The 130,330-nt window shown below is 35.2% G+C and overlaps 1 protein-coding gene across 2 annotated transcripts; it reads left to right on the forward strand.

Annotated features, from left to right (window-relative positions):
- Window positions 1-32,397: 32,397 nt before the first annotated feature.
- LEMD3 (LEM domain containing 3) lies at window positions 32,398-106,965 on the forward strand. Of its 2 annotated transcripts, XM_081310307.1 has the most exons (14): window positions 32,398-34,252; window positions 71,327-71,364; window positions 77,778-77,835; window positions 81,942-82,010; window positions 86,870-86,937; window positions 99,210-99,289; window positions 99,379-99,524; window positions 100,323-100,424; window positions 100,526-100,628; window positions 101,571-101,749; window positions 103,965-104,046; window positions 105,549-105,654; window positions 105,747-105,825; window positions 106,033-106,965. In XM_081310307.1, exons 1-14 carry the CDS (start codon window positions 32,743-32,745, stop codon window positions 106,194-106,196), a joined length of 2,784 nt encoding a protein of 927 aa, XP_081166433.1. In that variant the 5' UTR covers window positions 32,398-32,742; the 3' UTR covers window positions 106,197-106,965. The 2 variants fall into 2 exon arrangements, with proteins under 2 accessions (XP_081166433.1, XP_081166434.1); XM_081310308.1 differs by lacking the exon at window positions 77,778-77,835 and having other exon boundaries at window positions 32,400-34,252; window positions 81,944-82,010.
- The last annotated feature ends 23,365 nt before the right edge of the window (window positions 106,966-130,330 follow it).

Raw genomic sequence — 130,330 nt, forward strand, 5'->3', positions numbered from 1 at the left:
CAACTGGCCTATATGTCTGTGTTTAATGTCAGGACCACACTGTTTTGCTGACTGTGGCTTTATAGTGAGTTTTGAAATTGGGAAGTGTGAATGCTGTGCTTAGTTCTCCTTTTTCACTATTGTTTAGGCTATTCTTGGTCCCTTGCATTTTTAAAAGAACGTCAAGATTGGCTTAATGGGCTTTTTTGTTTTGGGGGGATTTTTTTTTTGTAATAAAAGTTACTGAGATTTTGACAGGGACTATGTTGAGTCTGTAGACCAGTTTTATGGATCTTTGTAACTTTAGTTTAAATTTCCTCTTTAAGAGTTATTAAAATTCTTAATTTTTTTTACAATGTGATTATAGAATATGAATTTGTGAATGTTGTTGTTTTAATTTTGTTGAAATCATCTTTGTTCTCTGATCCAAAATCCATTTATTTGATAATGTTCCAGAGACATTTGAAAACAATACTCATCTACAATTATGTATGTGTCTGTGTATATATTTGTTCACACTTTAAAATCATGTCATGTCATACTCTGAGACAGGAGAATTACGAGTTCAAAGCTAGCAACTGTGAGGCACTAAGCAACTCAGTGAGACCCTGTCTCTAAATAAAATACAAAATAGGGCTGGGATGTGACTCAGTGGTCGAGTGCCCCTAAGTTCAATCCCCAGTACTAAATAAATACATAAATCATATCATTTAAATCCTTGTATTTTTGTTTATTTGATATGGAAGTTTATATAAGGGTTTGTTTATATTTCACTATGCATATGGATTTGCAAGCATCAATGTATTGCTAACAGTTTAAAATATGTATTTTAGAGTTGTGTTTTTAGATTATAAACATACGTAACTGTTATATCTATATTATTACTTATTTTTTTCATTCCACTTTTTCTTTCCAGGAATTAAAAGATATACCATATCCCTTCAAAAATTTTTAATACACACTGAATTTCTATTTTAATGATTAATAGGTTGGAGCAACTCAGTTTTCTCTGAAGAAGATGTTAACATGTGGATACGTTGGTTAGCTTACTCCTTTCTGCCTGTAGACACCGCAGAGAAAGCATCTTCCTGCTGCTGTCATGTCTAAATCAGAGTCCCCTAAAGAGCCAGAACAACTGCGGAAGCTATTTATCAGAGAGTTGAGCTTTGAAACAACTGATGAGAGTCTGAGAAGCCATTTTGAGCATGGGGAACACTCATGGACTGTGTGGTAATGAGAGACCCAAACACCAAGTGCTCCAGGGGCTTTGGGTGTGTCACTTATGCCACTGTGGAGGAAGTGGGTGCAGCCATGAGTGCAAGACCACACAAGGTGGATGGAAGAGTTCTCTTTTAAGAGAAGACTCTCAAAGACCAGGGGCCCACTTAACTGTGAAAAAGATCTTTGTTGGTTGCTAGGAGCCACAAGCAAATATACGATGTATGGCACCTTTGGTTGTAAAGTGACGCCAGCTAGCCACTGAGATGATTATGTTAAGATTTACATTCATATGGAAATTGGACTCACGCTGTTCACCTTGGCCTGCTACCGGACTCATGTTACGGACTCATGTTACCAGACTCTTGGAGAGTTCCCATTGGTTGGGGAAGGATAGTAGGAGAAAATTCCGGGGGAGGTCCCGGGGACCCCGGTTCCGGGAGACGCGCGGTTCAGGTGGACGCCCGCGTGGGAGGACCGGGTTTGGCTTGCCGGCGGCGGTTTTTTCGAAATAAAGTTTTGTTCCTGCTTGAGTGGCTCGTGATTCTGTGCCCAGCCAAGACTGCGGCAGTTGGTGGCATTAAAGAAGACACCAAAAAACATCACCTGACTCTTTGGATAAGATTGTCATTCAGAAATACTGTACTGTGAATGGCCATAACTGTGAAGTGAGGAATATTGGGAAAACATATAACGGCAGCAGCACCCCAGAGAAAAACCCCAACATGGCGCCTAACGACCCTCTTTCTCCTCTTTTTTTCTTTCACTGGCGCGAAATGTTCCCGCCGGTGCCAATGTTCAAATCCTGCGGGTGGGAAACCTTAGCCCCAATAAGAATTAACTTCTTGGGCTCCAGAACTGACATGGAAGAGCTTGCCAATAAACGGGCAACCTGTTATCTACCTCAGCCCTGTTACCTCTCCTTAGATCTATATAAACACACAGCCTTTGGTAATAAAGTGGAACTCACAGATTTCTGCCTTATTTTTGGATCCCTCTCCCTTCTATTATCTTTGCAGATGAATCACCCTCAAACATAATGCAAATCATACATTCGATATATCCTATCTAATAGGCTACTTACTAGATAGACTTGAACACAAGTCTCAACTCCTCAGCCTGCTACCCCAGGCTTTCTAATCTATATCACCAACTCTATCCCCTTTATGGACACTATAATTAATTAAATAGGCATACTGATTCCTTCCTGAAAGCCCCACTTTCCGAATTCTTTGCTTTGATCTTTGATATTTCTCGGAGCAGAAATCTTTCTTCAACCATCTCTTCCTATCAAAATCTTACCTATCCTTCCAGGACCTCCTTAAAAATCACCCTTGTCATAAAACTTTCATTCACATACCACATGTGACTAGTACCTTTAAGTCACTATAACATTTTGTATGTCTCTTACAGTGATGAAAAAAAAATTTTAATTTATATTTTCAAGATTTATATCTTAATCTTTTACCAGACTGTAAAAAAGTTTTTGTCCTACTCTTCATTTAATTAGTAGGTTTTTATTAGTAGAGCATATTTCACAAAGTTGGCACTCAATAAATATTTGTAGAATTTAACAAAGACTGTATACTTTAAGACAAAGAACAATTATTCTTTTATCAAGACATGATGTTGGAAAAACTGATATCTCCATGCATAAGAATCAAATTAGACCCTTATCTCATATCACACACAGAAATCTACTTAAGGAGGATTTAAAACTTAACCATAAGCCTGAGGATATAGCTCAGTGGTAAAGTGCTTGCTTGGTATGCATGGGCCCCTGCGTTCAAATCCCAGCTCTATACAAAGAAAACAAAAGAATCAACCAAAAAAACTTAACCATAAAACCTGACATCATATTACCAGAAAAAAAAATAGGAAAAAATCTTCTTGCTATTGGTCTGGCTGATTATTTTTTTATATGACCCCCCCAAAGCACAGGCAACAAAAGCAAAATTAGACAATGGGATTACATCCAGCCAAAAAGCTTCTGCATAGCAAAAGAGACAATCAACAGAACACAAAAGATAACCTGTGAAATGGAAGAAAATATTTTATAGTCATACATCTGTTAAGGAGCTAATATATAAGGAAACCAAACAACTCAATGGCCCCAAACCAAATAACCCAATTAATAAATGGACAAATGACTTGTATAGGTATCTTTTACAAGAAGACTCCAAATAGCTCACAAATATATGAAAAGGTGCTTAACATCACTAATCATTAAGGAAATGCAAGTCAAAACCACACTGAGATATCATCTCATACCTGTTAGAATGGCTATTTTAAAAACTACAAAAAGCTAACAGTGTATCTGAGGATGTAGAGACATGGGAATCCTATATATTCTGGGAATGTAAAATGGTGTAATTACTATGGAAAACACAATATGAAAGTTCCCAGAAAAATTAAAAATGGAACCACTGTATGATCCAATAATTCTATTTCTGGGCATATATCCCAAAGGAAATGAAATTAGTGATACAAAGAGATATCTGCACTCCCATATTTGTGGCAGTATTATTCACAATAGCCATAATATGAAAATAATCTAAATACCCATTGAAGAATGAATGGGTAAAGAAAATGTGGTGTATATATTCAAAGGGATATTATTCAGCCTTAAAGAAGACATCAATCCTGGCATTTTAGACATCATAGGTGAACCTATAGGACATTATGGTAAGTGAAATAAAACAGACATAGAAAGATAAATAATGCATCATCTCATTCATATATGTAATTTAAATACGTCAGACTCATGGAAACAGCAAACAGAATGATGCTAATCAGGGGTTGTGGATAGGGGAAAAGGGGAGATGTTGGTCAAAGGGCACAAAGTTTCAGTTATGCAAAACGAATAAGTTCTGGAGATCTAACATAGAACAATGCAATCACAGTTAACAATACTACATTGTGTAATTGGAATTTGCTAAGGGAGTAGACTTCAAGTGTTTTTGTCCCATATTAAAAAAAAAGATAAAAGATAATTGTGAGATGATGGATATGTTGATTTATTTTATGCTAGTGATCATTTCATGATGTGTATATGTCAAAATATCAAGTTGTACATCTTGAATATATACAATTTTTACTTGTCAATGATAGCTCAAGAAAGCTGAAAAAAGATGATTCTGAAAACATAACTAAGGTTTCTGAAACAGACTATGTAAAGGAAAGAATTGCTTAAGTATAAAAAGCCTATTTTTTTTTTTTTATACGTGAACCTTTGCTTGGAGAATGGACTAGTTAAATTTGTCTCTGAATAAACAAGAGAAGGCATAGACCTTTTTATAAATTTAAGCACAGGCCAATTTTTTTGGTGACAGAACTGAAGTCAACATGTGCTTTGAAGGAAACCAGACCACAAAAGCAGCTGTGGCATATGAATACAAGTCTTTCTGAATATTTGATGAAGTGCCAGAAGTTGCCCATTGCGTACAGTTACATAGAAGTACTTGACTCTCTGTGTTGCCTTTGTTAATACAAAGATAATAATAGTTTTCAAGCACTATACTGTACAGTTTGAGTACAGGGAAAAAAAAAGAAAAGAATGGACTATACGTCTAGAAATGCAAATTGCAAGCCCAATCTTGAAGTACTTTGAATACTGCTATTGGAATTTTATTTAACAAACAGTCTGTTGAAATTTTCACTGTTATTTCTTGTTTTTGATCTTGTATAAACACCAACATAGAAATGAACTTCAAGGAAATTAAGCTAGCAGTGGAGAGAAGAGTGGATTAAAAAGAGAGCCCAGCGGTAAGGACCTAGCTGAACTACTTATAACAGAGTAGGAAGAGGTCATAAGGATTGAAGTGGTGGCTGCAGCTTACAGGAGGGAACTGATGCAGAACTGTCACAAAGAACAACTGTGGACCCATTCGTGCTTATGACGACTGCGTAGAGGAGGAACCAATAGCTCATAAAGTTTTGATGCAGGGAGAGGAGAGAGGAGAGAAAGAGAGGGAGAGAGGGAAAGTGAGCAGGGGTGGGGGTGGGGGAAACTCTAAACTGGAAAGGTCATTTCTATTAAAAAAAAAAAGTTTATCTTCTTACCTCTCATTGTTTCTGCTCATCCTTATGCATCAGTTTCTCCACTTTTTTTTTGTCTCTTTAAAAGTTAGTCCTTAAGACAATTCACTAATATCTTGGCAATAAAAGTCAATTAGATACCTCTTTGGTATAGAAAATAGGAAAACATTTTTAAATGATTTATCATCATGGTTTTATTGGTGTGGAGTAAAAGTTGATATGGTTATATACTCCTGTAAAGGTATAAATTGGGAATTAGTTTCATGATCAGAAGCATAGGTTTGCCAATGTCTTGGCTGGGCACAAGATCACGAGCCACCACACACCTTGTAGATTCAAACAGCAATTCTTTATTCCTGAACTCACACCAGCCTCCACACACGTTCTGGGGCAATCCCAGTTCTCCTCCGCCCAATTCACCTACTCCACGAGGCTTTTTTCCAATATCCCATTTGAATCTCACGAGAACTCAACGGGAACAAGCAGTAGGAACACCCTAATCCCGGCAGCAATAATCTTCAACCTCCAACTTCCCTAAAACCCCTATTGTCTTAAACCGGGAACGCCCTAAACCCAAGGACCGGGATACTTCCTCAAACCTGATCAGCTCTAAACCCGGATCCGCCTTGGTCCTTGAGCAAGGTCACCTTACATGCAATGTCAACAGCGAAATCCATTTAACATGGGTTACGATAGCAAAGAAATTTTGATGCATCATTCCTACTTGGCAATGGCCCTCAGCATAGGTTGAGGGTTTTTTTTTTTTACAGTTTAAATAACTTTTATCAGGATATAAACTACAAAAAATAGAGTCATAGTGTGTTATTAGGTGAATTTTGATAAATCTTCATATGTACCCCAGGTTCCCACTATCCTAATCAAGGTAAAGAAAATTTTCATCACCTCAAAAACATATGCCTTTTTCTATCACTCACTTTTTGTACCCAGCACCCCAACCTAGGCAAACATAATTCTTCCTCCTGGGGGCTGGGGATGTGGCTCAAGCGGTAGCGCGCTCGTCTGGCATGCGTGCGGCCCGGGTTCGATCCTCAGCACCATATACCAACAAAGATGTTGTGTCTGCCGATAACTAAAAAATAAATATTAAAAAATTCTCTCTCTCTCTCTCTCTCTCTCTCTCTCTCTCTCTCTTAAAAAAAAAAGAAATGCTTTCAGTTTTAAAAAAAAAATTCTTCCTCCTGTATCTATGGATTATTTTTTTCTGTTTACATTTTCATATGGTATATATTTATTTGTGTCTAGTTTCTTTAACTTAAAAAATGCTTTAGAAATATATCCATATTGGTGTGCAACAGTAGGTCAAGCCTTATTATTACTGAGTAGTTCAAATATAGTTTCAATTTTAGTAGCTGCACTAAAATCTATTTATTTATTAACCTGTTTGCAGACTCTGTTTCCAGTTTTTTCTTATTATGTATAAAGTTATTGCTAATATCATGGTTAAATCTTTGTGTGAATATGTATAGCATTTCTCTTGGGCAAATAGTCAGGAGCAGAATTGCCAGGTTATATGGTAACTGTATGTTTAACTTTATAAGAAACTTCAAAAATTGTATCCAAAGTAGATACAGCATTTTACAGTCCCACCAACAATATATGAGATTATTGATGGTTCCAAATCTTTGATACAGTCATTTAAAAAAATTTAGCCATTTCAGCAAGTGTGTGGTATATTTCACTATTTTAAGTTGCATTATTCTTATAACTACTAATGTTGAGCATACTTTTTTGGCTTATTGACAATTTGCATGTCATTTTTTGAGGTTCAAATATTTTGTTTATTTTTAAATTAAATAGTTTGCCCTCTTACTAGCAAATTATAAGAATTTGAGATACTGGTTCTTTATCAGATATAGTTATTCCCAGTCTGTGGTTTCCCTTTTCATCTTATGAAAGGTAGAGTAGAAATTTTTAGTTTTAACGACATCCAATTTCTCATTTTTTTTTTTTTTTTTGACCAGAGCTTTAGGACTCCAACTTTAAGAAAATACAAGCCTCAGCTTTCGTTTGCAACCTGTCTGTTACACCCTTTGGATGCTGTAAAATTGTGGAATTGGGCTAGAGTCCAGGCAAATCTTATAAAAGTTCAAGAATGTGACAGCTACTTTTATTTATATTAACTGCTATCCTTTAAATGGTATCTGCCCTGTAATAAACAGATTGCTAAATTCTTTACATATAATATTTTATTTAAAATCCTTACAAAAAGCCTTGCTAAAGAGAAAACTTAGGGCTGGGGATGTGGCTCAAGCGGTAGAGCGCTTGTCTGGCATGCGTGCGGCCCGGGTTCGATCCTCAGCACCACATACAAACACCGATGTTGTGTCCGCCAATAACTAAAAAATAAATATTAAAGAAAATTCTCTCTCTCCCTCTATCACTCTCTCTAAAAAAAAAAAAAGAGAAAACTTAGAGTAATAAAGTAAAAAACGCATCTATACATTATCAATGGCAAAGCTGGAGTCTACTGGACTCCAAATCCCATTGAATGTTAAGATATGCAGTGTTCTAAGAAATTTTTGTATATCTGAAAGTGACAAAGATATTTTCTTCTAGCAGCATTATTTTGTATTTGTTTTTAGGTCTGCTATCCATTTGATGCATATTTTTGTGTATGGTGTGAAAAAGATTTGACGTTCATCCCCACCCTGATCATAGGTTCCTACATGATTTGTCAAAAAGGATTATCTCTCCTCATTGAATTACTTTGACTCTTCTCTAGAAAATCAATCTTCCTTCTCTTCCTCATCTCTTTTTCCTTCTCACCCACCTCCTCATCCTCCTCCCAGTTCCTCTTCCTCTTCTTCTCATTTTTTGTTGTACTGGGGATCAATTCCAAAGCCACATGTATGCTAAGCAAGTACCCTATCACTGAGATACATCCCAGACCTTTTTATTTATTAATTTACTTTACTTTATTTTATTTGAGACTGGTCTCACTAAGTTTGACCCTAAACTGTGATCCTCCTGTCTAAGCTTCCTGAGTAGCTGAAATTACAGGCATTGCAACCACACCTAGCTACTCTACAGAATCAATTTAACACACATTTGTGCTCAATCACTAGTCTGCTCCATTTACCTTTATTTCTCTGTTAATACATCAATACCAGACTATATTGATTCTTTTAACTGTATACTGTGTCTTTAATTCAGGTAGTGTAATCCATCCAGCTTTATGGGGTTTTTTCCAACATGATTTTGACTACTCTAAATTATTTGAATTTTCATATAAATTTAGAATCAGATTATAAATACTCATTTTAGAAAACCTGCTGAGATTTTGATTGGGCTTTCATGGAATTTAAAGATCAATTGGGGAAGGATGGATAGTAATATAAGTCTTCCAATTTGTGAGCATGATAAAACTCTTTTTTTTTAAAGAGAGCGCGCACGCGAGAGAGAGAGAGAGAGAGAGAGAGAGAATTTTTAATATTTATTTTTTAGTTTTCGGCGGACACAACATCTTTGTACGTGGTGCTGAGGATCGAACCCGGGCCGCACGCAAGCCAGGCGAGCGTGCTACTGCTTGAGCCACATCCCCAGCCCATGATAAAACTCTTTGTTAAAAAAATTATTTATTCTAATTGTTGTACATAATAGCAGAATGCATTTCAACTCAAAGTGCACACATAGAGTGCAATTTTTCATGTCTCTGGTTGTATACAAAGTAGAGTCACACCATTGGTGTCTTCATACATATACTTGGGGTAATGATGATGATAAAACTCTTGATATAATCAGGTCTTCTTTCAATTCTCTCAGCAATGTTTAATACTTTTCAATGTTCAGGTCTTATATCTATTTTATGAAATCTATCCTTGAGCATTTCATGTTTTCTAACTGCTATTATAAAGGGAATTTTTTTTTAAAGAGAGAGTGAGAGAGGAGAGAGAGTGAGAGAGAGAGAGAATTTTTAATATTTATTTTTTAGTTCTCGGCGGACACAACATCTTTGTTTGTATGTGGTGCTGAGGATGGAACCCGGGCCGCACGCATGCCAGGTGAGGGCGCTACCGCTTGAGCCACATCCCCAGCCCCCCAATAAAGGGCATTTTTAAAAATTTAAATTCCAATTGAAATTTAATTTCTAGTTGTTCATTACTTGTATGGGGAAAAGCAATTTTTTTTAATTTTAATATTTATTTTTTAGTTCTCGGCGGACACAACATCTTTGTTGGTATGTGGTGCTGAGGATCGAACCCGGGCCGCACGCATGCCAGGCAAGCACGCTACCGCTTGAGCCACATCCCCAGCCCCAGAAAAGCAATTTTTTTATATTGATCTTATATCATGGTTTACTTAATATTTTCAATAGTTTCTTTTCCTTTGTAGGTTCTTGATGATTTGCCACATACAAAATCATGTTATTTCATCCTCTTTGCCCTATATGCTTTCTGTTCATTTTTCTTAATAAATATAACACTTAACTTCTATTTCTACTTGTTTCCAGTGTAACTTTTTGTACTAAAGTAGATGGAAAACTAAATACCAAATTTCCTACACTTCTTTGCCACCAGGGTTCTACACTTGATTGGATTCCATCAATTAGTTGCACCTATACATATTTTGGAAAGTGGTGCTAAACCAAAGGTCCTCTTATGTGCTCCTTTTGGTTGTTTACTGATGCCAAACACAGTCACAGAGGAGTGTGGGGTGGGGTGGGGGATGGGGTTCTTCAGTATCTGGTCTCCAGTTTAATGGCTGCCAAGACACAGTTGCAATGGCAGTAGCAGCTTCCATTTTGGCTAGAATGATGGCAGCTTTAGCATTTCCTTTGTTTTGTTTGTAACATAGTTCTAGTGGAAGATTCCTGATTGCCTATCTTCCTGATTATGGTGGAGGAGGCAACTCCCTTGGAGAAAAGCTTCATGAAGTTCTGGGAGTCATTCTTGGATCTCAACTTAGAACCGAATTTTCTCACCCTTCTCGTGACTTCGGAATGACCCCAAAATCTCTGTAATAAGTCTATTTAAAATAGTTCAGATATTTCTGTTCAAATACTTTACACAACTTCTCTTTCCGGCATTGAACCCTAAGTACCCTAAGTAGCCAATAATCAGAAAGATTTAGGCACAAGATATTGTGTTCTTTGGGGAGACAGGTGTGCCAGTGTGCTATAACAAGTAAATAAGTCATTGTCCTAGTGATCACTACACCATAAAACCAATTTTAGAGCAGGGTTGTTTGCAACATAGCCGGTGTTGAGGTGGAAACCTCTCTTCTGGGACTCTTAGGGTAATTTACAGTTTAAAATAATTATTTGGGGGCTGGGAATGTGGCTCAAGCGGTAGCGCGCTCGCCTGGCATGAGTGCGGCCCGGGTTCGATCCTCAGCACCACACACAAAGATGTTGTGTCCGCCGAGAACTAAAAAATAAATATTAAAAAAATTCTCTCTGTCTCTCACTCTCACTCTTAAAAATAAAATAAAATAAAATAATTATTTGAAGACAAATACCAGGTAAAGCTGCTGTTCAGTATTTCACCAACCTGGCTATTCCATCTCTCTAATCAACAGAAAACATTTTTTTTTAATGTTGAATACCAATCATCTCTCTGAGGGCAAACACCTGCTCTCTTGCTACTTATCTCTGTTTCAAAGTATCTCTGTTATCTGTCATCTATTCCCACTCAAAAAAATACCCCAACTTCAGCTGGTCACAGTGGTGCATGCCAGTAATCCAAGGGACTTGGGAGGCTAAGGCAGGAAGATTGTAAGTTCAAGCCAGTCTCAGCAAATTAGCAAGGCCCTAAGCAACTTAGTTAGCCCTATCTCAAAATAAAATATGGCTGGGGATGTGGCCCAGTGAGTTCAACCCCTGGTACAATACATACATATACATACATATACATACATACATACACCAAAACCAGTTTCCTGTTAGGAGATGACATCTCTTCCATCATGTATTGTTTTTAAAGGAGAAGATCTATGAATCTGTGTGGGGGCCTCCCACTAGGAAGCAAGGGGCAAAATCTTTCCTTTCCATGCCCTCATAAAACCAGGTGCCTGGTTTAGTTTGGACAATTGTCCACTTTTTTGAGATTTTTAGTCTTGAGAAAACATGACTTGAATGAAAGAGATAGTTGGAGGTTATTCAGCATAGAGGCCATTGCAAAGTGCACATTCTAGTCAGAAGACAGTGGCTGTGCTACCTCAGTACTGTTTATTTCAGAACCTAGTTTGCCAATCTCAATTTTGAGTACCCCAAATAGCCTTCCAAGGGTGTAATGAGCTTAGAGTTTGTTACTCTGGCTTGGAATTCAAATCTCTAGTAAAAAATCCTGTATTCAAATGGGTTGAGTAGATGCTTTTCCTGAAGGGTCTAGTCTCTGCTCATCTTTTTTTTTTCTTTTTATTTATTTTTTTTGGTTGTTCACAACATTACAAAGCTCTTGACATATCATATTTCACACATTAGATTCAAGTGGGTTATGAACTCCCAATTTTTACCCCAAATGCAGATTGCAGAATCACGTCGGTTACACATCCACAATTTTACATAATGCCCTATTAGTAACTGTTGTATTCTGATACCTTTCCTATCCTCTACTATCCCCCCTCCCCTTCCCTCACATATTCTCTCTCTACCCCCTCTACTGTAATTCATTTCTCTCCTTGTTTATTTTCCCATTCCCCTCACAACCTCTTATATGTAATTTTGTATAGCAATGAGGGTCTCCCTTCATTTCCATGCAATTTCCCTTTTCTCTCCCTTTCCCTCCCATCTCCTGTCTCTGTTTAATGTTAATCTTTTCTTCCTGCTCTTCCTCCCTGCTCTGTTCATAGTTGCTCTCATAATATCAATCTGCTCATCTTATTGGTTGTAATGGACAGAACTCACTAGCTGACCCAGAAAATGAGAGTTCCATTGAAAGAACACAAAGAAGCCTGAAGACACTAAGGACAGGGATTGGAGCTGAATCTGAGGAAATCAAACCTGGAAAATGGGAAGTTGGGCAGTAAGCTTATTCTTTTGATGCTGAGGGCCATTACCAAGTAGGAATGACGCATCGAAATTTCCTTGCCAGCGTACCCCATGTTAATTTCGCTGTTGACCTTGCATGTGTGTTTGAGAAAGGTGACCCTGCTCAACGACCAGGGTGGATCCAGGATTAGGGTGTGTCCTGCAGTTTGAGGAAGTATCCTGCTCCTTGGGTTAAGGGCATTCCCAGTTTAAGACCTTGGATTTTAGGGAAGTTCGATGTTGAGGATTATTGCTGCTGGAATTAGGGCGTTCCTCCTGCCTGAGCTCCCGTTGAGTTCTCCTGAGATTCAGAGAGATTTTGGGAAGAAAGCCTCGTGGAGTAGGTGAATTGGGTGGCAGCAGAACTGGGATTGCCCCAGAACGTGTGTGGAGGCCGGTGTGAGTTCGGGAATAAAGAATTGCTGTTTGAATCTACAAAGCTGTGTGGTGGCTCGTGATTCTGTGCCCAGCCAAGACTGCGGCATTTGGTGGCCCGTACGCGGAGCGTCTGAAACTTGGAGGTAAGTGAAATTGCTCGCCCCTGAGGGAAGGCGAGAGAATGGGTGACCATTTCAAAAAGCAATGTGTTCTTGTTTTGATTTATTTCGTTTTTGTTTCAAGCTGCCTGTCCCTAGAAATATCTCAGGCAAACTGGGAAAAATGGATGGCTCAAGGTTTGAAGTTTGTCAGCCCAGAGAAAGAGAAAATTGATACAGCGAATTTTTATTCAGTTTTTGTTTCATTCAGTTGCGGTTTTGTTTTGTGTTATCTTATTGGGTTGCGTTATTTTTATAGAAGATTAGAAATTAGTAAAAAAGAAACCGAAAAGGTGTTAAGCAAAGTGTTAGAGATTCAGACCATGGAGAAAGACATTTTAGATCAAGCAAAAGAGAAGGTCTCTCGAGCTAGTCAGACAGAGGAAGAAAATTTAAAGGAAAAGGGGTTATTAGGAAAAAGGCCACAACAAGAGGCTGTTATTAACTCTGTTTTATTACCAGAGGGCGTAATTCAACCAACAGCCCCACCAATGGAAACAGCTGAGTGGCCCTCAAACCCCATAGTTGATAAGTGGGATCCTGAGACAGGACCTCAAAGATTAGCATGCCCTGTACTTGAACAGGTAGGAAGGCAGCGAATTCACCGTGCTTTAGATTTTAAAACAGTGAAGCAGTTAAAGGAGGCTGTAACAACCTACGGTCCCCAAGCTCCCTTCACAGTAAGCATGGTCGAATCCATTACTAGCTTGGACATGACGCCAGGAGATTGGGCTAGCATGTGTAAATCTGTGCTAAATGGAGGACAATATTTGTTATGGAAAGTTGCCAATGAGGAATTTTGCACGGAGACAGCTAGGCGAAATGCAGCAGCTGGTTACCCTCAAAGAAATCTAGATATGCTTTTAGGAAAAGGACCTTATGCGGGTCAACGGCAACAAATTGAATATGATCCTGCTATATATGCACAAATTGCTGCAGACGCAGTTAGGGCATGGAAGACTTTACAAGGACATGGAGATTCACAAGGTCAGCTATCTAAGGTAATACAAAGACCTAATGAACCTTATGCTGACTTTGTAGATAGGCTTATTCAAACAGCCACCAAAATTTTTGGGGATACAGATCAAGCAATGCCTTTAATAAAACGACTTGCTTATGACCAAGCGAATCGTTGCTGCAGAGAGGTTATTAGACCATGGAGACATGAAGACTTAAATACATATATTAAACTATGTAGAGATATTAATGAACAAGGGCAAGTCTTGGCAGCTGCAGTACAACAGGCTTTAGATGCCAGGCCAGAAACATGCTATAATTGCGAACAAACAGGACATTTTAAAAGGAGTTGCCCTATAAGAGGAGGTTTTAACAAAACTAGAAATCAAAGGAATAGAATACCGGGTATTTGCCCACGATGCCGTAGAGGGAGACATTGGGCTAATGAATGCCTTTCTCAAACCACCATAGAAGGTACTCCATTATCAAAAAACGGACAAGGATCAGGTATTTACCCACGATATCGTGGAGAAAGGCATCAGGCTTCATTGCCAAAAAACAGAGTGAGGGGCCCAATGCTCCGGGGCCCAAAACCACAAATATACGGGGCAGTGGAGGAACCCAGCAACACCATCAGGGTGGTGCCCAGGACACATTGTCCGTTAAATCCCTCATCAGACAAACCCGAGGGAGCGCAGGGTTGGACATCTGCGCCTCTGCCAGAGCAGTATTAACTCCAGAGATGGGAGTTCAAATCATTCCTACAGGAGTAAAAGGACCTCTTCCCCAAGGAACAGTAGGCTTATTATTGGGACGTAGTTCATCTACATTAAAAGGACTTATGATAAGTCCTGGGGTAATTGATCCCGATTATGTAGGTGAAATAAAAATTATAGCTAGTTCTCCAGGAGGTATATCAGTAATTTCACCTGGAGATAGAATAGCACAGTTGTTAATAATACCCAGCCTACATAATAAGTTCTCTAGTCATAATGTAGAAAGAGGTTCTAAGGGATTAGGCTCCACAGGTGTAGATTGGGCTATGTTGTCTTTAAATTTAGATTCTCGCCCGATGCTAAAACTAAATATTCAAGGTCACGAGTTTAATGGGCTACTGGACACAGGTGCTGACCTTAGCATCATATCTCGTCGAGAATGGCCAAAACATTGGCCATTACAACAAGCCACTCAAACGCTTCGAGGCCTAGGAGTGGCGACTAATCCCCATAGAAGTTCTATGGTATTAGATTGGAAGGATCCTGAAGGATGTGAAGGAACTATACAGCCATATGTTTTGGATCACCTTCCTATTAATCTATGGGGACGAGATGTCCTGGATCAACTAGGTTTGATGTTAACAAATAACATCAATTCTAATGCGCCCACTACTAGGGCTAGACAAGGTGTTAAGAAAGAAAAAAGACTAGGAAAACAAGAACAAGGTTTAGCAGCACCAATTCAATTAGATCAAGGAACAGACAGACATGGGTCGGATTTTCAGAAAGGGCCACTGAGACAATCAAAATTACTTGGAAATCAGAAAGACCAGTGTGGGTTCCTCAGTGGCCCTTGACTAAAGAAAAGATACAAGTAGCCCATGATCTGGTCAAACAACAATTAGCGGAAGGACATTTACAACCTTCCGTATCTCCCCATAATACTCCCATTTTTGTCATCAAAAAGAAATCGGGTAAATGGAGATTATTGCAAGATTTAAGAGCCATTAATAATGAGATGGTTATTATGGGACCTGCTCAATCAGGGATTCCTCAATTGTCTGCTTTACCAAAAACGTGGCATGTTTTATCTATAGATATTAAAGATTGTTTTTTTTCGATTCCAATTCATCCCGAGGATAGTCCACGTTTTGCATTTACTATCCCTGCATTAAATCATGAAGGTCCTGATGAGAGATATGAGTGGAAAGTACTCCCTCAAGGAATGGCTAACAGTTCAACTATGTGTCAAATCTATGTAAATAAAGCAATCCAGCCACTTAGAAATCAAAATCCTGAACTAAAAATATTTCACTATATGGATGATGTATTATTAGCACATAAAGATAAAAACATATTGCTGGAATGTTATGCCACACTTATGAACTTATTAAAAAATTATAATCTAGAGATAGGAATAGATAAAGTACAATTAAATTTTCCAATTAATTATTTAGGAGTTCTATTATCCTCAACCATGGTCCGTCCGCCGAAAATTCAAATACGAGTAGATCAACTCAAATCACTCAACGATTTTCAAAAGTTATTGGGAGACATAAATTGGATAAGGCCTTATCTAGGCATACCAACAGGAGAGTTGGGACCTTTATTTGATATTCTAAAGAGTCCATCAGATCCAAATTCACCCCGAATGTTACCTCCTAAAGCTAGAAAGGCATTAAAAATTATTGAAACATATATGGAAAATATGCATCTAGATAGAATTGATATAAGTTTGCCTTTATTATTTATTGTACTACCAACAAAAAATATTCCTACAGGAGTATTTTGGCAAGAAGGTCCATTATTGTGGATACATTTATCTTATTCTCCTAACACTATTCTTACTAGGTATCCTGAGGCTGTAGGACAATTAATACTCAAAGGAATAAGAGCAGCAAAGGGAGTGTTTGGAATTTCTCCCAATAAAATTATTACTCCATATACTATGGATCAAATTGATGAGTTAGCTAATGAGTTAAATACTTGGGCAATAATCATGTGTAAATCTAATGTTTCATTTGATAATCATTTGCCATCAAATCCTTTGTTGTCTTTTTGGTCTAAGCATCCTGTAGTTTTTCCTAAAATGACAAGGAAAACACCTATCATGAATGCTCCAAATATATTCACTGATGGGTCTAATAATGGTACAGCAGCCGTAGTTACCCCTGATCAAACTTTTACATTTTTAGTACCCAAACAATCAGCTCAAAAGGTAGAGCTTAATGCAGTTTTACAAGCTTTTGTGATGTTCAAAGATTCTGTATTTAATTTATTTTCTGATAGTCAATATATAGTTAATGCTATTCATTCCCTTGAAGATGCTGGTAGGATTTCCCCTTCCTCTACTGTTTTTTCTTTGTTTTCCACTATACAAAGTCTAATATGGGACAGAAAAGATCCATTCTTTATAGGAAATATTAGGGCACATACAGGATTGCCTGGAGCCCTTAGTTTGGGCAATGATTTAGCAGATAAAACTACACATGACGTACATATTTTCTCTACATTAGAAGAAGCTACAAATTTTCATAAAAGGTTTCATGTTAATGCTAATACTTTACAAAAGCGTTTTAAAATAACTAAGGAACAAGCCAGGCATATAATAAAACAATGTCAAAATTGTGTGACCTTTTTACCACAAGTTAATCTTGGAGTCAATCCTAGAGGACTGATACCTAACCATATTTGGCAGATGGACGTCACACACTTGCCAGAATTTGGAAAATTAAAATATTTACATGTTACAGTTGATACTTCTTCTGGATTTTTGATGGGCTCCCTTCATGCCGGAGAAAAAACTAAAGATGTTATAGCTCATTGCTTACAAAATTTTGCCACTGTGGGTGTTCCTAAACAGTTAAAAACTGATCACGGTCCTGGTTATACTTCTGCCTCTTTTAAACAATTTTGCTCATCATTTGGTATTACTCATATAACAGGAATCCCATACAATCCACAGGGACAAGGCATAGTTGAAAGAGCTCATCAAACTATTAAAACATACCTATTAAAGCAAAAAGAGGGAATTGGTAAGGGGTATATATCCCCCAAAGATAAACTTAAAATAACCCTTTTTACTCTAAACTTTTTAAATTTGGATTCATCAGGACTTAGTGCTGCGGAAAGACATATGTACCTGAAAAATGTACATAAGCCTAAGGTACTTTGGAAAGATATTCTAACAGGACAATGGAAAGGTCCCGACCCAGTTATTGTCTGGAATCGGGGTTCCGTTTGTGTTTTTCCACAGGGAGAACAGCAGCCGATTTGGATTCCAGAGAGATTAACTAAAGCAATTTCTACAGAAAAAGAAGATGATTTGATTCAAATCCATAACAGCTGATATCCAGAGCTCCAGCTTGGCTATTCTTACATCTGCGACAGTGATTAACCACGGTGCTTTTTTCAATATCTATTTTATTATTGCATTTTTCCCACATTGTAAAGTTCTATTTTATTTTTTGAGCTCATACAAACCTAGGTTAATGTTTTTCTGATCAGTTTTATTTTTTGACTGTGTTTTATTTTTTGACTGGAGTTCTTAAACATTGCAATGGAGATTTCACCTAGGTATAGCTACAAGGCCTTTATTTACTATTGTCTTATGTGTTGTATGTTGTGTGCACATTTCTGTTTTGTGTTGTATGTCTGTATGTGTGTATGTCCATATTTCATTTATGAGGAGCGCTCATGAAAAAATGGATCCAAATTTTTTTTTATTCACGAGATTTAAATGGCTTAATTTAAATTAGGTAAACAGCTGTTAATGATTGTTTTTAAAGGTGGTTAACAGATCTGTTTGCTTACTAATTTAAATTAGGTAAACAGCTGTTAAGGATTGTTTTTTTTAAGGAGGTTAACAGATCTGTTTGTTTACTTTCACCTTTCCTTTTCATTATATTTAATAATTCTGTTCAGGATAATGTCTCTTTAGCATCATTGCCAGAATTTCCATCTCCATCCCAGTGCCGGTGAAGACTAAGATAAAACCAAACTACAGCTTCTATGATAGCCATCACAGTAAACTGTATAAACTGATGCATCAATGAATATAACTCAACAAGTAATGCTCAATCAAGGACTCGATTTACTTTGGGAGGAAATGGACATATTGATAGACTCCTCCGATTTGAACTGCCTGCAGAACTTGCCTGGACTATATATCAGTTGTATGCATTGTGAAATATCGTCTGGTGCAGCGAATTGTGGTACTGCTGGCATATCTTTGCTGATGGTGTCACCAGTGATGCAATTTCCTTGCCAGCGCACCCCATGTTAATTGTGGTAATGCTGGCATATCTTTGCTGATGGTGTCACCAGTAACGCAATTTTTCCAAAGGAGCCGTCAATTGGCTTGGTGTCGTGGCATTTCTGTATCTTCCTCCCTTCTACTAGTGATGGTCTAAATTTGGGGGCCAACAGAGGTGAGGCAAAGAACCTCACCCCCCCACTGGCACCAAGGCTAAATTTGGGGGCCAACAGAGGTGAGGCAAGAACCTCACCCCCCCACTGGTGCATAGGCCTATCCACAAGCATGGCTAAATGCTGGACCGGTAGTCAGTGCCGGGTTGATCTGATTGCAGTGGATTCAACCTAAGACAGGAGGCTGACGCCTAAAGGTCAGTTTTCCCATGACGGGTAAGAACCATATGTTGAATTGGACAACCTACCAGGCACGGTCCTTAAGCCACATTGCTTGTTGTTTAATTAATCAGAAGGGGGAGTTGCTGAGGGCCATTACCAAGTAGAAATGATGCATCGAAATTTCCTTGCCAGCGTACCCCATGTTAATTTCGCTGTTGACCTTGCATGTGTGTTTGAGAAAGGTGACCCTGCTCAACGACCAGGGTGGATCCAGGATTAGGGTGTGTCCTGCAGTTTGAGGAAGTATCCTGCTCCTTGGGTTAAGGGCGTTCCCAGTTTAAGACCTTGGATTTTAGGGAAGTTCGATGTTGAGGATTATTGCTGCTGGAATTAGGGCGTTCCTCCTGCCTGAGCTCCCGTTGAGTTCTCGTGAGATTCAGAGAGCACTTTGGGAAGAAAGCCTCGTGGAGGAGGTGAATTGGGTGGCAGCAGAACTGGGATTGCCCCAGAACGTGTGTGGAGGCCGGTGTGAGTTCGGGAATAAAGATTTGCTGTTTGAATCTACAAAGCTGTGTGGTGGCTCGTGATTCTGTGCCCAGCCAAGACTGCGGCATTTTGACTTCTCAGAGGTCCTGTGTTCTCCTTCACATTCGTCTCTCTTGTAGCTTTTCTGCTGTTTTCTACACACATATCTGTGCTCTCTTCTTGCCCAATCCCTGTTTAACCACCTCATATTAAGTGTTCATGACCTTTTATCCCAATCTCCCATCAAGTGACTCTTTTGTCCCTTAGTTCTAATTATCAAGAGACAAATTTGTTTTCTGACTAAGTAGTAGATTGGCTGCTATTCACCCTTGGTCAAATCCACTAAGGAAAAGGAGGGGCAGGCTAATTATATATTCCTTTTGAGTCAGTGGGTGGGGCAGATCAAGGTAGAAGGTAAAGTTGTCCATAACCCAAAGTGACTGGTTCAGTATGCTCTTGAATAATCCCTGAAAGATCAGCTGTTTGGAAAACTTGTAACTGTAGTTATCCTTTTCTAAGAACCATGCAGGATTTCCTACTCACTAAGAATAATCTTTCTCACCAAAGAAAAGCTGCTTACTTGTAAGTTGTTATCCTGATTTCACTTAACAGTTGTTGCCCCCACTGAGAGGTTGGGAGACATCTTTCCTCAGTGGCTCTCATTCATTCCAGGGTTTCTCAAAGTGATATCTGTAGGCCACTTGCTGTAGAAACTCCTGAGAAATTGTTTAGAATGAAGATAGATTGCTGGGATTAACTCTAAATCTACAGAATTGGCATGTCTCCAGGGCTTGAAGGAGTGAAGGGGCTGGACATCTATATTTTTAACATTTTCTCTAGTTGACTTTGAAGTTCATTGACATTTGAGAACCATTAAGCCTTCCACATGGCTTCCAGCCCACTCAGGTATTGGCCCAATGTCCTTAGAATCACTGCAAGGGCTTACCTCCTGTGTGTTCTTTTAGTTTTTATTGAATGAGTGAATAAATTTAAGAAATCATTTTCAACTTAATAACCCCTATTTTCAAATTAATAACCCTAGCTTCACATAAATTTCTTTGAGGATATGACTTCTAGAACTTTTATTCTGTTCAGCTAAATGAGTTTTAGCCTTTTAGTGTACTTAAAATGTGGCACCAAAATGTGAATATGATGCTCCCACTTTTGCATATCCAGTGAAGTTTACTCTAATACAGCCTTTGACCACTGCAGCTCAGGACAGCATTAGCTTCTTTCTTTCTTTTTTTCTTTTTTTTGTTTTTTGTTTTTTGGCAGCTGTGTCATAATATTGGATCACGTTCTGCTTCCAGTTAACAAAAATTCCCACATCTTCACCCAGAAACTGATGTAAATTCAAATTATTCCCTGCACTTAGGCAGTTGGTGTTTTGAAACTATGTAAGAACTGACCCAAAATTATTTTCTTTCATAGAATTTGATTATTTTTGTTCAAGGAAACTTACATCAATGCCTCTAATTGCCAGTTTTGTTACTATGGCAACACTTTTACTTGCTACTATTTTTTCAGCTGTTACATTTCCTATTAACGTGCTTCTTTTATTTTTTAACTGGTATGTAACACAAAAGTTTTTGTTTTGTTTTTAACTTGAGGCTATTTTGATGTGTCATTTTAATATTTTTTTTTCATAATACAGATAATTGTAGAAAGAAAAATTAAATAGGATTTGGAAGGTCTCCGTACTTTCTCATCTAATAGTTTTGTGATCTTGGAGAAGCAAATTAAATTCTGTTTCTCAATTTTATCACCTATATAAAATGAGAACAATGAGAACTTGCATTTGTTATCAATAGGATTGTATTAAAGTTGAATGAGATCATGATAGGGCTGAAGGAGTATTGATATAAAACAAACAAATGGACAGAGACCTAAGTTGAATTACAATCAGACTGATGTCTCTTATTCTGTACTTCCTTTCTTTATAAGTACAGCATCATCATGTAGAGAACTGATCTGGCAGCTAGGATACCTGGGTTCTAACCCTAATTTTCTCACTAACTAACTTATTGACCCTTAACAAATAATATAAATTGATAGGATTTATTTCCTTAACCTAAAAATAGAAAATAGGATTTATTTTTTTTTTATTTTTTATTTTATTTTATTTTTTTTTTTGAGAGAGAGAGAGAGAGAGAGAGAGAGAATTTCAGTATTTATTTTTCAGTTTTCAACGGACACAACATCTTTGTTTGTGGTGCTAAGGATCAAACCTGGGCCGTACGCATGCCAGGCGAGCGCGCCACCGCTTGAGCCACATCCCCAGCCCAGAAAATAGGATTTACCTATATATTTTCTAAGATGGCTCTCTGCTCTTTGGATTTTTAAAAATCTGCCATACTCAAGAATAACACAAGTCTTATTTATACATTTGTCTTCATCAAGGTACATGTGTGGTGGTTTTAATAATGGCTAAGGTGTTTATGTGGCATTTCAAATAAAAGCAGAGGTATAAGAGCTAAAGGCTTTTAAACAAGTTCTGAAACACCAAATTGAAACCAACAAGGTTTAGTTCAAGTAATTAAAATAACCACTTGAGCTAAACTGCAAATATATTCTACTTACTGTAGAAAGCTTTGCAGCTCAGATCTCTACCCCAAACATATGGGTTTTAAAGACTTTAATAACAACAATGCATCTAGCTAAAAAAAACATAGTTTAACTTTTTATATGAAATTTAGAGGATGTAGATAGTTGCAATCAGTTATTTCTTATTTTGAAAAAATGCAGCATTTTGACTTTTATGCAAAATATCAAAATACTAAGAAGAGAACCTAAATTATGAGCAGCAGAAAAGAATGACAAGCTGGGACATTAATTCTTTTTTATGAAGTTTTTTGTATTGAAAACATGGATAATATTTAAGACATTTAAATTATATTAATTATAATTAAATTAGACAATTAAAATAAATACATTATTCATAACCCCACTACTGTAATGCAACTATTTAATTTTTTTTGTTTATTACTTGTTAATTTACAGGCATCTATATGAGGTCTTTAACTTTTTGGTGCTGAGAGCCATAGCCAAGTAGGAATGACACATGGCAATTTCCTTGTCAGCCTATCCAATGTTGCTTAGAGGGAGGACTCTCCATTGTGGAAATGGGCTTGCCTTGGACCCAGGTCATTTGCAGTGACATTGCATGAATGTTTGAGAGTTTTGGTTTGAAAGGTGACCCTGCTCAGGGATTAGGGTGGTTCCAGGTTTAGGGTGGATCCTGCTGGATTAGGGTGGCTCCAGGTTTAGGGTGGATCCTGCTGGGAATAGGGTGTATCCTGCTGCCTCAGGCGCCCGCTCCTCGAGATCCCGTTGAGTTCTCGGGGATTCAGAGGGTATTTGGTAGGCAGAGCCTGGTGGAGGGTGTGTATTTTCCCCAGAACGTGCGTGTAGAGTGCCCGTGAGAGTTCGGGAATAAAGAGTTGCTATTGGAATCTACAAGTTTGTGTGGTGGCTCGGTTATTTTGTGCCCAGACTTTGGCATTTTGGGAATCATTACCCTTAGGCCTTCATGGGGACAGCCCATTATGCACAGGAACAGTATGCGATTGAGAAAAGTCTCCAGAATTTGACTTGGCTTCTTCTAAAACATCAACCTCTTGGTTTTCCTCTGTCTCACTGCCAGCTAGTTTTCAATATCTTTTTGCAAGTTTCTTCTTTTCTTCTTCTCTAGATGTTGTAGTACACCAGAGATTGGTTCTCAGGTGTTTTTTTTTTTCTTTCCTAGTCTAATTTTCATGAGTTTAAATTCCACCTATGTGTTGCTGATTTTCACATTTATAACTTTAGTCCAGAGCTTCTCCCTTGAACTCCACACTCATGTGAACATCTGCTTACCAGACTCCTTTACTTGGAAGCTGCAAATATCACATATCAAAATGAACCTCTTGAGTCTTCAAAAGACTTACTGTGTCCCAGGCTGCTATATCCCAGTAAATCGTAACTCCTTTTTTTTTTTTTTTAAGATACTTATCCTAAAAACTTGCCATCATTCTTGATTCCTTTCTCTCATCTCCATGATCCAGTTTGTAAGCAAATTCTTTGAAGCTCTATCTTTAAAATGGGGGTGGGGGATGGGGAAAGGTAGATCCAGGTAGATCTTAATTCAGCTACTGTTAGAAGCAAGAAGTTGTGGTGTGCTATAGGATAACTATAGATAATGCTGATGTACTGGAAATTTCACAAAGAGTAAAGATTTTGAAAGATTTCATCATAGAGAAATGATAAATATTGAGGAAATGCATGTTTAATCTGATTTAAACATTATACAATGTATAAATAATATGCATAATTTTTATATTTTTATATATCAGTTGAAAGTAAATTTTAAAAATAAAATTGAATATATTTAGAATCCCAGTGCTTCTCCCTACCACCCTGTTTTGTGTGTGTGTGTGTGTGTGTGTGTGTGTGTGTGTGTGTGTTGCTGGGAACTGAACCAAGGGCCTTGTGCACATGAGGCAAGCACTCTACCAACTGAGCTCTCTCTCCATCCCCATCACCCTGTTCTTAATCATAATCTTTTTCACCTGGATTATTTTAATAATTTACTAACTTGTTTCTTTATTTTCCTCTTTCCCCTCCTAAAGTCTGTACTCAGCATAACAGGTCTTGAAACATAAATTAGATCACATTGCTCCATTCCTAAAAAACCTGTAATGTCTTCCCATCTCACTCAGAGTGAAATTCGAAGTCCTGTTGAGGCCTAAAAGACACTACAAGATCTGTACTCCTGCTCTACCAATTGGCTGATCTGGTTTCCCAGGTTGTGCCCCACTCTCCTCTGTATGCTAATTATTCTGGTTCCTTTCTGTTCCAAGTATGATCCTCAGTCTTGCTCTGGGCTTTTGCCCTTGCCATTCCCTTCTCTCCTTAGATGTCTACCTGACTTTCTCCCTCACTCTTTTCAGATGCCTATTTAAATGTCACCTTATCAGAAAGGTCTCAGTCACTCAGTGAGGGAAGAGGAAAATTTCTATCCCATCAGCAAAAACTAACAATGACTCTTTCCCTGCCATCCCCTTTATCTATACTTAAGCTTCTGTGAGGAACAGATAAGAAACATCAAACACTACATAAGCTGAAGTTTAAAAAGTATTATAAAACCTAAACCCGGTGATTCTCTGTGACTGTTTCATATAAAGATCTTTTAACCACAAAGGAAATGACATTTAAAGAAAGGATTTCATTTAAAAGAATGTATAATTATAAACTGAATGTTCAGTTCTGTTTGTTTACACCACTGCTCACGTGTGGGACAGAAAAATCTTGGTATTAAAACACCTTTCAAGCCAGGTGCAATGGCAAATGTCTGTAACCTGTAATAGTGACTCGGGAGGCTAAAATAGAAAGATTGCAAGTTTGATGCCAGCCTCAGTAACTTAGCACGGCCCTCAGCAAATTAGGGAGACCCTGTATCAAAATAAATAATAATAATAATAATAATAATAATAATAATAATAATAATAATAAAGGGCTGGGGATGTGGTTCAGTGGTAAAGTAGCCCTGGGTTAAATCCCCAGCACGAAAAGCCAAGCACCAAAAACAAACTACCTTTCACTTTTTAATGAAATTAAATTTCTAGAATAGCCTGAACTATTATCCACTTTATAGGTATATTCCTTAATCTTTTTTTTAATTAGGCACTCAAATAAAAAGAAATATTTCTAAGCTTTCATGCTTAATTTGTAGAGTCATAGTCCTCCCCTATTTCTAGATAGTCTTACAAGAGGGCCCATCCCAAATATATTTCTTCTTTGTGTGTCACCTGAAAGTCTTTCTACTGCATTTTGTGACATGTAATATCTATTTATAAATAGTTCTTTCAACACATTTGTAATGATTATCTACTGTGTCTAAGACAATAGGTAGGAAATGGGAAGGATAAAAATTTCAAAAAGAGACAAACCCTTTTCTCAAAAACATAAGAAATAAAGCAAGTATACAGATAATTATAATAATCAGTACAATAATAAGTATTATAAGAAAGTGCTTTCACAAAGTTCGGATTTAGAAGGGAACATAATGGTCAATGAAATAGCTCTACCTCCACATTTTAGATATGAAGAAATTAAAGATGAAAGATTGAATGATTGATTTTGTACAGTACAATCTACTCAGGTGAGGCAGTGTCATGGGCTAGAAAGAACAGTGAACTTAGGGCCAGAAGACTTAGGAGTGGTGTTGGATTTCTATCCTTATTAGTTCTCACAAAGGACCGATTACAGAAACTTCTTCAGTTTTAGTTTTCTTATCCATAGAACTCAGATAATAATACCTTCCTGTTAGAATAGATTTAAAGATCAAATGAAATAATGAAAAGTCCTTTTAGACTATGTGGCAATATAAAAATATTAAATATTACCGTAGTGAATAAATTACAGAGCTGAGAGTGGAACTCAAATCTCCTAATTTTGAGACCCTTGTCCATCATATACTCATGTGAAATGTTCTCCATGGATTTTAGCATATGATTTAGGCAATTCACTAGCTTGCATATTTAGAGTAGAATATAATTAACAATCACGACATATGTACGTTGTTTACTTGAATTCTATGATTGCTCCTCACCTGTTTGAATTATATATAGAAAAATTAAACAGATGCTCTCGCTACAAAACTTTCTTGGCTAATTTTCACAGTAACGTGGGATACAAATTTTGTCCAACATTTCTCACTACTATGTTGTATTTTCAGAATGTTTATTCTGGCTGAAGAAGTGTTAGTGTTGAATAGAAGTTGAGCAATTAAAAAGAAAAGTAAACACCAGGAACTTTGTAGAAAAAAACTAGGGAACATGTCCTTGAGGCACTTTAAGAGAAGTGAAGTGATAGCATCAATATGTCACTTGTTTGATCTGCTAGAAACTGAAGTGATAAAATCAGTTTTTTATTTTTGAGTTTTCTTTCTAGTTGCTTCGTGTGTAGCAGCAGGCCAAGAAATAGGTTAACTGCAAAAGCGTTTGTCCTCTTCCTCATCCCCTAATAGATTCCTTCCTCTTTAGAGTGGCTGGGAAAAGAGGGAGCTTAGTTTATTTTTACTACCTATTACTGTATGAGTTGGTACAGTATAATGAAAGGAACATGAAATTTGTACTTGAGTCAAGAAACTTCTAGCCTTCAGCTTTTCCAGTGATGGAAGATGAAAATTAATAAAACTTACCCACTGGGTTGTCAAATATATATAATTTAAAGAATCTAAAAATGCATATCATATATATGTAATATATAAAATATTTTTATTTTCTTTTTAAACAAGGCATGTATTAGTCAGCTTTTTGTTGCTGTGACCAAAATAATCTGAACAACTTAGAGGAGGAAAACTGTGAACCATGGGCTCATGGTTTTAGAGGTTCAGTCCATGGTTAGCTGACTCCATTTCTCTGAGCCTGAGTGGAAGCAGACTATAACTAACGGCAGAAGGGCATGGTGGGAGAATGCTGCTCAGCTCATAGGAAAGCAGAGAGAGAGCATGGGGAGTCAGGGACAAAATAGAATCCCCAAGGGCACACCCCCAAAGACCTACTTCCTCCTACCACACCCCACCTACCTAGAGTTGCCACTGAATAATCCATTCAAATTATTAATCCACCAAATGGATTAATCTACTGTTGAGGTTAGAGCTCTCACAATCTAATCATTTTACCTCTGGACATTCTTGAATTGGCTATCCTTTTTTCAACACAGGAGCCTTTGGAGGGACATTTCATATCCAAACCATAATAAGACACATGAAAATAAAGTTAGAAAATTTAGATTGATCTAGAAATAGTATTAATTTATAAAATACTGCTATAGAGCCCTATACACATGCTATATTGGGGCCATAATTTTGACTCTGAACTTCTAAGTTATAATCTCAAAGCAGGGAACATTGCAAGTAACCAAACCAATAAATGTATTAAATTTTTTAGACATATTTAATTAACAAATAACTGCTTATTTGAGCAAAATGATTTATTAATTAAGAAGCACCAAACCAAAAAGAGGTTATGGATTCTGCTTTAGCAGCATAATCAGGGGTATTTTATGGGATAAACATGGAAGCAAACTAAAAAAAAAATAAAAATTACCTGATTGGCTACAGCTAAGCATTTTCTTTATTTGCATATGGTCTGATAGGAGATTTAGTTACATAGCCAGGTGTCTGGTTGACTATGATTGGAGCTGTTATTTTTTTTCCCCTTAACTTAGTGTCTTTGTCCATTTTCAGTTGCTATAACAAAAAACATGAGTCTGGGAAATTTATAATGAAAAGAGATTTATTTCACACAGAGTTCTAGAGGCTGGAAATTTAAGTTTAAGATCAGGCTGTAAATCTAAGATCAGGTGGTTACATCTGTTCAGCATCTGGTGACTGGAGAAAAAAAAACCAGAAGGACAAACAAGCCCATGTGAAAGAGAATCAAAAGGGATAACCTTACTTTATAATAAGTTTATAATTTTTTTTTCTTGGTACCAGGGATTGAACTCAGGGGCACTTGATCACTGAGCCACATCCCCAGTCCTACATTTTGTATTTTATTTAGAGACATGGTATTACTGAGTTGTTTAGCACCTTGTTTTTTGCTGAGACTGACTTTGAACTCGCCATCCTCCTGTTTCAGCCTCCAGAGCCACTGGGATTACAGGCATGAGCCACTGCACCCAGCTTAAAGTTTATAATTTATAATAACTTGCTCTGGAGGTAACTAATCCAGTCCCTCTAGAGCAAGAACTCACTCATTCCCAAGACAGAGAATTAGTAACATATTTACAACGGCTTAACCCCCTTGACTTGAACATCTCTCACTAGCACCTCTTCTGCAGTATTGCCACATTGAAGAAATGAAACTGAACACGAATTTTGGTAGGAATAAACCATATTCAAATTATAGTGGTCAAGTTAAGCTTTAGTTTGATAACATAAGAGCTTTGGGTATAGAGGTAACCTCAGGCTGATTGCTTCCTTTTTTTTTACACATCCATAATGTTTTGTGACTCTACAAAAAAAGTCATCATAAAGTAAAAGATATTTGTTGTTCCACTTCAAAGTACGTACTCAAAAGGATTAAAAGCAGGTATTCAAACAGATATTCGTACATCACCATAATCAAAGGTGGAAACATCTAAAATGTTCAACAATAAATGAGTGTAAATAAAATGTGGCATGCTCTTACAATGTATTTTACATTCATAAAAGAAACAAAGTACTTATATATGTTACAATGTGGATAAATCTTGAAAGCATAATGTTTGATTCTATTTACATAAAATATTCAGATTAGTTAAATTCATAGAGATAAGTAGATTAGTGATTGCCAGGAATTGGGGAGAGAGGGATTGTTTAGTGGATATGGGGCCTCCTTTGGAAGTGATGAAAATATTTTGGGACTAGAGAGGTGGTGGTTGCACAACATTGTATGTACTAACTACCATTTGTTGTATACTTTCAGCTGGCTAATATTTTGATACATAAATTTCATATCAGTAAAAAAAATAAAGTAAAGCAAAACCAAAACAAACAAATTGCTCTGAAAAAATAGAGCTACTTCTAATAATGAGACCAGAAAAATTATTCTTTAAGGAAATGGACCATCAAGGCTGGGTGCTTTTTTTGTACACGCCTGTTATCCCAGAGGCTTGGGAGGCTGAGGCAGGAGGATTGCAAGTTCAAAGCCAGCTTCAGCAATTTAGTGAGGTCCTAAGCAATTTGGTGAGACCCTGTCTCAAAATAAAAAATAAAAAGGACTGGGGATGTGGCACAGTGGTTAAGCACTCCTGGTATCCTCTCAACCCCCCAAACAAACAAACAAACAAAAAAAAAATCAGCAATATCTTTATTTGAACTGAATGTTAGGTTTCATATCATTACATACATGATCCTTTAATGTAAATTGATGTCATGACTCTAAAGGGCAATATAGTGACAAATATCAGGAACTGGGAGAAAGAAGCAGGAGAGCAAGGTGTTAGTAATGTGGTCCAAGCTTTATCAGTCTTTGATGAGCAGGATTAAGGAAGGAACAAAAATAAAAGCATCCAGAGGAAGAGATGGGCTATCTTTCTGAAATCTGTTGTAAATGTGTCCTTCAATTAAATTTTGAGAAGCTGTTGAGAAGGAGTGAGTTTAAGATTGCACTCCTTGTCAAGTATATGGGTACAGTTAAGAATAGGGCCTGGAAGTCTGGAAGCAGAAGTAAGATCCATTGGCAATTGAGAAGAATATGGGAAATGAGTAGTGACAGGGCTGAAGCTGAGAAGGTTCTCCTGAGAAAGTGTCTTGTCTGTTCAAACACCCACCCAACGGGGAATTATAAACCCACATAATTCCCTTCAATAAATCATGTCATGGTATCCTTGGGGAGGAAAAGTGTTTTTGTTGATCAGATGAAACCATGTATATGGAAGTTCTTATAAAATATAAAGTTATATGTTAAAATAGTAAACAACAAATTTGTCATTTTCATGTACAGTATTTATTCACAATTCTCAAAAAATATTTATTGAATATTTAATGTTTGCCAAGTAAGGTAGGCAATGTTGTCAACATTAAAAAAAAAAAAAAAGAATAAATTGAGGTTCTGAGAGTCTAAGATTTGCCCTAAATCACTTAACTTGGAGACAGGAGGCCCTTGGTTTCTAGTTCATTTTATTTTTTTAAATATTTATTTATTTTAGTTTTAGGTGGACACAGTATCTTCATTTTATTTATATGTGGTGCTGAGGATTGAACCCAGTGCCTCACACATGCTAGGTGAGCGCTCTACCCCTGAACCACAACCACAGCCCCTCTAGTTCATTTTAAACCTTACTGCCTCCAATGGCTGAAATGACCAAGAATTACGTTTACCAAAGCCCTAAATATTCATTATATCTTAGATATGATTATTTAATACCTTGGGAAAAGTTTCAGCATTTCTATTTCTGTCTGTGCTATAGCATTTTAATTGCTATTACACAGAGTACTCAGGAGGCATGCTACTAAATTGGATACACACAATGTTTGCCTTTACATTCATTGAGTGAATACTGTGTAAAGGCATGTTACTAACAGTTAAGCAGATAAAAATTTCACTTAATCCTTAATATAATCTTCTGAGGAAGGCTTTTCATCCGTGTGTGTGTGTGTGTGTGAGAGAGAGAGAGAGAGAGAGAGAGAGAGAGAGAGAGAGAGAGAGAGAGAGAGATACATACACTAAGGCTCAGAAACATAAAGTAATTTACCCAAAGTTACATACAGAAATTGAAATGGGGGGGCTGCTGGGGGGCTGGGGTTGTGCCTCAACAGTAGAACACTCTCCTTGCACTGCGAGACCCTGGGTTAGATCCTCAGCATCACACAAAAATAAATAAGTGAAATAAAGGTATTGTGTCCAACTACAACTAAAAAATGAATATTAAAAAAAAAAGAAATTGAAATGGTCCAACAATCTTTATAGAAGGACATTTAAAGTTTCACGAAAATCAAAGCCTAAACCAATAGATGTGTATGATTCTTACCTGAAGAGCCAACAGGGTGTGAAACAAATGTTGAATCAAGAATAAGAGACAAGACTGGGTCCATATTCAGTTTTAATTCCAAAGCTCACAGGTTAACCACTCTATTTTGAGCTACAACTCCAGTAAACTTATAATAATTTGGTTCTCTATTCAGATAATTATGTTAATAAAATTTTGTGGCATCATCATAGCCATTATAATTTATTGTGCCAAACACTGTTACAAGTGCTTAACAGTCATAGATTGAGGACTATTTGTAAAAAAATTTTAAAATCTAATCTGATTCAGGTAGCTATTCCATTTGTAAATTTTAAAGTTTCAATGATAAAGGAAGTGATCCTCCAAATAGAAGCTTCTTTTGAGAACATGGCAAGCTTTTGTTGAGAAGTAAAACATTGAGGTAACCAAGTATTTTTCAGAATCCAGGATGTAGAAAAGCTAGTAACTATGCTTTTGACTGACCTTTTTTTTTCTGTGCAGCTGTGTATAATGTAATGTGTAAAGTAATTCTTTTGACAAAAAAATTGTAATGTTTCAGATATTGTGCTAGATGCTGTCCTGTAGCTGCTAGGTTTACATACTAGAGAAGGTCTGCCTTGATAGGCTTTTAGGAAATGGGAAGTGATCTTTACCAAATTGGGCAAGTTTCTCCTCTGGGTCTGCTCTGTAAGTGAAAAGGTAGGATTTCCACGTCCTAACTGGCTTTTTTTTTGACTTTGTGTGAAGGTTTATCTGCCTTTCATACCATTTTGCTTTGCAATTCATTAACTTATTCAACAAATGTTTATTGAGCTTCTACTAGTGTTGTAATAGAAGCAAGGCTCTCTGTGCATGGCGCTTACAGTCCAAAGGAATAAGACAATAAATAATTTTTAAAATAAACAAAAAGTATTTATTAATAATTAACTATTGGTTGGAAAAACGCTAAGCAATAAATAAATAAGATGATGTGTCATCAGAATCCTAAAATGAAGCAGACGACAGTCTTTCATTTCCCAAAATGACGACCTTCTGAGGTCATAACATTTTTAAAAAGAAAAAAAAATGTTACCAACAAATCAAATAGTGAATGAATAGCTAGCATTCTTGAAAAGTGTATTGTAATTAGCCTATTCAGAGTCTTTTTGGAATAAGAAAGGAAAGGTTTTTCAAAAAGAGCAGTGAAAATCTTTATTTTTTTTAAATTTTAAGTCAAGCGGAAAGACGAACCAAAAAGAACCTAGAGCCAGAGAGGAAAATTGCCAATCTTGTCTGGCTCTAAAGATTTCGTCTCTGGACTCCCTCAGCAGCGGGAATCTGGATGAAAAGAAAACTAATGTCATGAACTTCAAGGCAGATTCCGTTTCGATTGCGACCGCGGGTGGCAGAAACCTGGGAAGAGGTCAAGGTGCGGTTTAGAAAGAGACAGCTCACGGGGAAGGCACTTAGAAGGCCAGGGTTGAGAACTACAGGAAAGGGAGCCAGACCCAGGGGGTGACTGCGCAGCCACTTCAAGGTGAGCAGTGGAGAAACACTCCGCCGCGGGAGTTCGCGCTGCTCAGGTGGCCCTTTCCCGCTCAGGTGAGCTCCTCCCGCGCCTCCCATTGGCCGAGGCGCCCGTGGCGCTGGGAGGGCGACGCAGCCCGGTCTAGTTCAGGGTCTAGGGCGGCGCGTCACTTCCGGTAGCGCGGAGCTTGTAAAACACCCTGGAGAGAAAATGGCGGCGGCAGCGGCTTCGGGGCCCCAGCAGCTCTCGGATGAGGAGCTTTTCTCTCAGCTCCGCCGTTACGGCCTGTCTCCGGGCCCAGTGACGGAGAGCACCCGCCCGGTTTACCTCAAGAAGCTGAAGAAGCTTCGAGAGGAAGAGCAGCAGCAGCACCGGTCCGGGGGCCGCGGCAACAAGACGCGGAACAGTAATAACAATAACACCGCAGCCGCCACGGTCGCCGCCGCAGGACCAGCGGCGGCGGCCGTGGGGATGGGGGTCCGGCCGGTCTCGGGTGACCTCTCCTACTTACGGACCCCTGGGGGCCTGAGCCGAATCTCGGTCTCGGGTCCGGAGAGCCCCCTGGGAGGGCCCGGGGGCGCCTCGGCCACCCCCGTGGCTGGCAGCAAAGTGCTGCTGGGCTTCAGCTCCGATGAGTCGGACGTGGAGGCCAGTCCTCGGGACCAGGCGGGCGGCGGCGGGAGGAGAGACCGGGCTGCGCTCCAGTATCGCGGGCTCAAAGCGCCGCCGGCGCCCCTGGCCGCCAGCGAGGTGACTAACAGCAACTCGGCCGAGCGGAGGAAGCCCCACTCGTGGTGGGGGGCCAGGAGGCCGACGGGTCTGGAGCTGCAGACCCCGTTGGGGAAAGATGGAACAGCGGAGGACGAGGAAGAGGAGGGAGAAGACGGGGAGGAGAGGGACCTCGAGGCGGAGGAGCCGCTGTGGGCGAGCCGAGCAGTGAATGGTAGCCGGCTTCTCCCCTACAGCTGCCGTGAGAACTATTCGGACTCCGAGGAAGAGGAGGACGACGACGTGGCCACCAGACAGGTATTAAAGGACGACTCCCTTTCCCGGCATCGGCCCAGACGGAGCCATAGTAAGCCTCTCTCCCCGCTGACTGCTAAATCTGCCGGCAGCCGGCGGGAGACTTCAGTTCAGGGAGGGGGAGGACTCGCGATGAATGACAGGGCGGCGGCTGCCGGGAGTCTAGACAGGAGCCGAAACCTCGAAGAGGCAGCGGCGGAGCTGGGAGGAGGGTGCGATCAAGTGGACTGCAGCCCCATTCCTAGATACCGTGTTAGCGCTAAGAAACTGGCCCCTCTCCAGCCCCCACCACTTCCTGACATGGACTCAACCTTGGATTCATCTACAGGCTCCCTTCTTAAAACCAATAATCACATCGGCGGTGGGGCCTTCAGTGTGGACTCCCCCAGGATTTATTCCAACAGCCTCCCTCCCAGTCCGGCTGTGGCCGCCCCAACTTCACTCAGGATCAATCACGCCAATCATACCGGCTCCAATCATACCTACCTGAAAAACGCATACAGCAAACCGAAGCTTTCAGAACCAGAAGAGGAACTTCTCCAGCAGTTTAAACGGGAGGAGGTGTCCCCAGCAGGGAGTTTCAGTGCTCACTACTTGTCAATGTTTCTCCTTACTGCTGCCTGCTTATTTTTCCTAATATTGGGACTGACTTATCTAGGAATGAGAGGAACAGGAGTATCCGAGGATGGAGGACTCAGTAAGTATTAAACCCGGTGGGTAAGGTTACGAAGAGAACGTCACTAGTGGTCTGCTTTAACTGCACTTAGCATTTTACTTGAGATGACTTTTACCTGCAAGAACATGGCTTAACAGTGAAACAGAATGCATGTGTCATCTTTCTTTAAGAACAATATTACTGTTATCAGTATGATATCTTATGACTGTTTTTAAGTTTTTCTGTATGATGAAATTCAAAATAACTTATAAAAGAACAGAATATTGCAAGCTTGTTAGTAAAATGTGTTACTCAGTTTCGTTTTAGCTTTAAATAACTGTGCAGATGCCAATTATTCAATGGGTTTTGAAGTATTACAGAGACATAAATACAGTGTTTTTTTTTTTTTTTAACACAAATTGTGATTTTAAAAGGTTGTGTCTCTTGAAATTTGGGTTAAGTATTTTGTAGAATGAAGTATATATTTAGGTAGTTCTGTAATTTCCTTAAAGACAATGAATACTTAGGAAGCAGCAGTACACATCTCTTAATTGCTTCCCTAGCTCAAAGTAACTCACCTCTCACCTGTGAAAGAGTAGTGGTGGGACATTAAGGGAGCTTACTGTCAGATTTACTTGGATTGGTTTCTAGGCCCTGCTGTTTTACTTGCTTATTGACTGTTGGCAGGTGTGTTCATTCATTCTTTAAGGCAGCATCTTCCTCCATGCTGAATAATCAGGAAACAGCAGTAATAGTCAAATCATTCTTCTTAAATACAACAAGAATATAAATACAGACCATTTCGTGTTCTGCAAAGGAAATAAGGATGGAATAAGTGGTGTGCACTACTTCAGATTAGATAGTCAGAGGAGGTGCTATTTGGTTAGACCTGAAGCCTGAGGAGAAGGCCTTGTGGAAAGTCTGGAGAGCACTCTGAGCAGAGATTATAAAAGAGGAAAGGGCTTGAATTGAGCAATAGCCTTTCTGTAGGTAAGAGTAGAGAATACCTTTCCCAATCTATAAACTGATCTAATACTGATTAGGATGAAGCTTGTGAAGATTAAAAGAGAGAAAGTAAATTAGTGTATAATGAACTGCTGAATACATTTTTCTCAGTGTTAGGTCCTTCTGTCCATTTTCTGCCCATCCCTCCAACATTTGGTACTGGGGATTATACCAAGGGGCACTCAACCACTGAGTACATCTCCAGCCCTTTTATTTTTATTTTGAAACAGGACCTTGCTAAAGTTGCTGAGGCTAGCTTTGAACTTGGAGGTCTTCCTGCCTCAGCCTCCTGAGTTGCTGGCATTACAGGTGTGTGCCACAGTGTCTGGCAGATTTTCTGCTCTTTTCTCGCAGTATGAATTCACTGCATTGTGATTTGTATTAAAAATTTGGCTTATTAAATTAGTTTTATTTCAAAATAGAGTGAAAGATGCAGTTAATTGACCCAAAATAGCATATAAGTTTTGATTTAGATAATAACCAATTCCACGATGGTCCAACAATAGAATATTACAATATTGCTTAATTACAAGGGTTGAAAGAAGAGTGAAATCCAGCACTTACTTAATTTGTTTCCTGGGAGCAAGAGTGATGTACTGTGTCTTGCTGCAAATTTGGGAGGAAAAAAATAAGGGCACACTGGAAATTAAACAAATAAACTTCACATAAATGACTGCCTATCAGTGGTACCTATGGGCATCTGTTTCTCTAACAACAGTGTGATCTGGTCATTTATTTTTTTCTTTTTTTCGGGTTCTGGGGATTGAACTCAGGGGTGCATAACCACTGAGCCACATCCCCAGCCTTTTTTATTTTTTAATTTTGAGACAGGGTCTATGTTGCCGAGGCTGGCTTTGAATTTGCGATTCCCAGCCTCAACCTCTTGAGCTGAGCCTTTTTGATTGGTCATTTCCTAAGAATTGCTTTACACACATTATTTATAATTCCCAACAACACATGAATGCATGTGGTGTTATTCTCATTTTATCGACCAGGAAGATGAGACTCGAGTGATTTAAGATATGTACCCACAGTTTGATGGTTTGGTTTCAGATTTTTTTCCAACTGTAAAGCCCTTTTTCTTAACACTGTTTTTCTATATTGTTAGTAGAGAGCTTTGTAGATAAGAGTATCTTTTGTAGATAAGAGTATTTTTTTATGATTAAGGAAATCATTGAACGTTTGGTAGGATTTCCTACAGAATTACTGATTAGCATAATTCTCAAGATGAGAATTATCTTATTCACATCCTTTTTATCATTTTTAGAATGAATAATTAAATGCTATGCACTAAAATTTCTAGTAGAATAGGATAGAAATGCTGGGATTTTTGGTACTCTTCTCCATCAATATGTAAGAAAGGAGAACATAAAGTGTTTTGCATTTAGCAATTGATAAATGTAAGATAGCTTGGATGATGGAAAAAACAATCTAAGAGGTTGGGAGGATGGAGTTTTAGAACTTTTGTGAATGATCTTGGCTAAGCTCCTTAGCGCTTGAGTCTTATTTTTGTATGCCAAATGAGAGTAGCAATATTTGCTGCCCATGGCATTGTGAGGATCAAACGAGATAATTAAGTAAATATAAGGTGGTGTTATTCAGAAGTTAAGATGAAATTAGTTGTTTCCTGGGAAATTACAGTAAAAATGTAATGAAGTAGTTGTTTCAGTAAATGATATTTAATAGTGCATTTCTTAACTATTTGACTTTTATTAACTTCATTAAGTACACATTGTAGAATTTGATGCAGAAATTTGAATCAGAGTGTAATGAATCCTTACAATATTTGACAGACTGTGTACTCTAGTGGAAAGAAGTGCCTGCTGGTTTAGTCTGGTCACCTAATGGTGTTAAGATCTCAAACATGAATTATTTTTACTGCATTCATTTATGTATTCTGAATTTTTTTGTCATGGGTTCATTGGTCAAATAGGACTTAGGAAATAGATTTTTTTTTGAGTAATAATCTCACCAGAAAATTGTAGGTTATATGTGAGAGTAATTTTTAATAAACTTTTATTGTTTATTATTTCATTTTATCTTTGGAATTTTTTCATTAGTATTCTATTTTTATTAATTAAATTACTTTAGTACACTGCTGAGTTGTGGTTTACATACCTATAAATGGGGACGGATTAGATGGTCTCTAAGTTCTTTCCAACTCCAAGTTTCAAGATTCTAACTTTGAGCTACCATTCAAACAACCCAAGATTAGCCTGCAGTCAGATTGTTTTTTCCCACTGGTCATTAGATCATGACCCACAAAAAGAAAATATAAAGTAGAATAGATTGACTATCTTAGGCTTAAATGATTGTTATTTAAAATTCTTCAATTGCAAAAGACATGATTCATGTAGAAAATTTTGATAGAGATGAAGCAAAGAAAAAAAAGAATGGGTATAGTATGTCCTTCTAGTGTCATGCTCATTCCTGGTACAAATAATTCAAATATTAGATCCTTTCAAAACTTTCTTAATCCTTTTAAAACTTTCTTAATTTTTTTCATGTAAATGTGTGTGTAGATTTTCATTTAGCTACAAAGGGCTAACTGTACCAAACACAATTTTAAGATATATGGTGAACAATATGTGGATATGAGGAAGATGAAATCTCTTGGAGCTGACCTCCTGGGGAGAATGATGGACAAGTAAATAAGAATATCAGAGAGTCCTAGTTGTTAACACAGGAAATGCTAGTAACTTTGGGGCTGGTGTGAAAATACACAGACAGATCTCTCTAAGCGGGTGACATTAGAATTGAGATCTGAATGACTTGAAACATCTAGCCATTTAGAGGGATAAGGGCATTTTGGTATAACTAACAGCAAAAAAAAAAAACAAAAAACAAAAAACAAAAAACCCCTGAAGACCAAATAAGTTTGCATGTTTTGATAGATTAGAAAGAGTGGTGTTGCTGGGACTTAGTGAATCAGGAGGAAAATGGCATTAAGTGAAGTTCAGTGGTTAGGCATGGGCCAAGTCATAATGGATTTAAAGACCTTGAGGATTGTGCAAAGGAATCTGGACATCATACTATATGTATTATCCAACATTTTGTGTTTTTATTTGTTTTTTAAATACTTTTATTGTGTCATGGGTTGCCTTTTATTGTGTCATGGGTTGCTTTTCAATATAATCTCACTCATCCTGTCAAAAGGCTAAACTCTCTGTCATCCTAAAAATGTTCTTCAATTCTGTTCTCTATTACTCTTTTCTCAAGCAATCCATCTTGTTTCCTCCCCTGCCATTCACTGAATCCTATCTAGTTTAGCTTTCTTTACCAACCATTCCAACCATTCTTCTGTAACCTCTTCTTCAAGCCATCAATTACTCACTTTCCATTCCTCACCCCTTTGGTACCTTCAGTGCATTGACAACTCCCTTTTACATCAAACTCTCCAAACTGTCATCTGCTTGTGTTTTAAATATTTTTTTAGTCTCTGAAATTTTCTTTTTTGGGTTATCCTTTTGTACATATTTCCCTAAACAGTTTCATCCACTCTTCTGGGCAATACTTCTCAATTTTGTATTTTCATCTTAGATTTCTCTTCTGAGTTCTAGACTTATTTATTAGATGTATTCTGGATATACCAGAAAGTACTGGTACCATATGAGGCATACCTTACCTTCAACTTGTTTTTGTCTTTCTATTCCTTGTTTTAGTGATGCTTCTCTTCACCCATAGCTCTAGAGAAAACCTTGTCTAGATTTGTCTAGATTCCTTTTTTTCCTTCACCTTCCTGTCAACCCCCAGCCTAATTGGTTATCAAGTCCTGTATATCTATTTCCTATATATCTTTTGAATCAATCTTTTTCTTTCTATCCCTGCTGCTTTAGGTTAGTCTCTTTCCTAAACTCTTTTAATAGCCTAACAGATGTCACTGCTGCTGGACTGTAGCTTTTGTAGTCCATTTTTCAGTGCAAGAGTAATATTTCTAAAACACCCATGTAATCATCCTCTTGCTTAAAATCACTCAATGACTTTCTCTTATTGGCCCAAATCTAAACTCCTTAGCTAAACTGTCCTTAATCAGACTGTGCTTGCCTTTGCTAGCTTAACTTCCTACCAGTTCCTCTTATCACATTTATTTTCTGGAAAACTGAACTGTTTGATATTTGCTGCCTTAGTCATGGAATGTTGTGCTTTTATACGTTTGCACACATTATTCCCTTCTTTGGAAATTTGTTTCTTTCTCTCTATTCTCTAACTATTATTCATTCTTAAAAACATTGCCTCTGGACGTCTTCTCTGACTCCTCATCCTCTTTATCCTATAGTTTGACCCATTATTCTGTGCTCAAATGAGATCCTTTGCATCCTTGATAGCATTTATGTGTATAATTATGTAAGTTCACCATGTCAGATAGATTAATGACTTGAATTATTCTTTCTATAAGAGAAGTGGTGTATAATACAGTGGAAATGGGTTTAGACTTTTCACTGTTTTAAGTTTGAATCTCAGTTGTCTTTTATCTGCTCTGTGACTTTACTAGGAACTTTTTTTTTTTTTTAAAGAGAGGGGGGGAGAGAGAGAGAGAATTTTAATATTTATTTTTTAGTTATTGGCGGACACAACATCTTTGTTGGTATGTGGTGCTGAGGATCGAACCCGGGCCGCACGCATGCCAGGCGAGCTCGCTACCGCTGAGCCACATCTCCAGCCCCTTTACTAGGAACTTAATTGTTACTTATTAAAATTTAAAGATGATAATACCTACCTGAGGATGGCTTCTTTTTTTTTTTTTTTTTTTTTTTAAAGAGAGGAGAGAGAGAGAGAGAGAGAATTTTTAATATTTACTTTTAGTTCTCGGCGGACACAACATCTTTTGTTGGTATGTGGTTCTGAGGATCGAACCTGGGCCGCAGGCATGCCAGGCAAGCGCGCTACCGCTTGAGCCACATCCCCAGCCCACCTGAGGATGGCTTTAAGCACTGTGTGAGATAATGTATGTCTGGCACATAGCAGTCTCTTAGTAGATGGAGATTACATTAGTATCGTTGGCACAAATTCATTACTCAGTAAATATTTGTTAAATAACTAATCACTTATCAGATACACAACACAGTTGTCCTTAACCACTTAACAAGCTTTACATTTGTGGATTCAACTAATTGCAGATCATAATGTTTGAAAAAAAATCTCATTTGAACATGTACAGATTTTTTTCTTGTCATTATTTCCTAAACAGTATGTATCAAAATTATATACATCATGTTTACATTTTTTAGGTATCCTAATTTTGAGATACTGTAAATATTAGGAGGATGTATGTAGGTTATACACAAGTATTATACCATTTTTACATAAGAGAGTCAAGTATCTGTAGATTTTGGTATCCTCTGGAGGTTCTTGAACTAATTCTTCATCCATACTGAGGAGCCACTCATCAACTCTTGATCAAACTCAGTAAATTGGTTATCTGTTCTGTACCTGGGAAGAATATTAAAAAAAAAAATTATTGCTGTAGAAGTCTCCACTCCACTAATAACAGTCACAGAAAATGGTTAAGAAATATGTAGGGTATTATGTGATGAGGGCCACACTTTTATAAAAGGCAAATCAGTCTTAAATGATCAAAAGCCCTGAATTCCACGTTTGGACTTTATTCTGTAGGTTGAGCAGTGGGAATCCATGGAAGATTTTAAAGCAGAGAAACAGCATGATCAAAGAATAAACAGTTGGTATGGTTAATGAAGTGACAGGGTTGGAGGAAAGGAGTGGTGTGATAAGCACTGGTGTTATGAAACCTGTAGGAGTTGATAATTGTGGAGATGGAGGACCTATGAATGAGATAATCTATTTAAAGAAAGAAATATACTTGGTGACTACTTTATCTCTTCTTTCTTTATACTCAAAAGATAAGGATTATTCTGTGTCATGAGCCTGTGTGACAGAATGGTGATACTACTGAGAGGAATTAGAAATGTGGAAGAGATATCTTGTTTGGAGAAAGATGGTCTAGAGAAAATGAGTTTACTTGAGATGTATTATTTGAGCTGTTCAAGTGCAAATTGTCCTGTTAGATATTGTAGATAATATAATTGGAATAAAGATGAGAGATTGTTGCTGAATATGATGACTGGTACTTTTTACTAAAGGAATAGTTACTTTCTGAAGGGGTGTGTGTGTTTGTGTGTATGTGTGTGTGTGTCTCCAAGTGTTACAAAGAACATTTTTTAAAAACTATACTTTAAGTGTACTTAAAGTAAAACTAGCCAACGGGTCTAGAACTTGGTATCTACAACTAATGTGGGATTAACAATTTTGAAAAATAAATTGTTGCTCTTATTCCTGAAGAATGAAAGCTGAGTATTATGTTTAAAGTATTTAGAAATTGACTACTGTTTTGTAAAAAAAAAAATTCCTAGACCTCTAATACTATTTCTGTGAAACCCGGAAGTTTGCATATGCTAGTTTAATGTCTTCAGAAATTTAAGTGTACTTTATACAAGTGTCATTCACTTAAAAATTATCTATAATTTAAAATTAGAAATCATCAGAGTGAAAATGTGTACATCCCCACTTGTATATCCATAGAGCCTTGTTCGAGGATATACTGGCAAAGAAATTATGTTTGGGTACAGGCTTTTCAACTTGCTAGCTTTTTTTTTTTTTTTTTAACTGAAGATAAGTTGTTTAATTACTGCAAACCAATATTCTTGTCTGTAAAATAAAGTTAAATGAGAATTAATGAAATAATGAATGCATGGAGAACTCAGTATGTGCATATAGTAATAATAATAGCAGCTAACCCTTATGTAGTGCTATTATGTGCCAGACAGTGAGCCAAACAATATTATAATCCTCAGGTATTTCTCCCTTAGTAGAAATAAAGAGATGGTGAGAAGTTAAGGAACTTGCCCAGGGTTTTGTAGGTAGTGAGAGCAGAGGCAGGGTTTGAATTCAGATAGTGGCCCTTAACCACCCTGTTGTATTGTATCTTATTGCGTATTAATACACAAGAACTTCATATATGCTCTCTATGACTTTTGTTGTTATCCAGAAAATTGTGAAAATTATGTCATCATCTGGAGTATGGAGAGGGAGAAGCAGATTAATGTATGAAATCCCCAAAGTAGCAGGAATACTCTGTGAAAAGAAAGTACAAATTTGTACTCATTCAACAATTAGGAATTGTGTGGGACTAATTATCCTTCCTTAAGGTTTAAGATTCACTCATTGATATATGGAGGAGGGGCATCTGCTATAATATACAAATGATAATACATAATATGATATAAAACTATAGTATAATTTATACTTTTTCTAATTTTTTAAAATCTGTAGTTTTAAAACTGGTGGGGAAAATGGTCTCTAGGCTTGCATTATTGCTGTAAAATTTTTTTTCAGTGTTTGTTTTTAAGAGGTAAAGACCTTTATATATAGAGTACTTGAGTTTTCCTTTTTTTGCTCCTTTTAAATTAGCTTTGTATTTTTCCTTTATATTCATTTGTTTTAATGGAAATGAAGTATTCTACAATTTCAGGAACAGATATTTTTAAAAATTGTTTTCATGCGCAGGTGTGAATGACTTGGGAGGCTGAGGCAGGAGGATTACAAGTGTGAGGGTGGCCTGGGCAACCTTGTGAGATCCTGACTCCAAAAGTAAAAAGGACTGGGGATGTAGCTCAGTGGTAGAGTGCTCCTGGGTTCCACTGCAGTATTGAAAAACCAATTTTTTTCCATGATTCCTCAGAATTGTGAAGTTTTAAAGCTAGCTTTACTTGTTCATTGATAATTCTACATTGACTTTACTACTTGAAAAATATAAGTTAAAGCAAATGTAACTTCAATGTAAAGAGATATTTAGTTTATAAATAGTTTAAAAAAGTATACCTTTAACTACTATAAATCTCCTCCAAAGTATATCATAAACAAATAGTTGTAACTGTTTTATGAAAATTTTATTGCTAGTAATAATCCTGTATTTCTTACATACTAAAAATTGTTGCCATTTAATTTGGGAACACAACTCCATAAAACTGGTAACTATTGTAATAATTATTTACTTATAACTTTAGATTTTGGCTTCCATATTTAGGATTTGTTTTTAAGATTTAAAGTGAACCAGGTAGCATTAAAAAAACAACAAAAGACAATTTGATTAATACTTTATTAAAACATTGCTGTCAAAAATAAAAAGAATTAACCAGGAAAAAGTGCTTAGGTTTTAGTATTTACCTAACATTCCACAGTCAAAATTTATTTTTTAAAAACATATTTCTAAGGAATTTAGAAAAAGATCATAAAAATTATACAGACAGTGGTTATAATGTCTGAAAATAGAATAATACACCTATCACATGGAAGCTCCCGTGTAATTCTTCAGATATCTCAGTTATCTTATTTCTGTAGGTATAGAGTTTAAAATCGTACCACTTTTTTTTTTTTTCGTCTGGGTGACTGATTTATTGTTCTGCTTTCCTACAGTTTTTTGCTTAAAATGTTTTTGCAAGATGATTTCTGGATTCTTTACAACTGTGTTGATATCGAGTGGCAAGCCAAAGTTTAGAAACAAGGCTTGGGTACAAAACTATGTAAGAGTTTGATTCAGCTGTTCTAAAGTAACGGGGTGGTAAGTGTGCACGAACAATTGTTCTCTTGCCCTGAATGTGATGTGAATGGAAAAAAATCCTTTAGGAGTAAGTAGATATTTTAGTACATAGCAGAAAATTAATTTTTGTTTTGCAGTTAGAAAGCCCACATAAATATATGGATTTGCTGGCAGTGGTTAATTGCTGAAAACACTTTGTACTTGCAGAGGAAGCTTTTTCCCTGCAGGAATTCAGGTATAATTTTCAAAAGTTATATATGGAGATTACAACTGAAGTTAATTAGGAGTGGAGATATTTAAACATATCTATTTCTCCTAGCCTCTGGGCTGTGGCTTAGAACCTTGGTCAAGGTCAACCTTATTAATGATTTCCTCTAATGATATCTCCCATGGGATTTCAAATGCTTTCTTATTTGATTTAATTTTCCTGAAGAAACATTTCTTGTTTCTTCTATTCACTGACTCAGATTTTTATTGAGTATCTTAAGTGTGCCAAGTAATACCTGAAAATAAGTATATACTTTTTAGAACCATATGAATGATACTCTTCTCTCAGACACATTGTCCCTCTGCCTCCACTTAGTGGCAGGCTTTTTTTTTTCCTAAAAATTTTTTGAAAACTTCCTATCTATGAGCGTTTTCATTTTCCTGAGGGTAACTAATAATATCCCCGTGAGAAAACTGAAACTTAAGAGGTTTGTCCAAGACCTCATAGCTAAGTGTTAAACAGCTGAGTGTTATGCAGCATTTGAATCCACCATCTCACTTGAGAGGCTACTGTCTTATCTACTGGCTATGGTAGTTATTTAGGCTTTATCTTATTATCAGCTACTGTTTGGCCAAGTAAGTTATTCAGTCTCTGGGTTGATATCTGTCAAATGAGAGCATAGTAAAAGTAACTTTACAGTTTCCAGCCAGTGTTTTTTTTTGTAGGGAACTAATGTGATGTCTGTAGAAATGATTTTGGGAAATTTGAAATGATATAAATTATATTTTAATATGATTGAGTTAGGATTTTCTAGCTGTAGTAACATAATTTAAGTAATACATGTTCAACACTGTGACTTAATAAGTAATAAGAGAGTTGGTTAAATTTATAGTCCTTAATAGTATTTTTAAACCTTTCTCTCTAACTGAGCAGATAAAAAGAGTTATTGGGCTGGGGCTGTAGCTTAGTGGTAGAGTGCTTGCCTAGTAAGTGTAAAGTACTGGGTTTGACCCTTAGCACCACATAAAAATAAACAAATAAAGCATGCTGTCCATCTATAACTACAAAAAAAAAAAAGAGTCATTGTTTCACATTGATTAGTGTCTTATTTCTAGAATTGAAAAAATGTTTTTTTCTAACTATATTAATACAACAGGTGATGAAACAAAACTTGAAACTAGACTTTAACCTGGCTGACCATCCTAAGATAAATTTGCTGGTAGGAAAGTTGGAGATGATAGATCTTTAATTCATAACATAGCACTGAATTTGAGGCAGAAAAACATTTCTTTAGAAAGTGTAAGCTACTGTTAGTGTTATCTGTGGAGCAGACAGTGCATATAGTTGGTAGAGAAGGATGGCTTGTCACATGCTGTTCTTCAGCTAATTTGTAAGATAGCATAAGTACTATTATTATCAAAGTGGGAAGATGAGGTGTGTCTCTATGAATAGGCAATAGATTAAATGAGAGTAGGAGGTATGAAATAAAATGTATTTAAAAAATATGATATTAAAATTATACTACTTAAATGGAAGGAATTTAAAATGTATTAGGATCTTCAGTCTTCTAGATAATTCATATGAAGCACATAATGAAATTTTCACCCAATTTTGCATTTGAAACTTTAGAAATGATGTGATTTGTTTAGAGCAGAACTGTTCAATAGAAATATAAATATAGTATAAGTCACACCTGTGATTTTAATTTTTCTAGTAGTCACATTAAAACAAAAAGGTGATATCAGTATTAATAATATATTTAATCCACTATAATTCAAATAGCATTTGACATAAACCAATATAAAATTTGTTGATGAGCCATGCGCGGTGGTGCATGCCTGTAATCCCAGCAGCTCAGGAGGCTGAGGCAGGAGGATTGCAAGTTCAAAGCCAGCCTCTACAATTTAGCAGTGCTAAGCAACTCGGTGAGACCCTGTCTCTAAATAAAATACAAAATAAGACTGGGATGTGGCTCACTGGCCAAGTGCCCCTGCGTTCAATCTCAGGCACCTGCTGCTGCCCTCTAAAGAAGCTGATGAAACATGTTCTTTTGTACTAAGGCATCAGAATCCAGTGTGTATTTTATACTTAACAGTGTAAAGTTTAGACTAGTCATGTTTTAAGTGTTCAGTTGTGGCTTGGTTGGTGGCTTCCCTGTTGAACAGTGTGTATCTAGATTTCCTCAATTAAGGAATTACATTGCTGGTTTTAATGAGTTCTAATGATTATTAATTTTTAAATGATTACAGTGTGCTATGCATGATGTTTTCTACATGTTTTCAATTTAATCTTTCTAATACTAGACATTTTGTTATAATTTTATAGGTACATATAATGAGGTATAGAGTTATTAATTTGTTAAAAAGGCATTCTGTAGCAGAGCAGGATTTACAGTTGGATCTAATCCTAAAACCCTTGTCTTTGTACCCTAAGGGCAACCAAATTCCTGCTCATACATTTTCATAAATATTCAGTTACATAATTATAAACTAAATTGTAGACATCCATCTCAAAAGAAGAATAATTATATACAAATTTATATCCATTTAAATATTTTCATGTATATTTTACATATATATTCATATTTGTATTCCTATATATGATTAAAAATATTCAATCCCTAAACTAATCCTATTTTACTACATTAGTCCTACACCTACTAATATGCCTCAGAGAAACCTCTATACATATAAATATAACATTTTACATGAATGTACCTATGTATTTGGGGATATAAGTTTATAAATTCACATAAAAACCCATAGATATTTTTCATATATATGCTCATTTCCATAGACATAACCCAGATTTCACACGTAATATAACAATATTGCTTACCTTAAAAATATCCATAGATAAATATAAAAGTATATATATATATATATATAACATATATATGTTTGATATATTACCTCTATATTCATATTTATATTCATATATATTGATATATATGTTACAGAGGTAACCCGTCTTCTCAACCAAAGCTGTAACTCAGAACTAAACCTAACTCTACCCATAGTTGTGAGGCTTTTAAACAAAAATTATAAATATTACTGAATATCCATATATATTTTCACATATGTATTCTGTATTTGTTTATATACATTTACATATATGTATGTAACCTAACGACAACCCAAATCCTACCCATAAATTCTCTTATATATTCAGTTACAAAATCATATCCTATATTTTTCCAAAAATTTAAACATCCATCTCAAAAGAAAAATAACTATATACAAACCCATATCTATTTAAATATTTGTGTATATTTTTACATATATATTCACATTTGTATTTATATATATGGATAACAGTGTTCAAACCCAGTATTATTGTGTTGTGGTCTACTTGATTTTTGAAGTTGAGAAGGGTTTGTTTGATGTATGTAGATGCTCCATTGTTTGGGGCATAAATATTTATGTTTTGTTGATGTATAATTCCCTTAAGCAGTATGAAATCTCCTTTTTCCCCTTTGTGATTAACTTTGGCTTGAAGTCCATTTTATCTGACATGAGGATAGAAACCCCTTTTTGTTTACATGATCCATGTGAGTGATGTTTTCTTTCCATCCTTTCACTTTCAGTCTTTGGATGTCTTTGCCCAGGAGATGAGTCTTTTGTAGACAGAATATTGTTGGGCCTTGTTTTTTAATCCAACTGCCAATCATTATCTTTTGATGAGGTTAGGCCATTAATATTCAAGGTTATTGAGATATGATTGTGTTCCTGGTCATTTTGTTCATTTCTAGTTTTTAATTTGAATTAGTTTCTTTTTGATTGACTATTCCTTTAATATAGTTCCTCTCTTCGCTGGTTTTCACTTTTTTCATTTCATCTTCATGGAATATTTTGTTTAGAATATTCTGAAGTGCAGGCTTTCTGGTTGTGGATTTTTAAAATTTTTGTTTATCATGGAAGATATTTATTTCATCTTCAAATCTGAAGCTTAATTTTGCTGGAGATAGGATTCTTGGGTGGCATCCATTTTCTTTCAGAGCCTGATATGCGTTATTCCTCCTAGCTTTGAGGGTCTGGTTTGAGCAATCAGCTGAGATCCCTATTGATTTCCCTCTATATGTGATCTGATGTTTTTCTCTTGCAGCCTTTACAATTCTATCCTTATTCTGGATGCTTGGCATTTTTATTATAATGTGTCTTTGATGTGGGTCTGTTGTAATTTTACACATTTGGGGTCCTATAAGACTCTTATATTTGATTTTCCATTTCATTCTTTAGCTTTGGGAAATGTTCCTGATATTTCATGGAAAAAATTGTGCATTCTTTTGGTTTGTATTTCTGTGCTTTCATCTATCTTAATAAATCTTAAATTTGGTCTTTTCATGTTATCTCATATTTCATGGAAGTTCTGTTCATGGTTTATTATATTCTCTCCATGGTCAACTCTGTTCTCAATATATTTTGTCTTCATTGTCTAAGGTTCGATCTTCCAAGTGGTCTAGTCTGTTGGTGATTCTTTTCTATGCTTTCTATTGAATTTTTCATTTGGTTTGTTTCCTTCATTTCCAGATTTCTCCCCCCCCCCCCCAGAATCTATCTATCTTTATTGAAGTCATCTTTTGCTACCTGTATTTGCTCTCTTACATCATTCTTACTTTGCAGATCAGTTTCACTGTACATTTTAAACTCCTTCTCTGACATTTCTTCTACTATGGTGTCCATGGATTCTATAGTTGGAGTATCTTGGTTTGCTTGGCAGTTTGTTCCCTTTCTTTTTCACGTTGTTTGTGTGTCTACCCATCTAACAATATGGATCTGAGGGAGTAGAGTTTCTACCCTGTGGATTTATAGTGTCTCTGAAGGTTTCCAGTATCTCACTGTTTAGGGGGAGACAAATAATAACAATGACCAATTCAAACAAGTTACAGAATAAACCAAATAGTTTTCTACTGTGACCTCTACAATGTTAATTATCACAATAAACAGAAATGATATGATCATTTATTGCCTATAATAAAAAATAGCAAGTTTGCAAAAGGGTTAACATTTTCAAATGGTGAACAGGGAGAGAACAGATGTGATATAGGATGTGATGATTATGAGAGGAGAGGAGGAGAGAAGACAAGTAAAAGATTAAAGTAAGAATGAAAGAGATTGGCTGTTAGCAGAAGGAAAGAGACAGGGAAACAAAAAAATTATAAAGCAAAAATTTTAAAAAATTAAAAATAAAATAATACAAAACAACTAAAACATACATTTTTGTGAACATCTAGTTATATTACTAATGTTTTGTGAACATCTAATTATATTACTAATCCATGTAATATAACTGGCTTTAAAAATGCAAAGAAAAAAATCTTGATGAAAATTGGAATTCAAAATATGCTCAGCTTCTCTTTTCAGCAGTTTTAGGTAGGGTCTTCTGGAGTATGATGCTCCAACCTCTGGATTGCTGGAGTGAGAGAAGTAATCCCATAGATGGGTTTGGTTAGGTGGACTCAGGCTCTTTGCTGAATGCTAAGTGGTCTGGAGATTATAAATCAGCCTACCTCCATCATCACCCAGTATTTCCTGGTCCACGCTGGAAGACTTTACCCCAGAGAGCTCCCCTAGGTTCCGAACACTCGTGTGGTGGGGGAGCCACTTCTTTGTCCCCTACGTCATCTGCAGTCTCCACCTTTCCTGGTCTTGGGTTCAGTCTCCAAACAGTTTTTCCTGCCCCTGCCATTCCGAGTTCCCAGTGTATCTCCCAGCTGGTCTGTAAGCAGTCAGATTGGGAGAGGGAAGGGTAGACCTGGGTGGGTTTTCGTTACTAGTTGTACCCTGTGGAAACTCTCTCCACATTTGATTTTTTTCTGTTCACTATGTTGTGCAGTGTGTGTTTATTGGACCTATATTTCCGGCCAAATTCTGGTTTGCCAGAAATTGTGTCTCTCTGTTGCTGGCCCTCCCAGTGGAAGCTGCAGAATGGTTCCTTCCTTTGTCCTCCCTTGCTGCCTGGAGAAATGGCAGCTTCTGCCCCCCCCCTCCCCCCCCATGTATTGTGTAGCAATTCCTTCAGGTTTCTTGGGCAGTGTCCTTGGCCTCTAAACATTCTACCTAGACATGCCATGGGTCTCCCAAAAATGTGGGTTTTCTAAATTCCTTATCCCTCTACTGTGCTCATGGAGGGATCCCTCTGGCTGGAGCTTCTGGCCTAGCTGTGGCAACAGCTGAGCCACTGGGGATTTTTTTCCCCTTATTTTATTATGTCCAACCTCCATGTCCCAGGTCTGCTTTGTTCTTTTTTTTTTCTTTTAAAAAAAAAGAGAGAGAGAGAATTTTTTTTAATATTTATTTTTCAGTTTTCGGCGGACACAACATCTTTGTATGTGGTGCTGAGGATCGAACCCGGGCCGTGCACATGCCAGGCGAGTGCGTTACCGCTTGAGCCACATCCCCAGCCCCCAGGTCTGCTTTGAGTGTCCAGTTTTAAGTTCCAATAATTCTCCCCTCCCCTCCACTTTTTTTTTGTTTACCCACCTTGGGAAGAAGCTGCCTGTCTATTGGTTTCACACCTTGGAGCAGCCATCTTGGATATCTATTCTGCCATCTTGGATATCTCTCTGCTCCAGAGATTTTTAAATTTTAAAAATTATACTAGATTGAAGTTAATACAAACATTTTAAAATTATGTCAAGAAGGAAAAAAGGGTAAAGTATTTCCCAATTACTTTGAAAATATTTAGCATCTTTAAATAAATTTTGTATTATTTAGATTCGAAAATGAGAGAAACAAGGGCAATTTAGTGTCTTGAATTTTATTTTGGACAGAATATCAGTCTGAATGCATTTTTTAAAAATAGGTGTGCAACATTCTGTTGAGTTGGTAGAAATTGCTTTTCTTTCTTTTTCTCTTGTAAACACATACTACATTCTTTAAAATTCTTTTTAGTTAATAATTTCTGTAGAGATTAAAATAAAGATGCCAGAGTTCATCAGTATCTGCTTAGTGATAAGAACTATAGTACAAATATTAGAGGGAAATAAATAAAACTATGTAAGCATGTTTTGGATGTTTAAAAAAAGATTAAATAGGCTATAGTAGGGTGTACAATTTGAGAAAAAGAACAAACTGCTTAAAGTGGAAGAAATTCTGGCAAGTCCATCTGCTAGCTAAAGGAGGCATAACATGAATATAGATAAATAATTTTTTTGCACTTTAATTTACAAGGTCTTTTACATATTTTCTTCTGTAGTCAACTCTACCAATTTATTACAGTGTGGTTGCTATGCTTTTGTTTTTATGTTTTTGCTAATAAATCCAGGTTCTGAAGGAAGGGAGGTTACATGAAATTGAATAAAAGCAGTTAAATTTAAAATCAACATTTTTGCCACCTAAGATTATCTTAGAATTTGAAGGAGTTTTAGAAATCATTAGCTCACACAGTGGAATGTGGGAATATATAATGTTTTTGTTGGGCTCTTTTGGTCATAAAGACAGTTTTAAGAAATTGAGGGTTTACTGTGAGGATGCATGTAAACTTAAATCAGAAAAGACTGAGGAGTGAATTAAATTGAAAAACTCTGTGTATTTGCAAGTGCCTCTGTCTTGGTACTGTGTTAAATTTTGCTTGCATTATTTCATTTAATTCTTAAAACTCTCTTGGTACTATGTTAAGTTTTGCTTGCATTATTTCATTTAATTCTTAAAATTCTTTTTTTTTTTTTTTTTTTTTTTTAGGAAACTTTAAAAATTTTTATTTTTACATTTTGGTTCTCATTAATGTTCTCTTTTTTAAAAATTTTTATTGTTGGTTGTTCAAAACATTACATAGTTCTTGACATATCATATTTCACACTTTGATTCAAGTGGGTTATGAACTCCCATTTTTACCCCGTATACAGATTGCAGAATCACATCGGTTACACATCCACTGATTTACATATTGCCATACTAGTGTCTGTTGTATTCTTAAAATTCCAAGAACCAGGTATTAGTGTTTCCATCTTTAGATGAGGAAGCTGAGGATTAGAGAGGTTAAGAAACTTATCTAGAGTCAGTAAATGGCAGAACCAAGAGTTGAATACAGATACTATGATTCTCACTATAGAATCTTTGTACTTAAACTATATTATCTGCATGATCTTATGTCTTCTTAAAGAGTTTTTTTTTTTTTTTAAATTTCCTTTGAAGTTGTTCCCACTTGGCCTTTGAAAAAAACAAAAAGCTTGATATTCTCCTAGACCAGGAGCTCTTAAAACAGTGATCCATGAATCTTAATGAAGCAATAAATGGACTCCGGGTGAACAGTAACTCCTTGAAATGTATGAAAAGCTTGAAAAAAAAAATGTGTGTGTGTGTGTGTGTGTGTGTGTGTGTGTTTGCATTTTGTGAGAGGGACGGTCCACAGATTTTATTTAATTCTCAGAGAGAATTAAATAAAATTCCCTAAGTAGTGAGAATCACTCACTGCACTATCAGTTACACTAGGAAAGGTTGTATACTGATTGCATGAAGTAAAGAGCATGAAGCAAAAACTAATGTGTTCAAAAATTCCATTGAAAGCATGGTCTGTGTATTTTATATGGTCTCTCAAAAAGGACATTTGTTTTTCTTCAGTGTAAGATTAGATTTTCAAAAATACTTAATAAAGCATTAAGGACGATTATTTATCTTTAAACATTAAAATCATACTCAGTGCTTGAAGTATACTGTAAAAGCTATATGGAAACTGAGACAGCTTAAGAAATAGCATAATATTAAAAGATAAAACTTTTGACAAATCAAAAATAAGAAGTCATGAATTGGGCATCAGTTAGAACCAGAAGAGATTCAGAAAGCTCTATTCCATAGCACTATAGGCAGTGAACATTTATAGCTGAATGTGGAAATAAATTCTCTTTGGTTAGTATGGAAAAACCCTAGTTTGAGGTTAGTTGGCAATTTCTAATAGGTTAAATTTATGTCTCATTTTGCTGCTTACATTGAATTGGGTTTTGGTTTACTTATGTTGGAGCTCCACTTACAGAGACAAGCTCAGATTAAGGACTTCCTTATTTGCTTCACAGTAGTTATATCTTCTATCTCTAAGTTATGTCTAGGTCACTGACAAGTAGAATGGATGAGGAATTGCATGTATCATTTTTTTTAAGCATTCTTTCACATGGTACTCATTTGTATTCTCCCACTTTGACATGAGTAGAAGTTGTAGAAATTAGAAGATGTTAGATGAGAATTGATATGATTATATTTTATGCTGTATGTTCTGTCTGTTGTGTTCATATACAAGCATAGTTTTACTCCAAGGTTCTATATAACCAACAAAAGTCTTAGCCTGTTTGCCACATGTCATAACTGCTTGAATGGTTGTTTTATCCAGTGGTTTTGTTTTTGACTTACTGATGACATTTGTAAATGTCTCTGTTTGCTAAGTAACTTTTCATCTGTGTCTACTCTCTTTTAGGGCTAAGGTCAGGAGAGATGTGACTTTTAAGCACATTTCTCAATGATGGTCTTAGCTTCAAATTTAGTTCAGATGTTCATTTTGGTCAATCTCTGCTTTGTCTAGACATATTAGGCCCTTTTCCATTTTATCAAAACAGTATTCCTTAGTCCTGTTTGATGAGTGAAATGAAAACTGTCATTAGTATTTTTTCAGTCCTCATTACATCTTTTCCTCTGCAGACTCTCTGGTTTCCTTATTTGCATATTATCTATGTGCAACACAAAATTAAATTGGTGATAGTCATTTAAGATTTCAAGCATATGCATTGTAATTTAGACTGTTACTGTCTTAGTCTCTTGAGCTGCAATAACAGAATACTTGAAATTGAGTATATAAATAACAAATTTATTTATTTATTTATCTATCGTTTTGAAGGCTGGGAAGTCCCAGATTGAGTGGCTTGCATCTGGAGGGCCTTGGTGTATCATGTGTGCCCTCTCTTGCTTTTCTACCTTCTGCCATAGAAAAAGGTTGACTTGCTTTTATAACAAATCCTCTCTTATAATAATATATCCACTTCTGCATGATAATGTAGAGCCCTCATGACCTAATTAGATAATTATCCTAAATATTCCATCTCTCAATTCTGTTATATTGGGGTTTCAATTTTAGCACATTAACTTGGGAGAGACATTCAAACCGTAACAGTTACTAAGTTAGGCACCTACTATATTTAAAATTGTATGGGAAATTCATGTTGTTTTATTGCATTGCTCTTGAGATAGGCTGTATAGTGTATCCCAGATCCCTTTTGGGCCTCCGAATTCTCCTTTAGCAGTATTCTTTCAGAACAGACCTTGTTGTAATGCAAGTTTCACTTGTAATCTTGTAATGTAAACCTTGAGAAAGTGTTACAGTCAGTCTCTAGTATGTAGCAGTTAATGTTTAAAAATCTCTTAGAACAGTGAGCTGCCATCATATTTAATAAATTACAGTATTTCATTAGCATAAACTCCTCTGAGTGCCAAGTTAGCTGTCACACAGATGCCTGATATTATTTATAGGTTTGTATCTAACCTTTGTGGGTCGTCTTATTTTTATTTTCTATTCACTTGTCACTCTGCAATAATTTAATTTAACTGCCAAATGTACAAAAATAATTTTCAAGAAGAAATCTGTTGAAAGTACTGAAAGGCAGAACACTCAAAAGTTTTGGACCTTGAGCAGTATAGTAAGTAGACATGCTGCTTTGTCTTTATTTGAGTATGTTCTGTCTACTGTTTTTCTTTCCAGCATTTGGGAAAACTTCAGGCATGTCTTGGGCAAATTTAGATGGAGATTGCAGCCTGATTGTTTTGCTTAGAACTTTGAGCCATTGAGATTTGTCTTTGTATGAAGGCTTAGGGTGCAGGGAATTTATTATTAGTTTTGTATTTTATTTCAAATTGTTGATATTTTCTTTAAGTCTGAAAGTCTTTGTTCAGAGTAAACTTTTTTTTTAAAAGAGAGAGAGAGAGAGAGAGAGAGAGAATATTTTTAATATTTATTTTTCAGTTCTCGGCGGACATAACATCTTTGTATGTGGTGCTGAGGATCGAACCCGGGCCACACACATGCCAGACAAGCGCGCTACCGCTTGAGCCACATCCCCAGCCCAGAGTAAACTTTTTTTTTTTAAATTTTTTTTAGTTGCTGATGGACCTTTTTTATTTTATTTTATTAATTTGTATATGGTGCTGAGAATCAAACCCCGTGCCTCACACATGCTAGGCAAGTGCTCTACCACTGAGCCACAACCCCAGCCCACAGAGTAAACTTTTTGGGGGGGCATGGAAACTTCAATTTTAGTTACTAGTAAAATTTAAGAATTATAAATCCTATGGAAAATTTTTTGGAATTGTGTATCTCTATTGTGATATCTGTTCATTTTTGGAAGAAATAGCCTTATTAAAGGTTTCTAAATGTATAGTATTTTGGTATTCTCTTGATTTGATAGGGATCTAACTTTCTAATTTAGTCATATTTTATTCAGATAAGTGAGACTAGTTCTATAAAATCATTGATAGGTGAATTACTTTCTACTCACTAACTTAATAAGCACTTCAGAAAATAGCTAATGAATATTTGTGGCCATTTACTTTTAAGACTACTAGACAAAATTACATATTTTGACTTTTCTAATGTGTTGTTTCTTAGTTATTTTAGTAAAAAGAACTTAAGATTTATTTGTAATGTAAATTATGTGAATTGTATAAGACTAGCGAGACCTTACTTTAAAAAAAAAGCCTTTAAATTACAATAACTCTAGTTTTTGTTTGTTTTATTTTGTTTTGCAAGAGGAGGAATTTTCTGTTTGCAGTTTATAAATATTTTAGATTGAATTGAAAGAAAATCTTTTTTGTGTGTTAAGCTGCAGCTTTTAAAATTGAGGTTTTCAACTGATGTATTTAGGTTTTGAAGTAATCTTTAACAATTCTTTGATAGAAATTTTAGCTTGATTTTATTTTTTACAGTACTTGTAGATTCACAGCAAAAAAAATTGAGCAGAAAGCACAGAAATTTCCCACATACCTCTACTTCTACACATATGTGACTTTCCCCATTATCAGCATGCTCCACTAAATTGGTACAGTTGTTACAATTGATGAACCTACATTGATGAATCATTTTTACCTGAAGTGCATAGTTCACGATAAGCTTTACTCTTGGGGATATTCACTGTAAGGACTTGGACAGATTTATGATGACATTTATTTACTGTTATAGTATCATTCAGACTATTTACACTACCCTAAAACTCCTCTGTGATCCACCTATTTATCTCTCCATCCCCTTTAACTCCTTGGTAACCACTGATTTTATTTCTTACTGTCTTTTGCCTTTCTTAGAATGTCATATGTAATTGTATAGTATGTGCTCTTTTTAGACTGCCTTCTTTCACTTAACATGCATTTGAGCTGCTTCCATTTTTTTTTTATGGCTTGATAGCTCATTTCTTTTCAGTGCTGAGTAAATAATCTATTGTCTAGGTGTACAACAGTTTGTTTATTCATTCACCTATTGAAGCACATCTTGGTTGCTTTAAGTTTGAAAAATTATGAATAATGCTGCTGTAGACATCCATGTGCAGGTGTTTGTGTGGACCTAAATCTTTACCTCCTTAGGGTAAATACCAAGGAGCATGATTATTTGATTATATGGGGAGAGTATGTTTACTTTTATAAGAAAATACCAAACTTTCTTCCAAAATGGATGTGCCATTTTGCATTCCCACCAGCACTGAATGAAAGCTCCTGCTGTTCCATGGCTTTGCCAGCATTTGATAATGTCAGTGTTCTGGATTTTGGCCATTCTGAGAAGTATGTAGTGGTATCTTCTTGTTTTTATTTGCATTTCTCCGATGACATGATATAGAATGTCTTTTCTTCTTTGGAGAAGTCTGTAGAGTTCTTGACCCATTTTTTTATATTGTTTGTTTTCTTATTATTGAGTTTTAAGAATTCTTTGTATATTTTGGATAACAGTGCTTTACCAGATACATTTTGCAAATACTTTCTGACAGTCTGTGGTTTCTGTTTTGATTCTCTTGACAGTGTCTTTTGCAGAGTGAAAATTTTAAATTTGAATGCAGTCCAGCTTATCAATTCTTTCATGCCTTTGGTGTTATAGCTAAAAAGTCATTGCTCATCCCTGGACCATCTAGATTTTCTCTTATCTTCTAGAAGTTTTGTAGTTTTATGTTTTACATTTAGGTCTGTGATCCATTTGTTAAAGCAGCGATGAAAAGGGACATCCTTGCCTTGATCCTGATGGTAGTTGAATGCTGTGTATATCTCACAGTTAAGTATAGTGTTAGCTATAGGTTTTATTGTTTTTGGTGGCATTTGTGAAGTTGAGGAATTTCCTTCTGTTTCTTGGTTACTGAGAGGTTTTAAAATGATTCTCTGCATCTACTGTTGTGATCTTGTGATTTTTTTTTTTCTTCTTTGGTCTTTTGAGGCGATGAATTACATTAGTTGATTTTTGACTAAACCCTACATACATGAAATACACGCCACTTGGTCTGGTGTATTATTCTTTTTATACATTGTCGGTTCCAGGGATTGAATCCAGGCACTTACTCCCGAGCCACATCCCTTTTATTTATTTTTTTTTAAAAATTTGAGACAGGGTTTCACTAACCTGCTCTAGCATTGTTTAGGCCACCATAGATTGCAGCAGCTGCCTTTGAACTGTGATCCTCCTGTCTCAGCCTTCTGAGCCTCTGGGATTATAGCCAATGTGCCAGGCTACACTGTTGAATTATTTAAAATTTTTTTTCTTTTGGTAGTTGTAAATGGACAGAATGCCTTTTTTTTATTTGTTTATTTTTATGTGGTGCTGAGGATCGAATCTAGGGCCTCACGCATGCTGTGCAAGTCCTCTGCTGCTGAGCTATAATAACCCTAGCCCTATACTCTTGAATTTGATTTACTGTTGTAGAAGATTTTGTAGAGATGTTTATCTGTAGTTTTCTTGTAATGTCTGTCTGGTTTTGCTATTAGGGTAATGCTGGCCTCATAGAGAATGAGTTAAATAAATATTCCTTCTCCTATCTTCTGAAAGATATTATAGAAAATTGATATACATTCTTTCTTAAATTTTTGGTAGATTTCACCATTGAACCCATCTGGGCACAGTGTTTTGGAAGATTATTAATTACTGATTTAAATTCTTTAATAGATTTAAGCCTATTCAGATGTTCATTTTTTTTTCTGTGAGTTTTGAAAGATCATATCTTTCTAGGAATTGGTTAGTTTCATCTTGGTTATCAAATTTTGGGACACAGACTTGTTTATAGGACTGCTTCTTTTAATGTTTGTGGGATCTATAGTGATGTCCCTTTTCATTTCTGGTATTAGTAATTTATGTCTTTGTCTTAATCTGCCTAAAGCCTTATTAATTTCATTCATCTTTTCAAAGAATCAACTTTTGATTTCATTTATTTTTCTCTATATTTCCTGGTTTGTTACATTGGTTTCTACCTTAATTTTTGTAACTTTTTTTCCCTGCTTATGTTGGGTTTAATTTGTTCTTTTTCTAGTTTTTCTAGGGTAGAAGCTTATGACTGATTTTAGGTCTTTCTTTTAAAATATATACACATTCATTAATAAATTTTTCTCTAAGCATTGCTTTTGATGAATCCCACACATTCTGAAAAGTTGTGTTTTTATTTTTCTTTTGTTCAAAGTGTAAATTTCTCTTGAAATTTCTTCTTTGACCCAAGTCTTATTTTAGAAGTGTGGGGCTGGGGATGTGGCTCAAGCGGTAGCGCGCTCGCCTGGCATGCGTGCGGCCCGGGTTCGATCCTCAGCACCACATACAAACAAAGATGTTGTGTCCGCCGAAAACTAAAAAATAAATATTAAAAAAAAAAAAAAGAAGAAGTGTGTTGTTTCATCTCCAACTGTTTGGGATTTTCTAGCTATCTTTGTTTTGATTTCTAGTTTAATTCAGTTGTGATTTGGTAGCAGACCTATTATGATTTGTGTTCTTAAGTTGTGTTTTATGCATCAGAACGTGGGCCTTCTTGGTGAATGTTCCATGTGAACTTGAGGAAAATGTGTGTTCTGTTGTTGCTGGATAAAGCAACAGTAACCTTTACATCCAGTTGACTTATAGTGTTGTGGAGTTCAACTATGTTCTTACTGCTTTCCTCCTGTCCAGCTCTGTTCATTTCTGAGTTGTTAGGCATATACACATTAAGTATTGTTCTGACTTTTGGACTTATTGATATGGAATGCTGTGACAGTTTTCCTTGCTCTAAAGTTTGCTGTATTTGAAATTAACACATGCACTTCTGTTGCAGTCTGGTTGGGCACAAAATAACCCAGCAGCCACACAGCCTTGTAGGTTCAAACAGCAACCTTTATTCCCAGCCCTCTACACACACTTCCCAGGAACACACTGCCTCCACCGGGCTCCGCATGCCAATTCTCTCAGAACCCCGAGAGAACTCAAACTAGGAACTCCAAACTAGGGGGTGCAGGATTAGGGCAGCAGGATCCGCCCTAATCCCGGAGCCACCCTATTCCCAGCAGGAGCCGCCCTAATCCTGGAGCAGGGTCACCTTTCAACCATTCCCTCTAGCAAAATGCCAGGCGTCATTCTGACTAAACTGTGGCTCTCAACACACTTCCACTTTCTTGTGATTAGTGTTAGCATTGTACAGCTTTTTTTTTTTTTTTTTTTTGTATTGGGCATTGAATCCAGGAGCATTTAACCACCAAGTCATATCCCCAGCCCTTTTAAAAATATTTTCTCTAGAGACAAGGTCACACTGAGTTGCTCAGTGCCTTGCTAAGTTGCTGAGGCTGGCTTTGAACTTTTAGTCCTTTTGCCTCAGCCTACTGAACCTATGGGATTACAGGGTGTGTGTGCCACTGGGCCTGGCTGTACAACTTTTTTCATCTCTTTTCATTTATCTGTTTCTTTGTATTTAAAATGAGTTTCTAGTAAACAATATATATTTGGTTCTTGTTTTCTGATTGACTCTGATCTTTTAATTAGTGCATTTGACTTAACATTTAATTACTGACAGTTGGATTAATATCTGCTGTAATTGTTACCGGTTTTTATTTATTGCCCTTGAACTTTGTTCCTATTCTTGTCTTCCACTCCTTTTCTGCCTTTGTGATTTCAATTGAGCTTTTTTTTTTTAAGTTCAATTTTTTCCCTTCATAGCATGTCAGTCTTCTTTTTATGTAATGCTGTAGTTTGCATTATACATTTATAACTAATACAAGTCCACTTTCATATAACACTGTACTGCCTCACAGATATAACTCTTAATAAGAAAAATAGGCCTGATTTCTCCCTTTCTGCCTTGTTTCATTGCTATCCTTCATTTTATTTATTTATAAAAATATGTAAGTACACATTTATACATATACACACAGACATGCTTAGGCATCCAATCAAATCCATTGTTCCGGTTATTACTCAAACTTATCAGATTAATTGAGAATAAGAAAAATGAAGGTTTTATTTTATTTTCACTTATTTCTTTTCTGATTCTTTTCCTTTCTTGATATAGATGCAAATGTTTTACTGGCGTCATTTTCCTTCTCTTTAAAGGACTTCTTTTAATATTTCTTACGAGTCAGGTCTACTAAGCAACAAATTTCCTCAAGTTTTGTTTTTCAGAAAAAGTTTCTGTTATTTCTAACTCTTGTAGGGTTATTTTGCAGGGCATAGAGTTCTGGAGTGGTGGCTTATTTTCTCTGAACACCCTAATATTTATTCTACTTAAATACATGGTTTCAGAGGAGTTGATGTCATTCTTTTTATTATAAATATTAACTTATTAATTACATAGTTTAATGGGTTTCACTGCAACATTTTCATACATATTTCATGCTTTAATTGTATCCATATATGAGAAACAATATGTGATGCTTGTCTTTCTGTGTCTGGTTTATTGTTTTTTAACATGTTAACCTGCAGTTCCACCCATTTACTTCCAAATGAGCTGTTTTCATTTTTCCTTATAGCTGAATAATCCATTGTGTATATATTTATGTCATATTTATCCATTCATTTGCTGATGGGCACCTAGGCTGATTCTGCAACTTGATTAGTACCTTAGTAAATATAGTATAGATGTATCTCTTTTGACTACTGCAGATGTCATTCTTCATTCCTCCATAGGTAACATGTTTTTTCCTATGGCTTTTTTACTTGATCTTAGCCAAAAGCCCAAGAAGTGATTCCTGTGGCTTCTTCCAGAATTTTTTCTTTTTGTGATCAGGGAGTGGGTACCGGGTATTGAACTCAGGGGCATTCGGCCACTGAGCCACATCCCTGGCCCTGTTTTGTATTTTACTTAGAGACAGGGTCTCATTGAGTTGCTTAGCACCTTGCCATTCCTGAGGCTGGCTTTGAACTTAAGATCCTCCTGCCTCCTGAGCTGCTCAGATTACAGGTGTGTACCACCGTGCCCTGCAGATTTTTTTTCATTTATCTTTTGTTTTCTATAGTTTGAAATTATATGCTTAGGTGTTTTTTTGTTTGTTTGTTTTGCTTTTTTGGCATTTATCTCACTTTAGTGTTCTCTGGACTTCCTGGATCTGTGAATTAGTGTTAACGTTAAGTTGGAGAAATTTCAGGCTATGATGGTCAAAAGTACTGCTTCTGTCCCTTTCTCTTTCTTCTTCGGGTTATTTTCATTTTGCAAATGTTATACTTTTTGTAGTTGTTTCACAGTTCTTAGATTTTTTTTCCCCTCCAGTCTTTGTTTTCCTCCTTTGCTTTTCAGTTTTAGAGTTTTATTAAGATTCCTCAAGCTTAGAGATTGTTTCCTCAGCTGGGTCCATTCAAGCCCATCACAGGCACTGTACCATTCTTGATCCAGTGGTTTTGATTATTAGCATTTCTTTTTGTTTCTTTCTTAAAATTTTCTTCTCATATTGCCCATCTGTTTTTGCACATTGACTACTTTAACTTGTTAATTATAGTTGTTTTAAATTTCTAGTCTGATAATTACAGCATCCCTGCCATATGTGAGTCTGGTTTTGATACTTGCTCTGTGTCTTCGATTGTTTTTTTTTTTTTTTTTTTTCCTTTTAGTCTGTACTTGTAAGTTTTTTCTTGATAGCCAGACATAATGAACTGGGTAAAAGGTATTGTAGTACATAAGTCTAGTAATGCAGTGGAAATTGTATTTGAGGGCAAGAGAGCATTCTGTAGTCCTCTGACTAGGTCTCAGATTTCTAGAACCTGTACCTCTGGATTATTAACTTTATCCCCACTCTGCAAGTGGGACTTGATGGCTAGAGTGGTCTTGAATTGAACATTTCCCTTCTCCTGTGTGTTTCTTTTCTCCCAGATCATGTAGCCTCTGTTAAAACCCAGCAGGTTAAGCTCTAATTAACTAGTTTCTCCTGAGGACAGATTTTAGGAACAGAAATGACTGGCATATTTTAAAATTGCCTCTCCTCTCCACCCAATAGAAGTACATGGGGATATTTCTCTGATGTCCATTGTGAGGACCTGGAAAAGCTCCTGGAGGCAGAACTCACAAAAGTGTGGGCGCCCTATATGATTTTATCCTATTGGAGTATACCTCTCCGTGTTGTTCACAGTGAACCACCAGTAGTTTGTCAAGTACAATTCAGGTTTTCCTGTCCTGGCACTGGTTCCCTGTGAGGTAGCTGCTCAGAAATAACTAGTTGTGTGTTTTGTTCAGCTAGATAGTGATTCTCTACCTGCCACTTGGGCTCTCCATTTTTGCCAGTAGCAGGTTGTCGTATAACCTTGCTTATCCTGTGGATATGAGGAGTTGTTGATTATTCACTTTGTTCAACTCTTCTTGTCAGGACCGAGGAGAAATTTGAGAGCTTTTTTACATGCCAGGCTGGAAGCTCAGACCTCTGATGAGATTGTAGCACTACCAACACATATTTCTTGTTTTTAAAAAATGCATTTTAATACTAAAGCATACATTTTATATATTTATATTTTCCTTCCCTAATATTTTATTATGAACAATTTTAGACAGAAAATTGAAAGAATTGTGCTGTCAGTACTTATATACCTGTATTACCTAAATTCTGCTGTTGAAAATTTCAGTATTTCTTTTGGATCTTATTTGCACTCTATTTACCCACCCATCATTCATTTTTTTTCTTGAAAATGTATTTTCTCCTCCTCTTCATCTTTTTTTTTTTTTTTTTTTTTTTTTTTTTTTTTTTTTGGTATTAGGGATTGAATCCAGAGGCACTCTACCACTGAGTCACATCCCCAGCCCTTTTAAATACTTTTTAAAAAAAGTATTGAGACAGAGTCTCACTAAGTTCCTGAGACTCGCTTTGAAATTGAAATCCTCCTGCCTCAGCTTTTCCAGCCCCTGGAATTACAGGTGTATATCACCATGCCTGGCTTAAAAATGTATTTTAAAGTAAGTTGAAGATATTGATATACCTTATCCTTATATACATCATGCATATTATTAACTGGATATTGGTTTTTTTGGGGGAGGGTAAAACTTATATACTCAGGTCTTTAACGTACCATTAGATACTTGACAAATGCATACAGCTATGTAACTTAAATTCCTACAGATATAGAACATTACCTTCACCTCTAAAACTTCCTTGTGTCCAATCAGTTCTCTATTGATTTTTTTTATCCATAGATTAGTTTTGGTACTTTATATCTCATACTTTATCACTACCTCTACTATTCCCAAAGCAGCATGTTTTCAGAGCATGGTACATAGAATATGTTCCATAAACTGTTGTTGAGCAGGCTGTGGCTAGAAGTTTTTCTTATAACTTTTGTTACAGAGATCCCAAACTTGGGATACAATTCCAATGTGAAATTAGTGGTTGAGTAAAAAGATAAGTACTTTCAGTTATAATCTGGTATCAGTTTTCCCCAAGGGCATCTTCATTTTTATGGTGAACAACATATGAGACTTTGAAATGATCATGAGGTTGAAAGAGACCATAATGTTGTCCCCCCCCCCTTTTTTAAAATATATTTTTTTTTAAAGAGAGAGAGGGAGTGGGGGGGTGGGGGGGGAGAGAGAGAGAGAGAATTTTTTAATATTTATTTTTCAGTTTTCGGTGGACACAGCATCTTCATTTTTATGTGGTGCTGAGGATCGAGTCCCGTGCATGCCAGGCAAGCGTGTTACCGCTTAAGCCACATCCCCAGCCCCCGACTCATTTTTATTGGTATAGTTGTACATAATGATGGGATTTGTCATTATATATTCATACATGCATACAGCATAACAATATAATTTGGCCAATATCACTCTAGCTCTTCCCTCATCCCTTTCCACCTCCCACCCTTTGGTTCTTTTCCTCTACTGATCTCTCTTTGATTTTCATGAGATCTGCCACCCCATCCCCCTTTGTTTTTCTTCTCTAGCATCCACATAATGACAGAAAATACATGACCCTTGACCTTTAGGATTTGACTTATTTCACTTAACATAATGGTCTCTGGTTCCATCCATTTTCCTGCAGATGACATAATTTCACTTTTCTTTACGGAAGAATAGAACTCTATTGTGTACATCACATTTTCTTTATTCATTCATCTGTTGATGGATACCTAGGTTCCATAGTTTTGAATTGTGCTGCTATAAACATGGGTATGCATTTATCTCTATAGTATGATGACTTTAATTCTTTAAGATAAATACTTAAGAGCCGAATAGTCAGTTCATGTGGTGGTTCCATGCCTAGTCTTTTGAGCACCCTCCATACTGATTTCCATAGTGGTTCTACTGATTTACACTCCCACCAAAAGTTCCTTTCCTTCACATCCTCTCCAGCATTTATTATTGGTTGTATTCTTTTTAAACAAAAAAAAAATTTTTAGTTGTACTTGGACACAATACATTTATTTTATTTATTTATTTTTATGTGGTGCTGAGGATTGAACCCAGGGCCTCACATGTGCTAGGCAAGCGCTCTACCACTGAGCCACAATCCCAGCCCTTGGTTGTATTCTTGATGACTAATATTCCTATTGGTGTGAGATGAAATCTCAGGGTAGTTTGATTTACATTTCTCTAAATGTTAATGATGTTGAACATTTATTTTTATGTATTTATTGGTCATTTGTATTTCTTCTTTTGAAAAGTGTTAATTCATTTGCCCAATTATTAATTAGGTCATTTACTTATTTGGTGTAAAGTTTTTTGAGTTCTTTATATATTCTAGATATTAATCCTCCATCAGAAAAATAGCTAGCAAAGTTTTTTTTTTTTCCATTTTGTGGGTTTTCTCTTCATATTCGTAATTGTTTCCTTTGTTGTGCAGAAGCTTTTTAATTTGATGCCATCCCATTTATTTACTTTTGGCATTATTTCCTGAGCTTTAGCTGAAAAACTAAAGCTTAAACCAGAGACTGATGAAAAACTAGAAGACCTGTAGAATATGAGAAGTGGAGAAGCTTTTGAGTTCTTCCTATCACTGTTAATCAATTTTCATTGCTGTAACCAAAATACCTGACAAGAACTACATAGAGGAAGAAATTTATTTTGGCTTATGGTTTCAGAGTTTTAGTCCATGGTTGGCTGACTCCATTGCTCTGGGTTCAGGGTGAGGCAGAACATCATGGAGGAAGGGGTGCATCAGAGGAGGACTGTCTGTTCATGGATGGCCTGGAAGCCTGGGGTGGGGGGTGGGGTTGGGGGTGTAGGGGATGGTGCACCCTCATAGGCTCACTCCAGTGACCCACCTCCTCCATCCATGTCCTATCTGCCTATAGTTAATCACCCATTCACACTGAGGTGGACCGATCAGATTACAGGTTACAGCTCACATAATCTAATCATTTTACCTCTGAATATTCCTCCATTAATACAGGAGCTTTGGGGAGACACCTCATGCAAACTATAACACTCTCCTTCCTTTTTCTTTCACTCATTATCCTTTTCTAGATTTAGACCTCTATAATCCAGATAGATAGATGGGATTACATTGAGAGGTTATTCATGAGTAGAACAAGGATGATGAAGCGTTTACCTTAGGCGAGTTTTATAGTAGACAATAGATAATTTTTGTCTGATTTGCTAAGTACACATCAAATAAACTGAGCTTGTCTTGTAGAATGAACATATGTTTAATAAAGCCATGAAACAATTGGAAAATTTTCAGAGAACAAATGGGCAAAATGCTGTGTTGAAAAAGAATATCCTGCCTTGTTCACCCTGTCCATATTTAGATCAGTCTAGCTGATGGCGAAATGCAGAAGTGTTTGCCACACAGGTGCAGTGTTCTGCAGCTGTTGGAACATTCCCTCTCACCCTCTCACTACTCCCCCTACCTTCTTTATATATAATTATGTTCTACTTAAACCATTAATACTAGAGATGAGATTTAAGAATTTGAATATCTCTTTGCAAAAAGATATAACCTAGAGAGCAAGGAGCTGAATTTAACTGCCTAGATGACTTGAATTTTCCTAAGATTAAAACCTAGCTAGCCCTAAGTTCATAGAACTTTAGAATTTAAGAGGTTGCCTTTGGAAGCCCATGTTGCTGGAATTGCTGCTGTCTAGAATTTGAAGGCAGGGCTTGCTTATATTTATTCATTTCTTGATCTTCTGCAGCTAGCATGATTGGCACTTAGTAGGCACTTGATGTTTGTGAATCTTTTATGTTGCAAGATGAAGCCAAATGAAAATGTTTAGATATAGTATATCTAAACCAGATACTATATCTAAACTAGAAATTATGGTTATTTTAAGTGGATGCCATGTGTTAAGTTCCAAAGCAGCCCTATGAACAGAGTGCTGTTGCTGCAGAGAGAAGGGGAGTGAGTAATTCTGCTCATGGCAGTCATAGGACACTTTATATTGTGTATATTTTCCTAGGCTGCAAAAGAAAGCTTTTTTCAGAGATAAGTTTTTTCTCATCTAGGAGCCAACAGCATATTATCCACATTTTTGTCCTTTTTGATGCATTATGTTATAAGGAGATTGAATTAATGATTTCCTATCTGAAAGTTCTTGATAGTGCTTTCCTTAAATCAAACAGAATGAGTATTTTCTGTGGTTATTTCTATAATGAAAAGAATGTAAATTTTGTACTCAGGTTTAAATTTGGTCTTTTTGAATTCCAGCTGCATGTACCTAAAGGAAACAACCCAATCTTACATTTCATTGTCTCTGTTCACAAAAATGGGATTACTCCCTGCTCTAAAACAGTGGTAATGTGAGGATGAAATGATTATTTGACAGCAGTATTATTCCTGGCACATACAAAGAGCTCAGTAAATGTAATTTCCATTTTATTCAAGGAGAAGATTGTACAAGTATTCAGAACTATAGTACCTTTTTGACATTGGTGAAGTGTTACTCAGTGAGGCTCAGTGTGCCTTCAAGCTTTTATTTGTTCAGTATATACTTAGTACCCAGTATACAAGCATTGAGATAAGAAGAGATTTTAAATTAAAAGAAGTAAAGATACTGAAAACAAATTTACAGGGATTCTGAGAAGAGGAAAGTTAAATTAAGCTACAATAGTTTGATATCCTTCCTGATTGGAGCATAGCTGCTGCCTTGTTCCTCAAGACAGGAGAAATAAAATAGAAGCTATTCAGGTATGAAGAAGAGCTGAAAGATCAAAGGCCTAGAGTCTTCCTGGGAAAATATTTTTATGTACTATTATTTCCATTAGTTCCAAATATATTGTTTATTGTCTTGATCTAGAAAAGCTGGAAGAATCCTGAATGTACTATTACCTGTTTTTCTGGGTCCATAAATAGCAGATCCTTTATGTTTTCAATGCTTAGGACTCTGAAGCCAGAGAGTGAGCTGCCCCTTATTGCATGTGTCTTTCTTTTAAAGCATGAGCCAGGTAACACATACTCCCAGTTCTCTGAGGTATTTCTCTTAAAGTACAAAAGTGTTCAAAGCCCTTCAGATTCTGTACTGACTTATTTCCTTAATCTTATTGATTGGATTTCATTTTTTTTAAATCTCATCTGCTCTATCCAGCCATACTGGCTTCCTTCCATTTCCAGGAGTAATGTGGTGGAAATGTTACCACCTCATAACCTTTAGACTTGGCTATTTTTTCTGTCTATAAGCATCAAACTTTATATATCCACATGGCTTATTTCCTCTGGTTTCTATTCAAATACAATCTTAATATGGCTTCCTCTGAATGTCTTGTATAAAATTGCTTCCCCCTATCATATCAAGCACTATTCCTTCTGTTTTCCTTCCAAAGAACTTAGAATCATCCGACATATATGTATTTTTAAAATGATTTGTTCATTGTCTCTTCAGATCCTATTAGGACAAAGTTCCATGAGGGCAGGGATTTAAAAAAAAATTTGTTTTTAGTTGTATGTGAATTCAGTGCCTTTATTTGTTTTTATGTGGTGCTAGGATTGAACCTAGTGCCTCACACTTGTGAGGCAAGTGCTGTACCACTGAGCTACAACTCCAGCCTGGGATTTTTTTTTTAAGTGCCAAATTTCCATTGTTTAGCTCTAAGTACTCAATAAAAATTTGTTAAAAATGAATTCACTGTTATCCCCTGAGCTATAAAGAAGAACTTTTATAAAGTCTCTGACTTTTCTGGCACTGTGAAACCAAAACAGAGCCTTTTTGAGAGATCATTTATTTAATTGGTTAATATAAGCATGTACTTTGAAGTATATCGACCTGTAGTTGAGTTTATAATTTGTTCCTGTTTATCTGGGAATTCTTAGTGGTTGATATATTTGATTTCAGCTTAAAAGAATGGAATAAAGTTTGCACTTAATGAAAGGATCAGTAAAACTGGTAATGTTTTTGAAATTGGTGGGAAAGGGTTGGAAAAGGAGAAACTAGTACGTGTCTAATAAATATCACAAGAATTAGTTCCTTAGGCAAAATATGATGGGAAATCATTAGAAGATTTTGAGGGATCTAATTAAACAAACATTTGAGGAATTTGATTTTTAGTCATTAGGATAGATTTAATAAAAAGAGAAGTCAGAATATTACAGACATGTACAAAGATTATGGACATAAATTGTTTGGTGCATTTGAGGTTTGAAATAATCTGAACAAAAACATTGAAGAAGAAATGGCCAAATGAGGAGAAATTGAGGAAAAGCAATAATGAAAAGCTGATGGAGTTGTATGTTATAAAGGAAGACAGCAGGTTTAAAAAAGTTGTTCCTTTAGGGGGTTAGAAGAGTACATTTTGAAGTACCATCTTGGCATTATTATTATTTTAGAATATGGGATAAGAAATATAATTCATTCTTGGGTCTCCCTAGAAAAGAAACATAATAAATGTTGTGGCAAAGTTTTGCTGCTGGCTGCTTTTGAAATAAGTTTTTTTTTCCTATAGTTGCCTAATTGGGAACTGGTGTTAGGTTTTCTTACTCTAGGGGTAACAATGTGTGCTATTTCCGTTAAAAACTGTGTAATCTGGATAAGATATTGGTGTGTTTTTAGAAATACTGAAATGATTTGGAGGAAAAATGGTTAGATGTATCAAGATACTTCTTGCAAAAATTTGAGGGGTTTTAGAGTTTCTGCTTTTTTGGATAGTTTCCTTCTGAAACTTAACTCGAGGCTATGTTTTACTTCTACCATTGTTAATTTAATAAATTTGTCTGTTAATTTAATAGGTGACAATATGGGGAAACAAGTTGCATAGGGAAGAAAGTATCCTCTTGGCTTTTTAGATATGTTATGCAAAATTGTTGTTGTTGTTAGCTTTCTCTGTTATCCCACCCTGTACCTTCTTACTTGCTCAGAACATACCCTCTTCTAGCTTCTTGTCAAATACATTTTTTTTTTTGCTTTGGTGTTAGCACACAAAGTACCCAGGTAGCACCATCAGCATTTTTCAGGCACTAACTCTATGTCCAGTACTATCTTGGCTTTAGTCATATAAAGGTGGGATGAAATATGGTTCTGTTGTGAGAAACTCACAGTGGAGCAGTCTGGTGGCAGAACATTCTTATTTATTGATATGCTTTCATAGTGATACTTGTATAAAATGAAAAAAATGCTATCATTTTTATTTAGAACTGCATGCATTTTCCTATACAGAATAAATTTATGTTAAGTAGATTGACAAGGTATTATTTTTGGTAGTATGGAATTAACTTTAGCTTTATTTCAAACTACTGAAATTTTACATAAAAATTTATTAAAAAGTATTTCAATCCATGTGTTTTGATTTTTAATTTTTAATCTCTGAGTTACATTCTTTCTACTCCCCTTTTAAGTTCTTTTGATTATCTATTTTCCCAAAATTTTTCTTCCATGGTATTAAAGTCATTTTGTTGTATGGGAAAATGTCCAAAAATCTATTAGCAAAATAAAATCTCTTGTGATGATAACAGGATACATTTTTTTTTCTCTTGCTTTTTTATTGTACCTTGTTAAACTGGTCTCTCACATGAACTTTCTTAGAATCAGGCAGTTCCTGGTTCCTATGGGACTTCCTGTTTTCTCAAATAAAAATAGAAAAGCATCTCAGAAAGGAAACCTGGTCAGTGTGAACTACTTTTTGTAAGATCAGCTAGTTTTGGTTGTGACCTAGATTATATAGATATATAGTCTATAACATATATAAAAGCTTTCAACTGACAAATTTGAATATTTTTGTATATACTATTAAAAGAGATGATAGAAAGAAGGTTCTTAATAATGTTGAGATGCCATATATGTTCAACCATAACTTATTTATTATGGGGGGAGAGGGATAGGAAGATTGTATGGAAAATATTAAATCCTTTCATTATAATTTAATATTTTATTGGAAATTCTGAGTTGTTTAACAGCGAGACCTAATTCTTAGCTACTTTGATCAGTATATTTTTTTCTTTCTACTTTTCCATAAGTTAGCAAAGATGAGGAAGATGTTCTTTAGAAGTTGGAATTCTAAATATTTAAAACTTAAAGCATCTTATTATTAAGTAGTTAACTACTTAACTACTTGTAGTCTACATTTTGAAGAGAAATCAAGTTAAGGTGCAAGCATGATACAGTCATTAACAGTAATAATGGGTAGTATGCATTAGTATATATTAAGTGCTTAACACTATACTAGGCATTTTATGGATTATCTTAATACTGACAACAATTAGGTAAAGTAGGTGGATCATTGTTATCCCTCTTATAAAAAAGAAGAAATATAGCTTAGAGTGGCTAAGTAGATATTAATTTAAAGGGATGTTGCAAAAAGTAGTAAAGCTGGTACTTGCATTCAGTGCCTGACACAAAAACACTTTCAATGATTATGAGAAAATTGTGAATTCAGAGTGAGAATGGTCATTAGAGTATGTCTGAAAAATCACTTCCCTTTTATTATCATCAGTTTGTTTGCATATTTACATACAGTTTTAGTAAAGAATATACTGGCATTTCAGTGGGCTTGTTTAGGGGGGTTTAAATTCTTAAGTGATGCTAATAGTTCTTTTTTTTTTTTTTTTCTTTTCCTTGATAGTAAAAAACCCCTTTGATGAAACATTTGGAAAAATACAAGTAAGTAAAAGACCATAATACTGATACTTTGTATTATGTTTTATGATAAAAGTATTAAAATGACAACTTTAAAAATAATAATTTTTAAGTTTCTTTTAGTCTCAAAAAATACATTTTCTTATTCTGAGTATTCCTTAACTACAATGTGATTAAATTTGACACATATTTTCTCCTAAGGATTGAACTGTTTATCATTTTGAAGCCAACTGCTAAGTAAAATGGAAGTAACATGTTTTCTATGGATCTGGGTCTTACACTTAAGTATTAATGTATTAAAGTATTAAGTTTTAAAAGTATGTCTTTGTCTTATTGTTGGATGCCTTAGCAGTTTTTGTCCTCTTTGTCTTCATCTTGTCTCTGAATCTTTCACATCATAAATTGGCATGCCTAGCCAGTAAAGGATTTAGAAAGAGTTCATTTCAAAGAATGCTATAATAATTTTAACCTAGATTTTATTTACATAAAAACATTTTTTATTTACCATAATTATAGGTACTTTGAAGATTAAGATGTTTAATCTTTTATATATGTATGTGTATTTAATATATATATATATATATATATATATATATATATACACATGCATTCATATATACAATAATGCACACCTTGTTAATTTTTTATTATAGCAACTGACAGTTACATAGACTATATAGAAATGTTTGTTTTTGTACTTGAATTGAAGAATGTTTAATAAAGAAGTAATCAAACACAGAATATTAAATTGTTAAGAGTGAACCTTTGAAATAATTATGTTCAATAATATTCTATTGTGATAACATTTAAAATAAAGTTGACTTTATCATTTGCAGTATTATTGAGTTTAGCAATATGACAATATCAAAATTTAAGGTCAGTACAATATACTCACTGAACTTTGGGAATACAAGACTATTTCCTTCTGTGTAATTTTCCCCTTGGGGTAAACTGAAGTTCTGAGCCTCTGAATGATAGTAATAATTCTAATGAAGATAATGGCAGTTCACTTACACTAGTGTTTATTCTTTGCCAGGCACCATAATCATTTAATTATCCATTATCATTTAATCAAAGGCTTGATAATAGTTAAAAATGTCATTGAAGAGAAAATGGTTGAGGATAGAGAAGAGAAATATTTAAAGGTTGACAGTATATGAGAAAAATTTTGGTAGGGTCACCCTATAGGTTTTTTAACCCCATGAGTTAAATGTTTGCTTTAGGAAATGATATATATAGAAAAACAGTAATCTGAACCTAACTAAAAACAAACAATTAGAAGGTAGCAAGTTTAAATTATAAAATTATTTTTGTTTAATTAAAGTTACTTGAAAGCTTTTTTGTATTGTTAGGTCTTTAGTTTGTAGGGGAGATAAAGGAAGCTAGTAGTTAGACATTTCAGATTGAAATGTTAGGAGGCAGTCTGAAAAACAGAGAAGAGTGTAATAAAATTATAAACCAATAAGAATATAACTTTAAAAAATTTATTTGTATACTTTTCAAATTTTCTGCTATTTTAGCATATCTGCTACTAAAACTAATTGAATCAAAGCCTTTCTATTTTTTTTCAGAATAATTATGTGCATTAACATTCTATTGTGATGACATTTAAAATAAAGTTGACTTAATTAGTTGCAGTATTGAGTTTAGCAATACGAAAATATCAAAATTTAAGGTTAGTACAGTATACTCACTGAACTTTGGGAATACAAGACTGTTTCCTTCTTTATATATAAATATAAAATATTTATATATTTTATACTTAATAACATATATCATGGCAATCTTACTTAATTGGTCATTTGGATAGCACTTTAGGCCCTGTAATATATAGACATCCCTTTGAATGAGTTTACATCAGAAAAATGTCATTTGACAATGAAATTAAAATCTTTCATGATAAACAAAAGCTGAAAGAATTTGCAGCAAGAAAACCAGCACTGCAAAGCATTTTGAGCAAAATACTACAAGAAGAGGAATTGAAAAATAGTGCCAAAAATAACAGCAGGAGGTGTCTCAATAAAGGGGGAGGAAAATAACCAAAAAGTAAAAACAGCCAAACTAAAATAAATAAATAAAGAAGCATGACTGGAAGTACAAATCATATCTCAATTGTAACCTTAAATGTTAATGGCCTAAACTCACCAATCAAGAAACATAGGCTAGTAACCTGGATCAAAAAAACAAATCCAACAATATACTGCCTTCAAGAGACTCATATGATAGGAAAAGACATACACAGGCTGAAGGTAAAAGGTTGGGAAAAATCATACCACTCACATGGCCCTCGGAAGCAAGCAGGAGTGGCCATACTCATATCGAACAAAATCAACTTTAAACCTAAGTTAATCAAGAAGGATAAAGAAGGAGACTATATCCTGTTAAAAGGAACCATCCACCAACATGACATAACAATTATCAATTTGTATGCACCAAACAATGGAGCTGCAACGTTCATAAAACAAACTCTCCTCAAGTTCAAGAGTCAAATAGACCACAACACAATAATTATGGGTGACTTCAACACACCACTCTCGCCATTAGACAGATCCTCTAGACAAAAACTGAATAAAGAAACTATAGAACTCAACAGCATAATCAATAACCTAGACTTAACCGACATATATAGAATATATCAACCATCATCAAGTGGATACACGTTCTTCTCAGCAGCACATGGATCCTACTCAAAGATAGACCATATATTATGCCATAAGGCAACGCTTAGTAAATATAAAGGCGTGGAGATAATACCATGCACCATATCTGATCACAATGGAATGAAATTGGAAATCAATGATAAAAGAAGGAAGGAAAAATCCTACATCACATGGAAAATGAACAATATGTTACTGAATGATCAGTGGGTTACAGAAGACATAAAGGAGGAGATGAAAAAATTCTTAGAGACAAATGATGATACAGACACAACATACCGGAATCTATGGGACACAATGAAAGCAGTTTTAAGAGGAAAATTCATTTCTTGGAGTTCTTTCCTCAAAAAAAGAAATAACCAACAAATAAATGAACTCAAACTACACCTCAAAAACCTAGAAAAGGAAGAGCAAAACAACAGCAAATGTAGTAGAAGACAAGAAATAATTAAAATTAGAGCAGAAATCAACGAAATTGAAACAAAAAAAAACCATTGAAAAAATTGATAAAACTAAAAGTTGGTTCTTTGAAAAAATAAATAAGATAGACAGGCCCTTAGCCATGCTAACGAAGAGAAGAAGAGAGAGAACTCAAATTACCAACATACGGGATGAAAAAGGCAATATCACAACAGACACTACAGAAATACAGAAGATAATTAGAAAGTATTTTGAAACCCTATATTCCAATAAAATAGAAGATAGTGAAGGTATCGATAAATTTCTTAAGGCATATGATCTGCCCAGATTGAGACAGGAAGACACACACAATTTAAACAGACCAATAACAAAGGAAGAAATAGAAGAAGCCATCAAAAGACTACCAACCAAGAAAAGCCCTGGACCGGATGGGTATACAGCGGAGTTCTACAAAACCTTCAAAGAAGAATTAATACCAATACTTTTCAAGCTATTTCAAGAAATAGAAAAAGAAGGAGCTCTTCCAAATTCATTCTATGAGGCCAACATCACTCTGATCCCAAAACCAGACAAAGACACTTCAAAGAAAGAAAACTACAGACCAATAGCTCTAATGAACTTGGATGCAAAAATTCTCAATAAAATTCTGGCGAATTGAATACAAAAACATATCAAAAAACTTGTGCACCATGATCAAGTAGGATTCATCCCTGGGATGTAAGGCTGGTTCAATATACGGAAATCAATAAATGCTATTCACCACATCAACAGACTTAAAGACAAGAACAATATGATCATCTCGATAGATGCAGAAAAAGCATTTGACAAAGTACAGCATCCCTTTATGTTCAAAACACTAGAAAAACTAGGGATAACAGGAACTTACCTCAACATTGTAAAAGCTATATATGCTAAACCTCAGGCTAGCATCATCCTAAACGGAGAAAAACTGAAGGCATTCCCTGTAAAATCTGGAATAAGACAGAGATGCCCTGTATCACCACTTCTGTTCAATTTAGTTCTCGAAGTACCAGCCAGAGCAATTACACAGACAAAAGAAATTAAAGGCATAAAAATAGGAAAAGAAGAAATTAAATTATTGCTATTTGCGGATGACATGATAATATACCTAACAGACCCAAAAGGGTCTACAAAGAAGCTGCTAGAGTTAATAAATGAATTCAGCGAAGTAGCAGGTTATAAAATCAACACGCATAAATCAAAGGCATTCCTGTATATCAGCAACAAAACCTCTGAAATGGAAATAAGGAAAACCACTCCATTCACAATATCCTCAAAGAAAATAAGATACTTGGGAATCAACCTAACAAAAGAGGTGAAAGATCTATACAATGAAAACTACAGAACCCTAAAGAGAGAGATAGAAGAAGATCTCAGAAGATGGAAAAATGTACCCTGTTCATGGATAGGCAGAACTAACATCATCAAAATGGCGATATTACCCAAAGTTCTCTACAGGTTTAATGCGATGCCAATCAAAATCCCAACGGCATTTCTTGTTGAAATAGATAAAGCAATCATGAAATTCATATGGAAAGACAAAAGACCCAGAATAGCAAAGGCAATTCTAAGCAGGAAGAGTGAATCTGGAGGTATAGCGATACCAGAGTTCAAACTGTACTACAAAGCAATAGTAACAAAAACAGCATGGTACTGGTACCAAAACAGGCAGGTGGACCAGTGGTACAGAATAGAGGACACAGAGACTAATCCACAAAGTTACAACTATCTTATATTTGATAAAGGAGCTAAAAACATGCAATGGAGGAAGGATAGCATCTTCAACAAATGGTGCTGGGAAAATTGGAAATCCATATGCAACAAAATGAAATTGAATCCCTTTCTCTCGCCATGCACAAAAGTTAACTCAAAATGGATCAAGGAGCTAGATATCAAATCAGAGACGGTGCGTCTGATAGAAGAAAAAGTTGGCTCCGATCTACATATTGTGGGGTCAGGCTCCAAATTCCTTAATAGGACGCCCATAGCCCAAGAGTTAATAACAAGAATAAACAAAAGGGACTTACTTAAACTAAAAAGTTTTTTTCTCAGCAAGAGAAACAATAAAAGAGGTAAGTAGAGAGCCTACATCATGGGAACAAATTTTTACCCCTCACACCTCAGATAGCGCCCTAATATCCAGAATGTACAAAGAGCTCAAAAAATTAAACAATAAGATAACAAACAACCCAATCAACAAATGGGCCAAGGACCTGAACAGACACTTCTCAGAGGAGGACATACAATCAATCAACAAGTACATGAAAAAATGCTCACCATCTCTAGCAGTCAGAGAAATGCAAATCAAAACCACCCTAAGATACCATCTCACTCCAGTAAGATTGGCAGCCATTATGAAGTCAAACAACAATAAGTGATGGCGGGGATGTGGGGAAAAGGGTACACTTGTACACTGCTGGTGGGACTGCAAAATGGTGAGGCCAATTTGGAAAGCAGTATGGAGATTCCTGGGAAAGCTGGGAATGGATCCACCATTTGACCCAGCTATCGCCCTTCTCGGACTATTCCCTGAGGACCTTAAAAGAGCGCACTATAGGGTTACGGTCACATCAATGATTATAGCGGCACAATTCACAGTAGCTAGACTGGAACCAACCTAGATGCCCTTCAGTAGATGAATGGATAAAAAAAATGTGGCATCTATACACAATGGAGTATTATGCAGCACTAAGAAATGACAAAATCATAGAATTTTCAGGGAAATGGATGGCATTAGAGCAGATTATGCTAAGTGAAGCTAGCCAAGCCCTAAAAAACAAATGCCAAATGTCTTCTTTGATATAAAGAGAGCAACTAAGAACAGAACAGGAAGGAAGAACATGAGGAAAAGACTAATAGTAAACAAAGACGAATGGGGGGAGAGAAAGGGAGAGAGAAGGGAAAGCATATGGAAATGGTAGGAGACCTTCAATGATATACAAAATTATAAGAGGTTATGAGGGGCAAGGGGGAGGGGGGGAAAAAGGGGAGACAATTGAACAACAGCAGAGGAGGTAGAGAGGGAAGATGGGAGGGGAGGGGAGGGGAGGGGGGATAGTAGGGGATAGGAAAGGTAACAGAATACAACAGTCACTAATATGCCATTATGTAATATTGTGAGTATGTAACAGTTGTGATTCTGCAGTCTGTATCGGGGGGTAAAAATGGGAGTTCAAAACCCAGTTGAGTCTAATGTATGAAAGACGATATATCATGAGCTCTGTAATGTTTTGAACAATCAATAAAAAAAAAATTGAAAAAAAGTAGTTCTTTAAAATAGAAAAATCTAAATTGCAAAGACAAGCATAAAAACCTACTTGATTTTCTCTAATCTCTCAGGAAAGTCAAGAGGTAGCTGAGCTGTGCAGCCGTGGCACCCCTACTCACCCCTGCCCTGAGCTGATCCTCCTCCCTGCTGAAGCCCTGCTGTTCTACAGGTCCCCTGACTCCCCTTGAATTGGTCACCTCCTTGTCATTTGGACTGCCACACAGCCCGCTCACCAGAACCTCACACCCTGACTGAAGCACTACCCTCCAAACTGGGCTCTGTTTCTACTCTCTAAAAAAGAACTTCCTAAAAACTGCTCTTGTGAGATCCTTTTCATTTTGTTAAACAACGTAAAGTGATTCCCAAGACGAATCAGGTCAGGCCTCAACTTCCCACCACCACTCACTGGCCTTTCCCTTTCTTCTTTTTTCTTTTTCTTTTTTGGTATGGGGGATTGAACCCAGGGATACTCTATTACTGAGCTACATCCCCAGCCATTTTAATTTTTATTTTGAGACAGGGTCTTGCTGAGTTGTTTGGGCTGGCCTTGAACTTGTGATCCTCCTGACTCAGCTTCCCAAGTAGCTGGGATTAGAGGTGTGCACTGCTGTGCCCAGCTAGTCTTCCCTTTTCTAATGTTTCTTCCCATTCATCCTTCATCCTGGCGATACAGGCATCCATCCATTTATTCATTCATTCATTCAGTAACTATTGGGCACCCATGATGTTCAAGGAATTACACTAAACTCAGTCCCCAAGTTCACAGTATACTGGGAGAGAGAGACATAAAAATCATCGATCACAGCCCAACATGAAAAATGTCCCACAGAGGAAGGGGTAGAAAGCTCTGGAAGAGTACAGGTTGCGTAGCAGTGAGAGGAAGGAAATAAATCAAGTCCTGAAGTCAAAAAAGGATTGGATCAAAGTCTGCAGGTGGGGCAGAAAGCAGCATATTTAAAAAGAAAAAGGGGGGTTTTAGGAAGCAAAACTTGAATAATGTAAAGGTATAAGACCAGAGGTGAGACTGGGGCTGGTCGGATTGGCAGAGGACAGATGACATGGCTGTCATTGGAGGGGGGTCATTGGAAAGGGGTTTCTACTTTATCCTGCAAGCCAAGGCAAGCATTTAAGCAAGAGGTTAATGCAGTAAGATTTTGGAAAGATTGTGCTGGCAATGTATTGTGCACACCAGAGTGCTGGGAGGGAGCAAGGAGGTCTGTAGTCTAGGGCAAGCCAAAGGATGCTTCAGGAATGCTCAGTAGGCAAAGTCTCAGAAGTAGAAAGGATGAGATAGGATGGAGGAGAGGGATAGTCAGCCTAGTCCCTTCCACCTCCATTCTGTGTTATCCTAGCACAGAAAGGCCCTTGTCAGGCTCCTTGCCTCACCTCCTCTCCCCCAAACTGGGCCCTATGCACCCAACAACCCCAAACCCTCTTTCAAGAAACCCTCTCTATGTTATACAAAATTACATATAAGAGGAAGTGAGGGGAAAGGGAAAAAAAAAACAAGGGAGAGAAATGAATTACAGTATATGGGGGTAGAGAGAGTAGATGGGAGGGGGGAGGGGAGATAGTAGAGGATAGGAAGGGCAGCAGAATACAACAGACACTAGTATGGCAATATGTAAACACGTGGATTTGTAACCGATGTGATTCTGCAATCTGTATACGGGGTAAAAATGAGAGTTCATAATCCACTTGAATCAAATGTATGAAATGTGATATGTCAAGAGCTTTGTAATGTTTTGAACAACTAATAATAAAAATAAAAAAAAGAAACCCTCTCTATTAAAAAAAAAGAAAAATGATTTTTTGGGAAAAAAATGATAGTTGAGCTTTCTGAGTTCTTGAATTTCTTGAATTCTTTGAGAATATAATGGTATGTTTGGGATCCAGTTGGTTTTGTTATTAACAGCTATCTAGGTAAAAGAAATATCTGTAATTCAGAAGATAAAGTTTATTATCAAGTCTTTTATGTTTATTAAAGACATAATCACAGAAGACAGGTACCAGGTATTTAAATTTTGTTTTTGAAAGGAGGATAAGGATGGGTATGATCAAAAGATAGGATAAATAAAAGGGAAATCAGTCTCTTCTTCAGATGAGAAACACTTCAGAACTTTCATTTGCCTTAACTCCATAACTTAATTACACACACCTTGGTTTTATATATCAAGTCCGTAAGTTACACTATGATTGGAACTTCTGCTCGTTCTGTTGAACATTTGTATTGAAAATCCTTTGTAATTTACTGTATCACAAATGCATAGCTTTCAGAATCTTGGGTTGCAGCTCCTACTTTTACTTTTTATGTCTGATTTTTGCAGTTTGCATTTTTAATCCTAAGTGAAGATAATGATTGGTTTGATAAGAATCTTGTTGATATAGAGTTGAGGGGAAGAAAAGGTAAAAGGTTTGAAAGACAAGTAGTCAACTGAAGGAATATTTGTGTTAAGTCAAACAACATAAAACCAGGACTCTGGTGGTAGGATCATGGAACCTTTGAGTTTTTCCTCTTCCTAATGTCACTGAAAAACAAAACGAAATATTGACAAAAACATGTTACCTAGCCAGGTGCAGTGGCACATACCTATAATCCCAAGGACTTGGGAGGCTGAGGCAGGAGGATTGAGTTCAAATCCAGCCTCAGCAACTTAGCAAGGCCCTAAGCAACTCGGGGAGACCCTGTCTCTAATAAAATATAAAAAAGAGCTGGGAATGTGGCTCAGTGGTTTAGTGCTCCTGGATTCAACCCTTGGTACCAAAAAACTCCACCAAAACATGTTACCCACAGTGTGCAGACTTAGTTTCTTCTTTTTCTGAATATAAAGCATGAAAACAAATGGATAGATAAGGTTGCATGTCATTAGACACATAGATGTTACTTTCCCTTTTATATCATGTCTGAATTTGCTCCAGAGGAAAGAAAATAATAAAGATAATTCTCCTGATGAATCAATAATTCATTTTAGATAGTGTGATAAGCAATGACCCCCTTCTAACTTACCCTTCTTCATTGCTTATATTGGTTTGCCTTCTTGCAGTTGCTCTTAGATTGGGGATATCAGGGTTTTAGAGTACTTGGCAGAGAGCTTAGACTATGCCATTACGATAGTTCCCTGTCTGGACTCCTTTCATCCTATACTTTCACGTCTGAGTAATATCCCTGATATACGTAAGTCTGGTTTATTTTCCTCCTAAATTTTCAGATTCTTTGTTTTAGTATCCAGCACTCTGTGGCAATTAATTCCAAACTACTTCTAGTAGTTTACTGAGTCAGACTAGGTTACTTGTTACATAAGAAATTTAACAATTGTTTTGTGCCATCATGCCTTTGTTCATGCTCTTCGTTCTGCCAAGGGATGCTGGTCAATTCTATTCTTCCAGTGAAACCTCAAATACTCTGCTCCACAAATAGGTCTTCCCTTACCTCTCTCTTATATATTTGCATTTTAGTTTGCAACTGTAATGTAATGCTGTGTATGTTTTTTGAACAGGAATCGTCTTATTCTTTTGGTCTCCTACTTCGCTGACAGAACAGTTCTTGACTCCTACTTCTTCATTGAACATTTGTTTCAGTTTAATGGTTCATAAGTTTATACAGGGCCACCTTGGAAGCCTATGAGAGGATGAGGTCGGAGTGCTTAATATTTCTTCCCTTGTTTTGTGTGGTTGAGGCAGATCAAAACAAAATAAAGGAAAGCCTTGATGTAAAAGAATTCGTGAGAATGGTATCCATAGCTTAGAGAGGGATAGAAAGCTTTTCTTAGGTGGATGGGTGAGTTTACTAAGATTACAAAATCTTGTTAGCACCAGTCTCAGTGCCAACTTCTTGATCATTCTCAAGAAAGTAAAATCTTTAAAGTGATAACTTAGATTTGTAAAGTACGGTTCCTTAAAATATGGTGGCCGATGGGCTGGGGATGTGGCTCAAGCGGTAGCGCGCTCGCCTGGCATGCGTGTGGCCCGGGTTCGATCCTCAGCACCACATACAAACAAAGATGTTGTGTCCGCCGATAACTAAAAAATAAATATTAAAAAAATTCTCTCTCTCTCTCTCTCTCCCTCTCTCACTCTCTCTTTAAAAAAAAAAAATATGGTGGCCGAGATTTAAATATAAATTTGTCTTTCAGTGAATGCAGAACCCATGAATTTAAATTTCCTGTTTTTCTTTTGGAATAACAATATACTTTTTTCTTGGTATTTGATATTTCATAATAACTTCTTTTAATTTTAGGAAAGTGAAAAGAATCTTATGATGAGCACATTATACAAGCTACATGATCGATTGGCACAGCTTGCAGGTAATTGTTTAGCATTCATAGTCTCTAAAGATGTTTGTAAAGATTAATTTGCCTATCTAGTGTGTTGTATCAGTGGAAATTGTCTTTCCAAAGCGCATTGTCCTATTTGTGGAATATTTTTCATTAGAAATTTTTATTACCTATGCATAGTAGATTTTTCAATTTATGTAAATTTGTTTAATTAAGGCCTTTTCTCTCTCTGCCATGAATTATAATACGTATGTATATTGTATATAATTTTAAAGTCAACCTAATTTCTTAATTGCATTAATAGAAAAAAATTCTGGAATTTTAAATATTGGTTGAATTGGGTAAGTAATGAATTAATTAAAATCTTGGATTAAATATAAAAATGCAGATTTTCTTTTGGTGGTTATATAGGTGTCATTCCTTTGGATAAAGTAAACATATTCTAGAATATTTTTTCCTGGTTCATTGAATTTTCCGCATATGCTGCTGTTAAAAGTTTTTGAACACTCTTGAGTTATCAACATGTCTACAATTAGAATAAATTGTTGCTTAAAACATATTCTAGAATATTTTTCCCGATTCATTGAATTTTCTGCATATCCTTCTCTTAGTTAAAAGTTTTGAACACTCTGAGTTATCAACATACCTACAATTAGAATAAATTGTTGCATATGAATTAGTATCCCATCTGCATAATGCAAAGTACCTCTATTTTTCCCTAGCCCCCCACCTATTGTGAATTAGCATCCTCACCAGAGAAAACATTCTGCCTTTGGTTTTTGGAGATTGGCTTATTTCACTTAGCATTAGTATCAAGTAGCTATAGTAGCAATATCTGTTTATTATCTTTCACTTTTTAAAAAATTATTCTTTTACATATAACCTGAAAGAAGAGACTTTGGATTTCCTTCTTATAATTAGTTGTAAGAAAATAATAATAATGCAGTTCTTTATACTTTAATGTAGCAGATCATTTTGTGAAAACCAGAAACCTAATAGATCAATGTGAAACTTCTCTGGTTGAACGGGAATATTTAAGAATCTGACAGTTCCCCGTACTCTCACCTATGTTTGTTTTTTAGTTAAGGTCTTTAATTCTCTTAAGTTTTTTAAGCTTATAATTCATCACTAGAAGTCTTTATATTGACTGGCTGTCATATTTATGAATTGCAGGCTAATGACATATATTTATTATATTTTAACATCCCAAAATAGGCTAAGTATATTTTCTAGCTATGAAATCCTGATGTTGCTAGTACCAGCATCTATAGTTATCTCTGTAACATTGTCTTAAGAAATGTAATCTGGGGCTCATTTTATTAACACAATATGCTTTTAAAGATCCAGATTTTTCTTCTAGAGTAGGGGTTGCCAAGCTTTTGTGATTGGCCAGATAGTAAATATTTCAGGCTTTGCTGGCTGGACTGCCTCTGTCACAACTATTTAGTTCTGCTGTTATAGCATGAAAATAATAATAAATTCTACACCAATGAATAAGCTTGGCTGTATTTCAATAAAACTTCATTTATAAAAACCATCAGCAGACCATATTTGGCCCTGGGCTACGGTTTGCTGACCTCTGCTCTAGATCTATGGAATCTGAGTCTCTGAGGATCCATTATAAAGTTTGAAGACTTGTTTACCCAGTAGGCATTTTTTTCCTTCTTGAAACCGCTAGCATTAAAATGTTGCATGAACAAAGCTGATAAATAAGAACATGGTTTCTTTTATTATAGAAAAATTGCCAAGGATTTTATTTTAATTGTACATTTTTTTTTTGTTTTAATTAGTTAAGCATGACAGTAGAATGCATTTTGACACACCATACATAAGTGGAGTGTAACTTTTCATTCTTCTGGTTGTACATGTTGTAGAATCACACTGGTTGTGTAATCATATATGTACATAGGATAGTAATGTCTGATTCATTCTATTATCCTTCTTACCCTCTTCCCTCCCTTCACTCCCATCTGCATAATGCAAAGTACCTCTATTTTTCCTAGCCCCCTGCCTATTGTGAATTAGCATCCTCACCAGAGAAAACATTCTGCCTTTGGTTTTTGGAGATTGGCTTATTTCACTTAGCATGACATGCTATAGCTCCATCTATTTACCTGCAAATGCCATAATTTCACTCTTCTTTAAGGCTGAATAATATTCCATTGTGTGTGTGTGTGTGTGTGTGTGTGTGTGTCCACATTTTCTTTATCCATTCATCTGTTGATGCGCATCTAGGTTGATTTCATAGTTTGGCTGTTGTGAATTGAGCTATTAGAAACAAGGATGTGGCTGCTTCGCTGTAGTATGCTGATTTTAAGTCTTTTGGGTATAAAACTGAGGAGTGGGATAGCTGGATCAAATGGTGGTTCCATTCAAAGTTTTGTGGGGAATCTCCATATAGCTTTCCATAATGGTTGTACCAATTTGCAGTCCCACCAAGAACGTATGAGTGTACCTTTTTCCCCACATCCTTGCCAAAATTTATTGTTGCTTATATTCTTTTTTTTTATTGGTTGTTCAAAACATTACAAAGCTCTTGACATATCATATTTCATATTTTAGATTCAAGGTGGGTTATGATATTCTTGATAATTGCCATTCTGACTGGAGTGAGATGAAATCTCATTAGTTTTGATTTGCATTTCTTTAATTGCTAGAGATGATGAACATTTTTCATGTTTGTTGATCAGTTGTATTTCTTCTGTGAAGAGTCTGTTCAGTTCCTTAGCCCACTTATTGATTGGGGTGTGTGTGTGTAAGTCTTTTTGAGTTCTTTATATCCTGGAGATTAGTTCTGTATCTGAGGTGCATGTGGTAAAGATTGTCTCTCATTCTTGTAGGCTCTCTGTTCACATTCTTGATTGTTTCCTTTGCTGAAAAGAAGCTTTTTAGTTTGATTCCATCCCATTTTTGATTCTTGACTTTACATCTTGTGTTTTAGGAGTCTTGTTAAAGAAGGCAGTTCCTAAACCAACATGGTAAAGATTTGGGCCTACCCTAGTTTTTCTTCTATTAGGCGCAGGATCTCTGTTTTAGTGCCTAAGTCTTCAGTTGATTTTGAGTGGAGTTTTGTGTATGGTGAGAGATAAAGGTTTACTTTCATTTGTTACATATAGGTTTCTAGTTTTCTCAGCACCATTTATTGAAGAGGCTATCTTTTCTCCAATGAATGTTTTGGGTGTCTTTGTCTAGTATGAGATAACTGTATTTATGTGGGTTTATCTCTTGTGTTTTCTATTCTGTTTCTACCATTGGTCTGTGTGTCTATTTTGGTGACAATACCATGCTGTTTTTGTTACCATGGCTCCATAGTATAGTTTAAAGTCTGGTATTGCGATGTCTTCTGCTTCACTTGTCTTGCTAAGGATTGCTTGGCTATTCTGGGTCTCTTATTTTTCCAAATGAATTTCATGATTGCTTTTTCTAGTTCTGTGAAGAATGTCATTGGGATCTTATAGGAATTGTATTATGCAATGCAGAATGCTGTTGGTCATATGGCCATTTTGATTGTGTTAATTCCGCTTATTCAAGAGCATGGAAGATCATGCCATCGTCTAAGGTCTTCAGTGTTCTATAGTTTTCATTGTAGAGTTCTTTTACCTCTTTTGTTAGATGATTCCCAAGTATTTTGTTTTTTGAGATTGTGATTGGGCTAGTTTTCCTAATTTCTCTTTCAGTGGATTCATCACTGATGTATAGGAATGTGTTTGATTTATGGGCGTTGATTTTATGTCCTGCTACTTTGCTGAATTTATTTATTAGTTTTAGAAGTTTTCTGGTGGAGATTTTTAGATCTTCTAAATATAGAATCATATTGTAGGCAAATAGTAATAGTTTTGAGTTCTTCTTTTCCTATTCATATCTCTTTTAATTTCTTTCATCTAATTGCTCTGGCTAGAGTTTTCAGGTCTTTGTTGAATAAAAGTGGTGATACAGGGCATCCTTGTCTGTTCCAGTTTTTGGAGGGAATTCTTTCAGTTTTTCTCCATTTAGAATGATGTTGGTCTTAGTCTTAAGATAGATAGCTTTTACAATGTTGAAGTATGTTCCTACTATCCCTACTTTTTCTGATGTTTTGAATATGAAGGGGTATTGTATTTTGTCAAATGCCATTGTCTTTAAGTCTTTAATTGGAGTTTTATGCTAATTTAAAAAAAACTACTGAAAGTAATATGGCAGGAAAAACTTAAATTTAGGTTGAATATAGAGGATAATTTAATAACCATATATAATAGCATAAAGGAAAAAGCTTTAAATTCTCTTCTTAAAAATGGTCACAAGAAAAGAAAAACAGTTTTCCAAACTTTGTAACATACCCCTTTAGAAACCAAATCATAGGTAGAAACTTCTACCAAATTTCCCTGTTGATTTGTGTCATCGCAGTTTTCCAGGTGTGCGTTCCCCTTGCTAGAGACAGACATAGCTATCCTCTGAAAAAGGTCATGTTTTAGTACAATAATAAATTTAAACTTATTTGAATTCTGGAATTATTAGCTTTAAGAATAAAGGTGTAAACTAGTAAGTTAGCAGTGAATTTGGTGAAATTTTCCCCTTTAGGAATAACACAAAACTGTAGTGGGCCACTTTTGTGTGAAGATCTATGAAACCCATCAAGGTGACATGGTTTCTATACAGACTAATAGTTTAGTTGGGAATATAAGAGGAAGATGTATTCCTATCTAGACTGAAGTGCATTTAAAGATTGTGATTTACATAAGGGTAACTATTTATTTAGCTATTGAAATTTTTAAAGAGAATATAAATTATAGTTAATCTTTACTGATTATAGTAATATAACCTATAATTGTATATTTAAAAAATTTTTAAATTTTAGTTGTTCTGTTTAATAATATACTGATTATTAATTAACAATATGCTAATCTTTTTAGGAGATCACGAATGTGGGAGTTCTAGTCAAAGAACACTTTCTGTCCAAGAGGCAGTTGCATACTTAAAGGTAAGTAGTGACATTAGAATTTTAATATCTGTTTTCTTAAAACTTATGTAAATCATTTCTACTGGTATCAAAGGATTATGAATTTGACTACTTCAGTGGTACCTTTAAAAGCCTGTGCTTCTTGTTTCATATGAGTAGATAAGAGAAATTGGAATCACTCAATATTTTTTGTTTTAGAACATTCAGTCTGAGAGAATGTACATTAATTTGGAAAGGTATAACAAACATCAGTTAGAGGCAGGCATGCTAATTTAGTTCTAGCTACTTGGGAGGCTAATTCAGGAGAATCACTTGGCATCTAGGAGTTTGAGACCAGCCTGGGTGGCATCAATAAAAAAGAAAGAAAATTGGTAAGAGGGAAGTTGAGACAGGTGAGTAACATGTAAGGAAGCAAGCAAGTAAGTAAGTATATACCAATTATTTCAAATCTGCCCTAGATCAGTTTCACCTCAGGGTTCCAAGAGAAATTGCAGGTGAATTTTCTAAACTACTATAAATAATCTTTGAAAACCCTAGATGAAATGAAAGGTATTAGAAGGTTAAAGGTGGACAAATGTCATTCTGACTTCAAAAAGGGGAAAGTGGAATTTGAAAACAATACTGGAAAGTTTCTTATCAGTTCAGTTCCAAATAGATAATTCCATAAAGATATGAGTACTTGCAAATGGAAACTTTGATCCTAAGAAGGTGACTGGCATGTGAACAAGTTATGTCATGCAAATATTTCTCCCATATCCCTCCCCTTTTTAAATATTGTAGTAAAATACATAACATGAAGTCTACTCAATTAATATTTTTAAGTGTACAGTACAGTATTGTTAACTATATGCACATTGTTGTACATCAAATCTCTAGAACGTTTTCATTTTGCATGACTAAAATCTTATGTCTGTTGCATAGCAGCTTCTCATTTTTCTCTCCCCCAACACCCTACCCTCTACCCCTGCAACTACCATTCTACCTTTTGCTTACATCAATCAGCTTGACTTTAGATACCTCATGTAAATAGAATCCTGCACTGTTTGTCATCCAATAGCAGGGTTATTCTTTTAACATATCCTCAAGGTTTGTCCATATTATAGCATATGACACTATTTCTTTTTTTAAATACTGAATGGTTTCTCATTGTCTGTATATACCCATTTTGTTTAGCCATTCATCTGTTGATGGACTTTTAAATTGTTTCTGCCTCTGGTCTATTTTGACTGTCTCTGGTCTATTTTGAATATTACACTGTAGTGAACCTTGGAGTGCAAATACCTCTTCAAGTTCTTGCTTCAAATTCTTTTGGTTAAATAACTCAGAAGTTTGTTAGGTCCTATAGTAGTTCTATTTTTAATTTTTTGAGGAACCTACATACTGTTTTCCATAATGGCTGTTATGAATTTGCAGTTTCACAAAAGTGTTCAAAGGTTCCAGTTTCTTCACATCTATTTTCGTTTTGTTTTGATTTTTGCACTGCTAGAGATTGAACCCTGGGTCTTGCAGATGCTCTACCATTGAGCTACATCCCCAGCTCATTTTTTTTTTTTTAAGAGAGAGAGAGAGAGAGAGAGTTTTAATATTTATTTTTTAGTTTTTGGCAGACACAACATCTTTGTTTGTATGTGGTGCTAAGGATCGAATCCGGGCGGCACGCATGCCAGGGGAGCGTGCTACCTCTTGAGCCACATCCCCAGCCCCTCCCCAGCTCATTGTGGTTTTGATTTGCATTTCCCTGATGATTGGTGATTTTGAGCACTTTTTCATATACCATTTCTATGTACCATATATATTTGTATATACATACACTATACTGTCTGTTGGCATTTGTATGTCTTTGGGAAAATGCTATTCAAGCCCTTAATATTATTTATTTATATTTTATTATTGAGTTGTTAGAGTTCCTTACATACTTTATTAACCTCTTTTTAGGTATATGATTTATCAAAATTTTCCTCCATTGTAGAGATTCTGTTTCACTCTGTTCTTTTTTTCCTTTGTTGCCGATAGGTATTTTAGATTGTCTACTTCCATTTTGTTGCCTATGCATTTGGGTCATAATTAAGAAATCTTTGCTTTATATCAGCATCACAAAGCTTCTTCTTTATGTTTTCTTCTAGGAGTTTCAGGTCTTATGTTTAAGTCTTTAATCTATTTAGAGTTGATTTTGCTATATAGGATAAAGGTCCAATATCATTCTTTTTAAATTTTTATTTATTTTTTTAATGAGGTGCTAAGGATAGAACCCAGTGCTTCACATGTGCTAGGCTAGTACTCTACCACTGAGCCACAACCACAGCCCCTTCAATATCATTCTTTTTGCATGTGGAAATAGTTTTCTTAGTACCATAGATTGAATAGAATGTGTCCTGTATCCTTTGTCTTGACACTCTTATTAAATATTATTTCATCACTTATAAGTGGTTTTATATGTGGGCTATTCTGTTTCTTTTGTCCATATGCCAGTTACCATACATATGTTTTGATTACTATCATTTTATCATAAGTTATGAAGACAGGAAATGTGAAGTCTTCAGCTTTCTCATTCTTCTCAAGATTGTTTTGGTTGTGTAGGGTCTTTTATGATTCCATATAAATTTTAGGATTTTTTTCTATTTCAGCCATTTTTGATACTGGGATTTTATTAGAGTTTACACTGTATCGGTATAGCTTTGGGGGATATATAAATTGTGTCACTGTTAAGTCTTCTAGCACATGGACTTGGGATGGCGTTCTCATATTTCTTTAATTTCTTTCAGCAGTGTTTGGTAGTTTTCAGGGTACAGGTCTTTCACATCGTAGGTTAAGATTATATTCCTGAGTATCTTATTCTTTTTGATGGTATTATAAATTAATTTTTTTAAAGTATCCTTTTGAGATTGTTGTGTATATCCTGGAAGTTTGCTAAATTCATTTATTTTAATAGGATTTTTCATGAAATCTGTAGTGTTTTCTGTGTATAAGATTATGTCATCTATGAGGAGAAATTTATTTCTATCTTTATGATTTGGATGCCTTTTTTCTTTTTCTTGCCTATTACTTTAGCTAGCATTTCTGGTAGTGTGCTGATTAGAAGTGACAAGAGTGGGCATATATTGAGTATGATGTAGCTGAGGACTTTGCATATATGACCTGTAATGTGTTCCTTCTATTCATTTGTTTTTCATTTGTTTTTTTTTAACCATGAAATCATGTTGAATTTTGTTAAGCATTTTTCCTATATCTGTTGAAATAATTGTATTTCTTTTTTTTAAAGAGAAGATTTTTAAGATCTTTTTTAAAGATGTAATATTTGTACATCTTTATGAGGTACATTATGGTAATAATACATGTGTATAATTTATAATAAATTAGGGTTAGAAGCAAATAATGATTTGTTTTAATCATCTGTTAATGTGCAATCACATCTATTAATATTCGTATGTTGAACCATCCTTGGGTCATGGTGTATGAGTCTTTTAATGTGCTGTTGAATTCAGCTTTCTCCTATTTTGTTGAAGATATTTGTGTCTATATTAATCAAAGATATTAGTATATGGTTTTCTTGTATTTATTTTGTCTAGTTTTCATGCTGTAGTAATGCTGGCCTCAAAAATTGAGTTTGAGGGTGTTCTGTTCTCTTCAATTTTAGGGGAAAATTTGAGTAGGGTTATGATGAATTCTTCATTAATTAAGTCATAAAAATTAGTGTCTTAGTCACCTTTTCATCACTATGATCAAAGTATCTGGCAAGACTGATATGGAAGAAAAGTTTATTTTGGACTCACAGTTTCAGAGGTTCAGTTGATGGTTCGTGGATTTCATTGCTCTGGGCCCACAGTAAGGTACAGCATCATGAAGTGACAGAGGAGAGCTGTTTGCTCATGACAGCTAGAAAGCACAGAGAAAAAGGAAAGTGCTTCAGGGAAGATCAACCCTTCCAGGGCATGCCCCCAGTGATCCACATCCTCCAGCCGCACCTCACTCGGTTATACTTATGAACCAGTTAGCCCATTCAAGCGAAGATGAACTGAGTAGGTTACAGCTCTCATACTCTATAATCATTTTACCTTTGAACATTTCTATATTAATGTTTCTGCAAAAGCTTTTGGTGGAAACCTCATATTCAAACCCTAAGAGTTAGAAATGAAAAAAATATATATACATATATATAAATTTTTTTGTGTGTGTATATTTATTTTTATTTTTTTAGAGTAGTTAAGTGTTTGTTAATCTTGTTGGTTTTAAACCAACTCCTAGTTTCATTGAGGGGATTGGATTGAGGAGGCCTAAGGGAACATAGAAGAAAATATTTTAGGAAGAAGGGTATATCATGTGGAAATTCAAAGCAAGCAAAAGGTTCCTTATTAAATAATTGAAAGTGTTTTTACTTCTAGTAGTAGGAAGATCTGATCCAATCCAATCCTTCCTACTTTTTTATTCAGTTCATGTTCATAGGCAATGGCATAGATATATGTTTTGGTTGGTTATAAATTCCTGGAGCAAGATTCATTGATGATTTAGAAGAAATCCAAGATTCTTAAAAACAAAGTACTATGTTTGAAGGAGTCAAAAAAATAGGATAGGCTTTGGAACAGGGTAGTGCCTGGCTAGTAGTCAGTGAGGAACAAAGAGGCAGGGTTGGTATGTTTATTAACCTCCTCTCTTTTTCTTCTCAAACCACTTGATTGCAGCTTTGAGTCAACAATAAGAAAAAGTAAAAAGAAGGGACAGAGACCCAGAGAAGCATAGGGTGTAAGAGATTAGTTCTACTAAAGTCTTATAGCAAAGAATTTATTGGAAGCACCTGTGGATGAACTATGTTGGAAACAGTAAAAAAAAAAAAAAAAAAAAAATCAGTAAAAAAAAGATATTAATGAAATGCATTCCTGAAGATGTTTTCGTCTCTTTTTCCTGGGATTATTTTATGTTTTACACTGGATTTTGCTTTTTTATATTTTCTTTTTTTAAAATTTATTTTTTAGTTTTAGGTGGACACAATATCTTTATTTTGTTTTTATGTGGTGTTGAGAATCGAACCCAGTGCCCTACGCATGCTAGGCGAACGCGCTACCACTTGAGCCACATCCCCAGCCCTATATTTTTCAATTCTGTAGAATTTTCCATATTTTACAAAAGATTCTGTACTAATTTAATTCCATGTCTTGGTTAAATGAAGTCATTTTATGTAAAATGTTAACATTCTTCTGCATTAGATTTTTTTATTTGTTTATCTGTTTATCTATTTATTTCTGCAATACTGGGGATTGAATCCAGGGTCTTGCACAATCTAGGCAATTGCTCTGACATTGAACTACATCTTCAGACCTTTTATTTTCAGGCTGGCCTTGAACTTGGCCTTGAATTCTCCTACCTCAGTCTCCCATATTGTTGGGATTACAGGCACGTGTCACCACACTTAACTACATCTAGATTTATGTATGTGTTTTTTTGTTAACATTTGCCTTTTGGAGTCTCATTTTCAGGTTTTCAAATGTTATAAAAATTGTTATGGCTTGTCATTACCATAGGTGTAGTTTTAGACTCTCCTCTTCCCTTACAAAAAAAGAAACAATAATTAGGATTTTTATGAACAAAGTCTAGATAAATATATAAGTACATTAAAAATAATGCTTACATTTTCCAAAGTAAAATTAAATATTGCTTATGATTATAATTCACATGGAAAATAAAAGAAAAAATAGGTTTCAAATTCACTAAGGATAAGCACTGATAGTATTTTGGCCCATTTTTCTACAGTCTTTTAAAATATTTTTTTAATTAATATTTAAGTATTTTACAGTTTAAATATTTATTTCCCCTTAAAATTATTAAGTACATTTCCATCTGTCATTGAACAGTTTTTTGAAAACTTTTCTCATTGGATAATATGTGATTGTATTGTTTGGTTTGTCATTTTTCAGTATTATGAAAGCACTCTGTCTAGAGCTTTTTAAAAATGCTTTTAATATATGTTCAAATTATTTCCAATGGTTGTTTTAGCACAATCTAGCCCAGATTGTTTATTTTATCCAAGTTCTGTCATAAATATGGAAGAGACTCCCTAGAAAGTTTGTATCAAACAATGATAATATGTATATAGTAGGCTTTCTGCTTATAGAAAAAGACCTTCATATATTTATAGTGTGGTTTCACATGCAACACAGTTAAGTTTGTGGATTTAGGAGTAAATAAACGGGAGAATGTATAGAACAGGAATTGTACACATTGTTTTAAGCTAGTTTTTCCCCAGCTTCTAGTGCATTTTAAACACAGTATGTATTATAAATATTTGATGGAGTAAAATTAGTGAAAAGCCTCAATAAAATATTTTTGTTTTCTTGAATTTGATTATTTACATTCAGTTATCCTTTTATTTATCTTGTTATGTCCCTCAAAGGACATTTAAGTCAACTTAATTATTAAATAATTTAAATACTCATTTCTAAGTCCCCTGGTTCTTTTCTTGAGCTTTATTTTCATCATTTTTGATATTGAAAGCTTTTATTTTTTTAAATTTTTTTTTAAAATTTTTTTTTTAATTTTTAATTTATTTTATTTTATTTTTTTTATTGGTTGTTCACAACATTACAAAGCTCTTGACATATCATATTTCATACATTAGATTGAAGTGGGTTATGAACCCCCAATTTTACCCCAAATGCAGATTGCACAATCACGTCGGTTACACATCCACAATTTTACATAATGCCCTATTAGTAATTGTTGTATTCTGCTACCTTTCCTATCCCCTACTATCCCCCCTCCCCTCCCATCTTCTCTCTCTACCCCATCTACTGTAATTCATTTCTCTCCTTGTTTATTATCCCATTCCCCTCACAACCTCTTATATGTAATTTTGTATAGCAATGAGGGTCTCCCTTCATTTCCATGCAATTTCCCTTTTCTCTCCCTTTCCCTCCCATCTCATGTCTCTGTTTAATGTTAATCTTTTCTTCCTGCTCTTCCTCCCTGCTCTGTTCATAGTTGCAGAAAGCTTTTATTTATGAGAAGTTGAGAGGTCCCTCTGGTGGAACATTTAGGAAATACATAGCATTATATTTTCATGAAACAACATGTTGGTTATGTTAACTTTTCTGTAGAATGGTATAATGAATAATAGTAAAGTCCCTTTATTATTTTCAAAACCTGGTTATCCTTTGACACAATGATAGTTGCAAGTATACCAAGTGTTACAAATATGCTAATAGACCAAGATTTTAGGGACTAGCTTGGGCTGCTAATCACAGTTAATAAAATTGTGTATTCTGAGTACTAGGATTGGGGGAAATTTCATAATATAACTTATCAAGTGTAAGTTATTTTGGTACTCCCTATGTAATTTAACAATGGATAATATCAGACCTAGTTTATGAAGAAACTAAAGCTTAGAGGGGTTCATTAACTAAAATATGTAGCTAGTATGTAATTGAACTGGGAATAGAACCCCAAAGCATTTGCTCTTCTCTTTTACTATTCTGCCTCTTAGACAGATTTGGTATATAACCCCTAGCTCCAACTATTGAATGGACAAGGGACTTGATGCTGTTAAGAATAGTGAATGTATCATCTTTCATACATTTGACTCAATTGGGTTATGAAAGATGATATATCATGAGTTTTGTAATGTTTTGAACAACCAATAAAAAATGAAAAAAAAGAATTGTGAATGATCTAAAGAGGTAGAAATCAAAGTAAGTTCACATATAAAAATGGCATATTTCTCTTGTCCCTACTTAATGTTATACATAATCTATAATGGAGACAGTGAGGATCTAATTCCAGGCTTTTTCTATTCTAAAGACAATGGTTTTTCTCTTATTCCTGGAGGTGAAAGATCAAGTTCCCCTTGAATCATCAGTAGTTAAATCATATTCAGTATTGTGTTTTATAGTTTAAAGGATGGTATCCAAGAGGTAGTATACATAATCTCAGAAATAACCAGAATGTTCACTAATTGGAAAGCCATAGAACTATTTTCACTTTGTAACTTACTCATGCAACTTATCTCATGAGGCTTTTTTTGCGGGGAAGGCGGATATTGGGGCTTGAACCCAGGGGTGCTTTGCCACCAAGCTAAAGTCCCTGGCCCTTTTATTTTTTATTTTGAGATAGGCTCTGAGATTGCTGAGATTGGTCTTGAATTTGTTATCCTCCTCGCTGGGATTATAGGCATGCACATACCATGCCTAGCCACATTAAGTTTTTATTTCTTGTAGTACTGCTGTCTGTGGCAGTTCCTTTTTCCTTCTTACTAAAGTTACGTTGCTTCATTTAATGAGCTGAGTCTTTTATATATATAAAGTAGTATTATTTTTTGTACTTTGAAACTGTATAATAAAAGCTTGAAGCATCTGACAACAATTTTTTAGAATACACTCCCCCGTCCCCCACTCCTTTTTTTAATACTGGGGATTGAAAACCAGGGGTACTTTACACTGAGCTACATCCCAAGCCCTTTTTAAATTTTGAGACAAGATCTCATTTAGTTGCTTAGGGCCTCACTAAATTGCTGAGATTGGCTTTGAACTTGCAATCCTCCTGCCTCAGCTTCCTGAGTTACTGAGATTACTAGTGTGTGCCACTGCACTCAGCTCACCAGTTATTTTGAAAATAAGGTACATGGGAAGTGAGGATCCTGGATGGGTATATGTGTATGTACGTGCATAATGTAATAAAATAAATAGATTTAAGACTTGGGAGAACATACTCTAAATTTATATGAAGCAGTAAACAGTATGTTGACTGAGTTATTACTCATAAGTAAATAATAGTAAATAAAAGAAACTTTGTTTTCTTATTTTTGTTATCAGTGTTTGGAAGATATTTGCTTTCTGATGCTGGAATGTATTTCAGAGGTTGACAAATTATGGTCCATGGACCAAAATCATCCTATTTTTGTATGGCTTGTGAGCTGTGGCTTTACTGTTCTTTGGAGGCGAGGTACTGGGAATTGGACTTGGGGGCAGTTAACCACTGAGCCACATACCCAGCCCTATTTTGTATTTTGTTTAGGAATAGTGTCTCACTGAGTTGCTTGCCTTTTGCTTTTACTGAGGCTGGCTTTGAATTTGCAATCCTCCTGTCTCAGCCTCTCAAGCCACTGGGATTACGGGTGTGTGCCACGGTACCTGGCTGGCTTTACTTTTTTTTTTTTTTTTTTGGTAGTTGGACACAATACCTATTTTATATTAATTTACTTTTATGTGGTGCTGAGAATCCAACCCAGGGCCTCAGACATGCTAGGCGAGAGCACTCTACTGCTGAGTCACAACCCCAGCCCCTGGCTTTACATTTTTAAAGGTTGCTTTATAGCTGGATGTGGTGGCACACACCTGTAATTCCAGCAACTCTGGAGGATTGAAAGTTTGAGGCCAGCCCTCAGCAGCTTACAGATACCCTCTCTGAAAATAAAAATTAAAAGGACCGGAGATTTAGCTCATTGATAGAGCACCCTGGTTTTTAATTCCCAGCACCAAAAAATAAAAAGAAAAATAAATAATGGTTGCTTTACAAACAAAGAGGCATGTTTTTATCAACAAAACTTAAATGTCTTATTTTCTAACCATTTACAGGTAAAAAAGTAGTTGGCATACCTTGCTGTATTATAGCTTTTTAAAGTGACCACATAAAGTGAATAATAAAACAGTTTAAGTTCTTAAAATCCAAGTAGATACTATGTATGTTACAATAGTAACATGAAGTATTTAGTTAGCATAAGCAAGGGAAAAAACCTCAAGTTTTATCAAGCAATTCTATTTTATAGTGCCGTAGAACTCTATATAGAATATTTGTAGAAATAACATAGTTAAGACCTAAACACTCCTTTGACTCTTTAAAGTTTTTAAATAATTTGTCAATTGTTTTGTAAGAATATGTAACATACCATAGTTCCATTATATTCCAGATGATGGGGATATCGAGTATAGGGAAAAGAAAACAGGAAGTGGGGGAAAATAACAGTACTCTTTTCTTATTTACCCCTTGTATTTTTCTTTTTCTTTTTTTGGTGCTGGGGGTTAAACCCAGGGCCTTGTGCATTGGAGGCAAGCACTCTACCAGCTGAGCTATATCCCCAGCCCCTACCCCTTTTTTGTAACTTGAAGTTTACAAATATACCGGCTATTATAATAAACTCATTAATTAACAACTGCTATGATTTTAATAAGCTAAGTATGAGGAGGAACAGGAAGCAGAGAGAGAGCTCTGCTCACTGGAGATAAGATATAAACCCTAAAGGCTACTTCCCCCTTTTACTTATTTCAACCACATCCTACCTGCCTATAGTTACCGCCCAGTTAATCCGTATCAGTGGGTAATGTAGCCCAGAACTCTCATAATGTAATCATTTCACATCTGAAGATTCTTGCATTGTTTCACACATAAGCTTTTAGGGGACTCATGTCATATCTAATACATGAGAGACATACTTTCTAGTAGACTACTTCACAAGCACAGGAAATTTTGACTGTCTTGCCTAGTGTTGTACTTCTAGTTCTTGATATGGTACCTGACAGATAGTGAGCCCTTAATACATATTTGTTGAGTGAAAAATGTTTCAGGGATTTTTGTAACAGTACTATTTGAGATATATATATATATATTTAAAATTCAGGCTGGTACTTAGCTCAGTGGTAGAACATTGCCTAGTGTGCAGGAAGTCCTGGTTTCTATACCCAAGAATGCAAAAAAATTTTTTTTAAAGAATATACTCTTAATGTTCATTAATAAGGAGTTGATTTATGTCTCGAGTAATCATACAATGGAGTAGGAAAAACCCTAGGGTTTTTCCATGTGTACTGATATTGACATAATACTTGGTTCCATGGAAAAAGCAAGTAGAAAAATAGTGCATATGTGATGCCAGTTTCAATATTTTGATTTAAAAAATACCCATACATAGCAGATCTTAAACTTTTGGACTTTCCATAATTACTGAAGTCTTAAGTGGCTATTTATGTGTGTGTGTGTGTTTACATTTACATTTGTGGATAAATGTTTATAAATATATATTTTATACATTTATTATAATATGTTAGATATAAATATATACATATAATTATGTTAGAATTAAAAATGAAATCATTTTATTCACTTAGAATAAAAATAATGATCCTGTTACATGTTGACATAATTTTGTGAGACATAATTTTATGAAAAATAATTATATTTTCAAAAATTTAGTTTAATGAAAATAGTGGTATTGTTTTACATTTTGCAAATCTTTTTAGTGTCTAGCTTAATAAAAGGCAGCTGGATTGTCTTCTGCTTTTGCATTCAGTCTGTTGTGTTGCTATTTTGTTGAAGTATATCAAGAAAATCCAGCCTTACATCAGTATGGAGTTAAAATGGGAAAATGTGTCTTTTCAGATAATTATAAATATTCTTTGGTAGTATAGCAAACCTCACAAGTAGTTTCTTAAAGGTGATTTTAATTTGGAGTCTCAAGCATATTAGTGAACATTTTGTACTGTGCCCAATAAAATCTTTTGAAGTGCTTTGTACTTAAAAAAAAAATACATTTATTTATTTAGTTGTAGGTGGGCACGATACCTTTATTGTATTTTTATGTGGTACTGAGGATTTACCCCAATGCCTCACATGTGCTAGACAAACACTCTACCACTGATCTACAACCTCAGCTTGTGCTTTGTACTTTGAATAAATCTTTTACCCATGTATGATTATATAATTTCAAGCACTGGTTATTTGAAAAATATAGGTATACTGAGTTGTTAGGACTTCCAGTTGTTGTCACATTTCATTATACCATATCAAAAAGTCACATTTTTAATATCACACCAATCATCTCGGAAAGGTCACAAGTACTATAAAACCTGTTAAGGACACAGTGATCCATGCAAGTTTTTCTCAATTCTTTTCTCTTGGAAGCTTGAGTCCATTGTTTACACAGGTTTTTTGAGTTCATATGCTTAATGCATTCAGTTGTAAAAATAAAATAGCCACATCTGAACTGTTTGCTGTTTATTCATATGAAAATGGCGTTTCATTAAAACTTGTCATTCTGATCACAATGACACTTAAAAACAAAATTATAAAAAGAACTCCCAAGTCTATAAATATAAAAGGAGAAAATATAGCAAAATATTAACAAGTTATATTGAATTAATGGGAAAATCATGATTTCTTTGTTTTTTAAAATTTTCTTTAATGAATAATACAATTTTGTTACGTTTGTTATATAGTTAAAAATGTTACATGGAGTGTTATTTATAGGACAGCTTATGTAGAGTCAGAGTCAAATGAATGTGGATTATTAAAAATAGCTATTTTCTCTTTTTTCTTGTTAGGATTTAGGTCCTGAATATGAAGATATATTTAACACCTCATTGCAGTGGATTTTAGAAAATGGGAAAGATGTTGGAATAAGGTAGAGGAGTTGATTTCCACTTTGTTTTATAGTATAAGAAGTGATTTTTTTTTTAAACCTTAAACTCAACTCTAATTATTTTTAAATAGGTGTGTTGGTTATAGCCCTGAGGAAGAACTGAAAAACATAACTGATGTGCAGTTTTTACAATCTACAAGACCACAGATGTCTTTCTGGTGTCGTTTTCGACGTGCTTTTATTACTGTAACACACAGGTTATTGTTGTTATGCTTGGGTAAGTTGTTAGGATAAGAAGAGTGATATATTGCAGTTTAGAATTTTTGTGTGTGTCTGTATTTCACTAAATGCCAGAGCCAAGAATTTACTTGTCACTTTGGTGATAGATGTCATATAAATCACATCCAGAAGTGTTCACTAAATGAAGTTGAGGGCTTTTTATAATGTCATATCAGACTGAGGGCTCAGAAAACAGTAACAGAGAGAGGTAGGGATAAAACTTTTTCATAAGAATGTTACAGAAATTGTATTTACTTTAGAAAATAGAAAATTTTTCTTTTTAAATAAAATATTGTAAATTAAGCTCATTGAAATTATTCTTCATTTAAACAGTATTGTTTATGAGATTTAAAATTTGTATTCAGATTATTATATTTTGTGATTGGTAATAGGAATTTAAAAGATTTTATTCCTTGCTTTTTCTTTTTCTTAGCCCTTTACAAATAATTCAGTTAAAGTAAGATTTAGCATGTTTAATCCTTTAATAAAACTGTTCAAGTACTTTAATGCTATAATTGGAAAATGTTTAAAAAGTTGCATTTTTTTTTAAAAAGATAGAATTTAAATGTTTAGTTATCAGTGTAATAGAAGACATTTTCTAGAGAAAACTCTGGAAAATGTTTAATATTAAATTTTTTCTGTGCACTTTTATTATGTGACCAATTCAATCCTCTGTCATAAAGGCTCTTTGCATTTTTTCATTAGTACAATTAAGATAATCATTGTAGAGACTATCTAATGTAATTAAATGCCATTGACCACAATTGTTAAACCGAAAAACATGTAAATATTGCAGGTGTAGTGATGGTTTGTGTTGTTCTGCGTTACATGAAATATCGCTGGACAAAAGAGGAGGAGGAATCAAGGCAGATGTATGATATGGTGGTAAAGATAATAGGTACAGTATTTGTAAAACCCCTAACTATTTCTAGAACAATTATATGATAATATAACAATGTCAAGTGATTGATTCATTTTTGAAGTTTGATTTATTTTCAGATGTTTTGCGAAGTCATAATGAAGCTTGCCAGGAGAATAAGGATTTACAACCTTACATGCCTATTCCTCATGTGCGAGATTCCTTAATACAGCCTCATGACAGGTGTGTTCAAAGCATTTTGAGTTGAAGTAAATCAGAATATAGGTATCTTCTTGGAAATTATATTGAGAATTGTGGCTCTTTCTTATCTAGACTTATTTTACTATGCACACTTTTTACAAATATTTTATACTCTTCTTTCTTTCTAAATTCTTTTGTTATCCCCCTGATTTTCAGTCACACGTAAGATGACTAGATTTCTAAACTTTTCTCATTCCTGTACATTTTTGATTCTTTGTTGTCACTTTCCATCTTATCTCCTTTCATTTCATTTTATTAAAGAAACAGGAATATGTACAAACCATAGTTAATCTCACCATTGTGTACATCTACAAGAAATTAATTTAAAAAATAGCTATGGGTAAATGGCAGAAAGATCAATTGAGGGAAGGGAACGGGGAGGGGAGGGAAGAGTAAGGAGAGGTACTGGGGTCTGAATTACAACAAGATATATTTCATGCTTTTATAATTATGTCAAAATGGATTCTACTGTCATGTATAACTAAAAACCAATAAGGAGTAAATTTGTAGGAAAAAAACCCCCAGAAATAATCTCTGGTGTTTTACTAATATTTTAAAATACCTATTTTATTATTAATTTAGTTTTTAAAATAAAAACTAAAGAAAAAATGACTTTTGAAAATAAAAAGGTGATGCTATATATAAAGCATCATTCGTAACCTAGTAGCACATTATAATCACCAGTGGAGGTTTTAGATTAAAGAAGAAGAAGAAAAAAAACTACATGCTCATTTATTACCTCTTTGGACTGAAATTCAGTAAATCTGAAGTGGGGTACAGGCACCTACTATCTGCTTTTAAACAAACTCTGAGTAGTGATAAGAACAGCCAGACTTCATAATAGCCATACTTCAATTACTAATATTTCAAAAAGATGACAAGCCAAGATAAATTTGTAAATTTGTCATTTTGTTCATGTAATAGAAAAAAAATGAAGAAAGTCTGGGATAGAGCCGTTGACTTCCTTGCTGCTAATGAGTCTAGAGTTCGCACGGAAACACGAAGAATAGGTGGTGCAGATTTTCTAGTTTGGCGGTGGATCCAGCCTTCTGCATCCTGTGATAAAATATTAGTGATACCTTCTAAAGTATGGCAAGGTCAAGGTATGTACTTTAAACAAAAAAGTATAAAATTGATTTTCTTATAATTTTTCAAAACTACAATATGTGTTTATGTTGAAACCATACAATTCAAAGATGCATGAAAACTTGTTATGTATCCTTATACATTTTTTTGCTTGCTAATGCAAACACAAATGATTTGTTTTACTGTAATAAAGGCAAACATTTCTTTGATCTTGCTCTTTTCGCTTAACAAGCAATATAGTATCATAGATCTAGTTGCATTCTTTTCATCTAATTTCTCTATGTAAATAAGACACATAATTTATGACATAAACATACATACCTTACATATTTTATGTATATAAGTGGAAACATAACCTTTTAAACTATTTCTTCTAGTTTTTGCTTGTCTCCCTCTTCTTTCTTGTTAATACATCTCTACTTGTATATTCCCCCTGCCACCTATTTTTTTGTAGATATCTTTTCATAGTTTTCGTATTGTCTGCTTAGTTTCAAAAACAGTCACATAAGCATACAGGAGGTTTTTTTTTGTTTAAGACTGGCTGCCTTATATACCCAAACCTCTTGCATACAGTAAAGCAGAAAATTATATATAAGACAATTGTGAATGCTAAATTCACAATTGTAAATTCTTTTTTCTACAAAAGCATATTTATCAATGTTTGATAAACAGTATTCTTAGAAAAGGTAAGTACCCTGTTTTGAAACTACAGGAAGAAAACCCAGTCCCCCCTTTTTTCTCTAATTTTCACTTTCAAAATACTTGAATAAAAGCTTCTTTAATCATGGTATGAAAGTGATGCTTTGGTGTTACCCAAAATTAAAATAACAAACTGTTCCTTTTTAAAAGATTCATGCAGAAGGGCCCTAAGTAATTGAAAACAAAGAATTACTTACTTTACTCAGTCTCTTACCAGTGTTTGACAATTGAGCACTCCTTGAAACTTTTATCTTTGAACTTAGGAGATGCCGTCCCCCACCCCTCCTTAGTTTTTCCTCTTATCAGACCTCTTCTGCAAAACCCCCCCCCCCCCAATCTTTCTCATTTCCTACACTTTTAGACATTGGAGTTTTTAAAGACCATCTTCTCATTCTATCTTAACTTTTTTTTTTGGTAGTGCTGAGAATTGAATCCCCCAGGGTCTTGTACATTCGAGGCAAGCACTCTACCAGCTGAGCTATATCCCCAGTCCTCTATCTTCACTCCTTAAATAATCTCAGCTATGACTAACTCTGCTGTTCTGGTTTTCAGATTGTATTGGGGTTTATACTAATCTTATTTTTTAGGAGATGGGAACCACAAATTGAACGTGAATATTGAACTGAATATTTTTAGTCTAGTTATTAGTAACATTCCTCATGTTTTCAGCCATAAACCTGGGACTCATTCTTAATCTCCCCCTAACCCCCTTTGTTCAGTCTTTTAACTAGCAAGTCATATCTGTTCCCTAATATATCCTGATTCCATCTATTTTCCATCTGCACTGTTCGCCTGTCTTACCCACATCACTGTCATCTCCTTCCTAGACAACAATGACCTTCTTAACAGGTCTCCTAGTATTCGTTTTTGCATTTGCCTGATTGATTCCTCATATAACAAACTATTTTTTTTTTAATTACAATTTTAAAGGATTGATGCTGTCCTATTGTTCCACTGCTTAAGACACTTGAATGGCTATTATTTCTGTGTCAATGTTGAAGTACTTGAGTGTGGCCTAGGTGGTCCTGAATAATCTGACATCTACCTCTCCAAGTTTATCTTTTAAATTTTTCCACTTTGCCACATTAACTGCCTTTGGTTATTTGAATATATCAGGCTCCTTGTCACAAAGCCTGTGTAAAAGCTATCTTTTCTTCTTGAGATGTCCTTATACTTATCTTTACCCTGTTAATTTTTATTTATTCTTTAGTGCTCAACATGAATTTCAATTCCTTGGGGAAATCTTATCTGATATTCCCAAATGAGGTGAAGTTATTTTTTTTTTTTTTACAGCTTTTTGTGCTCTATTGTCTTAGGATGTATCACAGTTATGTCTTGGATGACACTGTTTATCATCTGTTTCCCACTGCACTGTAAACTCTGTGACAGCAAGGACTCTGTTAATTCACTGTAACATCTAACATGGGTCTGGTTCATAGTATAACTATGTAATGAATATTTTTGAATTAAACGATGAAAATGTTCAACAAAATGAAACAATGGCCAATAGTAAAATAAATTTATTTTTTATAGCATTTCATTTAGATAGAAGAAATTCACCGCCAAATAGTTTGACACCATGTTTAAAGATTCGAAATATGTTTGATCCAGTTATGTAAGTATTACGATTACATGTAATTTTAATGGCAATGTTTGGCTAAAAAATGCATGGCATTCTTTTTTTTTTTTTGGTGTCAAATCATTTTATTGAGAAGGTTGGAGATTAAGGAGTGTGGAAGTGCTGAAATTAACGATTAAATCCAACGTCCTCCGCAAGGCCAGACCTCATCTTGCCACCGCCGAAAGTTGCATGGCATTCTTATAATGCTGTGTCTATAATTGAAAAATCTGTTTCCTTCTGAATTCCTAACTATAGAAATTTTAATGCTTTTCTCTTTTGTTAAATTCCCAGCAAAGAATTAACCAGGAAATAGTTGTATAGAGATTTGTAAAACATTTCTAAATCTTTGTATTTATTGTGAAGCCTTGTAGCACATAAATGTGAGGAATTGACACACAACGACAAACAACATCCTTTATTAAATGTACAATTCATTTTATAGATGACTGACAACATTTTTTGTCTTAGTAGGTTTATGTGTGTGTGTATGTGTGTGTGTGTTTAGTTTATATCTATACACTTACACATACATATATGAGCCTCTTTAATAAAATTTCCAGTGTCCAATTATAAAAATATTTCCTACAAAGTTGTATATACCTTCCTTTCTTTAGGGCCTACATTTCCTTGCAATGTAATATTTGAAGAACTTTTTTGACTACGATTATAGCAATAAACACATCCAGAGAATAGCAGAGTCAAAAGTTGCTGCCTTAGAATTTATAATATTTTACATATTAAGCCACAAGAATTTTTAGAATTAGCTTTCTGGAGGTTAGTTGTTCAACAGTTTGACAGATTAAATTGTTTTTAAAATTCTAATGGTAGAATCTGCATTACATATAAAATACTCCAGATCCAATCTAATAATTCATTTATTTAAAAAATTATTGATGAGATTTCAAATAGATGACAGCAAAATGGAAATGTTGGAAAGTACTGTCAGTCTATACATGAATGTATGTATATACATCCTCTGTTTTGCATATATATAAACAGTAGCAGTGTGGTAATACCTCTGTAGGAACTCTGACCTCATGCCTTAGTAATGAGGAGGTCAATGCCAGCCCTGTACTTCATTACCTAAAATGAAGATTTATGATTTAAAGTGAAGTTACTTTTCTTCTGTCTCACAAGTAAGACAAAAGTGCATTACTATAGCAAGAGATCTTAAAGTTCTCATTATAATAAGGTAGCTATGTAAAATGTTTGTCCTGAATCACTCTTCCATTATTTTGGAAAAGAGAAGCTCAATATAGTATTTACTAAGACTTTTCTTAAATTCAAGAACTCAAAAATGTCATTAAAAATAAAGAAAATGATATTTAACTTTTGCACTTTTAATGAGTTAACATTAGAAAGAAAAAAGAAACAATTTGCAAGTGCATGGGATTTTAAATATAAAAATGACTCATTTGTACTGTTGTGATTGAAATAATGAGATTTTCAGTTGAGTAGGAATATAGTTGTTAATTTTTGGTTTTACTAATTTTTAGGGAAATAGGGGATCAGTGGCATCTGGCAATTCAAGAAGCAATTTTAGAAAAATGCAGTGACAATGATGGCATTGTTCACATTGCAGTAGACAAAAATTCACGTGAGGTAACGTAGCTTCAAGTATTGAATTTCATGTTTTGGATTTGTTGCTGTTTAACTAAAACATTTCTTTCTTTTTTTGTTTTTTAATATCATAGGGTTGTGTATATGTTAAATGTCTGTCTCCAGAATATGCTGGAAAGGCTTTTAAGGCATTACATGGCTCTTGGTTTGATGGTAAGAAATTCGTGTATTACCAAAATTTTGAAAAGATGATTAAACTATACGAGATTTTAAATTGAAGTATTTTAGGTTACCATTTTTTAAGTAATAATTTTAAATTATTTTGTGTTTTGTGTTCATATGACTTTACCACAGTTAACTTTTCTAACAATATTAAAGACATTTTTACAGATCTAAAATATTATTTTTATCTTGCAACAGGGAAGTTGGTTACAGTAAAATATTTACGACTAGATAGATATCACCATCGCTTTCCCCAAGCTCTTACTTGCAACACTCCCTTGAAGCCATCAAATAAACATATGAACTCTATGTCTCATCTTCGCCTTCGGACTGGCCTAGCCAATTCTCAAGGAGGTTCCTGAAAGAACTTTCTTCACTCCTAGGACTGTTATTTACAATAGGAAAATTCCTGTTTGGCTTTCTGTCTTCCTTTTTAAATGCTTTTTGTATGTAATATTTTTATTGCTGAGTACAGCTCTGTTTGACAGTTCCAGAAATCTTAAGGTTCCAAAGGGATTTAGCAGTGAGGCAGCAATGCTGAGTATGTAGAATAATTGTTTCATTCAGTTTTAGGAGCTCAGTTAAGCCAGTGCATTTAAAGTTTTGCATGAGGAACTCTGATTTAATTAAGCATTTTCAGATATGGTGGTTATATTTTTGCACCAAGAAGTGTTTGGATAACCACACAAAAGCATGGTGAAGAGGCTTCTTGTATTTCCATAATTTCTTGTGAACTAATGTGAATTTTTGTATACAGTCACCTGCATAATTCCTTACAAGCTAATGTGGTAAAACTGTTAATTTCCCAATTTAACCTTAGGTTTCTATTGCTTGTAAGAGATTTATTTGCTACAGCTGGAATATGGGAAAATTTATTTGGTTTTAATGGTTACATATATGTGTAAGTGGATGTACATGTACTTAAACTGGCTTTTGTAAATATGTATAAATGCTGGTGGTGGTGGTGGTGGTGAAAGTAGTCTTGTTTTGTGAGGATGTTTGCATAAGCAGTAAAATAAGCTTTCTATTTTATTCATAATCTAATTTGTGTGTGTGTGTGTGTGTGTGTGTATGTGTGTGTATACACACACACATATATACATATGGCTGTACTATCACATAGATCAAACAGCCAAACACCTGGAAGTATTAGATACAAGTTTAAAATATCTTTTATAGATTTTATATAAAAATGTCTGAGTATGATTTTGTGTGAAAGTTCTGACACCAGTTGTAATGGATTCAAATTTATGTGAGCAATAAAGAAACAATTGGCAGATATTAGAAAAATATTTTGTGAAAAGCTGTATTTATTGTTAATTAATAGGGCTGTGACATAGTACTATTGGGATTAAGTATTTTTCCCAATCTATTTATAATTTAATGAAATGATAGCACCCTGTTATATGTCAAGTTTAAAGCAGGGCACATGGTTGCAGCAAAATGTATTAGACAAACTATACTTGGAATTTTGGGTCATGAAAGATTGCAATATAGTAAATGCAAGAGTGGCCATTGGTTTGTGCCTCAGTATTTAATTTGTTTTAATAAAGTTGCTTTATAACTGTTATGATTTCAGATTAAAATAGTTGCTAAGCAAGGTTTATTTGTAATGTAACAATTGGCTTTTTAAAAATAATCTGTTGATATATCATTGTCAGTCCAGATGAATATGTGAAACAGCTGGAATTGTACCAATTTTGATTTTGTTTAAAGTTCAATTTTCTTTTTGTTTTATTATATATGTGTTGGGTTTGCAGCATGAACTTGCACAGATAATGCACGTTTTCTGGTTAAGTAAACATGATGCACACTATTCTGTAACAGAAAATCCTATTGTGCCTTACCTATGTGCTTTTGTGGGCACCATGTTTATGAAGAATAAAAAATTAATTTGTTATCTGAAGAGAATAAGTTTTAAATTCTCAGTTTATGTCTCAGATGCTAATGTGTGAAATATAAATATATATATAATATATAAATTAACCAATCTTTCTGTATTTTATGTGCATCATAGTGATTTATCTGAGCTTAGTGACCCCATCTTGTAACCTGTTGCAAGAGTGAATGTAAAAAACAAAAAACAGTTGTGGTATTCTAACAGGTCACCTTTTGATGCAGATGCATCTTTTTCTTGCTTCTAAAACATATTTCATGTAAACATTGTACATTTATTATTGTAATATATGCTATTATGCAGCTTATTTTACCTGAAACTGTTAAGCCGACCAAGATTCCTCCCTGCAAGACAGATGGGAATGTGTATAATAATTAGATATTTGAGAAGTTCTGAAGTTTGATGTAATCTGTTACTTGTCCTGTTTAAAAAAAAAAGAGACAGAACACATCCTAATTAAAAATTTATTAGTTTTTTTTTTAAATGTGTCTTCACTTTTAAAAAAGTTTTTTAAAGTGCCTCGCGTCTTTATTTTTACCAGTGAAAACATATGCCTTTATTTTAAATCTATTTTACTTGGGAATCTGCATTCATGATGAAGATTCTAAAATTATTAGTTTTTACCATGCATTCTTCAGGATCTTGCTTTTCTTCATAAAAGTGTCTTTACTCACTTTGGATCAAAGTGGGCAAGAGTATAAATTGTATCATTAAGCATTATCTAATTGTTAGACACTTTTTCAAAGAACAACTCTCTCACAAAAGGAAAAAGTTCTTTTCTACATACATTCTGGGTCAAACTCTATCTTGTCATAAATCGATAACAAACAGTTCTTGGGCAAGCTTCTTTGAGTAGCAAGAAGCCTAGTCACATGGTAGACTTAGGATTGCTAATAAGTGTTGGTACTGTTTCTGTTAGAGGAACATGGATGAAAACACACAGCTGAATCCTTAAGCTGGTCAATCTAGAGGATGAACACAGGTCAGATTAAAAAATATATGGAAAATAACAGTAAAAAAGAACTAGGCTGGGGGCATTCTGGGAATACAGAGAAATATCGTATGCATCTTAATAGAAAGAATATCAGAATAGATAAGAAAATAGCTAAGCTGTATTTTAATTCAGTATGCCTATTAAGCACCTCTTAAGAATAGATACAATGATAAGTCTCTTTTCCCTTGATCCCTCAGAGGAGAGCTTGTAGGGATGAGATCTTGAAATCTAATGTGTGGAACCTGTGTCATAATAAAATTCATATGCATACTCATTGGTATGTAGATTCCTGGATGTTTTATGAATCTTGAAGCCTGATATTGGATCTTACATTTTTCTTGTCTTGTATTCACAGTTTGGATTACAAGTTGTGATTTGTAAGAAAACAGTGTTTTGTTTTGTCCTGTGCCCAGAATATCTCCTTTAGTAAAATTGACCTTGCAATTTTCACTCCTTGCTCTTGGTGACATCAAATTACTTTAGGTCAACTACATGGCTTCTTCATCCTTTTTTCCTAGACCTATCTTGGCAAGTCACTTCTTCCAGATGGCTGATCAAAGGATGCTAACTAAATCAAGCAGAATTTTGCCAGCCCCTCTTTTGGGAAGGATGCTCAAGAACAGGTACTTAACTGAGAATAATTAGGAACCAGAAGTTGTGGTTTAAAGAAACAATGTGCAGTATGCTCATTCTTAGCCTGTAAGCCCAAGGAGATTTTATGGGTAGATTGAGTTTCTATTCCTAAGAACCTCTGGTGTAGATAGTAATATAGACCCATTTTGTTGATTCTTAGTTTTTTAAACCAGTAGAACCTGTGTACTTAAGTTTACTTTTTCTGCTATGAGTAGGCATAATACATGAACTATGATGTGTGAAACAATTTACTGCCTGTATAAACCACAAGTGGTTTCTTATGGCCAAATCACTTAAGTCCAAGGCAATAAATATTAATGGGAAAGGCAGGCCATGAGCATGTCATGGAAATTTTTGTAGGTCACATTTGAAGTTCAGTGTTACCTGGTTCAAAGAGTTCTGGTAACAAACTAATAATTAGGGTTTGTTGGAATGAATACTACATAAAGGATTTGAAAAATACTTAAGAAGCAAATGGGAAAGATGATTATTAGTGGATATTGAGGGGGAAATTGATAACAAGTTTTCTAAAGTGGGAAATCTAAATTCCCAACATTTAAAGAATAGAAGAGAAAGAATATATTGGATAGGAAAGATGATAAACTGGGTTTTTAGATATTTTGAGTTTGAGATACCTATAGAACATTCAGACATATTGCAGTTTTCTAGATCTACCTAACATCTCATTTGTCTACAACTCAGGAAAAATTGCTAATAAGTATTAAAGAGTCAGATAATGACAGAACATTAACAACAATTATGTTTTTTTGGTACTGAAAAGATTCTCAAAAGATTAGCTTGCTATTCCTCTTATAATGTTCTATAATAGAAAACCAAATTAGAAATATTTGATCTATATTTAGATTTTATAAAACCCATAGTTGAAACAGTTCCCAATGTACTTGAAATAGTTCTAAAAATATAAAGTAATTCAAATTAGATTAAAACTGGTTATTCAGGTGTACTGGCCCAAGTTTAAGTACTCAAGAGTCACATGCAGTTGGTGGCTGCCATGTTGACAGTATAGGTTTTTGACCCACCTATACCTTTCTAGCCAACTCTCAGTCCTTACCCAGCTACCTATACTCCAGCTTGAGTGCTTATCTTTTTCATGCATATCTTTACTAATATTTCTCCTATATTACCTCCTTCACTTAACTTTCTCCAGATATCTAGAACATATGCCTCCCACATTAGGACCTTCATACTTTATCTCTCTATGATACTGTTCCTTTGGGTTTACATCTGTATGATCTGCTGTCCTTATTCGGGTTTCAGCTCATATGTATTTACAGAGTACTTCTCTGACTACTTCTCTTTTAAATTACTGTTTTATTTTCTTAATGTAGTTTGTTATTATCTGCAAGTTTCTTAGTGTTTGTATTTATTATTTGTACCCTTTGACGCAATATAAGAGTAGAGGGTCTTATTTGTATTAGTTATTTTATTTTTAGGGCTCAGGATAGAGCCTCCCTTAAGTTGTCACCGTATATTTATTGAATTAACCCATAAGACACACATTTTTAAAATGTTTTTCTGGATCTAAAATAAGTTTGTGTTTTGATTTTAGGGAGTTCAGTATAACTTCCAAAAATCTGATTCCTTATGTATTGCTGCAGCAGAATCCCACAGTTTTTGGTATGTTGTATTTTCATTTGCATTCAGTTCAAAATATTTTATAGTTTCCCTTCTGGTTTCTTCTTTGTTCCATGGGTTATTGAGGAGTGTATTATTTAGTTTCCAAATTCTTTGAAGATTTCCAGATGAAGTTTTTGGTTATGGCTTTTAATTTTATTCCATTATACACCAGTGTATTATTTGAATCTTTTTAAAGTTGAGACTTATATTATGGTCTATAACATGATCTTTCTTGGTAAAAATTCTGTGAGTACTTAGGAAAAAAAGGAGATGAGTGTGGGTATTATCTGCTGTTAATTGGTGGACTGTTCATGACTTGAATTAGACATAATTATTTGATAATGTTGTTCAATATTTCTTTATCATTACCAATTTTCTGTGTACTTGTTAATTATTGAGAAGAGTATTGAAATCTCTAATTGAGGATTTATCTATTTTTTGCTTCATGTATTTTGAAGCTGTGTTATTTGGTGGACATTTTGGATTATTATATTACCTTGATGTTTTGACCCCTTTATCATTATAGAAATGGTCTTTATCTCTGATAATATGTTTTGGTCCAAAATCTACTTTATCTGATATTGATATAGCCACTCCAGCTTTCTCTTTGTGTGCATGTGTTTTCCCCAAATTTCTGTTTTTATTGTTTGTTATTATTTATTTAAATTTGGGGTTTAAGAGTGTGGAACGCTTTATGAATTTGCATGTCATTCTTGTGCAGGGGCCATGCTAATCTTCTCTGTGTCATTCCAGTTTTAACATGGAATGCTGCTGAAATGAGCATTCCGGCTTTCTTTTGATTAATGGTAGGATGATATGTCTTTTTTGCCCATCCCTTTATTTTTAACCTGTTGTGTCTTTATACTTAAAGTATGCTTTTAATAAGAGTATTTAGCTAGATTTTTGTTTGTTTATTTTTGCAATCTGAATCTCTCAATCTTTGTTTTTAATTGGGTATGTATTCCATTCACATATGATTATTGATTTGGTTAGGTTTCATTCTACCATCTTGTTATTTGTTTTCTCTTTATTCTGTCTGTTCTTTGTTCTTCTTTTCCTGTCTTTTTTGGATTGAGTATCTGTGGTTCCATTTTATCTCCTTTCTGCTTCTTTGTTATTTTTATACCTTTTTAATGTTATTTTTATAAGGTATATCATAAACCTTAATGGTATCAGTATCATTATACTTAGCACCGTCTGCCTTCAAGTCATATTTTACAACTTTATGTATAGCAACTTTTTTTTTTTTGTTTTGTTTTGGTACTGGGGATTGAACCCAGGGGAGCTTAACCACTAAGCCACATCCCCAGCCCTTTTTGAATATTTTATTTAGAGTTAGGGTCTCGCTGCTAAATTGCTTAGGACCTCATGAAGTTGCTGAGACTGGCTTTGAACTTGCAATCCTCCTGCCTCCACCTCAGCCTCCCGATTTGCTGGGATTACAGGCATTCATCACTGTGCCCGGCTATCACCCATTTTTTTTTTGTTTGAACAATTTTAAACATATTTAATAAGAAAAAAATCTTATATTTACCCATACAGTGAATGGTTTCAGTACTTTTCATTCCCATGTAGATTCATATTTTACCTTGTAAGAATTTTCCTTATGCCTACAGGGTTTAACTTTTTTTTTGTAGAAAGGATGTGATAAGAGATGAATTCTTTCATCTGCTGCTAACAGGCACTACTCTTAAATATTCACTCCCTTTTTTAATAGAGCACATTAATTCTATAGAATAGTGGATTTTGTTGTGGCATATTCATATGTGCACTTAACATTTTTATCATTTTTATTTCCCTGTAATCTCCTCAGATCCTCTTCCCACTCCCTTTGCTATTCACTAATAGTCTCTCACATACATTTATGTCTGTCTTTTTTTCCTAGATTCCACATATGAGAAAACATATGTGAACCTTTTCTGACACCTTCTAGTGCAATTTTAACTTCATTGTATTTCTAGGCTTCAGAATTTTTTTTTTTTTAGAAATATGTATAAATTTGTTCTCCTTATTGTTTTCCTGATTTCATTGAATTGTTTCTGTATATTTTCTTGAAGCTCACAGAGCTGCCTTAAAATGATTATTTTGAGTCCTTTGTCAGTTTCTTTAGGGTCAGTTACTGCTTTATTTCTCTGGTGGTGTCATGTTTCCTTAATTGTTTGTGACCTTAATTGCTATGCATTGGTATCTGTTCACTTGAGAGAGCTGGGTCTTACTTTAGTCTTTTGATTAGTTCTGTCTTGGAAAGCCCTTCAGCAGGCAGCCCATCCATAGATTTTGGGCAGTCTACATGGCATATTCTGAGGGTGGCTTGCTGCTGGAATCATGAGGATAGTGGGCTTTTTTTGTGGGTTCTTGGACAGTGATTTGAATTCTGGGTTTAAAAGAGCATACCTGGTATTTGGATGGGCCTTGAAGCTGAGTTTGAAAGGCCAGCCAGATACTTGGATAGGCTTGGTGCCTGGGTCCACTGGTGTGGGTCTGGAAAATGAAAATGACATGGCACTGGGGCAGGCATGGAGTCTGGGTCCACAGGGGGTCATACTTGAGCTTGAGACTACGGATGATGGCTTGATTCTCGAGATAGAGGGATTGGTCTGGAGCTTGGCCTGGAGGCTGGATATCAAAGTGCTGGTCTGGAGTCTGTCCTCAAGGACGGCTTATGTCTTGGAGCCAGGACAGGCTTGGAATCTGGATTCACATGGATTGTGCTGGAGGCTTGGTCTCTGGAGACTCTTCTAGAACTCGATTTACTGATATGAACCTGGACCATGTTTCTGCTGGAGCATGCGGATAGGATCAGCCTGATTACTAAGACTGCATCGGCTACCCTGGTCTGAGGTATATTTTGAGCCTCAGTCTGTGGGGACTGAATTTCTGCTGGGACAGGTGAAGGTCCCTCCTCATACTCAGCAGTGTATTCAGCATCATACTGAATTGTGAAAAGTTGGAAGCTTTTCCCCCAAGATCAGTAACAAGGATGTTCATTCTCACCACTTCTATTGAACATTATGTAAGAGGTCCTAGCAGAATAATTGGGCAAGAAAATGATAGGTATTTAAATTTGAAAGAAAGAAATTAAACTGTCTGTTTGCAGATGACATGATCTTCTACATAGAGAAAATAAAATAAAAATATTTAAACTAATGAACAAATTCAGTTAAGTTTCAGAATACAAAAATAAACATGAAAAATTAATGGCACTTTTATGCACTAATAACCATTTAAAAAAATTAAAACACTTTCATTTACAAGAACTACGAACACACACACACACACACACACAAACAAAAATACTTAGGAATTGGTTAATGGGCAGGAATAGATGGTACTATGAAGCAGAGAATATATAAGGAGGCTCTGTGAAGAGCATTTTCTTAAGAATATTTTTATGTTCTAATGATTCAACATCATAACTGAGATTATACGGTTAGTAAATACTTGAATTATGTGGTCATTCTTGTAAGAATTCAGTATGTGATAAAAGTAGCTAATAAAATTGGTGGGAGGGCCTGGAGATATAGCCCATTGTTAGATCTCCTTCCTCTCATATGTGAGGCACTAGGTTCCATTAAATTAAAATAAATTGATTGACTATTTAAATTGGACAAGTGAATCTTTCAATGAAAGTCGAGACATTTTCAAAGAGATTAGAGCCCTAACGTTACTAGGACCTATAATCCTTGTAACTGTGTCTCCTTAGAAGAGGCCCAACTACAAGTTGGCTTGTAGTAATTTCAAAGATGTTAATGACTTGAGTTTTCCCAGTATATGGGAGTCACTCAGCCGACGAAGGGTTTCATGCAGGAAGATTTCATATATTTTGATAACAAACAGTTACAGTCCTTATGTTCAGTATCCTCTCCTTAGAACAAAAGGTCAGAAGGATGTTTTCCTGATTCTTATTTTCTCCAGGGCTCTCTTTTTTTCTTCACAGTCATAGGCTCTTCTACATTGCTACTAGTATCTGAGTTATATACTCCCAGGAACATCAAAAGAGCAGGGGTTCTGTCAGAGGAACACGTTAAGTAGCAGAGCTATTATGGAATAGAATCTTGCAGCTGATATATCATGATGTATCAGATGTGCCCAAATATTAGTTTTTAGAATAGTAGCAGTACTTGGGGTGGTGAAGTTCAAGGCCTACACGCCTCCTGCCATCTGTAAACAGCTTCCTTCATTTAACCATGCATTTTACAATTATTATCCGTTCCTTTGAATGCCAGGTTTTTTTTTTAAGGTTGTTCTAAGTAATTAAATGGGAACAATGAAAATGTGAATAAAATCATGCAACACAGAGTCATTTGAGTTAGGAAGAAGAATAACAGAGTCTAGCAGGCAGTGGGTGAGTGGGCGGATCAGATTTTTTTCTGATTCTCTCCAATTCTATTTTTTTTGTTCTTTTTAGTTATACATGACTGTAGAATTCATTTTGACATAATTATAAAAGCATGGAATATATCTTGTTCTAATTCAGATTCATATTAGACTTTATATGATTAATATGTCTATACAGCTTTTAGTTCTTAATCCTCTTATGCCCAGATAAGTTCCATGAGGAAAGAATAGTTGAAATGATCATAAAATAACTGAAAGAAAAACATGAGGAAAATGTTTAATATAAGGTTAAACACAGAAACAAACCATAAATAAAAATATTACATTTTGAGTTGTATTAAAATAATGATAACCAGTATATCAAAAAATTCTGAGAACAAAGTTAAAAGACAAGGAAATGGGAAAATATTAGCATATGATTTGCAGTAGTGTTCTAAAAACATGAAAACAGACATCCTAATAGAAAAATAATCAAGTGACATCAGGACTTGATTCACAAATGAAGAGCTGCAAATGGTCAATAAGCATATAAAGCATTCCGCCACAGAAGTAAATGCAAATCAGTGAACAGTTGGTAAATTTTTTTTTTGCATATGAAAATTATCAATTTGACTCAAATGCAGGGAAACAGAGCCCCTTACATACAGAGCCCCTTGTTGTGTCATATGATGAGCATCTCTGAATGCCAGTTTGCCAATACATGATAAAAAATGTTTCAGTATTCAGACCATTCTGATGATTCTATTTTTAGGAATTTATTGTGAAGAAATTATCAGAGATGTTCATCACAGCTATATTTATATTGTGATAAAAGTTAGAAGCAACCTAACTCTTATGAATATGGGAATACATAATGAATTATATGAAATCTTGGGAAATAATTAAAATAATGTGAAGAATATTTAAGATGTGAAAAGCAGTGTCTGTGTAGTGCATAAATTGCATATACATCATCTCAACTCTTTCATGTAGAACACTTTACATTGGGAGATGCATCATATTTCCTCTGGCACCTAAGGAAAAAAAAACAATAACAAAAATGACACTGAAGATGTAGGTGTAGTAGGTGTAGATTCTTTTTTCTTTTCTTTCTTTTTTTAATTTATATGTGACAGTGGAATGCATTACAATTCTTATTACACATATAGAGTACAATTTTTCATATCTCTGGTTGTATACAAAGTATATTCACACCAATTCATGTCTTCATACATGTATTTTGGATAATAATGACCATCACATTCCACCATCATTATAAATCCCCATTATAAACCCCCATTCCTTACCCTCCCACCCATCTGTCCTATCTAGAGTTTGTCTATTCCTCCCATGCTCCCTTTCCCTACCCTACTATTAATCAGCCTCCTTATATCAGATAAAACATTTGGCATTAGGGTTTTGGGACTGGCTAACTTCACTTAGCGTTATCTTCTCTAATTCCATCCATTTACCTGCAAATGCCATGATTTTATTCTCTTATTACTGACATCAGGACATTGTGTATATATGCCACATTTTTATATCCATTTATCTATTGAAGGGCATCTAGGTTGGTTCCACAGTTTAGCTATTGTGAATTGTGCTGCTATAAACATTGATGTGACTGTGTCCCTGTAGTATGCTATTTAAGTCCTTTGGGTATGGACCAAGGAGAGGGATAGCTGGGTCAAATGTTGTTCCATTCCCAATTTTCCAAGAAATCTCCATACTGCTTTCCATATTGGCTGTACCCCACATCCTTGCCAACACTTTATTGTTGTCTTCATAATAGCTACTATTCTGACTGGAGTGAGATGAAAGCTTAGAGTGGCTTTGATTTGCATTTCTCTAATTGCTAGTGATATGAATATTTTTTCATATATTTGTTGATTGATTATGTATTCTGAGAAGTGTCTGTTCAGGTCCTTGGCCCATTTATCGATTGGGTTATTTGTTGTTTTTGTGTTTAGCTTTTTGAGCTCTTTATATACCCTCAAGATTAGTGCTCTATCTGATGTGTGAGGGATAAAGATTTGCTCCCAAGATGTAGGCTCTCTATTCACCTCACAGATTGTTTCTATTGCTGAGGAGAAACTTTTAGTTTGAGTCCATCCCATTTATTGATTCTTGACTTTAATTCTTCGCCATTGGAGTCTTATAAAGGAAGTTGGGACCTAATCCCACATGATAGAGATTAGGGCCTACTTTTTCTTCTATTAGACACAGAGTCTCTGGTTTTATTCCTAAGTCCTTGATCCATTTTGAGTTGAGTTTTGTGCATGGTGAAAGATAGGGGTTTAATTTCATTTAATTGCATATGGATTTTCAGTTTTGCCAGCATCATTTGTTGAAGAGGCTATCTTTTCTCTAATGCATGTTTTTTTTTTTTTTTTGCACCTTTGTCTAATAAAAGATAATTGTAATTTTGTGGGTTAGTCTCTGTGTCCTCTATTCTGTACCATTGGTCTACCCACCTGTTTTGGTGCGAATACCATGCTGTTTTTATTACCATTGCTCTGTTGTATAGTTTAAGGTCAATATAGTTTAAGGTCTGTGGCACCTGCTTTACTTTTCCTGCTAAGGATTGTTTTGCTATTCTGGGTCTCTTATTTTTCCAGATGAATTTCATGACTGCTTTTTCTATTTCTATGATGAATGCCATTGGGATTTTGATTGGAATTGCATTAAATCTGTATAGTGCTTTTGGTGGTGTGGTCATTTTGATAATATTAATTATGACTATCTAAGAGCAAGGTAGATATTTCCATCTTCTGAGGTCGTCTTTGACTTCTTTCTTTAGGGTTCTATAATTTTCATTATATAGATCTTTCACCTCTTTTGTTTAGTTGATTCCCAAGTATTTTATTTTTTTAAGGGTATTATAAATGGGGTAGTTTTCCTCATTTCCCTTTCTGAGTATTTGTCACTGATATACAGAAATGCCTTTGATTTATGGGTGCTGATTTTATATCCTGCTACTTTGCTGAATTCATTTACTAGTTCTAGGAGTTTTCTGGTGGAACTTTTAGGGTCTTCTAGATATAGAGTCATATCATCAGCAAATAGTGCCAATTTGAATTCTTCTTTTCCTATGTGTATTCCTTTAATTTCTTTCATCTAATTGCTCTGGCCAGTGTTTCAAGAACTTTGTTAAATAGAAGTGGTGAAAGAGGGCATCCCTGTCTTGTTCCAGTTTTTAGAGGGAATACCTTCAATTTTTCTCCATTTAGAATGATGTTGGCCTGGGCTTAGCATAGATAGCCTTTATGATGTTGAGATATGTTCCTGTTATCCCTGGTTTTTCTAGTGTTCTGAGCATAAAGGGGTGCAGTATTTTGTCAAATGCTTTTTTTGCATCTATTGAGATGATCATATGATTTTTATCTTTATAAGTCTATTGATGTGGTGAATTACATTTATTGATTTCTGTATGTTGAACCAACCTTGCATCCCTGGGATGAATTCCACTTTATCGTGGTTCACGATCTTTTGTTTTTGTATTCAATTTGCCAGAATTTTATTGAGAATTTTTGCATCTATGTTCATAAGAGATGTTGGTCAGAAGTTTTTTTTTTTTTTAATATGTGTCTTTTTTTTTTTTTTAATATGTGACGGTGATATTGGCCTCATAGAATAAGTTTGGAAGTGCTCCCTCTTTTTCTATTTCCTGAAATAAATTGAAGAGTATTGGTATTAGTTCTTCTTTAAAGGTCTTGTAGACCTCGGCTGTGTATGCATCCAGTCTTGGGCTTTTGTTGGTTGGTAGACTTTTGATGGCATCTTCTATTTTGTCACTTGAAATTGATCTGTTTAAATTGTGTATATCATCCTGATTCAATTTGGGCAAATTATATGACTCTAGAAGTTTGTCAATGCCTTTGATATTTTCTATTTTATTGGAATAAAAGTTTTCAAAATAATTTCTAATTATCTTCTGTATTTCTGTAGTGTCTGTTGTGATATTTCCTTTTTCATCACGTGTGTTAGTGATTTGAGTTTTCTCTCTCCTTTTCTTCGTTAGCATGGCTAAGGATCTGTCAATTTATTTTTTCAAAGAACCAACTTTTTGTTCTGTCAATGTTTTCAATTGTTTGTTTCAATTTCATTGATTTCAGCTCTGATTTTAATTATTTCCTGTCTTCTACCACCTTTGGTGTTGATTTGTTCTTCTTTTTCTAGGGCTTTGAGATGTAGTGTTAAGTCATTTATTTGTTGGCTTTTTCTTCTTTTAAGGAATGAACTCCATGCAATGAACGTTTCTCTTAGAACTGCTTTCATAGTGTCCCAGAGATTTTGATATGTTGTGTTTGTGTTCTCATTCATCTCTAAAATTTTTTTTCATCTCCTCCTTGATGTCTTCTGCAACCCATTGTTCACTGAGTAGCATATTATTTAGTCTTCAGGTGTTGGAGTGGCTTTTACTTATTATTTTATCATTGATTTCTAATTGCATTCCATTATGATCTGATAGAATGCAGGGTAGTATCTCTATTTTTTTATATTAAGAGTTGTTTTGTAGCATAGTATATGGTCTGTTTTAGAGCAGCACCTATGTGCTGCTGAGAAGAAAGTGTTATCCTCTCAGTGAAGGATGGAATATTGTATATATGTCAGTTAAGTCTAAGTTATTGATTGTATTATTGAGTTCTGTAGTTTCAGCTTTTGTTTGAAAGATCTATCTAGTGATGAAAGAGGTGTGTTAAAATCGCCCAAAATTATTGTGTTCTGGTCTATTTGACTCTTGAACTTGAGAAGAGTTTGATGAACATAGCTGCTCTGTTATTTGGGGCATATATATTTATAATTGTTGAGTCTTGTTGGTGTATGGTTCCCTTGAGCAGTATGTAGTGTCCTTCTTTGTCCTTTTTGATTGACTTTAGCTTGAAGTCTACTTTATTTGATATGAGGATGGAAACCCCTGTTTGCTTCCACAGTTCATGTGAGTGGTATGATTTTTTTCCCAACCCTTCACGTTCAATCTGTGGATGTCTTTTTCTATGAGATGAATCTCTTGGAATCAGCATATTGATTTTTTTTTGATCCAGTCTGCTAGTCTGTATCTTTTAATTGGTGATTTTAGGTCATCAACATTCAGGGTTATTGTTGACAAGATTTGAATTTCCATCCATTTTTCTTTATTTTTAGCATTTAACATGGCTTGGTTTCTCCTCTGATTAGTTTTTCCTTTAGTGTAATACTTCTCTCTGCTGATTTTCAACATTGTTTTTCATTTCCTCTTCTTGGAATACTTTGCTGAGAAGGTCTGTAGTGGTAAATTCTTTCTAGTTGTAAATTCTTTTTACCTTCTTTTATCATGAAAGGTTTTTATTTCATCTCAAATCTAAAGCTTAGTTTTGCTGGATACAAGATTCTTGGTTAGTATCTATTTTCTTTCAGAGCTTGGTGTATGTTGTTCCATGATCTCCTGGCTTTGAGGGTCTGGGTTGAAAAATCTGCTGCGATATGAATTGGTCTCCCCCTATACATATGATCTGATTCCTTTCTCTTGCGGCTTTTAAGATTCAATCCTTATTCTGCAAGGCATTTTCATTATAATGTGCCTTGGTGTCAGTCTGTTGGAATTTTGTTCATTTGGTGTCCTGTAAGCCTCTGGTATTTGGTTTTCTAATTCATTCTTCATGCTTGGGAAATTTTCTGATATTATCTCATTGAAGAGATTATGCATTCCTTTGGTTTGAAACTCTGTGCCTTTTTCTATCCCAATAACTCTTATTTTTGTCTTTTGATGCTGCCCTATAATTCTTCGATGTTCTGTTCATGGTTTCATACCATCTTCACTGTGTGGTCAACTTGAGTTTCCAGATTGTATACTTTGTCTTCATTATCTGAAGTTCTTTCTTCCAAGTGATCTAGTCTGTTGGTTATACTTTGTATTGAGTTTTTTATTTGATTTATTGTATCCTCCATTTCAAGGATTTCTGACTTTTTTTTTCAGAGTCTCTCTCTCCCTCTTGAATCTTTTGCTACTTGTATTTCCTCTCTTATCTCTTTGTTGGAGTGATCAATTTTTGCTTGTATTTGCTCATTTAGGTCATTCTTTAATTCACAGGTCATTTTAATTATGAACCTTGTGAACTCCTTCCCTGATATTTCATCAACTTTGCTGTCCATGGGTTTTGTTATTATAGTATCCTGGTTTGTTTGGGGCACTTTCCGCCCTTGTTTTTTCATGTTGTCTATGTGTCTTCCTTTCTTGCAGTGTGGATCTGAGATATTCTAGTTTCTTCCCTGTATTCTTATAGTACCCATGCAGATTTTCTTTACCTTACCTTGATGTTGGGCTTCCAGACCTCGCTGGTGTCTTTCAATGTATGCTACTGCATCTAAAGGTGGTGGCGGCAATAGCTTAGGTAACTTGAGATAATAGTTAAGGTGCCCCAAAATGGAAGCAATGTCTTACAGAGATGGGGCTGAAAGGGTGGGCCTCACACTCCCTTTGGGATGCCTGCTCTGAGATGTAGGTGCTTCTAGGCCCTGTCGTCAGAAAGTTAGGGGCTGCTGCGTGAGGAAGGCTATGGTTGGTGATGGCTGCAGTGTCCCAAGATGGAAGTGGGTTAGACTTAGGCTTCCAAGTAGGGGGGAGCAAACTTGGATCTACCCTGGACCTGGGTCCTGCACAAGTAGTTGTGGACGGATTTGGGCCAGGCCTGGCCTCCCTGGGTAGTCTGCTAGTCGGCAGAGGCGGTCCTGTGCCAGAGGCTGGGCTCTGGTAGGTGTCTGCCCCATGGGTCAAGGGGTGGACCCAGGCCTACTGTGAGCCTGGGTCCTGCACAGACTGGTGTGGGTGGATCTACACCAATAGGAATGCACAATCTCTTCAATGAGATAATCCTAGGTGTAGATTCTAACAGAAGATTCTGGTATAAAGCTGGAATAATCTCAGAGCCAGGGTAAATGAGAATAGACCTGTTTCTAGAAGGGGACAGCAAAGAACTAAGCTAGTTCTCATTCAGATAATGGTTTAAATCCCCACTTCCATCATTGTCCAAAAAGCTTCAAGCAAAAAGAAAATTTTGATAAAACATGTTTGTAGTTGATAGTTCCTAGAGGAAGCATCAATGCTATGGCAGAAGTGAACCTTAATAAAGGTAGACAGCAATTTATTTCTGTAATTCTTGACAATGATTATAAGACATGGTTGATTCTAAAATTTCTATTATCAGATTTGTTAAAAGGGGAAGAACTGTGAGCCTGGAATGCATACAATTCAAAAGAAATATTCCAAATTTAGCCATGGAGGCCAATCTGTTGTGTCACTTTTTTTTTTTTAACAAAATTTCTCCCTGTACATTTATTGCATATTTAAATGTTTACCTTACTTAGGATTTAATTTGCCTTCACTCCATGTTTCAAATTTTATCTCCTCTGGTAATTTATTTTGAGTCACTGCCAACCTTTGTTAGTGAAGCTAAGACATTTAGCGTTCTTATAATTTCAGCACTTTGGAAAAGGACCATGTTTATTTTGGTTGCAGATCCATGAGATGTTACTGTTAGCAGGTGTGTAAAAAGGTCTTCCAGAACACCCTAGATTCCTGCTTTCAGAGAAGGGAGACAAAACAGAGACGAGCAGTTTAAGAGCATAGCCTCTGGAGCCAGAACACTGCTGAGTGAATTTCAGCTTTGAGGCATACTAGTTCTGCAGCTCTTAGGCAAGTTATTTAAATTGTCTAGGACTATTTCTTCCTTTGTAAAACAGTGTTCTATTGACAGAATTAAGTAAAATAATGTAAAATGCCTGTCATAACGTCACTGTTACTATTTCTAAACTGCTCTATGAGAGTACTTAATAATATCTATTTTTAACATTCCTTTGTTGCTTTTCATTGTGGTCCTCCTTAACAATGCTCACATATAAGAGACACTTTTGAAAATGTATCAGCTGTTGAGTGCTTCCTTTTAAAATAATAAGTTCCTTATTGCAGAAAATAGAAAAAGGGGTGAACTCCTGATGAGCATAACCTTGCTGCAAATAGCAGACAGAAAGGAAACGTATACAGACCATTCTTACTGAATAGAGAAGCAAAAATCCCAAACAAACAAAATTGATCAACAAATACAGCAATATGTAATAAGAATTACACATAATGACCATGTTGGATTGATTCCAGAATTACAGGATTGCTTTGACATTCCAAAATCAATATAACGCTATATTAACAAAATAAATGAAATAAATAATATGGCCACCTCAAATAGATGCAGTAAAAGCATCTGATAAATTTTAATATACATAAATCTTTTTGCAAAAAGTAATTTCTTAGCAAACTGGGAGTAGTTGCTATATCTGATTTTAAAATTTTTCCAAAAAACTACAGTTAACATCCTATTAATGGTTAATTTTCAGGTATATCCCTATTGGGTATAGTTTTGAATGCCCAGAAGTTTTGAAATCTCCCTTAATTTCTAAATAGTTGTTTGTCACTATTAAGTATTTTTGTTCTTTTAGGACCAATGTTCTTTTTATTTGGCTTTGAAACAGTAATACTTCATTAATATTTCTTATTCATTTTATTGTGAGTTTTGCCAAATAATAATTTATCAGGATTCGTCTTTAATAATTATTTCAGATAAACAGGAATTTACTGTATGAATCTAATACCAGAGTATGATATACTTTATTATATCAAAATAGTTATAGAATAAAAATAAATGTATTTCTCTAAATATTTTAGTTACATATGAAGTTTTGTCAGAGTGGTGTCAGCCTGATTGGAATGGACCAATTGTGCATTCCAGTGGAAAACTAAACTATGAAAATGATTGTCTACAATCAGTCTTTTTTAGGGGGCAGGGCAGTTACCAGGGATTGAACTCAGAGGCAGCCACTAAGCCACATCCCCAGCCCTATTTTGTATTTTTTATTTTATTTTTTTTATTTAAGGACAGAGTCTAACTGCTCCTGAGCCACTGGGATTACAGGAGTGTGCCACCACACCTGGCTACAATCATTAAAATTTATTAAATTTTTGCTATTAAAATTTTGTTTGATGTCCCTTTGAACATAGAGGATGGTATAATCTTTTAATTGTAGGAGTCCTAAAAATTAATTTCATGATGTATGCTTTCTATCAATGTGTCTCTTTTGTATGGTGGACATCCCTAGAAGACAACAGGGAATAATGGAGGTGCATGAGAAGTGGATAGTGGACAAGAGTGACTGTTTTTGTATAGTCAGTTGAGTTTTGAGTCCTAATCTCAAATTCAAAGATCTATCCATGGGCCTTGTTGATGGGCTGCTCATTCTGTTATTTATTATTCATTGTGAATTTTATACTGTTTTACATTTAAATAAGCCATGTTTCAATATCATATTAAAAGCATATTTTAAAATTACATTGTTTCATATCTAATAAAATTTAGTCTGCTTATGTAAAAAATATTCCATTTTCATTTTCTACTATGCTTTAATAATGTGAAAAAGTCAATGTTGCCTTTCTTGGTTTTCTCCAAGGAGAGTTCAGTATATTTAAAATACTACTTAGTTATAAAACAACCTTATTGTATATATCTTTTGGTGGAAAAATATTACATGTATAACTAAAACATTTAGAGAGAGAACACTTATTTTTATTATGTTCTATTTTAATATAATAAAGCATTTCATACACTGGTACTAAAGAGGTTTATACAGTAAATTCCTGTTTACCTGGGATAATTATTAAAGATGTATCCTGAGAAACTTAATATTTCCATTATCTAAGGTTTATCATAACCAGATTAACCCCCCCCTTTTCAAAGAATACAGTAAAATATTTATAGCACTAAATCTGTGAGGAGCTTAATTTAATCATCGATGACTCAAGAAACAACTTGGAATCTTACAGTGCCTGAATTCATAACTAAATGCTTATTATAGGATAAAACTGAAAATTCTAATTATTTGAATTACTTATTTGGATTATGAGTAAGCTATATAATTTGTAAAGGTCATGAAATCAGTGTCTTATATGCTTTTATTTTTTTCCTTCAATCTCTCCCACCCCTGTTAGGAAAACTATAGAAAAGAGAGGCCAAACCTTATCCCTTTCCTACCTCCAACTGGAAAGTAGATATTGAAAATTATTCCAGTTACTCGAGATCAGAGTTTATAAAAAATGATTTGTAAACAACTTGCTTTCAAATCATCAGGGATACTTGTTAGAAATGCAGATTACTGAATCCTTCACCAAACTTACTGAATCACTGTATCTGGGAAAGATCCCAGGATTTTAACAAACTTTCCAGGTAATTCTGAATTAGAACCCACTTTCAAACAGCTTCTGGATCTGAGAAATATCAACATAGGGAGGATAATGGAAGCAACACCAAATTCTTCCCATGAATGTTGATACAGGAGAAAAGTGACAACAATTGAAATGGGTGTGTTACTTCCCACAGAGTACAAGAATAGGAAATTATATGTTGTTGGACCAAATTAGAGGCAAAATTGGAAATAGTTTAGAGCTATTTCATCCATGTTGATAATATCAACACTTAATATATAGATTTTTCCACTATATTCTTTATAGACATGAAATAACATGAATTTAGCTGAGCCCATTCATTCATTAACTTGTAAACACTATCATAAAGGGTCTTTTTAGGCTTTCTTTCACCTAAATACCTTGGGTTGCAGAGCTTTAGTTGTGATAGTTATATATTTTTATTAATGTGCACCAATTTTACTTGTATTTTTTGTTGTAACTGTTAACACTGGAAGCAAAACATAACATTTTTAGGAGGAACTATATTTTTGTCATTGTGAGAAAATAAGTGGTCAATGGCTTTGCTTTCTCTGTGAGTTAAACATGTAAAATTTCTATCTTAATCACTCTTCCTCCAGTTAAAGGAGCATTGAGCAGCATTGTTTAGGCACCCTTTATACTTTTAGGAGTCAAAGGAGGAAAACTTTAGATTCATGTTCAATTTTCTCTGTTGATAATTCAATTAGTATCCATGTCCTGCCTAGTCTTCCCCAATATTTCAGAGCAGAATTATAAAGTAGAAGAGACAAAAGTTAAAAGTTCTGCAGTTCTAGTTTGGCTTTTCCCTTGGAGGACCTAAAGGAAGTTCCCAAGGGTCTTAAGATTTTAAATGGCATGCCACCCTCCTGAACACACCTGCTTGACCTGCCTGCAGGTTGCACTACCACTTCAAATGGATCTCCTCCATTGAAAGGGGCCTCATAGTCTTGAGACTTTCTCTCTCCACACATTCCATACACTGTCCAATCAAGTACAGCCATGGGCTTAGGCTGCCTAGACTACCTTGGAGAATAATTTCCCTGCCCTGTCTCTCACATTCACATGTGTGTGCTTGTGCTTGTGGTTGTGAACTGACTCTCTGAGCTAGAGTTCTCCTTTGCTGATTAACCCATTCACTAAATATATCCATGCACAAACACATAGACATTCATGCAAATTGCATAGTACAATACCAAAACTGTATTAAGAATAGAATATAGCCACAATTTTAGGAAGGCTTGTGCCCCAGATTGAAAACAAGTGTGTCTGTAAAGAATATTTTGAAATCTTTACTGATCTCTTCAGGATCCACAAAAGTATTGGACCAGCAAAGACTTTCTTTCATTTCACTGTGGTCACGTGGCACATTTTTGTTCATTTCAGAATCTGCCTGTTAGAGAAATATGGAAGTAGGGTAGAAGAGAACTTACTGGTTTCTCCCTAGGGCTGCTAGATTGGGTAAATTAAAACAATGCCCAGTTAAACTTGAATTTCAGATAAACCACGAATACCGTTTTAGTGTAAGTATGTACCATGCAATATTTAGGATATATTTAGGCTAGAAAATTATTTGGTGAGTATCTAAAATTCAAATTTATTTGGGTATCCTGCATTCTATCTGGCATCTGTATTCCTACATATCTCCTTGTTCATCTCTAGTCACACTGCTGTCATTTTAGGATAGGGACCTTCATTACCTGAGTCCAGGTCTTCCAACACTCCTCTTCCTATTTGCCCCACTCTGCTGCTTGATCAAACTGTTTAGAATTTATTTTCATTAAGTTTCTCTTCCACCAGAAAGTTTATGATGACTCCTGTTACTTTCCAAAGTGATTTATAACCGTTGTGTACTAAGTTTTGTGTGAATATGTGTATGTGTAATCTTATGGGAGGTATTTACTTTTTATCAGAATTTCAATGAAACATCTTCAAGATAAATAATGTGGCTTATTTTTTTTAAAAAGTAAGTGAATTTAGAAACATGTCAATTGCCTCAATCATGTCTTACTTTAGATATCAATTTCAAATTCTCTGGGTTATGTAATTTGACTCTCACCAGCATCTTGCAGAATAGGTAGAACAGGCATTTACTTCCATTTCAAAGATAAGGTAATGAAATCCCAAAGAAGTGAAGTGAATTATAAAGTCATGGATACATGACTGTTAAATGGATAGTCAAAGTCTGAATAGAAATCTGCTACCTGTAAGTTTATTTCTCCACTTTTTATGAGTCAGCTTTAAAAAGTAATAGCCAATATTTGTATAATACTTCATACAACAGGATTAGAACTGCTTTGTGTATATTCGAACCTCAAAAAAATTGCTTTCCATCTCTGAAGAGACAAAGATCCATTTATTCCCACCTTTCAGGATTGCCACTTAGCTTATTTTTTACACATCACAAATATTAAGTGTTTGACTGTTTGACCTATAGAGACTGAATGTAGTCACGATGGGGGGATATTGCTGTATTCCAGTGCCACTGTATCTCTATATTAGAGGCCATATTTTAGGGTAAAATTTAGAATTGATTTATACTCATAAAATCATTCTTAATATTTTATGTTCACTTATTTAAAAAGAATAAAAAGATTATTCATCTATTCTGGATTGATTTTACACACTTTTTTCCTTTTTCATAAATCAAATGTATTACTAAAAAATATATATATAGCTTTACTTGTCTCTCAGGCCTCCATATTTACCCAATTTTCTTTCTACCTCTTTAGCCACATCTTTGTATGGCCCTTGCTGGCTCTGTTATTAATCCATGGGCTTCTTACAACTTAAATGCTATCTCTGTGCTATCCCCAACTGAAACATCCTCCCATTCTTGTGAATTTTGTATTTAATAGTCTATTTCAACATTACCTTGGATATCTGAAAAGCCATTTCAAACTTAAGTGTTTAAAACAGATCTGCTAATATAATACATCATCTCCTACTTCTAAGTCTTCCCTATCTTAGGAGATGGCTATTTGATGGTAATACTTAGGGATACAAAATACAGAGACTTTTTTAACTTATTTCTTTCACACCACATCTAGTCTGTCAGCAAATCCAGTGGGGCCCCTTTTCATAAATATATCTGCAATTTTATCATCTCCACTGCTTCCTCTCCACCCTACTCCTGATAACTATCCTCTTTCACCTAGATTATGAAGAGACTCCTTCTGTCTCTCCTGTCCACTCCTTATCAAATGAACAGCCAGTTATTGTTAAAATGTAAGTCAGATCATGTCACTGCTCTGCTTAAAACCCAGTGATAGCTTCCCATCTTATTATAAAAGCCCAAGTTCTTAGAAAGGCCCATAAGATCCTACATGTTTGCCTCTCAGGCCATATCTCCTAATCCTTTCCTGCCTCCACTTCTCTTTACCCTCTTCCTCCTACCCTGGCCTCCAGGATGGTCCTAGAGAAGAGGCTTCTTTCTACCTCGGGTGTGACCTTTTCACTTGCAGCTCTTTTCCCCCCTGGTTGGTTGCTTCCTTCTTTCAGGTCTTTAATGTCATTTCCCCAACCAACACTTTCAGCAACATTCCCTGCCTTATTTTTCTTATTAGTAATTATCATTCTTCATGCCAAACATGTTATTGATTTATCTTGTTTATGGTCTATCTAGCATATAGTAAGTCTTCAGTTAAGTATTTGAATGAATCAACAAATGTGTGAATGCAAAGATTATTTTCCTTTGTTGGAAATATTTTTAAGATTACATTATGTATTTTGACAGCACTTTATAAATGGTTTCTGCAAAATAGTTTGAATAATCATTTAAATATGACTGAAGCCTTCTAATAATTACTTTGAGGAAGTTAAAACATTTTAAAAACAATTACTGTTGGTACTTTGAGTATAAATGTAAAACGTAACTTTTAAAAATGTATTTTGAAAAGATCACTAAATCTGGACATATTTCCTTAAGTGATTATGAATATAAATGTGGGACCTTGAGCTGCAAATAGAAACTGTGAGTCACGTCAGACAGGAAATCATATCAGATAAGGCTTAAAGGCAAAGAGTGACTTTGTAGTGATTGAAAGTTGGTAAAAAAAAATGATACTAGAACTATATTAATAGTTGTTTTGTACTTACCATGTGCTAGCATGGGACTAAGTACTAAGCTCCATGTGGACTAGCTACCTTTATTTTCCGTTTTATAGATAAGAATATAAAGGCTTAGAGAACCTACTTGCCTGCTGTCCTGAAGATTTGATAGTGGAAGCCACACTTTAATCTAGATCTGTCTGATGCCAAAGCCCAAGCCTTTGATGCCTGAGTAGAGCTTCATTTTATGTAGGGACTGGGCTCTGTCCACAGTTCACATGGATGAAAGTTAGGCCAAGGTAAAACTATGAAAATCCCTTTAAGGAGGCATTCTTTTGGAAAACAACATACCATTTCCTAGGAAATGGCCAGAATTTCCATCTGTGGTTCAGAGTAGCCACTTTGGACGAATAACAGATGAAAGAGCTGTTTGCAGTAAGGGATTAGTTGTGTGAAAAACACACTTTCAGACACTGGACACATACCATGTGGTATTATGCTCTTAAGAAGCACTGAAGAACAAGGCTGAGTGAAAAAATAGAATGAATAGCAGAATATTCCTGTACCACTTAAAAAGTTAATTCTTACCCCCACCATTCCATGTTTATATCCAGTTGATTTTGCATGTATCACTTTACATTAAAAAATCTTGCCCAAAGCCAAGCAGCTTTGCTGGTTTAGAGAGGATTACTTTATTCTCCACAATATTTAAAATCTTGTTAAA

Source organism: Spermophilus citellus (assembly GCF_964194105.1).
Source record: "Spermophilus citellus genome assembly, chromosome: 10".
NCBI classification, from domain to species: domain Eukaryota; kingdom Metazoa; phylum Chordata; class Mammalia; order Rodentia; family Sciuridae; genus Spermophilus; species Spermophilus citellus.

Coding starts and splice junctions, on each gene's coding strand:
- LEMD3 (XM_081310307.1), top strand. CDS start 32,743: ATGGCGGCGGCAGCGGCTTCGGGGCCCCAGCAGCTCTCGGATGAGGAG. Junction 77,836..81,941: donor CCCTACTCACCCCTGCCCTG/AGCTGATCCTCC, acceptor TCTTTTAATTTT/AGGAAAGTGAAAAGAATCTT. Junction 105,826..106,032: donor ACATGGCTCTTGGTTTGATG/GTAAGAAATTCG, acceptor ATCTTGCAACAG/GGAAGTTGGTTACAGTAAAA.